The sequence below is a fragment of the Lytechinus pictus genome, chromosome 9, assembly GCF_037042905.1.
Source record: "Lytechinus pictus isolate F3 Inbred chromosome 9, Lp3.0, whole genome shotgun sequence".
Lineage (NCBI taxonomy): Eukaryota > Metazoa > Echinodermata > Echinoidea > Temnopleuroida > Toxopneustidae > Lytechinus > Lytechinus pictus.
In genome coordinates, this window is record NC_087253.1 from 2,726,392 (window position 1) to 2,860,481 (window position 134,090).

At 37.5% G+C, this 134,090-nt stretch overlaps 4 protein-coding genes across 5 annotated transcripts; 3 read left to right on the top strand and 1 right to left on the bottom strand.

Annotated features, from left to right (window-relative positions):
- The first annotated feature begins 52,051 nt into the window (after positions 1 to 52,051).
- LOC135155556 (uncharacterized) lies at positions 52,052 to 53,575 on the top strand. Its single transcript, XM_064105027.1, has one exon. The coding sequence runs from the start codon at positions 52,052 to 52,054 to the stop codon at positions 53,573 to 53,575; it is 1,524 nt and encodes a 507-aa protein (XP_063961097.1).
- A 1,913-nt stretch (positions 53,576 to 55,488) lies between these two features.
- LOC129268438 (O-phosphoseryl-tRNA(Sec) selenium transferase-like) lies at positions 55,489 to 73,892 on the top strand. Its single transcript, XM_064104475.1, has 6 exons — positions 55,489 to 55,922; positions 59,363 to 59,687; positions 60,045 to 60,163; positions 62,910 to 63,538; positions 64,615 to 64,808; positions 67,938 to 73,892. The coding sequence occupies exons 2-6, from the start codon at positions 59,419 to 59,421 to the stop codon at positions 68,140 to 68,142; spliced, it is 1,416 nt and encodes a 471-aa protein (XP_063960545.1). The 5' UTR covers positions 55,489 to 55,922; positions 59,363 to 59,418; the 3' UTR covers positions 68,143 to 73,892.
- Positions 73,893 to 77,774: 3,882 nt separating this feature from the next.
- Positions 77,775 to 103,818, bottom strand: LOC129268437 (lipoyl amidotransferase LIPT1, mitochondrial-like). Of its 2 annotated transcripts, XM_054905988.2 has the most exons (11): positions 103,513 to 103,818; positions 95,919 to 96,091; positions 95,269 to 95,327; positions 93,705 to 93,879; positions 92,715 to 92,873; positions 90,530 to 90,637; positions 89,345 to 89,491; positions 88,619 to 88,678; positions 85,936 to 86,004; positions 84,316 to 84,487; positions 77,775 to 83,234 (listed from the first exon to the last, which is right to left on the bottom strand). In XM_054905988.2, the coding sequence occupies exons 2-11, from the start codon at positions 96,063 to 96,065 to the stop codon at positions 83,107 to 83,109; spliced, it is 1,224 nt and encodes a 407-aa protein (XP_054761963.2). In that variant the 5' UTR covers positions 96,066 to 96,091; positions 103,513 to 103,818; the 3' UTR covers positions 77,775 to 83,106. The 2 variants fall into 2 exon arrangements, with proteins under 2 accessions (XP_054761963.2, XP_054761964.2); XM_054905989.2 differs by lacking the exon at positions 88,619 to 88,678 and having other exon boundaries at positions 79,699 to 83,234; positions 103,513 to 103,596.
- A 24,115-nt stretch (positions 103,819 to 127,933) lies between these two features.
- Positions 127,934 to 130,051, top strand: LOC135155557 (basic proline-rich protein-like). The gene has a single exon (XM_064105028.1). It carries the CDS (start codon positions 127,934 to 127,936, stop codon positions 130,049 to 130,051), a length of 2,118 nt encoding a protein of 705 aa, XP_063961098.1.
- The last annotated feature ends 4,039 nt before the right edge of the window (positions 130,052 to 134,090 follow it).

Here is a 134,090-nt window from a genome sequence, read left to right on the forward strand (position 1 = left end):
GTTTAATAAAATTTAAATGCAATTATCTCCGCTATTTAACCACTTGGAGAGTTAAGAGTAGGCTTTTCTCTATCAGCTACATAAAACAAAATGTTGGCACATCAAGGCCTGACCCTCTCATGGGGTGGGGGTGTCGAAGTCACCCCCCCCCCTTGCCCTTGGCTATATCATGTTGTTGTATATTGCCTATTTGTTGGAAAAATCTCTGTTTTTTGGAGCACCCATTGAAGCAAAAACAGGCATTTCTGCTATACAGTACAATCACTTTGATTGCTTTGAAACCACTTGGAGAGGAAAGAGTATATAGGCTTTGTTCTACCAGCTACATACAAAGTGGCACATCGAAGCCTACCACTCTCGGGGGGGGGGGTGGTTTGCTTAATATTGCCAATTTATTTGAAAATTCACAATTTTGGACCCAACATTGAGGCCAAAAATCGTTTGTGCTTTGTTGTACACCCCATTTTATTGATTTGAAACCACTTAGAGAGGAAAGAGTAGAGTTTGTTCTACCAGCTACATATAAATAAGCACTGGCACATTGAACCCTAGCCCTCTCATGGGCTGTCTAAGTCACCCCCCCTCTATATCATGTATATTGCCGATTTATTGGATATTTCTCCATTTTGGATCACCCATTCAGGCAAAAGCGCGTTCCTACTATATAGTACAGCCAATTTTATTTTCTTGCAATGAATTGGAGAGGAAAGATTAGGCTTTGCTCTATCAGCTACATATCAAGAAGTGTTGGCAAATCAAAGCCTATCCCCTTCAGAATGTTCAGGGGGCTGTTGAATTTACCCCACCAATTTTCGGTAATTGACTATCTATTGGACAGTCACAATTTGCATCACCCATTGAGGCAAAGGGCGTTTCTACTGCATAGTACAGCAAATTTCTTTTCTAGCAATGACTTGGAGAGGAAAGAGTAGGCTTTGCTCTATAAGCTACATATAAAGAAGTGTTGGCAAATCAAAGCGTATCTCCTTCAAGCGGCTGTAAAAGTTACCCCACTAATTTTCGGTTTTTGGCTATTTGTTGAAAAGTCACCATTTTGGAGCCCCCATTGAAGCAAAAAGGCGTCTCTGATATATAGTTCTACCACTTTTATTGCCTTGAAACCACTTAGAGAGGAAAGAATAGGCTTTGCTCTATCAGCTACATAATTTTGTGCTGGTAAATAAAAGCCTACCCCCTTCTGGGGGCTGTCGAAATCACCCCCTCACCCCTTTGCGTTATTACCTATTTATTGGAAATTCACCTTTTTTGAGCCCCCATTGAGGTAAAAAGACATCTCTGATATAAAGTTCTGCCACTTTTACTGCCTTGAAACCAATTAAGGAGGAAAGAATATGCTTTGCTCTACAAAGAAGTGCTGGCACATTGAAGCTTACCTATCTTGGCGGCTGTCAAATCACCCCACCCCTCTTGCATTATTGCCTAATTATTTGAAAATTCACAATTTTTGAGCCCCCATTGAGGCGATATGCACTTCTGCTGTATAAAACACCCAATTTCATTTTCTTGAAACCACTTGGAGAGGAAAGAGTAGGTTCCCATCTTTCAGCTATATATAACGAATTGCTGCCATATCGAAACCTGACCCACTTCAGGGGACTATATAGATGTTACCCCACCTTTTTTACGATTTTTTTCCAATTCATTGGAAAACTCGCCATTTTGGAGCCCCATTGAGGCAAAAAAGTGTTTCTGGTATATAGTAGAGCCACTTCTTTATATGTAGCTGTTAGAGGAAAGCCTACTCTTTCCTCTCCAAGTAGTTTCAAGGCGGTAATAGTGGTAGAACTATATATCAGAACCGCCTTTTTGCCTTAATGGGGGCTCCAAAATGGTGAATTTTCCAATAAATAAGCAATAATGAAAAAGGGGTGGGGTGATTTCAACAGCCCTCTGATGGGGATAGGCTTTTATTTGCGAGCATGTCTTTATATGTAGCTGTTAAAGCAAAGCCAAGTTTTTCTCTCCAAGAGTTTTCAAGGGTGAAAAAAGGCAGAAACATAATCAGAAATGACTATCTGCCCCAATGGGGGCTCCAAAGTGGTTATTTTTTCAATAAATAGGCAATAATGCAAAAGGGATGGGTGATTTCGACAGCCTCCTGCTGTTTGCCTGCACTTCTTTATATGTGGCTGATAAAGCAAAACCTATTCTTTCCTCCCTAAGTGGTTTCAAGGATTTAAAAGTGGCAGAACTATATATCAGAAACGCCTTTTTTCCTCAATGGAGGCTCCAAAATGGTGAATTTCAAGGGGGGGGGGTAATTTCGACAGTCCCCTAAAGGGAGTAGGCTTTTATTTGCCAGCACATCTTTTTATGTAGCTGATAAAGCAAAACCTATTCTTTACTCCCTAAGTGGTTTCAAGGCAGTAATAGTGGCAGAACTATATCAGAAATGCCTTTTTGCCTAAATGGGGGCTCCAAAATAGTGAATTTTCCAATAAACAGGCAATAATGCAAAAGGGATGGGGTGATTTCAACAGCCTCCCGGAGGGGGTAGGCTTTTATTTGCCAGCACTTCTTTATATGTGGCTGATAAAGCAAATCCTATTCTTTCCTTTCCAAGTCATTGCAAGAAAATGAAATTGGCTATATAGTAGAAACGCACTTTTGCCTCAATGGGTGATTCAAAATGGTGTAATTTCCAATAAATAGGCAATATACATGATATAGAGGGGGAGGGGTTGACTTAGACAGCCCCTGAGAGGGATATTTTTCGATGTGCCAGCGCTTCTTAATAATTTGTAGCTGATAGAGCAAAGCCTACGCTTTTCTCTCAAAGTAATTGCAAGAAAATAAAATTGGCTGTATGATATAGAAACGCCCTTATGCCTCAATGGGTGATCCAAAATGGTGAAATTTCCAATAAATAGGCAACATACATGATATAGAGGAGGGGTGACTTAGACAGCCCCTGAGAGGGGTAGGGTTCGATGTGCTAGCGCTTATTTATGTAGCTAGTAGAACAAACTCTACTCTCTCAAATTAATAAAATACTATTTAAGCACAAACGCTTTTTTGCCTCAATGTTGGGTCCAAAATGGTGAATTTCCAAATTCATTGGCAATAAGCAAAAGGGGGAGGGGTGACTTCCCCAGCGCCCTCCCCCCCCCCCCCCCCGAGAGGGGTTGGCTTCGATGTACGTGCCACTTCTTTTGATATAGCTGGTAGAACAAACATGACAAAGCTTACTCTTTTCCTCTCCAAGTGGTTTCAAAGTAATTAAAGTGGCTGTACTGTATAGCAGAAATGCCTTTTGCCTCAATGGGTGCTTCAAAAAATAGTGATTTTTCCAACAAATAGGCAATATACAACAACATGATATAGCCAAGGGCAAGGGGGGGGGGGGTGACTCCGACACCCCCACCCCATGAGAGGGTCAGGCCTTGATGTGCCAACATTTTGTTTTATGTAGCTGATAGAGAAAAGCCTACTCTTAACTCTCCAAGTGGTTAAATAGCGGAGATAATTGCATTTAAATTTTATTAAACTATACATTATACATATTATACATGTACAGTACATGTTATACGTATTAGTCTATGGAAATGCATACAAAAAGCGACATTTCTGAAATTGAAGTATTCAAGTTTGATACCTTATAAATTTGCTAAGAAGAATGATACAGAGTTGGAATTTCATCCACATGATAATAGTATATCAATAAAGTTTTCTGGAACATTTCAAGGTAATTCATTCATTTTTCTCAGAATTATGCAAAATCATGTATTTGCAAAGTTTTCAATTTTTGGGAAAAAATGACAAAAAATGCAGTTTTCTACTTAAAATCTCAGCCAAATGACCTACTTATCCCCTATAAATAGTACCAAATTGTAGAAAATTTATTTGTCTTTCATATGACACTAATTTTGTGGCAATGGAATATTTATGTCAAAATCTATGTACGAAAATTCAAATGTTCTGAAAATTTGGCGGCCATTTTGAAAAAAGCGCCCTCACGGGTTAATTTTCAGGATACAGCCTGGTTACCTCATATATTCATATTCAGCGTAAAAAACTGGTCTAGAAGCACTATATGAAAATTTCTCCTTTTTCTTGTGGCACCTTGCTCAATTATAACCCGGACTACAACCTTCATGCAAATTTCCGAATGAAATATTTTGCTGAAGTGCTCTTCAAAGTGTTGTCTTTCAGCTGGGCATGACAAAAATAAAAAATCTAAAATTTCCCAAAATGACTTTTGGCGCACTTTTGTTTCGCCCCGGCCCACTGTGCGCCCCAACCCCCGATCTGAAGAATTACGTCACTTGACGTACGTGATTTCAATTGATATATAGCCCCAACATCCATTGACTATTCATCAAGCTTACACATTAAAAAAAAATTGAGAGTTGTCAAACACAACACAAATATACATTAAAATAACAACAAAATGACATACTATAGTAAGAAATTAATTCAAAAATTGAGAACTTAGTAGAATAAAGTGAATAAAATGTTGAAATGTTTGACCCCCGTCTCCCACACTCGATTTATTACTTATTAGACAATGATATGGAATTAAGCTGATATGCCTTTATTTGTGTACGATATTCTTAGCTAAAGTCATGATATGACCATTGACATAATTATGGGTTATAGATTTTTATAGTTTGATCACACCATATCCACTTTAAGTTCATGGAAATTCCAGCAGCAATACATGTTGTCATGGGTACGACACAAATTTTCTTTATTGAAAAGTATCACGACACAAACGTTGAAACTGTATGTGCAAAGGCCTTTAATGGCGAACTCCGCTGGGTTGATACATAGCCTATGGGTGACGAACATACGTGCCCCCCCCCCCAAAAAAAAATGAGAGGTCTAGATAATTGCGTATCGCGTAAAATTAATAAAAAGTTGCAAGCGAGCGAACGAGCAAAGATTTCGACATTTTTATTTCGTACAAAAATCAAATTTTGTGAAAGATTTTGACAAAAATATTCAGAAAAAAAATATCATATTTCACTATTCTCTTTGTCCTTTTCTTTTTTATCCTCTCTCTCTCTCTCTCTTTAGGTGATCTGTCGACTGACAGATCAACTATTAATTTCGTATGAATTTTCTTTGTTCTTATTTATCTATTATTCATTTTCATTTTTCCGCCCTTTTCTTGTTAGCACAAAATCTCAAAATCTACAGCTTTAATTGTCATCAAAATATGATCAGTTATGGGGACTTATCATTACATGCGTATGAAACAAGTTCAAGGTCAAAAGGTCATCATGACGTCATCTAGACGCAATTATGTAAAATCACATTATCAATCGAATCTTCATTGTCATTTATTAAAAAAATCAACCATATTTACACCACATCAACTTCAGGTCAAGGGTCAACTGTTGATACCATCAAAGGTCATGTAGAGTTCACATTTTCAAAATTTTAAAATGCTCAAAATCATTTTTTGACAAAAGTTGAGTATGAATCGGGTCGTTTTACGCATTTCAAAAATGTGCGCGCGCGCACGGTTACGGGCGCGCTATCGCGCGTTACGGCACTATACAATAATATCAATGCTTCGATAATAATTATACTTCTGAGGATTTTGATACCTTCATGAACCTTCTACGACAAGTAATAACGGAATTAGCCTCCATCAAAGTTTACAGCACGCGCGCGCGCTATGTGCAAAAACATGCCCATATATACTTTTAAAATCAGGCAATTATTTCACAAACATAATTTTTCCGCGCAGAGATAATCATTCTCTTGCGCATTAAACTCCTAATTATTTCCTTATACGAGTAAGTAATTGTAACTCACGAAATTTTGGGGATGAAATGGAAGTCCTCCTCCCCTTGAACACAACTTAACGTTTTGGTACAACAGCGCGAAAATCCCTTGTTTTCATGCACCCACTGAGAAAAACTCAATAAATACCGCCCAGATACAAAATTGTATTTAACGATGTTGTTAAGTGAAAATAGAAACGTTTCATACTCCATGGGCCCCACGGATGAATAGCTAATATGAAAAACGCTTCTGATTGGTTACTGGTTAGTATTTTTAGCCAAATGCGCGTGTAACAATGATCTTGATTGGTCAGTTCATTTAGCGATCGATCGCTTATCTTTGTGTTACGCTCCCCAGGTCTATTCATTTTGTGAATAACTGAAATTCTAAAGAAGCGGACAGTGAGGTAAAATACCTCATTCAATGTATTGAAAATTATATTTCCAAGGGATCATTCTGATAGGTACTCATCCGTGTCCTGCCAACGATCACTTCAGTAAGTAATACTAACCAACAAAACCATAATTTGAAATTGCCCTTATTGAGACTCCAAACAATCGCCTCGCCATGCAATACCAGCTAACTATATGACTATAGTACCATTCAGCCACCTAAAACCACCAACACCTTACATTTTGATTCTTTTTGGCCAATCTCTTAAATATGATGGCGCCAATTAGGTATGGAACAAGTAAATTACCCACTCATTTCCAAAATGCTCAATCCTGAATCTGTATTCAAGTTTCTATACAAAATGTAATCATCATCCCACCCCTGAAATTGTATTACAGTCTGAATTGACATTACAATATTTTTATCTGTCTACCATTATACACAACTTCCAAGCATTAAAAGAAAAAACGAAAGAGAGAAGGACTTTCAGCCCAAAATAACTAGGCATATTGACGGTAGACAGTTGAAGGGGCTGCATATGCAAGGAAATGGCTATTAACTTTTGAAAATAAAACTTTTGAAAATGTATGCATTTTCAAAATTAAATTATATTTCTTCCCTGATGACAGTCCCAAAAGACATTTTTAAGGAATAAGAAAGAATTAATTTTAATTTTATTTGGGGAGGAAGAGATAGAATAAAACGCAAGGTTCTATATCAAGACTATTCTGTTGGAGGAATGAGAGCTCCAAATTTTGAGGTCTTTGTTAAGACCCAACGAATAATGTGGATTAAACGTTTGCTAGATGGAGGGAAAAGTTCGGGTTGGAAAGCAACCTTCGAATAATTTTTTAGCTCTTTAGGTGGTCGAATCATATTTCTGTGTGATTATGATACGAGTAGAATGAATTTGAAAGGTATACCATTATTTTACATAGATATGCTGAAGGCATGGCACGAATTGGATAAGTGTAGACATTTTGGAGGGAAAAGTAATCCCATTATTTTTAATAACAAGCGTCTATGCCTTAATAATAAGACCTTTTTTATATTGAATTATTTCAGAAAGGTATAGTTAAGGTCTCGGATATAATAGTTGGAGGTCAATTAAGACCAGTTTCATACGGGTATAATCTGAAATTTTCATCTGAAAACTTGCTCAAAATTCAAAAGATATTTTCAGTAATAACAGAAGAGTGGATACAAAATGATTTTATGGAAATGGATACAGACAACTTTGAAATTCAATTGATGATATGTGGGCATGTTCAGAAACTATGTGATATAAAATCTAGACGAATATATGACCACTTCACTGAGAATTTTCAAATTGATTATGTATTTCATGTTACAGATGGGCAATCCGAATATGATTTGGGAATGGGGGAACTGAAAGAAGTATTTTTGAGACTGAAATGTGCAATGCTATGCAATAAACACAGATAATTTCAATACAAACAATTACAAGGGGCTGTGTACACGAAAAGGGAACTTTTTAAATTTGGTTTTGAGACAGATAAATTGTGTTCCTTTTGTAAAAAAGAAGTTGAGTCTTACCAACATTAATTTTTTTTTATTGTCCTGAAGTTAAGCGATTATGGAAAGAGATGAGTAAAATATTTCAACTGAATGAACTTGGCAGTGACGTTTGGAAAACAATTGTCATGGGGATATCTGGAAATACTACAAGAGTAGCTTTAATAAACTGTATTATATTCTTAATTAAGTATATTATTTTTAGTTCAAGAAAACAGGGAATATTGCCAACCGTACAGAAAGTGACACATTTGGTTAAAGAGTATAGAGATACGGAATATCAAATAGCGTTTAAAAAGGGGAAGCTGGGGGTGCACTTAAGGAAATGGGAACAAATCAGCAATGCATACCTTTCTTAATACTATGGATGTATTGGTTGCTTCATTTTGTTTCTGTTTTGTTTTGTTTATTTGTTCAAATACAGATAGTTGTACCAGAGCAGGATGCATCGTGTGTGGGTGTACGTGTGTAGATGGATGTGTGAGTTTTGTGACGGGGAAGAGGGGGGGGGGAGCTGTGAGTGGTGGTGAGTTGAAGTGAGCTTGTGTGAGTGTCTGGGGTGAGAGATTAGGGGGGAGGGGGTATGGGGATATGGTGAGTGTGTAGGGACGTTTTAGGATAACCTTCCTCTAATTAACCTTTAAAATAATCTTTTATCCTTTTTTCTTTCTTGTACAATAAATATGTGCAAAAGAGATTATTTCTATTCTATTCAGGGAAAAGGCCATTTTTTACAAAATGTTTTTTTTCTTCATTTTTTCGATTGATATGGGTTTTTCCCATCTGCTTTCACATTGTTATAGAAGAGAAATTTGGCAGTTTAATTTCATTTGTAATCATTTAAAAAATATTCGTAATCTCATTGATATTGATATATTTATTTGTTTGATTGTTTATTGATTTTATATACATACAAAGAATCTTTATTTATATGAATTGTGATTGTAAACTTATTGATTTGAAAGAGGAAGAAAATAAAATATTACTCAAAACAAAAAAATTAACGACAAAGTATATTTTTAACATGGATTTGAATCTGTCTGCTGAACCTGCTTGTTTTATACATTTCGCAATGTCTTTAACCAAACATCCAACATTCAGTACCTGGTTACCTCCTCCAAAAAACTTAACCATCAATCTCCGACATACTCCTAGATATAAGCAATACAAATGTAAGACAAATCGATTTCGCAATAGCCCCATACCATATTTCATAGATCTCCTGAATAAAGACATGCCCAATCAATAAACCCATTGCTCACTTGAAAGAAATACCAGCCTACTTGCAATATCAAGTTTTTTCATGAATGAGGAAATCAACTCTTTTATTTAATATCCATATATTTTTATTGATCTTTTACAGCTTACTTATTTTGTTTTTATTATTCTTAATTTACCTTTTCCTCATTATCTTATGTACATGTATGTAAATTTTCATTGCCTAAGCATTCTTGCCTATACACATATTTCTCATGTCAGTTTTTACAAAGGTGTACTGCTTTTTAATGTTTGAAATATGTAATGAGTCTTTTAATTGTTTTTACTTTGTATACATGACCAATTCAGCCATTTGGCTGCGACTCATGTTTTTAATAAACCTTGAATTGAATACTTTGAGGTAGGTAGTTCCAGAGTTGAGGGCATGCTGAATAAAAAGATCCGGCGCCGCCCCAAAACAAAGAACTATCATAATTTTTTTTATAACTTTAGCCTCGGTCAGGGATTATATAGAGACTTGTAGCCATTTTCTTAACAACAAAAAATATATCCTAAAAAATCAGAGCGATTTAAAAAATAACAAGGCCAATTAGAGTTTAATCTTCAATTTTAAGGCATTAGCATTCGTGGCAGGTGAAATGGGGAAGTTAATTTCATGAGGCAAAACCATCGTTGAAGAGGGCAAACCCCGGCCTGTTACGAACCATGGAAAACCTATTTATCACCCTTGGCCAGTTATTTAAGTATCTAAACATGTATTTCTTGACCTTGATGGGTCAGAAAAAAAACCCCGCAAATACATACGCAACGTGCCGATTCGAGCAAAGTCGCTCGCCAAAGCATGCAGTCATTTGTATTTCAATATCACTTATACACTAGTACATGTAGATAAAGGACATGACCTTATTCTATATAAATTTGCCCAAGGTACATAACTTTTGGCATTGGTTCTATTTTAGACTCGAGAGCCTGTATATACTGTATATATATATATATTTCTTTTCACACAATTTCTTTCACACAATATTTAAATATAAAAGAGTTGCCAAAGCTGTAGTACATGTATAACTTCACACACATATATATATATATATATGTGTGTGTGTGTGTGAGGGTGTGTGTGAGGATGGGTGTGTGTGTGTGTGTGTGTGAGTGTGTTTATTCATATATATAATATGAAAGATTATAATAATATAAATGTTATGTAATGTTGAAAATGATATATATATACTGTATATATATCAAATCAACATCAAAATCAACATCAAAAACCCGATGGACGTCACCTGGAGGAAGAAATTTCCACATCGACAGATATACATGTAGTGTGGAACGTCATCTCGACAACTTTCTACGATACCTAGCCTGATCCCATCCAACACCGTGCCATACAGAGTCTGCAAAGCAATAAAGCATCATCATCAAACCAGCAGACAAAGAGGGAGCTGTGGTGATCCAGAACAGGGAGGACTACATCTCTGAAGACAGACGACAACTCTCTGACGAGGAGTACTATGAACACCTTCATGCAGACCCTACAACAGATTGTGTCAAGCAAGCAACAGTGGCGTAACAGGCGGGGGGGGGGGGTCAGGGGGGGCAAGTTGCCCCCCCTGGCGGATTTCACCGGGAAAATAAAAGAAAAGCGGGAAAAAGAAAAAAAAGGGGAAGAAAGAAAGGGAAAGGGGAAGGAAAGGGGAAAAGGAAAGAGGGGAAAGGAAAGGGACAGGGAAAAGAAAACGAAGAATTTTTTTTAATGGGAAAGGAAGGAAAGCGGGAAATGTACAAAAAAAGAACAATTGAGAAAGAACAAATCATTCCGAAAAAGGCCTATGTAATGCAATAGCACCGTGGGAAATAAATCAAAAGATGAAAAAATTGCAAAAAATAGCGGGAAACGTAGGTAGAATGGGATTAGTCAAAAGCTAAATTGGAAAACAAAGAAAAGGGACAAGAAAAAAATAATATGATGACCGGGCTGCCGATGATTGAAATTAATGAGTGGGAAGAAAGATGGACTGCAAACAACATTGTGCTATAAGTTTGCTAAATTATATTCAAATAAGCTACCGGGGCTTTGCCCCAGACCCCAAGCAGGCTCTTTATTTATAACCTTCAAATGGCTCTATAACGCCCCCCCGTTCAATCATGTTCAATCACTGGCATACAGGCGCGAGGGGGGGGGGGTCTTGGTTAAACACCCAAGAGGAAATAAAAGAAATTATAGGAGACAACGTATAATGAAATGAATGGAAACAATGTAATGTGTTATTTGCTGAATATATAATGGAAAAATATATCACATAATTAGAATTTAATTTCAATAGGCAATTTTTTTCCAGCTCGCTTTGCACGCTAGCACTTTTTACAAAGTTTTCCCACATTGCTATGATTTGCCCCATCAAAATATTTGGTTAATTACGCAACTGGGTTGAATCTATATGTGTTGTGTAAAAGCTGTATTCTATATATACCTGCGATTTGATTAAAATAGAGGCAATCTGCGAGGTTTAAATGGCTTTGATATCATGAAGGTCGGGGGCTCCGCCCCGGACCCCAACCGCACAGCACTTTGTATGGAAGGGTTGGGCCATGGCCCCAAAAGTTCTACAAAGAACAAACAAAAAAGGGGGAAAGGAAAGCAAAGAAAAAGTGTAGGATATGATTTTATTTACTGAATATGTCAAAAAATAGCTCAAAGTTAGATTCTCATGAAGCGGTGATTTTTTCTCACTCCCTTCAGTCGCTCGGGACAGCTTTTTAGCACATGTGCTGTAGCTGCACCCCTCGTTTTTTATTTTTTTTTACTCTTCACTGCCGCAAAGAATCATGTTCACAGTGGCGTACATACCACAAAAAAGGAATCTAAAGAGACTGAGAAGAGTGAAATATATTATTCTCTGGATATCATGTCAAAATCTATCCCAAAATTGGATATTTGTATTAAAAAGGTCAAAATTTTTGTTCGCTCGCTTCGCTCGCTCGCAACTTTTTTAAAGATAAATTCTGCCCAATACGCGATATCTGGCCTTCTCAAAATAGTCGCCTCATTACACCATTACGCCTGTTCAATGCATGATATGACCGGGAATTTTTAGGCTCTTGCCCCCCCTGGCCACCGACCCCTGTTACGCCGCTGGCAAGCAATGGACTTTATGGATAACTTAAGTAGTGTAAGTGAGTATCATACGCTTGTGCCAGAAGTACCCAGGGTAAGTGAATTTTACATGCTTCCTAAAATTCATAAACTACCAAATTGAAGATAGTAAGTGATGTCACTGAATGTGATGAGAATGACGCGCAAGAAGTCGTATCCAAAGCCAAAGATCACAAAATCATTCCTCCAGGAAGACCCATAATATCTAGTGTCAAATGTCTTACTGAAAAAATGTCAGAGTGCGTCGACAGATACTTCAGGCGTGCCCAGGCGCGGATCCATGGGGGGGGGCCGAGGGGGCCTTGGCCCCCCCCCCCCCCTTCGGCAAAAAAAAAGAAGAGAGGGAAAGAAAGAGAAAAAAGAGGGGAAAGAAAAGAAGAAAACAAGAGGGGGAAGAAGGGAAGAAAAAAGAGAGAGGAAAAGGGGGGGAAAGAAAAGAAGAAAAGGGAAGAGGGGGAAGGAAGGGAAGGAAAAGGGAGAGGAAAAGGGGAAAGAAAGAGAAGGAAAAAGAGAGGGAAAGGAAAAGGAGAAAAAAAAGAGAGAGAGGGGAAGAGGGGAAAGGAAGAGAAGAAAAAGAGAGAGAGGAAAAAGAGGAGAAAAGGAGAAAAAAGAAGAAGAGAAGAAAAGGGAGGGGGAAGGAGAGGGGGAAGAAAAAAGAGGAAGAGGGGAAAAGAAAAGGAGAGAGAGGAAGAGGGAGGAATAAAGAGAAGAAAAAAGAGAGGGGAAAGAAAAGAAGAAAAAAGAAGAGGGGAAAGAAAAGAAGAAGAAATAGGAGAAGAAGAGGGGAAAGAAAGAGAAAAAAGAGGAAGAGGGGGAAGGAAGAGAAGAAATAGGGAGGGGGAGGGGGAAGAAAAAAGAGGAAGCAGGGAAAGAAGAGGGGGGGGGAAGAGAGAGGAAGAAGGGAAAGGAAAAGGCGAAAAAGGAGAGAGAGGAAAAGGGAAGAAAGAAGAGAAAAAAGATAGAGAAGGGGGAAGAAAAGGGGAAAGGAAGAGAAGAAAAGGGAGGGGGAGAGGGGGAAGAAAAAAGAGGAAGAGGGGAAAGAAAAGGAGAAAAAGGAGAGAGGAAGAGGGAGGAAAGAAGATAAAAAAAAGAGAGAAAGAAAAGAAGAAAAGGAGAGAGGAAGAGGGGAAGGACGATAAGAAAAAAAGAGGAAGAGGAGGAAAGAAAATGATGTTCGAACCAAAAGGGCGCCGAAATGATGTTCGAATGAATGTCAAAATGATGTTCGAACTGGGGGCGCCAGATTGATACTCGAACTAGGGGGGGGGGGAGTGGGCCGAATCGATGTTCGAACTAGGGGGACGCCAAATTGATACTCGAACTAGGGGGGCTCAGAATTGATGTTGGAACTAGGGGGCGCAAAATTGATACTCGAGCTAGGGGGGCCGAAATTATATTCGAACTAGAGGCGCCAAATTGATGTTGGACCTACATGTAGGGGCGCCGAATTGATATTCGGAATTAGGAGGACGCCGAAATGATGTTCGAAGGGATGTTAAAATGATGTTCGAACTGGGGGCGCCAAATTGATACTCGAACTAGGGGGGGGGAGGGGCCGAATCGATGTTCGAACTAGGGGGACGCCAAATTGATACTCGAACTAGGGGGGCTCAGAATTGATGTTGGAACTAGGGTGCGCCAAATTGATACTCGAACTATGGGGCGCCAAATTGATGTTGGACCTACATGTAGGGGCGCCGAATTGATATTCGATCTAGGAGGGCGCCAAAATGATGTTCGAAGGGATGTTAAAATGATGTTCGAACTGGGGGCGCCAAATTGATACTCGAACTAGGGGGAAGGGGGCGAATCGATGTTCGAGCTAGGGGGGCGCCAAACTGATACTCAAACTAGGGGGGCGCCGAATTGATGTTCGAACTAGGGGGGCGCCAAATTGATACTCGAGCTAGGGGGCGAAATGATTTTCGAACTAGGGAAACCAAATTCAGTTCGAAGGGATGCCAAAATGATGTTCGAACTGGGGGTCGAATTGATGTTCGAACGGGAAGGGGGGGGGGCGAATTGATGATCGACCTACATGTAGGGGCGCCGAATTGATACTCGAACTAGGGGGGGGGGCGCCGAATCGATACCTAGGGAGGCCAAATAGATGTTCGACGTAGGGGGGCGCCGATTGAATATTCGAACTAGGGTCGCCAAATTGATGTTCGAACTAGGGGGCGCCGAATTGCTATTCGAACTTGGGGCGCCAAATTGATGTTCGAACGAAGGGGGCGCCAAATCGATGTTCGAACTAGGGGGACGCCAAATTGATACTCGAACTAGGGGGGCTCAGAATTGATGTTGGAACTAGGGGGCGCCAAATTGATACTCGAGCAAGGGGGGGGGGGGCGAAATGATATTCGAACTAGGGGCGCCAAATTGATGTTGGACCTACATGTAGGGGCGCCGAATTGATATTCGAACTAGGAGGGCGCCGAAATGATGTTCGAAGGGATGTTAAAATGATGTTCGAACTGGGGGCGCCAAATTGATACTCGAACTAGGGGGGGGGGGGAGGGGGCCGAATCGATGTTCGAACTAGGGGGACGCCAAATTGATACTCGAACTAGGGGGGCTCAGAATTGATGTTGGAACTAGGGGGCGCCAAATTGATACTCGAGCTAGGGGGGCCGAAATTATATTCGAACTAGAGGCGCCAAATTGATGTTGGACCTACATGTAGGGGCGCCAAATTGATATTCGGAATTAGGAGGACGCCGAAATGATGTTCGAAGGGATGTTAAAATGATGTTCGAACTGGGGGCGCCAAATTGATACTCGAACTAGGGGGGGGGAGGGGCCGAATCGATGTTCGAACTAGGGGGACGCCAAATTGATACTCGAACTAGGGGGGCTCAGAATTGATGTTGGAACTAGGGTGCGCCAAATTGATACTCGAACTATGGGGCGCCAAATTGATGTTGGACCTACATGTAGGGGCGCCGAATTGATATTCGATCTAGGAGGGCGCCAAAATGATGTTTGAAGGGATGTTAAAATGATGTTCGAACTGGGGGCGCCAAATTGATACTCGAACTAGGGGGGGGGAGGGGCCGAATCGATGTTCGAACTAGGGGGACGCCAAATTGATACTCGAACTAGGGGGGCTCAGAATTAATGTTGGAACTAGGGTGCGCCAAATTGATACTCGAACTATGGGGCGCCAAATTGATGTTGGACCTACATGTAGGGGCGCCGAATTGATATTCGATCTAGGAGGGCGCCAAAATGATGTTCGAAGGGATTTTAAAATGATGTTCGAACTGGGGGCGCCAAATTGATACTCGAACTAGGGGGGAGGGGAGAATCGATGTTCGAGCTAGGGGGGCGCCAAACTGATACTCAAACTAGGGGGGCGCCGAATTGATGTTCGAACTAGGGGGGCGCCAAATTGATACTCGAGCTAGGGGGCGAAATGATTTTCGAACTAGGGAAACCAAATTCAGTTCGAAGTGATGCCAAAATGATGTTCGAACTGGGGGTCGAATTGATGTTCGAACGGGAAGGGGGGGGCGAATTGATGATCGACCTACATGTAGGGGCGCCGAATTGATACTCGAACTAGGGGGGGGGGCGCCGAATCGATGTTCGAACTAGGGTCACCACATTGATGTTTGAACTAGGGGGCGCCGAATTGATATTCGAACTACATGTAGGGGCGCCAATTTGATGTTCCAACTGGGGGCGCCAAATTGATGTTCGACCTAGGGAGGCCAAATAGATGTTCGACGTAGGGGGGCGCCGATTGAATATTCGAACTAGGGTCGCCAAATTGATGTTCGAACTAGGGGGCGCCGAATTGCTATTCGAACTTGGGGCGCCAAATTGATGTTCGAACGAGGGGGGCGCCAAATTGATGTTCGAACTAGGCGGCGCCAAAATGACGTTCGAACTATGGGGCGCCGAATTGATGTTTGAACAAGGGGGAGGGGGCGAACTAATTTTCGAACTAGATGGGGGCGCCAAATTGATGTTTGAACTGGGCGGGGCGCCAAATTGATGATCGAACTAGGGGAGCGCCGAATTGATGTTCAAACTAGCGGGGCGCCAAATTGATGTTCGAACTAGGGGAGCGCTAATTTGATGTTTGACCATAAGGCGACATGTTTCAGAAGGGGGAGGGCAAAGTGATATTTCACATGGCGCCAAAATCATGTTCAACCGAGGGCGCTAAATTGACCTTGAACTTAGGGGGCTCCATGCAAATTCATGTTCGACCAGGGGCGCAACATTGCTCGTATTGCCTGTTTATAGTGAAATTTATTTCCTGCCCAAAAAGGTTAAATTAATGCGGCTGATTTAAAATATCCTGTTTTTACGATAATAGACAAAAATCAATGTGCTCGAGTTTGAAGTTTGTTTTGCAAGATAGGTAACCTATTCAGGGTCAGAAAAGGGGTAAATATCAAATTCAGCTGGCACTACGCGCTCGCAATATTTGATTAGTGAGGTGTGTATCCTCTCCATCGATCACACGTACATAAGTCCTTAAAATGTTAGTGTTTTTCAAGTCAATATACATAGGCCGATCCAGGGGGAAAATTTTTTGCCCCCCCCCCCATGGTGGCGCAACAAAAAAAAGGGGAAAAAAAGAAAAAAAAGACGAAGAGAAAAAGGAAAAACTTTTAGAATAGGAATTATACCTTAAAAGAGTCCTTCTTAAGTCAGTATATAAAAAATTGAGCTCGCGCTACGCGCTCGCATCACTGTTTAGTTATATACGCATCTCAACCTCACAGGTTTTTTTTTATGCGAACGAGAAGCACAAGCTGAAAATATTTTATATTCTAATCTGACAACTGAAAAAGCTTCGCGCTCGCATTCATTTCTTAAAGGACAAGTCCACCCCCCAAAAAAAAATGTTGATTTGAATAAATAGAGAAAAATCAAACAAGCATTATGCTGAAAATTTCATCAAAATCGGATGTAAAATAAGAAAATTATGACATTTATAAAATTTTGCTTATTTTTCACAAAACAGTGATATGCACAACTCAGTGACATGCAAATGAGACAGTCGATAATGTCCCTCACTCACGAATTCCTTTGCTTTTATTGTTAGAGTTTTACAATATTTCATTTTTTACAGATTTTACAATATGAACCAACTTGATTGAACCATTTAGTATTAAACAATGCTAATTGCTCATGTTCAGGGAGGAATTAATCGTTGTTTCACACGACAACAGAGAAAAATTGAATATTTCATATTTCATATACTAAAATACAAAAAGAAGTAGTGAGTGAGTGATGTCATCAGTCTCCTCATTTGCATACCGACAAGGATTTGAATATAACTTGTGAAATTAAGCGAAACTTTAAAATGTTGTTGGCCTACCTATTATCTTTGTGTATTTCCTATAAGATTCTCAAAATATTCATTTTCAGGTGTCTCGATTGTCAAAATGAAGGCCTATGAGCTAGCGCTGTGCGCTCGCATTTTGATTGGTGATTTCTGTATACCTATACAGTGGCGTAACTACCAGGGGGCATGGGGGACACGTCCCCCCCAAAAAAAAAAAATTATTGTTTATTATAATGTTATATTTTATCATAATTATTTTACATAAGAAGCATTTTGTTCATGACTTTATGAAACAGTTTGCTCAGGGCCTATGTCTTCATTGTTCCTGGTGCTCGCGTGGACTGTTTAACGAGATGTATAATCATGTTGTACTAAAACCTCCCGTTTTCAAATCAATATACACCAAATATATTTCCTCACATTTCGAGTTATTATTGTTTTATGTAGTGACATTTGCTTCTTTTTCATGACTACTTAAAGTGATTGCCCAATTTTAGGGTCTTAATATAAAACATTTCCTGTCCATGCTTACGTTCGCATTAGTTGATTGGTGGGTGCCAGGTAAAAATGGCAGAGGTAATAATGGCAGAGGTAAAAATGGCAGAGGTGAAAATGGCAGAGGTAAAAATGGCAGAAATAAAAATGGCAGAGGTAATAATGGCAGAGGTAAAAATGGCAGAGGTAAAAATGGCAGAGGTAAAAATGGCAGAGGTAAAAATGGCAGAGGTAAAAATGGCAGAGGTGAAAATGGCAGAGGTAAAAATGTCAGAAGTAAAAATAGCAGAGGTAATAATGGCAGAGGTAAAAATGGCAGAGGTAAAAATGGCAGAGGCAAAAATGGCAGAGGTAAAAATGGCAAAGGTAAAAATGGCAGAGGTAATAATGGCAGAGGTAAAATGGCAGGGGTTATAATGGGAGAGGTAAAAATGACAGCTCTAGGTAAAATATGGTCAGTCTTAAACCCCCATGCAATGAATTGTCAAAATGCCCCCGCATGTAAAATCCTGAAGATTTTTCCACATTTTAATATTGGTACAGATCCATTTAAACAAATGACGATATAACTGTCGAAAAATATTTCCGCTTGAGTGAGCACCACTTACTTTTGAAAAGTTATTGAAAAATGGGGTACCGGTTTGTTAAAAAGCCGAGAAAAAAAAGTTTTCAATCCAAAATGAAAGGGGATTTGGTTAAGGGGGAAAATTACACAAAAATTATTTTAACTAAATGAAGTTCTTTTAGGTCAGAAAACGAATTACAACAAAAATAATAACAATTAGATAATAAACAATGTTTTTTTTTATGTTTGAAAAATAACAGATTTGTATCAAATCTCTACATTTTAGCATACCAAGCTAATTACCAAGAGGGTGCTGCTTATGGTGTACAAAATACCCAACAGTACTTCCGCTTCCAAGGGTTATGACCATCAAGGCGTTTATATCATATTGGATGCAGTGGTTAAGGTTCAGGGTCTTCTTTTATGCAAAGAATCTGAACCAGACGGTCCCCCTCGATCGACCCCAAATTGGTTTACCATTCAAAACAGGATTATTATTGATTTTCATAATCAGTTACATATTCAGTGCCAAGCCTGGGAACGCATGCTTATTGTCATTCAAATATTTAAAAAGAATAGTATAGACGACATTACAAATAAGGACATAATATTTAACCACAATCATTCGTGACAATTTCAAGGTCTAAGCTTTCCCCGCTATGTTCTCTATGTTGTTCCCCGCCCCCGTAACCCACTCTGTCTCTCCACCTCTCTTATGTCTACTCTTCCTCCTTTTTGAATCGGTAAACCTGGCAATGACAATGACAATGACAATGACAATGATTTTATTTCTTTGACGGCCCCTCCTGGGGGCATAGAAGAAATATAACAACTTACAACAATGGCAATAATAGGCATAAGAAAAAAAATACCAAGGTAACAAAAAAAAATAGATATAAAGAAACCAGCCAGACAAAAAGGAATGTTATGAAATGATGAATGAGAATAGTGCAGTTTCATTTTGCTTCTGATAAATTGAATGAAAAAAAATCTGTCGTTTGATTTCTTTTTAAAAAGCGTTCACGGTACACCTCCAACGAATTCGTAAATAGCATTGTTAGGCCGATGAAGACATAATGATGATGAAATGCCTAACCGTGACATGCACTTCTTATTTAATGTATGTACATGCGGGGGCTTTTTGACAATTCATTGCATGGGGGTTTAAGACTGGCCATATTTTACCTAGAGCTGTCATTTTTACCTCTCCCATTATAACCCCTGCCATTTTACCTCTGCCATTATTACCTCTGCCATTTTTACATCTGCCATTTTTACCTCTACCATTTTTACCTCTGCCATTTTTTTTACCTCTGCCATTTTTACCTCTGCCATTATTACCTCTGCCATTTTCACTTCTGCCATTTTTGCCTCTGCCATTTTTACCTCTGCCATTATTGCCTCTGCCATTTTTACACCGAGCCGATTGGTGAGATGTCTGCTCTTCATGAATTCCTAAAATCAGTTCTTAAAATGTCAATTTTTCTGATCTGAATATCAAAAGTTTTTAGCTCGCGCTTCGCGCTCGCATCATTTGGTTAGTGAAATACGTAAGGACTTAGTGAATTCTTACAAACAAGCCTTAGAATGCCCCTCTTCAGTTCTGAATTTCATAAATTTTCAGCTCGCGCTTCGCGCTCGCAGTATTTGATTGGTGAGATGCATATGATAATCATGATTACTATGACAACAAAAAGTGCTTCATATGTTTAGATGTAATTCTAACAAAATCAGCAAAGGATGCCACTATCATTAGATGACTATGCTGAGATATTTATACTCTTAATGGATACCTAAAATAAAGTCCTTAAAATGTCCCTGTTTGGGGTCAATATATACAAAAATTTCAGCTCGCGCTTCGCGCTCGCATTGTTTGTTTAGCGAGACAGGTACGTATCACGATTACAAACAATTTGCTTATAATGTCTCTTTTTGGTCTGAATATCAAAAATTTTCAGCTCGCGCTTCGCGAGCGCATTATTTAATCAGTGACATACTTATCCGTTTGATGGCATTGCATGTCCTTAAAATTTCTCTATTAGGTCAGCATACCTGGCAACTGGGCGCGGTCCCTAAGTGACACCAAATTTGTGGTGGTGCCCCCCCCCCCCAATGCCGTGACCCACGGTACGTCACTGTACCTATATATTCTGTAACAAACTACTTGAATTCCCCCCATTTAAAAATTTCGGATCGCGATTTGCGCTCGCATTATTTGCTATAAATGTATCAACCCATGAATGCTGTTCATGATTACAAAAAATATAAAATATCCAGTTTTTCAGGCCTCATGCACTGTCAACAGATTTCACGCACTCATTAGGCTTATTAGATTAATAAATGAAGAGCTCACTTGCAAAAGGGGTTAGGTCCATTTTTCATCAAATTTGATTTTTATGTCTCAATGTATAGATTTTTAGTAGCTCTATGAGATGATACCAAAAGAAAAGTTGAAATTCCTATTAAAAAGTGAACTAAAATGGCAAACAAAAGCCACTTTTTTTTAAAAAAAGGGTTTAGGTCCATTTCAGTTTAGTTGCAAAAGGGGTTAGGTCCAAGCATAATTTTTTTGGAAAAGTATATCATAAAATATATGAAGACAGGTAGATTTCTTTTATACCCAATTTAATGTTCTCATGGAAGGGTATCATGAAAATTCAGTTTCGCATAAAAATATTGCAATCTGGGAGAATTAAAAAAATTAATTTCTTGGAGTGGACCTAACCCCTTTTGCAACAAAACTCTTCTGAAGAACTCATTTGTCAAAATGGGTTAGGTCCATTTTTCATAAATTTTATTGTTTTCTGTCTCTAAACCTCTAAATATTTAGTCACTCTGATGATACGAAAGAAAATTTGAAATTCAAATGAAAACGTGAGTGAAAGTGGCAAAGAAAAATCACAATTTTAATCAATGAAGAGGAAATTGAAATAGTTCATAAGTTCAAATACTTAGGTACCATTATTGACGATGGATTAAAATGGGGAGATCAATGCAATTCAATTTACAAGAAGGCAATACAACGGATGTATTTCATAAGAAAATTGAAGTCATTCCATGTTGACCGCACCATAATGGTTTTATTCTATAGATCACTTATTGAAAGCATCCTCATATTTGATTGTGTGGTTTGGTTCACAAGCTGGCGCAAAAAAGATCTGAATATACTAAGTAGAATGGTCAGACAAGCAGAAAAAATAACAGGACCCGACCTTAACCTCACTGATGTATGCCGAAACAGAATACTTGAAAAGGCAAAAGAGATACTATACAATAATGATCACCCATTGAATGTAAACTACGAAAGGATGAGATCTGATAATAGACTACGGTCGGCACGTTGTCGAACAAATAGGATCTTATACTCATTCGATCGTGCCAAGCTCAATCCGAATGCTGAATGAGGAAGGGATTGTATAAGAATAATGATATGCCCAATAATGTAAATTTACCTTGTCGGGTAGTTGATGTTAATTCTTTAAAACAACAATATTGAAAATAAAAATAATATGTAAATACTGATAACAATAACAATTACAAGTGGACAATGCTGTGAAGATTTATAGTACTGATTTATTACAATTCTAATGCAATTTCAATTCAATATCCGATATCTAACTTTCAGTTCAGATTTCCATTTCAATCTTAATTTTAATATCAATAACAGTATTTTTTTCAAATGCTACCCAGTGGGTAGTATTTGCACGTGTATATCATAATTGACTATATGTGATTGTTCGATTTTCTGTAAATATGTTCATTTTCTATGCTATGTTATGTATGTTCAATACCATGTAAAAATGCAAATTTCCACTTATTTATTTATCTGGACAATAAATACTACCTTATGAACCTTATGAAAAGAGATTGGATTAATTTCAGTTTAGTTGCAAAAGGGGTTAGGTCCACAATGATATTTTTTTTTAAAGATATATAGAAAAAAATTGAAGACAGGTAGATTTCTTTTATACCCAATTTTATGTTCACATGATAGGGTAGTACATCATGACAATTTAGTTTCTCATAAGACTATTGCAATAAGTGAGAATAAAAAACATGGTTTTTCTCGGAATGGTCCAAAGTGGACCTAACCCCTTTTGCAACTAAACTCTTCAAATATGAAATACAATTTTTATGAATTCATAACTAAATTGTCCTTTTTCAAAAAAAAATATCGACACGTTCTAGGAAGAGGAATAAAAGATAGGCATCATTTTTATATGACAAAATTTCCTTAGGCCTAAAATGTCTCGATCCTAGTTTAAAAAAATAATAAAATATCAGCTCGCGCTTCGCGCTCGAATCATTTATTAAGTACTTTCCACATCCACTTCACAATTCCCCTATATACACAGTGCTTTAAATATTGCTTAAATTGACCCATTTCATATCGGAATTTCAAATATTATTTCCAGCTCGCGATCCGCGCTCGCATTATTGATTTTCATGATGAAAAATGAAATGTATTCAGAATGCCCAGATTTTGTCTAACTCTAAAACACGTGCATGCATGTTTATCGAGATACGCATCTTGATCTTATTAAAAACGTGCTAAAATTATCCAGTTTTAGATCAGAATATCAAAATTTTCTGCTCGCGCTTTGCGCTCGTATTATTAATGTAGGAAGATACCAAAAACTACCCATCATTTTTCATGAGTGACAAAACATGAATCGAGTGTCCCGTTGGGGGTTTGAAATCTAATTTTTTAGGTTGGAATATCAAAAATGTTCAGCTCGCGCTTCGCGTCGCATTATTTAATCGTTGAAATATGTATTGTCTTAATGGCTAACTGCAAAACTTCCTTAACAGGTCCCTTTTCGACCAGGTCAGAACGCACATTAAAAATTTCTGCTCGCGCTTCGCGCTCGTAGTAATTATCTAGTTACATACGCATCTTGTTCAGTTTCACAAACATTGCCCAGAATGTTCAATTTTCAGGTCAAAATACATGAAATTTAATTTTTTTTCCTCGCATAGGGCTTATGAGATTATTGCACATTAATGTTGTTTATAAAGTAAAGCTAGGAAATGACTGTTAGGACATGGGCGTTTTGTCCCCCCCCCCAAAAAAAAAAAAAAAAAAAATCACGACCAAGAAAAAAAAGAGAGAAAAGGAAAGGGATTATGGTGAAATATAATATTATTTTCCAAATTTTATGTCAAATATATCGCGCTTCGCGTTATCATTATTTATTTAGGCCTTGTGAGATACCTCAATGTGTTTTTAAGAATAAAATTTCGGAATTTCTTTAACTTCTACCCCCCATTTTATTTTTATTGTTTTATCTTGGTGCCCTCTACAAAAGTTCAACAAGCACCCCCCCCCCCCCCGTGCAACCCTGCTGAATAAATCACAGCTTCGCTACTAATGAGGAGATTGAGTCGATTGCTTCGAGATTGCATTATTCCCAAGAGGTTATCATTGATATTAATAAGGGCTATTCTAAACAACTAGTAAAGAAACTACAGCTCCCGTTCACACAATATTCTAGTAGGGCCTACTCTGGTGAGAAGTTAAACCAAATTGAGACCCCCCAAAATCGCTCGCGCTTCGCGCTCCAATTGATATTACATTATATATTCATGGATTTTTTTGTTCAAGAACACATAAAAAAAGTGGTCTTTAATTGCCTTTTTTTATGTGATTATGTAATAAGATAATTCAAAATACATTCAAGGCATTTAAGTTAGCCTGGCCGGGAGGGAGGGGGTGCCATTTTTCGAAAAGTACACATGGGCGCCAAAAATCAGGTCAAATTTGGGCCCCCCTCCCCACAAAATTTTGGATCCGCGCCTGCCTCCCCAAAATCAGAAGTTATGTGAGAGATACCGCTGACTTTTTGAACAAGATCAAATCGGCAGAAATCACTCATGAGTCCTTGCTCGTAACTATGGACGTCAAAAGCTTGTATACCAATATACCTCACGAAGAAGGTATACAGGCTCTACGATCCTTCTTGCGCCGTCAATCTGAATACTCTAATTCTGAAATTGACGATTTAGCATCAATGTCTGAGTTCATCCTCAAGCATAACTACTTCAAATTTGAAGATGAATACTTTCTACAAAAGAAAGGCACAGCCATGGGTACTAAAATGGCGCCAGCGTATGCCAACATGTTCATGGCCATTCTAGAAGAAGACTTTCTCTCGAATTCTCTGCTCCAACCGACTCTGTACCTCACGCACATTGACGACATTTTCATTATCTGGCCTCATGGGGTTGATGAGTTTAAATCTTTTCATGACAGATTTGAGTCACAGAATCCAAATATCAAATTCACTATGGAGAGCTCGAGAGAGAAAGTCAACTTCTTCGACGTCACTCTCTCTACCAGTGGGCACAAAATTGAAACGTCGGTGTACACGAAAAGCTTGGTAGACGGGTCAGTATACGACCAAAAATACCCTTACCCGGAACAAATTGCAACAAATGATTTTCAACGATTTTTTGCACTATTTGACCTCAGGAATAACATACTAAGAATCTACCAAAATCCGCATCCGGTAAAGTGGTTGTTTTTAAGATGGCGTCCAAGATTACCGCCATTTACTGAGAATGGATACAACTCATTATCCACCCTAGAATCCTATTTCGGTTCATATTCCATGGTCTAGGGGGTTAAAAAAATGTTGATACAGGCAGGAGTGAATCATAAGCGCTCCAGCGTACCTGGCAAATCCAAGATAGCGCCAAAAATGGCTGCCGTAGGCTGAAAATCCACAATTCGTCTAAGTGGCTTTAATTTGGTTTTTATTGTCTCGCCTGCATAGCAGAGCGAGACTATAGGCACCGCTTTTCCGACGGCGACGGCGGCGGCGGCGTCAACATCAAATCTTAACCCAAGGTTAAGTTTTTGAAATGACATCATAACTTAAAAAGTATATGGACCTAGTTCATGAAACTTAGACATACGGTTAATCAGGTATTACTAAACGTCCTGCTTGAGTTTCAGGTGACATGACTAAGGTCAAAGGTCATTTAGGGTCAATGAACTTAGACCATGTTGGGAGAATTATTTTCAAAATCTTAACCGAAGGTTAAGTTTTTGAAATGACATCATTACTTAGAAAGTATATGGACCTAGTTCATGAAACTTAGGCATGAGGTTAATCAAGTATTAGTGAACATCCTGCTCGAGTTCAGGTCACATGAATAAGGTAAAATGTCATTAAGGGTCAATGAACTTTGGTCAAGTTGGGGGTATTTGTTGAATTACTATCATAACTTTAAAAATGTATGGATCTAGTTCATGAAACTTAGACATAAGGTTAATCAAGTATTAGTGAACATCCTTCCTGAGTTTCAGGTCACATGACCAAGGTCAAAGGTCATTTAGGGTCAATGAACTTTGGCCAAGTTGGGGGTATTTGTTGAATTACCTTCATAATTTTGAAAATTTATGGATCTAGTTCATGAAACTTGGACATTAGGTTAATCAAGTACCACTGAATATCCTGTTCGAGTTTCAGGTCACATGACCATGGTCAATGGTCATTTAAGGTTAATGAACTTTGGCCGTGTTGGGGGTCTTTGTTAAATTACCATCCTAACTCTGAAGTTTTATGGATCTAGTTCATAAAACTTGGACATAAGAGTAATCGAGTATCACTGAACATCTTGTACGAGTTTCAGGTCACCTGACCATGGTCAAAGGTCATTTAAGGTCAATGAACTTTGGCCATGTTGGGGTAATTGTTGAATTGCCATTATAACTTTGAAAGTTTATGGATAGAGTGAATGAAATGTGGACATGGGTGTAGTTGACAAGTCTTAAGTCACCGTTCAAATGTCATCTATGGTCAATGAACGTGGTATTATGTCATTATATGAATGGTGTTTTTGTAAATGATTATTTTATAGTAGTTTTCAAAGTTAGCACTGCTGCTATATAAAATCGCGTAATACAGGCGAGACTGCCAGAGGCGTTCCACTTGTTCATTGGTTATAATGGTGAATTAGTACATTGGAACAAGGACAGACAGTGGTCTGGTGTGTCAAAAAATCCAAGACGGCTTCCAAAAATGGAGTTTAAAATGGCTGTTGATAATTAAAATGGACATAGTTCATTTCATATCCGCCTGGGACATAATGATTTTGGTGTCTAGACCATGTTTTCAATAGTCAAATAAGACATAGGGACAAGTTACAAGGACATTCAGTGGTCCAGTATGTTAAAAAATCCAAGGTGGCTTCCAAATATGGAGTCTAAAATTGCTGTTGCTATATACTTAAAAAAAACCGACATAGTTTGCTCAATATCCAGAAATATGATTTTTGTGTCTATACCATCATGGTCAAATAGGTCAAATAATACATTGGGACAAGTTACAAGGAAAGTCAATGGTCTGTTATGTGCAAAAATCTGCGATGGATTCCAAAAATCGATCTTAGGAATAGGCTGCTAATACTAAAATCGGACATGGCTTATTTTATATCGGCCTGGGAGATGTGATTTTGGTATCTAAACCACTGGTTTCATGGGTCAGTTAATACATTAGGGCAAGTTACAAGGACAGTCAGTGGCCTGCTTTGTCAAAAAATCTAAGTTGGCTTCCGAAAATTGATTCTAAATTGAATGCTGTTACTTAAAGCGGACATAGCTTATTTCATATCGGCCTGGGAGATGCGATTGGTGTCTAAACCACTGGTTTCAAGGGTCAGAATAATACATTAGCACAATTTTTAAGGACAGTCAGCGGTCTGGTAAGACCAAAATCCAATATGGCTTCCAAAAATTGATTCTAAAATGGCTGCTGATACTTAAAAGTGGCATAGCTCATTTTATAACCGCCTGTGAGAAAGGATTTTTGTGTCTAAACTATGGTTTCAAGGGTCAAATTATATATATAAGGACAAGTTACAATGACACTCAGTGATCTATAATTATGTCCAAATTCCACTATGGCTTCCAAAAATGGAGTAAAAAATTGCCTGATGTTATTTATAAAAGGACAGAGTTTGTTCAATATCTGTCTGGGGAATATGAGTTTGGTATCTAAACCATGGTTTAAAGGGTCAAGTACATGTAATACACTCGGGTAAGTTGCAAGACCAGTCAGTTGTCTGTGTGTTTAAAAAAATCCAAGATGACTTTAAAAAATGGGGTGTAAACTGACTGTTGTTACTTAAAAGTATACATAGTTTATTAGAAATACACCTTGGAGGTATGGTTTTGCGGTCTACACTCGAGTTTAAAGGGTCAAGTAATAGTTGAATTAAGGACAGTCAGGTGTCAGGTATGTCCAAAATCGAAGATGGCTTTAAAAATGGGGGTCTTAAATGACTATTATTACTTAAAAGTGGATATAGAACATTACAAATACACCTTTGTGATATTATTACTGATAGCTCAGTCGGTAGAGCGGTGGATTCGTATTCTGGTGACCCGGGTTCGATTCCCACTTGATGCGCTAGTGCTCTTTGGTAAGGCATTAATCCTCAGTACCAGGTCATTCGGAGAGGACCTTAAGCCGTCAGTCCTCTGGTTGCTTGCTTACAAGCATTCATGCTATCTTAGCAATCAGGTAAAAAACCACCACCAATACCAATACTTTGGGACAGGTTACCATTATACGCAATTATCCATTTTGCCTTAAAATCCAAGTTGGCGTAAAAAAATGGGTTCTAAAGTGACAGCTGTTACTTAAAAATTGACATAGTAATATACTTCATACAATATCCACCTGTGAGAAATATTCTTGGTGCCTACACTTAAATGCATGGAGATAACTTATCATATTGTTCCATGAGTTGGTAGCAGATCCCATTTTGATGAAATTTTAGAATCCGCCATGGATTTTTTTTTTTTAATGGAATACTATCCATTTATTTATTTATATTTATTTCAAATATTTAAAAGAAGGGTAGCCCAATCAGCAACAAGCTGGTTTTCGTTGGGTCCCTTCGTAAACAAACACAAATATAAAACATGGTGACACATTCGAATATAAACAAAGAATAGAGCATAAATACTAATATTGAAAAATTGAAAAAAAAATTAAATAATGAAATAATCATAATTAACTCTGGAAAATAACAAAATAGATAATAATAATAATAATATAGGGTATTTATATTGCGCACATATCCACCTTGTTAGGTGGTCAAGGCGCTCCTATATTACCCGGCTAAGCTAGGCGTTCATAGCGCACACAGCTTTTTAAGGAATTACTTCCTACCGGTACCCATTTACCTCACCTGGGTTGAGTGCAGCACACTGTGGATCAGTTTCTTGCTGAAGGAAATTACGCCATGGCTGGGATTCGAACCCACGACCCTCTGTTTCAAAGTCCGAAGACTAATCCACTGGGCCACAACGCTCCACATATATAAAACTATGATATTGTACAAATGTTACCTAAAAGTAAACGAAAATTATATATACACATGAAAAAGATAAGATATGTACAAAATGAGGAGAAAAAATAGAATAGATTTCACCATTAGTCCCTATTACATATCAAATGTTTTTTTCCCATTTTGCCATTTCCCGTTCAAACTGTTTAATGTCTTCTATGAATCGCAGGTGTTCGGGTAATTCATTCCAATGCAATGGGTCTGTGACAAAAAATGATTTCTGGTAAAAGGTTGTACGAGCATATGGCACCCTGGTTATCTTATTTGTGCTCCTAGTTGTTCGAGAGGATACTTCTTCTATATAAATAAACTTATCACAAAGCACCTGAGGAGCAACTTCGTGTAAACATTTATGAACCATTAAGCAAGATGCTCTAAAAAATACATTGAGTATTTTTGGCCAAGATAATATTTAAATTTTTTTTGCCTGTGCCATGAGTCATATCTTTAGATTTTATATCACTCTCTATATATCATGCTGATGTATTATAGTATTTCAGGGCGGTATTTTGTACTTTCTAAAATGTTCTTTCGTTCCTTTTCCCGCTTTCCTTCCATCTTTATTTATGTTCTTTCTTTCTGTCCCTTCCTTTTCTCTTTCCCTTTTCCCTCAAGTTTCCCCTTTCCTCTTTTTCTTTCTTTCTTTCTTTCTTTCCCTTTCCTCTTATCTCTCCCTCTCCCTTTTCTTTTTTTGTTCCCGTTTTTATATTTTCCCGGTGAAATTCGCCAGGGGGGGGGGGACAGCTTGCCCCCCGCCTGTTACGTCACTGTCATCGGGGAGATAACAGTAATTTTTGTGGACTTTGAAAATTTCGTTGGGATTGCTGCATAAGATTACTGTTATTACTAAAGTTTGCAATGTTATAACCAATCAAAGTCATTCAACCTATTACCCATCATCACCCTGTTGTAACTAGGTCGGTTTTATCAGGGTGATAACATGCAGTAACATGTAGCTGGAGGATTTTATAATTTTGGTAATAGCATGGTATAATAACGGTAATATTTGGTGTTAATCAAATTTGTACGGACATGGCCGTACGCAGCGGGGGCAGTTCCCCTCCCGAAACTTTGAAAACTTGTATTCTTTTACTGAAAATTGTTACAAAGTTCAACAAAAGTATGCAGGTAATCCAGTGGCGTACCTAGGATTTTCCACAGAGGGGGGGGGGGCAAATTCGTCCGCCAAAAAATTTGACAACCAAAAAAAAAAAAAGGTGTTCAACCAAAAAAAAAAAAAAAAAAAAAAAAAGACTCGTCAGGGGTGGGGGGGGGGGCAGTCTGCCCCCTCAATCCTTCAATCTCACTTTACAAAATGCAAATAAAGCTTTTTTTTTTTTTTTTTGATAAACTGTTTTCCAATTCTTCCCCTCATTTTATATCATTTTCACTTAATTGTCTTTCTCCTAGCTCTTATGTTTCCCTATCGATCTCCTCTATTTCCCTAGCTTCTTTTCCTTTTTTTTTTCTTTCTTTCCCGCTTTTTTTTTTTGGCTCCGCCGATTGGGGGAGGGGCGTGGGCCGGGCCCCTCGGCCCCCTAGATCCGCCTGTGAAATTAAGAAATGATTATGTTATTGGAATATGCCCCTATTGACAACAAAAAAGCGTCTGCTAGCGGATTTAGCGCTTTCTCAATTTCATAAATATATGCACCAGGGACCCGTTACACAAAGCTTAATGATCGATGAATAGCAAATATGAAAAAACACTTTTGATTGGTTTCAAGTGGGTATTTTGAACCAAATGCACATAAAATACATAGATTTATATATATGATAAAATCACTGGCGTAAATCCGTGTTAATGGGTGGGGGGGATGACTGAAATATTTTGGCATTTTTTTGCAATCATGTTTTCAGATATGCAAGGAATTGTCATTGATATGTCCACAGTGGCGTACCGTACGTAGGTCACGGCATTGGGGGAGGGGGGCACCAGCAAAATTTTTGAATCACTGAGTGAGTGCGCTAGTGAGCGCGCGAAGCGCGCTCAGTTGCCAGTTATACTGACCTAATAGAGACATTTTAAGGACAATGTCATTAAACGGATATGTATCTCACTAATCAAATAATGCGAGCGCGAAGCGCGAGCTGAAATTTTGTTATATTCACACCGAAAAAGGGACATTATAATCAAATTTGTGTAATCATGATAGGTACCTAGCTGTTTCGCTAAACAATGCGAGCGCGAAGCGCGAGCTGAAAACTTAGATAATTCAGACCTGAAGTGGGGCATTCTAAGGTTTCTTTGTAGGAATTAACTATATAGGACATACGTATTTCATTAACCAAATGATGCGAGCGCGAAGCGCGAGCTGAAAATTTTTGATATTCAGATTAGAAGAAGGGACATTTTAAGGACTGATTTTAGGAATTCATGAAGAGCAGACATATCTCACCAATCCACTAATGCGAACGTAATCATGGACAGGAAATGTTTCATATATACGAAGACCCTAACATGAGGCAATCACTTTTTGAGTCATGAAAAAGAAACATATGTAACTACGTAAAACAACGATAACTCAAGTGCTAGGAAATATAATTCGTTTATATTGACTTGAAAACGGGATGTTTTAGTACAACAGGATTATATATCTCGTTAAACAGACAATGCGAGCACCAGGAACAATGAAGACGTAGGCCCTGGGCAAATTATGTTTCATGAAGTTATGATAAAAATCTTTCTTATGTATAATGTAACATAACATAATTATAATATAATATAACATTATAATGAATAATATTTTCTTCTTTCCCACTTCGCTTCTCTTCCTTTCTCCCTCTTTTCTCCTTTTCCCACTTTCCCCGTTTTTTTGTGTCAGCCGATGGGGGGGGGGGGGGATGTGCCCCCCATGCCCCCCGTAGTTACGCCACTGTATGTCCATATGGCAAATACCCTCCAATATTATTATCTTTTTTACCCCATGATGGTTAATGGTTTTATTAGAGATTACATTAAAAATGTTTTGACATTCCATCTTAATCCCTTCCCAAAGACCCCAACATTGATGAATTGGAAGAAACGGGGGTTTCTCTTCAATGATATAAGGACATAAGTATTTCGTTTGGAAATGGTGAACTGGCTCTCAAGTTTATTTGCATTTTATGATTCAATAATATTGTTTTATTTGTTAAGCGGTATTTTAGGAAGAATTTTCACCAATAAAACAATTATCTCTTCCCAGGACCAAAATCCAGTTAAAACCAATTAGGGCAAAACCAATTGAAACCAGTTGGCCAACTGGTTTCAATAGGGAAATTGGAACAACTGGTTCCAATTGAAAACCAGTTGCCAATTGGTTCCAGTTAAAAACCAATTGAAAACCAGTTGCCAATTGGTTCCAGTTAAAACCAATTGGGCAACTGGAACCAGTTGGCAATTGTTGTCAATTGGTTCCAGTTGTTCCAATTTCCCTATTAAAACCAATTGAATCCAATTGGAGGCAACTGGTTTCAATTGGTTCCAGTTGAAACCAATTGGAGGCAACTGGTTTCAACTGGAACCAGTTGAAACCAATTGGTTTCCAACTGGATCCAATTGGAACTTCCAGTTGGAACGAACTTAATTAGTTACAAATTAATTAGCATTTGCAGTAACTATTTCTCATGCCAACACAGAAGCAGTGTTATATGTCTATTAATACCAATGTAAAGGGCATTGATAAAATACAGACTTTCATGTATATATATTTATATGGAAGATCTTCAAATATATGTACTTTTATTTGATGTAATTTGGTAACAGTTAGTGGTGTACTAATTATCCTTTAATCTGTTTTAATTATAATCTATAACATTTATGAACATGGTTTTCACTGCTAAGTATTCTAAATACTAATCTTTAAAAAGTGTGGTACTTGAAATTGTAAAGAATTAAATAGATACATTGTTAATGATGATTAATCTCATAAAACATTAATCTGTGCACACTGGCAAATAATATGCAAATTAACTGGTTTCAATTGGATCCAGTTGGGTAACTGGAAAATTTCCAATTGGAAACCAATTGGAAATAATTTCCAGTTACCCAACTGGTTCCAATTAGAATTCATTTCCAGTTACCCATCTTTCCAGTTAGAAGTCATCTCAGTTACCCAATTGGTACCAGTTAGGATTTCCAGTTACACAACTGAATGGTTCAAGTTAGGATTTATAGTTACCCAACTGGTTCCAGTTAGAAATCATTTCCAGTTGGAAGTCATTTCCAGTTACCCAACTGGTTCCAGTTAGGATTTCCAGTTGCCCAACTGGTTCCAGTTAGAAATCATTTCCAATTGGAAGTCATTTCCAGTTACCCAACTGGTTCCAGTTAGGATTTCCAGTTGCCCAACTGGTTCCAGTTGGGATTTCCAGTTACTCAACTGGTTCCAGTAAGAAATCATTTCCAATTGGAAGTCATTTCCAGTTACCCAACTGGTTCCAGTTAGGATTTCCAGTTGCCCAACTGGTTCCAGTTGGGATTTCCAGTTACTCAACTGGTTCCAGTTAGAAATCATTTTCAGTTGGAAGTCATTTCCAGTTACCCAACTGGTTCCAGTTAGGATTTCCAGTTGCCCAACTGGTTCCAGTTAGAAATCATTTCCAATTGGAAGTCATTTCCAGTTACCCAACTGGTTCCAGTTAGGATTTCCAGTTGCCCAACTGGTTCCAGTTGGGATTTCCAGTTACTCAACTGGTTCCAGTAAGAAATCATTTCCAATTGGAAGTCATTTCCAGTTACCCAACTGGTTCCAGTTAGGATTTCCAGTTGCCCAACTGGTTCCAGTTGGGATTTCCAGTTACTCAACTGGTTCCAGTTAGAAATCATTCCCAATTGGAAGTCATTTCCAGTTACCCAACTGGTTCCAGTTAGGATTTCCAGTTGCCCAACTGGTTTCAATTGGTTTCAACTGGAAATTGTTAAATTCCAGTTAAAACCAATTGAAACCAGTTGAAACCAATTGAAACCAATTGAAACCAGTTGGAAATCCAACTGGTTTCAATTGGATTTTGGTCCTGGGTTGTGATATTTTTTTAAATTTCTTTCGTAAAAACTGGGGGGGGGGGGGGGATGTTTGTACAGGCCATCCCCCCCTCCTCGAAAAGTGGGGGGGGGGGGATATATCTCCCCCATCCCCCCCGGGATTTACGCCAGTGGATAAAATATTGATGTTGATTGGTGTATCTATTAGCAGTTGATAACTAATCTTTGTGTAACGATCCCCTGATTCTAACTATTCGAGCTAGCTCGAGTTGACATCGACTAAGTTTTAATAGAGACGTCGGAGAATCATTTTTCAAGAGAGGATCATTTTGGCCCAATTTGGAACCTTATGTGGTGAGGAAATAATAAGAATTTGTTGCTGAATTATTTCTAGGTGTTTGAATTACCTGAATGTCCAGAAAGAGTATTTTCATTAATTTCATATAATATATTCCAGCCACACGTCGGACTTCTTCCTCGTCACGTCTACGACTGCACAGCTTGCGTGCGATTTCTTATGCACAGAAGGCCATAGGTAAAATCATGACACGCCGGTGCGGGTGTTCGAATAACACATGAGCGAAATCACCGTTTAGTCTATCTTGAAATTCTTGCAATAATGTGTCTGCTAAAATCCTAAATCAAGGACTGTCCTAGACAGCTGGCAGCCGTCTGATTCGAGGAGTTTTTAAACATTTTTTTGTTTTTTTAATTTCGGCGCTAGTGTAGTTTCGCACCTCCCCGTTTAATGGTTTTCAAACATGTATGGCAGTGAGTCCAAACTTCGCGCGTGTCCATACTTCGCGGACGGTCATTATCTAAAAAACTAACCAATATCATTAAAATCTGACATCATCAACGTGAAAAGCGACCTAAAATTATCCTTTGGTGTAAGTTTCTTTAGGATGAGTTCAGTATTCATGAAAATATTGGCAAAAGATCAGCAAATTTGTCACCGTTACAGGCGTTAGCGCCCGTTTTGAAGAAATCTGATATTCTCAACAAGCATCACGATATCACAATTTTGCAAGCAGAAATCATCAAAAATGTGAGTTAAATATGGTACTAACCGATTCTATAGCATTTTGCCATCAAACTGATATAAATATTTCACTTTTTGAGCTTGAGTTTTTGTTTAAATCTCCACAAAAACTTTGGTCCGCGAAGTTAGGTCACACTTTTTCTGAACCTTTTCCACCACAGCGCGCATTCGCCGATCGGAATAGAATTTTGAGATCGCGATACCGGCGAATCCCCTTGACCTACTTTACATTTTTGTCCATGATTTTATAGTTTACGATCTTGCCGTCAATGTGGTAACTATTTCTTGAATTGGTTTTGTATAAATTATGAATATTTTGTGAAAAAATTTAAGCCTGATGAATATTTTTGAAAAGTGCGCGAAGTTTGGACACCCCATCATACAATCTCACCCTAAATAATTCACAACCTAAAATACTGTGCTTGTTTGAATGAAATAAGAAATGTGAAAAATGTGAATACACGTAGATTTAGCGATGAAATAAGAAATAATAATATAGAGCCTTGTTTTGAACTCTAGGTCAGAGTCAGAGAACTTTCCTTCAGTTTACAATTGTATGCTTATTTCATTAAAAAAATCACACACACGCACACCCCACACACATACCTTCACACAACAAACATCAACCACTCTGCACAACCACTACCGTAATACTTGGTGCAAGCTGAAAGAGGGGAAAAAATCTTTTTGAAGATACCATAGAAAAACTCGCTCTTCTTGCACTTCACTAGGTGGTACGTACTGTACGCGTACCGACTGCTTATGTGCAGCGCTGAGCTTGATCAAGCGACCGAGTGATTCCGAAATAGGTGTAAAACTTTGTAAAAAAGTGTCAAAACGGCAAATATTCAACTTCTACTGGACTTTGGAGGCTCAGATGCAAGTATTTTAGGTTGTGAATTATTTAGGGTGAGATTGTACATGTTTGAAAACCATTAAACGGGGAGGTGCGAAACTACACTAGCACCTAAATTTCTCATACACAGACGGCTCGCTATCGTGCAGCCACCATTAGGGGACTTACAATACAAAATCCCCCCGTCGCCGTCGGGGCTTCTTCTTCTTCAAGCTACACTGCCTCCTTCAATCCTGAAGATTCTTGCAGTATTGCAGGGCTCTTCAATTTTTGTCTTTAATGAATCAAACTTTTGAAAATTAACGGGACCGAAATTTAAATTAATATTCCGATCTTGGCATTAATTGCCAAAAAACGGGGAAAATCAAGTTAAAAGGAACAAAAACAGTGACTTACCTCGTCTGTCGCGCAACTTCACTGCCCTGTTTTATCCGAACTTAATACACATAAACATATGGCCATTGAGTCCCCTGTACAGATCGCGCTAGAACTTCGTTCTCTGTATTTGGTGAGTGAAGCCAACGGAGTTCAGCTGAACAACCAACATAACACTAACAGAGACCGAAGCTTTTGGTCTAGGACTGTCCATGTCTAAAATCCCAATCTCAGAAAGGGATAATCCAGAGGCATCCAGATGTGAATTGTGATGTCGCTTCCATGCATCTGTCTGCTATCCCAGGACCAAAATCCAATTGAAATGAAACCGATTAACGTTAAAGACTCCACTAATACTAATAGTAATAGTAGGGATGCCACCCCCAAAATTGAAGTGTTGTGAATCTAGTTTTATATAGTTTAACTGGAATAAGCTCTGAAACACGAGTAAAATGACACCAAATTGGACCAGGGGTTGCCGAGATACAGCCAATTCAAATTTTGAAAAAAGGCAGATTTCCTGCCGAAAAGTGGCCAAAATGGAAAAATGTGTTTTTTGCCATTTTTGAAAGCTACCTATTTAAAACTTGATGAAGTATAGAGGTTGCTTTTCCTTGGGGCACCTAACGTTAACCACCAACAAGTACCTGAAAAATTGGGTCCGAACTACTTTTTGGAGTTCAAAATATGGGGGAAACACAAATTTTCACCTTTGGCACCAGAGGAAATTGGCAAAAATTGCTAAGTCCAGCTAATTAATATGCGAGAATGGCTTAATTTGAAAGTGGATCTGCAATTTTGATTCATGTATGTTGTTCTTGTGAGCATAGATCTATATATGGGTCATTCCATGGGGTTGGGGCAAAAATTGTGACATCAGGGTCAAAAAATAGAAATGTAATAAATGAAAAGTTTTTTTTCTTACATGTTTCATGGGACAATTCTTCAACTAAATCCACTTACAGGCATTTCATACCACCCTGCATATTTGAGTAAATTGAGAAACAAGATTTGACAAAATACCACCGTTACACGGACATCATTGATCATCCTTACTTAGACTATACTCTCCCACTGTCAAAATAAAAGGGTTGATCTCAAATATTTTTTAGTCACTTTATTCCACACTTTCCAACATGGCATATATATTTTGAAAGATTTAGCATCAATAAATGGAACTTGATGCTCTGTGTGTATACCAGTGCCATGTTCTGTGTCGTTCTTTTTTCTCACCAGTCAAGAAAATTCAATTTATGATGGCATGTAGAACTAAATAGTTGACAGATGTCATGCCTCAACAGAATGGAATATTCTCTTTGGAAAAACTCAACTACTCTTTCTGGCCTAACCTTCTTTTTTGGTGTTACCACCATTACATGGACATCATGTCTCTGTAACAGAGGTATGATTTAAAGCATTGTAAGTTAAGGTCCATTAATGGTCATTACATACCAAATTACACTTTCTGCCTTAAATTATTTGCACAATATCAATTGATTATATTAGAAAAAAAACATTTTGCATGTCAAATTCTTTGCAAATAAAAGCAATTTAAATTAGAGTTTAAACAAAGAAAAATGTACAAAATTCATAAGTTCAGAAGCCCATTTGTTTTGTGTGTGGATGTTAACAAAAATCCTTATCAAAACAAAAGTAGAACGTGAAAAGTGGTTATTTTTCATGAGGAATCTGCTTTGATATCACATTTTTATTTGCTGCCAAGGTAATCCTTTTGCAGAAAATGTAAACAAAGGAAATTGGTCTCCCAAACTTGAGACTCTGAAATTGGATACCAAACGTCTCTGATATTGGAGATAATCTCTCATGGGAGACAGTCTCCCATATAAAAAAGAATAAGAAAACTTATCTTCCTACTTTTCATTCTGATTTCACTCCATATCCATGATTTAGAGCCAGTAATCAGTATTAGGTTCCTCACACGTTTTAAATTCACTGCCGATTTCCAAAACATCGCAAACGCAAATTGCGCAAGAGTTGAAATCGCAGCTCAATTCATAAATATTCATGAGTACTAGTGCAGGACTATAGATCGAGGTCTGTAGCTGTGCAAATGCGAAACGATCTCGATGTATAGATCTAGTCCTACTCATGAATATTCATGAATTGAGCTGCGATTTTGGCGCATGCACAATTTGCGTTTGCGATGTTTTGGAATCGGCAGTGAATTGAGGAACCCGATACTTGCTCTAAATCACCAATTTTGAGACTAATACCTCGGTCACATTTGCTCTACGGCGGCCGTATTTTATTGTCTTTTGATCTAATTACATTTGGTCTAGTACCAGTTTGTCTAAGTCTGTTGGTCTAATACTAGTTGGTGTAATACCAGTTGGTCTAATCCTCAATTGGTCCATTATTCATTTGGTCTATATTGCAGTTGGTCTAATATGCAGTTGCTCTAGTGTGCAGTTGGTCTAATTTCCATTTCAGCTAATTTCCACTTGACTTGTTTTCAATTTTCTGATGAAAATTTTAATTTACTTTCCGCGCACCGGCTTCGAATCTTCACACGCGTGCCCCTTGATATTGGAGTCCAGTTTTATAGAGTGACGTAAATTTTGACAATTTGGGGATTTTCAAAAGCCTTTGGGAATGAAAAACAAAATTCTGTCTATTTAAGGGGATTTTTGAAGGTTTTGGTGAAAAACAATAAAATTTGCTATTTTTCTGTAAAATAACGCTAATATACACTCAAATGGGTGGAAAAATAAGATTTTTGTCTCGCCTGCATAGCAGAGTGAGACTATGGGCGCCGCTTTTCCGACGGCGGCGTCGTCAACATTGAAATCATAACCAAGGTTAAGTTTTTGAAATGTCATCATAACTTAGTAAGTATATGGACCTAGTTCATGAAAAAAATGAATAGATACATCGTAAATTTTCGCTCAGTTATAAAAGTTATATGCACATGCTGGTCGGTATGCAAATGAGGGGACTATTTCTTTTGTACGTCATTATATGAAATATGCAATATTCTAATTTTCTCCTCATTGTCGTGTAAAAGTTGTATTCCTCCATGAATATGTTGCATTACCATTGTTATGAAATTTTATGGTTCAGTTAAGTTGGACCTTAATGTCAAATTGGTAAAAATTGAAATATAATTCAAACAATAAAAATCAAAAGAAATAGTCAGTGATGGACATCATCGACTCTCATTTGCATGCCACTGAGTTGTGCATATTTAGAGCCAGTTACATTTTTCCTGTCAAGTATTAATTCACTGCCGATTCCAAAATATCTCGAACGCAAATTGCGCATGCGCGGAAATCGAAGCACAATTCATGAATATTCATGAGTACACTGTAGGACTATACATCGAGATTGTTTCGCATTTGCATTGTTTCATAAAGAGTTGCAACTGTTGTAGCTTTGCCATTATGGCAAGAACTGTGATAACCTTGATTATGATTGGCTGCTGAGTCCTGCTGTCATGGTAGTTGCCATAATGGCAAAGTTACAGCAGTTGTAACTCTTTATTATGAAACAGCCCCCAGATTCCCCCAGATCTCCATGTATACTAGTAGTCCTTCCTACTCATGAATATTCATGAATTGAGCTGCGAATTCCACGCATGCGCAATTTGCATTTGTGATGTTTTGGAATTGGCAGTGAATTAATACAAGTGAGGAAAATGTTACTGGCTATACATCACCAATTTTGAGACTGAACTTTGGCCATTTTGGAGGTAATTGTATCTCCCGAACAGAGTTCGGATGATAGATGGATTTGGCCTTTTCGCTTTGCCGCCGCCGCAGAGATTTCCTTGTGAGCGCTCTATCAGCTGCATTTTTTCTCCGATCATCTTCAAATGTGGCATGACGGTCCATTAAGCAAAGCCGCCTATTGATTTTGGTGTGGGCAGAGACTTCGTTGCCATGGTAACAAGAGTTTAAGTGTAATAGCAGAGATGTCCTTGTGAGCGCTCTACTAGCTGTATTTCTTCTCCGATCATCTTCAAATGTGGCATGGAGGTCCATTATGGTAAAGCAAAGCCACCTATTAATTTTTGGTGTAGGCGGAGACATCATTGCCATGGTAACAAGTTTGTTGTGGAAATAGCAGAGATGTCATTGTGAGCGCTCTACCAGCTGCATTTCTTCTCTGATCATCTTCAAATGTGGCATGAAAGTCCATTATGGTTAACCCTAAGAAGAGGGGGGGGGGGGCTGATTCAGCTCCCCTCAACATTTTTTCGCAATAAATCTGCTGCGCAAATTTTTTTTGACTGCGTCAACTTGCGACTTTTTACTTTCACTTCTCGCGCAACTTTTGAGACCAAAATTGTGACGCCCGGATACGCGGTCCTGATATTACGCAACATTTCGTAAGTGCATGGCAGTTCCAAAATTGCTCGAAAACATGAATTTGTGTACAAATCCAATGCAAATAGTGCTTTTAGCAAAAATTCATAAATGTAACATTATTTTTGTTTTACTGATTAAAATCAATTTACTTCATCTTGTTAATGGTCAAAATAAAGTCCCTGACAATTTCCATTGAAAAAAAAAAAAGAAACAAAAAGTCGAAAAAGAAAGAAATACATAACAAATCTAGAAAACAATACAAAAAATAAGAAAATAAATGTGATGTTGTAATTTTTTTTATGTACATTTAATCAGATCCCTGTATTAAGAGTCTGTATACCAAAAATTAGTACTTAGGGGCATTATTTAGTTGATTAGAGCTAATTTTACGCATAAATTAGCATAATTAATGAGCACTGAGATTTTTCACAGAATTTGACTTAATAATAATAGTTTTGTATAAAGATTATGCCTTACGTAACATGGGTGCCAATTATCGTCGTGATTGGTTTAATAAGCAAAGCCGCTTATTGATTTTGGTGTTGGCGGAGACATGGTTGCCATGGTAACAAGAGTTTATGTGGACTTGCAGAGATGTCATTGTGAGCGCTCTACCAGCTGTATTTTTTCTCCAATCATCTTCAAATGGGGCATGAAGGTCCATTATGGTTAAGAAAAGCCACCTATTAATTTTGGTGTGGGCGGAGACATCGTTGCCATGGTAACAAGTTTTTGTGGAAATAGCAGAGATGTCCTTGTGAGCGCTCTACCAGCTGCATTTCTTCTCCGATCATCTTCAAATGTGGCATGACGGTCCATTAAGCAAAGCCGCCTATTGATTTTGGTGTGGGCAGAGACTTCGTTGCCATGGTAACAAGAGTTTTTGAGGAAATAGCAGAGATGTCCTTGTGAGCGCTCTACCAGCTGCATTTCTTCTCCGATCATCTTCAAATGTGGCATGAAGGTCCATTAAGCAAAGCTGCCTATTGATTTTTTGTGGGCGGAGACATCGTTGCAATGGTAACAAGAGTTTTTGTGGATATAGCAGAGATTTCCTTGTGAGTGCTCTACTGGCTGCATTTCTTTTCTAATTATCTTCAAATTTGTCATGAAGGTCCATTATGGTAAAACAAAGCTGCCTACACTGTAATGATTTCGGAGTGGGTGGAGACATGGTTGCCATGGTAACCATATTTTTGTGGAAAATTTGGTAAAACCTGTAACTTTTTGCTTTTTTTCCAGTTTGTCATATCAGTTGGCACACAGAAGCAATATTAGAAGGTGAAGCGAAGATGCCTATCATTTTCAGTGGGGGGTCTTAGGGTTAGGTTTACAACCAGATTACTCTAATTGTATTCCCCAACAGGTGATACTGGACAATACTTTAGGTTCTGCAGAGTCACGCTGCTGTGTCATATTATTATCATCAAATTTGGTACCCACAGGCAAAATTTGGGTAGGATCATTGTCGCCATGATAATTGTATTTATTTGTCAAATTTCTGTGTGAGCTCTATATATCGCAATGACAGATGACACGGTGGGTTCGGGGGATACATGTGCTCGGCCGCACGGCCCGCCGAGTATCTCTAGTTATTAGATTGCTGTCATAACTTTCAAAGTTTATAGATATAGTTTATAAAATGTGGATATAATCAAGTATCACTGACAAGTATTAGGTCGCATGATCAAGGTCAAATGTCATTTATTGTCAATGAATGTAGTATTGTATCATTATATGAATGGTGTATTTTGTGAATGATTATTTTATAGTAGTTTTCAAAGTCACCACTGCTGCTATATTGAATCGCGTAATGCAGGTGAGACTGCCAGAGGCACTCCACCTGTTATTGTTTTTAAAGGTTGTTTTTTTGCATGAGTTTTATATCCCCCCATAAAATCCCACCTTTGTCAGTCGGAGTACCAAGGGGAGTTTTGTACCTTGATGTTCGGGTAGGCGTAGCATAGTGTTAATAGTCTGTTGTGCAAACCCTTCACTCGAGTTACATGTAAGGGTCTTAATGTGCAGCCTCCTCATGCCTTGTGTACCGAAGTGGGGCCTACATGTACTACACGAACATCACTTGAGGTAGGGGGAGGGCTAGAAAAAAGTGACTGAAAGCTTTTTTTTTTTATACTTTCCAAATTATTCCCCTCCCCTCGTTTTATTCACTATGTCCCCTCTTCTCCTTTCCTTCCCCGGAATCCTTTTTTCTCCACCTCCCTCAAGTCCTTCTTTCTCCCCCCCTCCCCCCCCCCCCGCTTTAAGCCCGGGGGTGGGGGCAGTCAAATTACTGTTCACGTGCGTGACCAAAAAACACATTTAAAGGGGTGGGTTTTTTTTTTCAGTTTTGAACGCGGGCTGGGCGTGCACTTGTCAAGGGTATCAAAAACACAGATTTTCAAGAAAATTAGTGGTTTTGAAAGACTGGTCAATCGCGGGGTCAGACGTATTTAGGGTATATTTTTTTTCATTAGTTTTTTTTTTTAAAGACTAGCCAAACTGTTTAGGGTATGTTTTTTCCCCAAGCTTTTTCCCCGCGGTCATATTCTGGCAACAACTTGTTTAGGGCCAAAATGTATAAATATAAAGCCCGCGAAAAACTTGTTTAGGTGTTTATTTTGCACACATACATGTAGAAAAAAAAAATTGTTAAGGGGGTGTTTGGAGATAATTTGGTCACGCATGTGTACGGCAGTACATTTGATTCCCCCCCCCCCCCCGGGGGCTTTTGGGGATGAATAGGGTCCATCCCCCCAGTCCGCCAGAGTGCTCCCAGATTGAGTTAAACTTTTGCCAAGTTCGCTAGCGGGTCAACTGAACTGTTCGCTATCTGTGAATACAAGTTTGGTATTGTTCAGACATGCACATAACAATCGATCAATGGTTGAACGATAATAATTTTTTTATGTGCATACATGTACCTGTATCTGAGTAATACCCAACTTGAGAAAAATATGCATTGTTCGATTTCAACAATACAGTCATGCGCCCGAAGAATGAAATAAAATTCCATTGATATGGATAAAAGATGCATGGCACAGACACGAACAGTTCACTGATCGTGGTTTCACAAACAAATAAACAAATTTTAATGTTACAGGGGATTACATGGTCTGGTACGCGATGGTCGCCAGTCGTAAGTTGGGCAAAATTTCATCTCACCAAAAATTATGTGACATAATATTTTTGCAATGCCTGACTCAGTTTTAATGACTGATTTCTCATTTTGCATCAAATTTCATACTCATTCGTAGTTTCAGTATATTTATGATGAAGTATGGTTGAGAGAGTGGTTGAAAGTGGCGGACCGGGTGGATGATCGAGGGGTTTACTGACGTTTTGGTCTAATATCACTTGGTCTAATCTTCAGATAGGCTAACAAGTACATTCGGGCTAAACCCACTTAGTCCAATTCTCATTTTGTCTAATGACCACTTGGTCTAATAGCCAATAAAAGTCTAATGACCACTTGGTCTAATAGCCATTTGGTCTTAGTACCACTTGGTCTAATTCACATTTGGTCTAATTGCCATTTCGTCTAATTGCCATTTCGTCTAATGTATTACATTGTAACAAGGTCTAAGGTCTATTTTGCATTTGGTCTAATACTAGTTCATCTAATTGTCGGTTAGTCTAATACTAAATGGTCTAATAAATTTACTTAGTCCTCACTTGGTCTTTCATTCATTTGTCTAGATATTACAGTTGGTCTAATGTGCAGTTGGTCTAATTTCCATTTGGGCTAATTTCCACTTCGGCTAATTTCCACTTCGTCTAACTTCCAGGTAGTCTAACATTCATTTTGTCTCTCTCATTCATTTTTCCCACTGTCTGTCTGTCTCTCTCTCATTCATTTTACCCGGCGTGTGGGTCTCTTTCATTTTTCCCTCCCTCTCTCATTTTAATACCCCATCGTCTGTTGCTCATTTTCCTCACTGTCTGACTCATTTTTCCCACCACTGTTTCTGTCTCACTCATTTTATCACCCCCCCCCATTTCTCTCACTCTCACTTCTTTTCGACATTCCGCTGTACATGTACTTATATAATGATTGAGCAACCTTTAATTTAAAAAGTACAAACAACCGCAGGCTAATGTACATGATTGTAAGGTACATATGTGCAATGTATTTATTTCTAACCCAATACATAATAATGATATGTCCATTTATGTAGCGCAGTTACTATGTGCATATACTCAACTGCACTTTGATACTTGGTATCATATTATTACCCCGGCTGTAGCTAAGCCGCCATATTAATAGGCGCTAAAGCGTTCAAGGAAAAATCCTACCGGGTACCAATTCACCTCACCTGGGTCGAGTGCAGCACAATGTGGATAAGTGTTTGCTATATTTTGTTTCATTGTAAAATGTTAGAGAAATACATGTATATATGAATCATGATAATCCAAGTAAAACTTACATACATGTACCTTACTTTGGTTTACATCAAGGTAGTTTATATACATGTGTAAATTATGATGAAATTTCACTTTCCCCATTCGTTTTACACATGGACAAATGTCCTGTACGTCACAGCGTGGACGTTTACATTTTGAGCTATTGCATAATAACAACACTAAAGTTCTATCAAAATGGCTAATAAAACTTTATATAATTTTTTTACAAGATAAATGCATGATAATGAGAGATTTGCAGTTTGTTCCAATTAACAGAGTTTCAATGACAAAATCTTTTTGAAAAAAAAAAATCAGTTTTTGTCTGGTCCCGTACGTCACAGAGCATATTTTTCAAATATCATCATTAATGGAATTGTTTTTACTGTAAAAAGAGGTCACAACTGGCCTTCCAAAATCCATACAAGATTTTCTGTTGTACTTTTCTTTTTTATGTTTATACAACTTTAAAGTCTCTAAATGACCCATATGTCACAAGTCAAATAGCTTGGACCTTGCCCTTGAGTGTTAATTTTTTTTGTAAATAAGTATTCAATAGTTGTTTTCAAATTCAGCATTGTTGCTATATTGAAAAGGGTAATGCAGGCGCAACTGCCAGAGGCATTCAACTTTTATTTGATTAAGTAGTTTATTTATGGTTGATGTTTGTCAGCAACTCTAAATCAAACCCACCCTTGCAAAACTGGCAATATTTCAGTGAACAAAAATGAGAGTGGGTTATGCCTAAAAGAGTGTTGTTTATGGCCATGAACCAGGGGCGTGGTTAGGAACGGAGGAAACTCAAGCACAATATATTCGAAAATCTATAGAAATACAAAAGCAACCCAATCATTGACAATTGACAAAGCATTTCACCAGGGTTTGATATTCCATGATACCGAACCGTGCCGATTAACCCTTCAAAATCGACTGGCTTCTCCATTAAAGCGAACTATAGGTATTTATTATTGCTGTATCTGGAACCATCGTTTTTGGAACAATTTCTCTTGCAAATTTCAAATAAGTTATGGACAACTGAAAGGGTAATCCAGCTTTGGTCATGAAATGTTGTGTTGGAAAGGAGGAAAAAGAACGTTATGACTGCTTTAAAATTGAGATCCCTAGGTCTATGTACATATAGTTTTCAAATTAGCAACTGGTTATAAAGTAAAATACAACAAGGGCAAGGACAACTTTCCCATATGCCATGTACTTTATTATCAGGAATTTTTGGTTTTCTCTTTATATAAGTACCCATTCCCCTGCGGAAGTAATCTGATATATAACCCAGGTAGTATATTTTTGTATGTCCCCATGAAATAAAAATATTATTTGAATCAAAACTTTTGAAGAAAAAAAACATTTTAGCCAAATGTGTGTATTGGAGTACATGGAAGAGTAGTCCTTGCCTTTACATCACTTATGATATTACGTACATGTATGTAGCCAATTTGAAGCCTCCATGGGGTATAGTGATTACCATTATTTACATCTTTTAAAAATTCTTAACTTTCTTATCGTTTGTTACATATTTAATAATACTTTCACCTATCAACTTGGCTGATTTTTCTTTTTCCTCTAAGAACAAGCTTTAATTTGGGTTGGATTCCCCTTAAAAAGGAAGCCCCTGTGAAATAATCATGAAAAAAGGAGAAATAACAATTTGATGATGGTTACAAAGTTAACTAATTTCAGCATTGTCTGACAATATGATATACATGATGTTTTTGTTATGATTGAGTAGTTTGGTTGTTGGTCAACAACTCAAAAGAACACTTCTTGACATTCATAGCATAATCTATTCAATGAACAAAAATGTGAGTGGGTTAAAGGTACATGTATGCCTTAAAGAGTGTTGTTTATGGCCATGAACCAGGGGCGTGGATAGGAAGGGAGGAAACTCAAGCACAATACGTTAAAAAATCTATAGGAATACAAAAACATCCCAATCATTGACAATTGACAATGCATTCCACGCGGCTTTGATATTCCATGATACCAAACCGTGCCAATTAACCCTTCATAACCGACTGCCTTCTGCATTTAAGCAAATTATTGTATCTAGACGCATTATTTTGGATCAATTTCTATTGCAAATTTTAAATAAGTTATGGACAACTTTAATAAGGGAAGCCCTTGTGATATTTGCATGCCAACATAAGGTAAAATGATCTTGCAAAAAATAGAAATAACAAATTCACAATAGTTACAAAGTTAACTTATTTAATTCAGCATTTTCCGACAATTTGCGCAATTTTCAAGTTCAATCATTTTGAAAGATTTCGAATTATGAACATTTTCTCTAACAATTCATTCCTGTTCTTGCGTGAATCGGCTCAACACTCGGGCTTGGCCGCGGAGTTGAAACGTTACATAAGACTATTAAAGAGGGATTTATCGGCCAAGCCTGGCTCAACGTTCATGGCTTGCCTGCGTAGGTGAAATGTTACATAAGACTAAGAGGGATTTATCGGCCAAGCCTGGCTCAACGTTCATGGCTTGCCTGCGTAGGTGAAATGTTACATAAGAGGAATTAAATTGGTCATGCAGGGTTGAAATAGCTTTGAAATAAACCAGGTTTTTGTTAGTGGGGTATAAAACAGCAGTTCAGGGCCTGAACTGCGTGTGGGTCTCTTTCATTTTTCCCTCCCTCTCTCATTTACCCCATCGTCTGTTGCTCATTTTCCTCACTGTCTGACTCATTTTTCCCACCACTGTTTCTGTCTCACTCATTTTATCACCCCCCCCCCCCATTTCTCTCACTCTCACTTCTTTTCGACATTCCGCTGTACATGTACTTTGATTGAGCAACCTTTAATTTAAAAAGTACAAACAACCGCAGGCTAATGTACATGATTGTAAGGTACATATGTGCAATGTATTTATTTCTAACCCAATACATAATAATGTCCATTTATGTAGCGCAGTTACTATGTGCATATACTCAACTGCACTTTGATACTTGGTATCATATTATTACCCCGGCTGTAGCTAAGCCGCCATATTAATAGGCGCTAAAGCGTTCAAGGAAAAATCCTACCGGGTACCAATTCACCTCACCTGGGTCGAGTGCAGCACAATGTGGATAAGTGTTTGCTATATTTTGTTTCATTGTAAAATGTTAGAGAAATACATGTATATATGAATCATGATAATCCAAGTAAAACTTACATACATGTACCTTACTTTGGTTTACATCAAGGTAGTTATACATGTGTAAATTATGATGAAATTTCACTTTCCCCATTCGTTTTACACATGGACAAATGTCCTGTACGTCACAGCGTGGACGTTTACATTTTGAGCTATTGCATAATAACAACACTAAAGTTCTATCAAAATGGCTAATAAAACTTTATATAATTTTTTTTACAAGATAAATGCATGATAATGAGAGATTTGCAGTTTGTTCCAATTAACAGAGTTTCAATGACAAAATCTTTTTGAAAAAAAAAAATCAGTTTTTGTCTGGTCCCGTACGTCACAGAGCATATTTTTCAAATATCATCATTAATGGAATTGTTTTTACTGTAAAAAGAGGTCACAACTGGCCTTCCAAAATCCATACAAGATTTTCTGTTGTACTTTTCTTTTTTATGTTTATACAACTTTAAAGTCTCTAAATGTCCCATATGTCACAAGTCAAATAGCTTGGACCTTGCCCTTGAGTATTAATTTTTTTTGTAAATAAGTATTCAATAGTTGTTTTCAAATTCAGCATTGTTGCTATATTGAAAAGGGTAATGCAGGCGCAACTGCCAGAGGCATTCAACTTTTATTTGATTGAGTAGATTATTTATGGTTGATGTTTGTCAGCAACTCTAAATCAAACCCACCCTTGCAAAACTGGCAATATTTCAATGAACAAAAATGAGAGTGGGTTATGCCTAAAAGAGTGTTGTTTATGGCCATGAACCAGGGGCGTGGTTAGGAACGGAGGTAACTCAAGCGCAATACATTCGAAAATCTATAGGAATACAAAAGCAACCCAATCATTGACAATTGACAAAGCATTTCACCAGGGTTTGATATTCCATGATACCGAACCGTGCCGAATAACCCTTCAAAACCGACTGGCTTCTGCATTAAAGCATTCTATAAGTATTTATTATTGTTGTATCTCAAAGCATCGTTTTTGGATCAATTTCTATTGCAAATTTCAAATAGGTTATGGACAACTTAAAGGGTAATCCAGCCTTGGTCATAAAATGTTGTGTTGGAAAGGAGGAAAATAAATATAACGGAATGGTGAAAGTTTGAAAGAAATAGGGCAAGCAATAAGAACGTTATGACTTCTTTAAAATTGAGATCCCTAGGTCCATGTACATATAGTTTTCAAATTAGCAACTGGTTATAAAGTAAAATACAACAAGGGCAAGGACAACTTTCCCATTTGCCATGTACTTTATTATCAGGAATTTTTGGTTTTATCTTTATATAAGTACCCATTCCCCTGCGGAAGTAATCTGATATATAACCCAGGTAGTATATTTTTGTATGTCCCCATGAAAGAAAAATATTATTTGAATCAAAACTTTAAAAAAAAAAGACATTTTAGCCAAATGGGCAATTCCACATGGGAGAAGGTAAAAACAGTAAATTTCAAAATTAATAATATGGATCTGAATGGGAGTGACCTTTTTACACAAAACCTTATATTTTAAGGATCTGAAAACCTTTTTCAAATATCTTTTACGGTTTTTGCTGAGCGATCTTTTGAATTTGATGACCATTTTTAATTAGAGAACATATATTTTACATTATTTTGGATAAATTTGATAACTAAAAATTTTCTTTACATTTTTGGTTCAAAATCATCTAATTTTGTGTGTGAAGGTGTAATAATTACCAGTAGCAAATGTCTTTATCATGGGTATTTTCAAATTTCTTAGAGAAAATTTTGCAATCTACTACAAAAATGGATGTAATTCCGTTACCAAAAATTGAAAAAGTTTTTCCTATGAACTAAATCCTTACTTGAATTTTATATAATTCTGAATTCTATGATTTCATGTGACTTACTAAAGGCTTAGCAACAATTTTTTAAAATATAATTTCTAATTCTGCTGTAACTGTGGTAACGGAATTACATGGTAACGGAATTACCATTATCTTATCTTTTAAGGGGTGTGCGTTAGCCCATTTTGTTCCATTAGCATGTTGATATCTTGGCTGTAGTTCATAGTTATGAACATTAAAAGCCTTCTGATTAGTAATTACACTCCAAATCAGGATGAGATTATACAATTGCTTGACAGCAAGCTCCCATTCAGTATAACATTCAGAATAAAGGCAAGATAATGTACATCGGCATTAATAAAGTATATTGATGGAGCATATAATGTAGGTGAATGCCTTACAAATGATAAATGGGCAATCACTTCTTGGGGAGGAGTAGAAGAATGATTATAATATGCAGGATGATCTAAACAAAATTGTCATCCAGATTGATTTTGCCGAAAATGGCACTGCCAAGAACCAGTTCTAATGAGATCCAAAATACTGGACGCACAATCACGGAGTGACCGACCATGATCACTGTGTGTGCCTTGGAAAAGAATGGAATTTAATTCTTTTGTAAGTGCCTCTGCCCTATGATAAACTCACCCTGGACAGTCTGTAGTGAACTTTTCAGTAAAAAAAATTATGGGATGGTGGGAATATTTCTATGCTTCAAAGAAGTGGCTATATTTTTCAGATGGTTTTGCCGAATAATTTAAGCGATATCTTCTGTGTAACTCTCCTTGCATCGGAAGATTGGAAATTCTTTGCAACAAGCCATGGTGAGGGACGAGACTCTGGCATTGGCGAACAGTGTAACAAGCAGTAAAAAGTAATGAGTGGAAAAGGTTGAAGTGAGATCCATAATTTGCAGTGTTGCAAGGGCCACATGCCAAAAACATCATACTAAATCTTGATACAGTTGACATTCCGAAAGTATGGTGGATTTTGACATTCAATATGTCTTAATTAGCACCAAACTGTTCTCCACCCCTATGCAATGGATGTTCAGAAACATGCAAAGTCAGCATCATTCAATAATCAGTACTTCATGGATGAAGTAAGTGAGTAACAACGATGACCCTTCAAGTAAGGATGATACACAGAATGAACACTCCTCTAAAGAGAGGATGGTGATAATGTTGAGACCAACAGTGTCATCAATAACAAAACATCTGAGAACAGCAACATAACAGAGACAAACTCAATTGGAAATGGGTAGAAATGTACAGCATTCAGCATTCTGCTGTGAAAGAAATTCAAAGAGACGGTGGTAGTATTCTGAGATACATTTGTCTGAGATAAAATAAAATATTTTATCTCTATTAACATAAGTGGTATAATGAAATAACCTAAAGTTCTTTCCAAAATGGTATTCTAATAACCATTTTATCTCTGTGACACAGAAATGAAGCAATTTCCAATGAAAAGGCTGTTTTTTATAGCACTTATCTCATTGAACCAATGAAAAGCCTTTCTGCCATAAGGTTCGGCAAGTGAGTGATATTGCATCAATCAAATTCTGTGCTTACAGGGATTTAATTGAAAAAAAAATGAACAATACTTTATTTTAGAAGTCAAATTCACATTTCCTACCTCATTTCATTTCAAAGATAATATTAGTCAATAAAATTATTTGAAATATTTTTTAATCTACAAGAATAATGTTAGAGTAGTACTCTCATGATTAAATAATTTATTATATTTCCTTTATTTTTATTTCAAAGTTTTGAGTGAATGGACCTAGAAATAGTTTTCAGTCCACAACATTCTTTCAAAATGTGAATGTCAACACTAATTTCATGTGGTTTGAGCATTGTTTCTTGTTTTCAGTACATTTATTGAACAACCAAATAGAAAGTTTTCAGTTTAACTGTTTTAAGATGCCAATGAATCTAGGCGCTGTTTTTGCTGCTGCTGCCTTCATTTTTGCTCTCCAAAATCTCACATTTTTCAACTGTTTTGTCAGTGCATTGGGATATCATTTCTATGTCAACTGTTTCAAGTGGAATCACTGATTCTGGTGAACTACTTTGCATTCTGGATTGGTACCTACTTTTTTCAGAATTTTGAGAGAAAATTTCTGCTCAACTGCTTGGTTTTGAGAAACCTAAGTGTAGCTGGATATAGCTCTTATGCACAGAGCCAATGTGGACTTTCAGCCCTTTGTTATTGTGAAACCAGCCCAGATGGGAACAATGGAAAGTGATCCTGCCTGTGGACTGTGTCTATTGTGAAAGGATTATAATCAATGGTAGAAGAGATTATCATTGACTTTCATAGTGTTAATGATGCCCAGGTCAGCCTTTCAATATAGCAGTGCTGAGCTTCATTCACTGAGACATGCATGTGGTACCAAACATGTTGATGCACATGTGTTTCAGACTTTAAAAGAACTTAACTTGCTTCATCTTCGTAGTCGACGGGCTGGATCTCACTTACATAAACATCATCGGGAGAGGCCCCACGTATCAGCAAGAACACATAGGTCTACATCTCGACCTGTGAACCAAAGGAATATCTGCCCAACAGTGTATCCTTTTAAAACTCAAGCAAAGTTCTGCTCTATCAATTCTCAGTCACTGCGAAATAAAACAACAGAATTTATTGAATTTGTGTTAGACAATAAACTTGATATCGTGGCCATTTATGAAACCTGGCTCAAGACTGGAGACGATATTTTCATCAGAGACATCACGCCAATGGGTTATACGTTCAAGCATTTTCCACGCACAAACAACAAACGAGGTGGAGGCCTTGCTCTCTTATACAAATCTACTCTGAATGTGCGTTTTCCTGAATCTATCGCTAACCCCAAGGCTTTTGAGGTTTTCTCAGCTGAAATTGTCAGTTCAACATTATCACTCCTACTTGTTGTAGTGTACCGCCCACCAACTAGATCAACAGGTTCTTCCTTTGATGCGTTCACTGCAGAGTTTGAGTCACTTATTGAAGATGTATGTTTGAATCAAATGCCTATTATCATCACAGGTGATTTTAATGTTCATGTCGACTCAGCGTCAAATGCAAATGCTTGTGCCTTCAAGAATCTCCTCTCTAGCCACAACCTTAGACAAAGTGTTACCTGTCCTACGCATAGAAAAGGTCACACTCTGGACTTACTGATCACCAGGGAATCAGACCCAACCTTTTTTGATGATCTGCATGTCATCGACGGGATAGCTGATCATTCAGCAATAACCATCAAGCTGTATCTTGAGCGCCCTCAGAACCAGAAGGTTGAAGTAAAAACAAGGAATGTATCAGCCATCAGTAAGGAGACTCTATGTGATGATATAAAGTCTTCCAAGCTTTCCAGTACAGAGTTGAAACTTAACTCATTGTCATCACAAGCTGAGCAGTATAACACCATCCTTGAAAATATTTTTGATAGTCATGCTCCAATGAAGACACGTACAGTGGTTCTGAGACCCCATTCTCCATGGTTCAAGAGCAGCTTTCATACTGAAAAGCGGGAAAGACGTCGCCTAGAGACCTTGTGGAGAAACTCTGGACTTGAGATTCATCGGCAGATGTATACATCGCAGAAGCAGAAGGTCAATCGACTCATTCGTCAATCAAAGTCAACATACTACAATGACCTGTTCACAGAGAATGCAAAAGACCAGAGACGACTCTTCAGTATTGCTGACAAAGTCCTTCATCGCAAGAGCAAGTCTCCTCTCCCACAGCACCAGTCAAAGGAACAGCTATCCAAAGAATTTTGTAAGTTCTTTGATGAAAAGATCTCAAACATCCGCCAAGGATGCCAGATTGCTGATGACCTAAGCCCCCGGGGGGGCCACTTACATTGACGAGTGGATACCATGCGCGACCAAAAAAACACGTAAAAAGGATGTCTTTTTCAAGACAGGGCACGTTACGTACGTAACGTGATAAGGGTGTCAAAAACACAAAAATAATGAAAAAAGGGTATCTATTTCACTAGGAAAGTTACGTGTTTAGGGTCAAATTTGCGGGGATGATAAAACAAAATTAAAATGTTTTATAAAGGATGTCCTTTTTGCCCCAACACTACGTGTTTAGAGTCAGATTTGCACGAGGTGTGGAAGGTGGGGTCGTACTAAACCAAATGATGTGTAAAGGAAAACCAACGACCGAAGGACCCGTGAAATAACAATAAATATTCCTGTACTTGTTTAGGGGTTCATTTCAGGGAATACTTGCCAAGAGTATCGTTTTGTTCCCAATACTTGTTAAGGGTAGGGTTTCAGACGCCAATACTTGTTAAGGGGTGCATTTTCAGAATATTAAAATACGTGTTTAGGGTGCTTTTCGAGACCCCTTGGTCGCGCATGGTATCCACTCGTCAATGGAAGTGGCCCCCCCGGGCCTAAGCCTTCCTTCTGCTGGAATATTGTCATCACCTAGTAACTTGTCGGTTTTCGAAGAGGTAACAGAGGATGAGGTACGACGCATTGTATTATCTTCACCACCAAAATCATGTGATCTGGATCCTATCCCAACTCTGTTGCTCAAATCCTGTTCTTAATTCTACTGTGATCCCTATTGTGACATCAATCATTAATACCTCTTTACAATCTGGAGAAGTCCCAGAAGTTCTGAAAGTTGCACAAGTTAATCCAGTGCTGAAGAAGTCAAAACTCGATCCAGAGAACATGAGCAACTATCGCCCGATCTCCAACCTCAGCTTCTTGAGCAAGACACTGGAGCGCGTCGTGATGAACCAGTTGAGTTCCTACATCACAGATAATTCTCTCCATGATACATTCCAGTCTGCCTATCGTGCCAATCTTAGTGTCGAGACAGCAATCCTCAGAGTCCAGAATGATCTACTTTCCGGCATGGATCAAAAGAAGATATCGCTTCTAGTCCTACTGGATCTTTCAGCAGCGTTCGACACTGTCGACCATGATATTCTTCTCCATCGACTTAGTGACCTATATGGAATCAGCGGAGTCGCACTACAGTGGTTTCGATCGTACCTGACAGGAAGGACGAGCTATGTTTCCGTTGACGGTGCCAGATCCGACTCATCAACGCTGAAGTATGGTGTTCCTCAAGGCTCTGTCCTCGGCCCGCAGTTGTTCAGCATGTACACTTCGCCCATATCTCACATCATCAAGAGGCACGGACTCCAGTATCACCGATATGCAGATGATACACAGATTTACTGTACCGTCAACTCATCTCAAACTGAGGTCAATTTAGGACTTCAGCGCATTGAATCCTGTGTAGCTGACCTCCAGCAATGGCTGTCTAATAACTATCTTAAGATGAATAAGGACAAGACGGAATTCCTCGTTGTGGGATCTCGTCAACAACGAGCCAAAGTTACAATAAACCATCTAAGAATTGGCAACTCTTTAATCAAGCCTTCTGATCAAGTGAGAAACCTTGGAGTAGTGTTTGATTCCTCACTTACAATGGAGCAGCATGTCACAGGCACTTCCAAGGCTGCCTGTATCTCTATCCGTAATCTTGGAAGGATCCGCAAGCATGTAACTAAGAAAGTTGCTGAACTCCTTGTTCATGCCTTTGTAACAACCCAACTGGACATTTGCAACTCAATTTTGACTGGTTTGACTCAACATCAACTGCACAGACTTCAGCGTCTGCAGAACATGGCCGCACGTCTTGTGTCCCTTCAAAGAAAGAGAGTCCATATTACTCCAATTCTGCGTGACCTATATTGGCTGCCTGTCAACCAGAGAATAGCCTATAAACTTGGGGTCCTCGTATTTAAAGCGCTTAACGATAAATCTCCACCCTACATATCAGAGCTCTTATCTCAGCATAGACCAACACGCAGTCTCAGATCAGCAGATCAAGCATTGCTGACAGAATCTCTCAGCCACACAACTTGGGGTGACAGAGCCTTCTACATCTCTGGACCAAAGCTGTGGAATAGCCTTCCTCAATTTATCAGGAGAGCAGAGACCCAATCAACTTTTGAGTCTTACCTGAAGACTTTTCTGTTCCCCACTCCAACATTATTGCAAGAATAACTCAATTGTAGCATTACTAGGACAGTACTTGAACTGAATGATGATCCTAAGCACTGTTTAAAGACATTGAAATTTGTGAGATATTTCCTATTTTTGAGCAAGCGCCATGAGCGCCCAGCTGAGGCGGATACCGGCGCTATACAAGAACCCATCATCATCATCATCATCAATTGTATGTAAAGCTACATTTCTTTTGAATATTCAAAGACTTTTTATACCTTAAACTACCATCTACACATTTTTTTTGACTAAATATGCAGATCTGATCACATGCTGTCCTCAGTTTTTGTAAAATTCCTGATGTGTACTAGTTTGGCTAGAGTCCATGTAATTCCGTTACCATGAGTATTAGTGATGATTTTTGGCCTTTGCATAATTCTTTTCATCAGTACAGCAGGCAAAAAGTGGCTAGTAAGTCCTAATACCCCTGAAGTTGAAAATTAACTAAAATTTAATTACCACTGATCCCTAATATTTTGTAAAATTCTATTTATTTAAGGTAGAGCCACTTATTACATACTATATACTTGTATTTTATTTGATATTATAGACGTAAAGTACTTAGTTTGTGTTAAGTATTAGAGAAGAATATTTAAACAAGCTTTATTGAGGCATTTCTTCAGTCATAAATGCCTAAAAATAACATTTTCCTTCTCAAATGTCAGAGGCGTAATTGAGTGACGGTAATTCCATTACCATTATGCGTAATTCCGTTACCATGTACTTCCCCAAAAGGAAGACCAATCACAAAAATTTGTTGATGATATTTGTGAATAAATTACTTTCAAAGTAAAGTTGACATTATAATGAATTGAATCAGACATTAGCTTGGAGCTAGTGTGTTGTAGATTTCAGAGAAACTTTTACTAAACTTTGGGTTGCAAAGTGACTCATTTCTCTGGTAATTCCGTTACCATAGCACATATCCGTCATTCACATCTGAACGTGTGAGGGGTTTAAAAAAAATCTTGGTTCAGAATATAGCACAAGTGGCCATGCATAGTATTAAGTTCAGAAAATGGGAAAATATTGAAATATCTGGATGGTGTGAGCAAAAATAACAGCCAAAATTCTCTGATTTGTAATTCCGTTACCATGGAATTGCCCAAATGTGTGTATTGGAGTACATGGAAGAGTAGTCCTTGCCTTACATCACTTATGATATCACGTACATGTATGTAGCCAATTTGAAGCCTCCATGGAGTATAGTGATTACCATTATTTACATCTTTTAAAAATTCTTAACTTTCTTATTGTTTGTTACATATTTTTAATACTTTCACCTATCAACTTGGCTGATTTTTCTTTTTCCTCTAAGAACAAGCTTTAATTTGGGTTGGGTTCCCCTTAAAAAGGAAGCCCCTGTGAAATAATCATGAAAAAAGGAGAAATAACAATTTGATGATGGTTACAAAGTTAACTAATTTCAGCATTGTCTGACAATATGATACACATGATGTTTTTGTTATGATTGAGTAGTTTGGTTGTTGGTCAACAACTCAAAAGAACACTTCTTGACATTCATAGCATAATCTATTCAATGAACAAAAATGTGAGTGGGTTAAAGGTATGCCTAAAAGAGTGTTTGTGGCCATGAACCAGGGGCGTGGATAGGAAGGGAGGAAACTCAAGCACAATACGTTAAAAAATCTATAGGAATACAAAAACATCCCAATCATTGACAATTGACAATGCATTCCACGCGGTTTTGATATTCCATGATACCGAACCGTGCCAATTAACCCTTCATAACCGACTGCCTTCTGCATTTAAGCGAATTATTGTTGTATCTAGACGCATTATTTTGGATCAATTTCTATTGCAAATTTTAAATAAGTTATGGACAACTTTAATAAGGGAAGCCCTTGTGATATTTGCATACCAACATTTAAGGTAAAATGATCTTGCAAAAAATAGAAATAACAAATTCACAATAGTTACAAAGTTAACTTATTTAATTCAGCATTTTCCGACAATTTGCACAATTTTCAAGTTCAATCCTTTTGAAAGATTTCGAATTATGAACATTTTTCTCTAACAATTCATTCCTGTTCTTGCGTGAATCGGCTCAACACTCGGGCTTGGCCGCGGAGTTGAAACGTTACATAAGACTAAGAGGGATTTATCGGCCAAGCCTGGCTCAGCAACGCTCTTGGCTTGCCTGCGTAGGTGAAATGTTACATAAGAGGAATTAACTTGGTCATGCAGGTTTGAAATATCTTTGAAATAAACCAGGTTTTTTTTAGTGGGGTATAAAACAGTAGTTCAGGGCCTGAACCGCGATCTTCTCCCCAACGAGGGTTTGACGTAATGTTCCGACAGGGCCTTGGGAACGATATTGACAGGGGGTGCTGAAGTAAATTTGACAAGCAAAAAATGGGTCTCACTACAGAATGAAGGTGGTTTTGTTCCCGAGATATTTAAAAAAAAAAAAAGAAGCAAGGATTTTATTACAAAATGAAGGCGGTTTCGGTTTCCAAAAAATTTGACAGGCAATAAAAAAAGTTCTATCCTACAAACTTTTGTTCATTTCGGTTTCTGCCATATACATGTACCAGATTTCCAGGGGGTGCTGCCTATGAAAAAAAAACACCCCAGCACCTCCGCTTCCCAGGGACTTGTCTTCTGAACCCTTTAATAGCTCTCTACAATGCACAAATTCCTTTGAAAATGCAAGTCAAATCACAAGAAGAGCTGAGAGGCTTTTGTTGAAGTTGGTTGACCGGGACAGCAGTCTCATGACTCTGGACAATGACATATTTACGATTGTTCGTCCGGTGCAATCATTCAATGATCTGCTGTCCCGGTCCACCAACTTTCTACAAAAGCCTCTCAGCTTTCTATTTGACTTGCACTGTCAAAAGAATTGGTGCGTTGTAGAGAGCAGCCCCGTTTAATGAATTTTGAAAAGTTTCTAATGGCACCGCTCGTGTGAAACGAGATCTACCAAAAATATTTGCCAAAGAAAATATGTAATAACTCTCATTCAAAAACTAACAAAAAAAAAACAGCCAACTCTACGGCCAAAAATTCTTAAATCTATTTGTAATGCCACATGACATTCCTTGTATTTTAAGCTTTGCGATGAAGTGTTCAGTGTAGGTCCGAGACGAGACCGAGAAAATTTACCTTCAAGACCGAAACAGTAAACGAGACGCTGGTTATTTCTACACAATGCCGCAGTACAAGCGCGACGCAGCTTCATGTATCGCATCGCTCTATTAATTAAGAATGCACTTCATTTGCATAAATCAACAAGTGTCTCTGTCTCGTTTATTTAAATATTTTTTTTCAAATCAGGATTTAAATCACAATGCACTAATTTAAACTACCAATTATCAGTCATCATCGATCGCTGCTTGCATATGACATTACAAATCAAATGACTAAAACCCAAATAACCTTTTTATTCTTTGTTGGATTTTTCTCAAACCTTCGGCAATGTTTCTTATTACTTTTTCTGCTATTTTTACAATAAAATTTTTGTCGGGGTGAACTTTCCCTTTAAATACACTAAAGGGCCTTGCCCTCGGATTGGAGTCCGGGCCTTAATTGCCTATCCCAGCTGTTGATCTAACTGTTAGTTATGTTTCTATTCTCGTTGCCCAATAGGTCTGCACCGTTAAATCAAAGCCCGTAATCTGTAACTTTAGCCCCATCCCATCATCATGAGTCCAGAGTCGTATGCCGTATGCGAGAAGCTGATCCCGCCCACCTACGTGCAGCAAGGCAGAGAATCTCGCAGGGTTCGAGAGAATAAGGTAAGGCATCTTCTGGAGCAGAGGAAATGGCCGGAGGATGGCTGGGACGAAGAAACCATCGAGCTTCTCCTTCGAGAGCTCTCTGTAATGGATAGCAATAACTTCCAAGGGAACTGCGGAGTGGGAGAGAGGGAAGGCCGTGTTGCTTCGGAAGCAGTCAGGAGACGGCATTATGGGTAAGGAGGATGCGAGGGTCCGATGTCAGACACTTAACGAAGATAAAAACATGTTTCTCTTGCTATCTTACAATTCATGCATCAAATATTTTTGTGATTGTTTTTGCTTTTTAATTCATGAAATATTGCAAGCAACAATCTTGAATAGTCATCTTGTCTGGATAAACAACTCGTTAGGTTATCCAACAACTGGGTAGGCCCAGGCCTATACATTTCTTTGGAATCGAAATGAATTGAATGGAAAAGAGAAAAGTAGACTTACATGTAGGTTTCATATGAGCAGAAAATTGATTTTCCAGAACGAGAAGATGAGCATTTAAATCATTGGTCATGATTGAATGTTTCCCTTTCATCTAGTTTAGCTCATGGCATTGGGCGATCCGGAGACATCACAGCCATCCAACCAAAGGCTGCTGGTTCAAGTATCCTGTCAAAACTCACCAACTCTATGGCTCTTGATGTTCTACACATGGCAGGTACAACTTCAAGTTTCATTCATTTATCCTCAAGTGAGTGACGGATGAAAAAATACATAAAAACAAGCAATGAACGATGAATGTAATGGCAAAAAAAGAAGAAATCCTTTAGGAAGCCAATCCGTAAAAACAAGACAAAGTACTTGTACATAGAATATACCCCAAAATAATTTTACACCTTTCCCAGAAATGAAAAAAGAGAAGAAGTAATTGAATTTTAAAAAATCTACCATTAATCTCAACCTAAACTGGATTAAGGGGGGAGGGGAGGGGGAGAGGCTGATATAAATCTTGGATCTCCCCCCTCCCCTGCTTTGTTTATTCTTCAAAGGTGCATGCGAACCCTGTGTTGTACAGAATAGGAAAAGTTTTGGCAGTATCTGTGTATCCAGGGCCCCGTCTTACAAAGAGTTACGATTGATCCAATCAATCGTAACTCTATGGAAATCCATCAGTGTCATAATTTTTTCTACATAAATGTTCAAAATGTCCTTTGTAATCAAAGGCGAGCACACCAAATTGTCAAGAAAACAATGAATTTATGTAATTTACGTCATATCTAGAAAACATTTTGAACATTCATGCATTTTAGATGTTGACGTTGCTGGCTGTCCATAGTTGTGATTGATCGGATCAATCACAACTCTTTGTAAAGACGGGGCCCAGGTGGCTGTTTGTGTACGCTGTTCTAACTTTATAATCTACATCAAACCTGTTACCCTTTCTTTTGGATTAACACTACATGACTGATTTAGCACCTGTGAACATATATCCAGTCATGCATAAATTTGTGGGTAAAGTTGGTTGTAACTTTGTGAACAGCTGGGCCCTGTCTTATAAAGAGTTGCGATTGATCGAATCAATCGCAACTATGGAAAGCCAGCAAAGTCAATATATAAAATGCATGTTTGTTCAGAAGATTTTCTAGATATGAATGTATATCCATGAATTCATTGATTTCTTGACAATTAGGTGTGTTCTCCTTAATACAAAGGACATTTTGCAAATTTCCTGTAGAAAAAATTATGGCACTGATGGTTTCCCATAGAGTTACGATTGATTGGATCAAACGTAACTCTTTCTAAGATGGGGCCCAGGGCAATTCCATAATATACGTACGTCCGACTCCATATACTATGTGGGACCTTCATGATATTTTCTGTTTCTGATTTCTGGGTCTTTTGACAGTATGTAATGCTCTCTAATGACCATGACTTGATCACTTTATGAAGTTAAGTAAAACTTGAGAAAAATTGGGGTCGGATGTACAAAAAGGTTGATTATTTTATGGAATTGCCCAGCTTTATAAAATGCTGAACAGGAAGCTGGCAGCTTACAGTGACATCAACAAAACCACCTTTAAATGGGAATGAAACTTTTGGAACAAGTAGGCTAATGTCGAAACAGAAAAATCAAAGAATAAGAACAAAGAAAGTTTGAGAAAAATCAGACAAATAATGAGAAAGTTATGAGCATTTGATTATTGCAATCACTAATGCTATGGAGATCCTCCCATTGGCAATGCGACGAGGATGTGTGATGTCACATGTGAACAACTTTCCCTTTGATGGACTATGAAATACCCCCAAAATGTCTCTTTTTGCTTTTTCTTATGGGATACAAACTCTTTATCCATTATGTATTCTTCAAAAATCTGTATTACTGTACATGCCGTCCTATAATATGATCTACTGATAGATGTGATAAAAGAGGCAGTTTAAGTGAAATATATACTAAAGTATTGGGGAGAGATGTTCACAAGTGACATCACACATATTTGTCGCATGGCCAATGTGAGGATCTCCATAGCATTAGTGATCGCAATATTCAAATGCTCATAACTTTCTCATTATTTGTCCAATTTTTCTCAAACTTTTGTTGATCTGTTTCTTTGATTTTTCTGCTTTCACACAAGCTATCTTGTTCCAAAGGCTTCATTCTCCTTTAAACTCACTGATGGAATGCCCTTGAAAATGATTTAATTGTTTCTGTTGGTCTGGAGATGGTTTTGCTGACGTGACTGCTATGACACTTATGAGTAGAATGAGGACGATGCACTTAAACTTTGGAGTCCATGAGCATATATATATTTTTTCTCTGGTCATTCAATTCAGATGGAATTTATTAGATATAAAAATAGTGACATCGACAGGTATAAAAATTACAATAAAAATACAATATTACAATGGTATAGATAAAATTACATGATTAAAAATGGAAATTCGCTGCTGTATAAACCCTAGTGCAGGGTGATATTGCAGTAAGATATTGCGTTTTTGTACGTAGAGCAGATCTTTGTTAAATTGAACAAGTTACAATGAAGTCACTTTTCTTAAATTTGTCTCGATATCCTCTAAAGGATACTTAAATTTTTCTTCAGCAAGAAATTTACCCACATTGTGCTGCACTCAACCCAGGTGAGGTGAGTGGGCACCCGGTAGGAAGAAATCCCTTGAATGCTCGAGTGCCCAATTAAAGGTAGCCGTGATAAAGCCTGGGTAATAATAACATTATCGTGTTAAGCAGACCTGTCCCACTGTGAGAACAGTTTTCTGAACTGAACTGGCTACCCTGGGTAAAATATGACATTATTATTATTATTATTATTATTATTATTATTATAGTTATTATTAAAATATTATTATTATTAATAAATCTACACTGCATCCTTCTTGCTCCTCTTTGCCAGCATAACATCTTCTAGGTTATCTTCATAGTTTCATTCATTTCTCTAAAATTATTTCAGGAGTTAGGAGTGCAGCTTCATGCTTTGTAGTTCCCATGGCGACAGGTATGAGCCTCGTCCTTTGTTTCCTGACACTAAGGCAGCAGAGACCTAGAGGACGATTCATCATCTGGCCTCGCATCGACCAAAAATCCTGCTTCAAGGCTATCGCAACGGCAGGATTTGAATCCGTTGTCATCGAGAACAAGCTTGAAGGAGATGAACTCAGGACGGACATCGAAGCTGTGTCTGCAAAGATCAAAGAGCTTGGAGCGGATGAAGTCCTTGCGGTGTTCTCCACAACAAGTTGCTTTGCACCGCGGGTTCCGGACAGACTTGAAGAACTCGCAACGCTCTGTAAGGAGAAGGATATCCCTCATGTCGTCAACAACGCCTATGGTGTCCAGTCGTCAAAGTGCATGCACTTGATACAGGAAGCATCGCGGGTGGGCAGAGTGGACGCCTTTGTGCAAAGCACCGATAAAAACTTCATGGTACCGGTCGGTGGTTCCATCATTGCAGGGTTTGATCGAGAGTTTATTGACAAGGTCGGGCAGACGTATCCAGGTCGAGCCTCGGCGTCACCATCTACTGATCTCTTCATCACTTTACTTTCACTTGGATCCAAGGGTTACAAGAATCTCCTCAAGGTACAGACCAGTCAGTGTTCTAGCTAGAGACTTCTTAGTGGTGGTCAGAATTTCAAGGCAAAAAGCGGAAAGTGTATTATCATCATGTAATAAGTATCTGACGTTGCCAAGTGTTTGAAAATAAAAAAACATATCATCAAATTCTTGCTCGTTATAGATTTTGCGAATGACAAAAGATTAAAACAGAAATCAACACAAGTACTTCTTCTTTGCAAGGAGTTATATTTGAAACACTGTTTATTTGAAATTAGAGTTGTTTGGTACAGTGTTTACCATGATGCTTGGCGGTCAGAATTCTTATTTGCCAAAGAGGCGTAAACTTTTTGGAAAAAAAATTGAAAGCGTGGGAGGGAAGCAACTAAGCTTGTCATTTAGGCACTTCTGCATCTTGTAAAGCAAAATTGAAGGATTTTGTGCATACTTTTGGTGAATTTTGAGAAAAAAATGGAAAGTTTTCAAAATTTTAAGGGGGGGGGGGGACTGCCCCCCCATGCCCTCGCTGTGTACGGCCATGCTTTTGATGTTGGTTTTGGCCGATTTTGACATCTGCAGAGCACCAAAACGTACAAATGAAGCTGGTCTCTACATGAAACTGAATTCTGAACTCGGGTATAAATTACACCATGGTTTAAAGTTGTGGTAAAACTATGGAGAGCCAATTGGAGCGCAAATTCCTAACAGTACACTTTCAATTTATTAACTCATATGACACCCAAATTGTTCATAATTGTCTGGGAATGATAACTGAAGTAATTTTCTTCATTATGAAAGCAAAAGGAACAAAATAGTAAACATAAGAAATACACAATATAAAAATAATTTTTGAACTTTTTGCTCCCCATAATTTTAGCACTGAGTTAGACCGTGGTGTAAGTTAAACTTGACTTCAGAATACGGGCCAGAAAGGCAATCTTAAAATGTGCTTCCAACCACAACATCCTGAAATTGAATACATCTGTATTCATCACAAAACTACCAATACCCTTTTTATTCCTGTATTACCACATATAATTCTTGTCATTTGATCTTGCCTTTTTAATTCTATTGTCATTTCTTTGTTTTCCTTTGATTTTCAGGAAAGGAAGGAATTGTTCACATTTCTGCACGAGGAACTGGCAAAAGTCGCAGAGAAGTACGGGGAGCGATTACTGCATACACCGCACAACCCAATCTCCATGGCAATGACAGTAAACAAACATGATGTTGATGACGGAAAAGCTTTGACAGAGCTTGGCTCAATGCTGTTCACAAGATGTGTTTCAGGTGCTAGGTCAGTACCCCTCAGGAAAGATTGTAAAAGTTGATATTTCAATATGTTTACTTTGAACTTCTGCTAAGTATGCTTACATGTAGTTGGAACTCAATTGCTCCTTTTGAATTTCCCCAGACAGGATAGTCTTGTTTACATATTTATTGATAGTTGTGCCTTGTGCAATTTTAAAGGTGGGGGTGTTGTTGTTTCTGCGACTCGTGCAACTGGTAAATCCAAAGGCATATGCTCTGAAGTGCAGTTTAACCTAGGCCATATATCCTAATTCTGTGCTATAATTATAGGAAGCTGAAAATGGCAAAAATTTTTGAATATATACCTGTATGTAGATACTACAGCTTTAATGGTGAGTTGTTATTCCCAAATGTAGTTGTATCTCCCGAACAGAGTTCGTAGGATACTATGGATTTGGCCTCGTCGCGCCGCCACATCCGCCGCAGAGATTTCCTTGTGAGCGCTCTATCAGCTGCATTTCTTCTCTGATCATCTTCAAATTTGGCATGAAGTTCGAGTATGGTATAGCGAAGCCGCCTATCGATTTTGGTGTGGGCGGAGACATCGTTGCCATGCTAACAAGTGTTTTTGTGGAAATAGCAGAGATTTCCTTGTGAGCGCTCTACCAGCTGCATTGCTTCTCCGATCATCTTCGAATGTGGCATGAAGGTCCATTATGGTAAAGCGAAGCCGCCTATTGATTTTGGTGTGGGCGGAGACATTATTGCCATGGTAACAGGAGTTTTTGTGGAAATAGCAGAGATTTCCTTGTGAGCGCTCTACCAGCTGCATTGCTTCTCCGATCATCTTCGAATGTGGCATGAAGGTCCATTATGGTAAAGCGAAGCCGCCTATTGATTTTGGTGTGGGCGGAGACATTATTGCCATGGTAACAGGAGTTTTTGTGGAAATAGCAGAGATTTCCTTGTGAGCGCTGTACCAACTGCATTTCTTCTCCGATCATCTTCGAATGTGGCATGAAGGTCCATTATGCTAAAGCGAAGCCACCTAATGATTTTGGTGTGGGCAGAGACATCGTTGCCATGGTAACATGAGTTTTTGTGGAATAGCAGAGATGTCCCTGTGAGCGCTCTACCAGCTGCATTTCTTCACTGATCATCTTCAAATGTGGCATGAAAGTCCATTATGGTTAAGCAAAGCTGCCTAACGATTTTGGTGTGGGCGGAGACATCGTTGCCATGGTAACAAGAGTTTTTGTGGAAATAGCAGAGATTTCCTTGTGAGCTCTCTACCAGCTGCATTTCTTCTCTGATCATCTTCGAATGTGGCATGAAGGTCCATTATGGTAAAGCGAAGCCGCCTATTGATTTTGGTTTGGGCGGAGACATTATTGCCATGGTAACAGGAGTTTTTGTGGAAATAGCAGAGATTTCCTTGTGAGCGCTGTACCAACTGCATTACATTTCCGATCATCTTCAAATGTGGCATGAAGGTCCATTATGGTAAAGCGAAGCCGGCAATTGATTTTGGTGTTGGCGGAGACATTGTTGCCATGGTAACAAGAGTTTATGTGGACTTGCAGAGATGTCATTGTGAGCGCTCTACCAGCTGTATTTCTTCTCCGATCATCTTCAAATGTGGCATGAAGGTCCATTATGGTAAAGCAAAGCCACCTATTGATTTTGGTGTGGGCGGAGTCATCGTTGCCATGGTAACAAGATTTTTTGTGAAAATAGAGATTTTGTTGTAAGTGCTCTACTGGCTGCATTTCTTCTCCAATTATCTTCAAATTTGTCATGAAGGTCCATTATGGTAAAGCAAAGCCGCCTAATGATTTTGGAGTGGGTGGAGACATGGTTGCCATGGTAACCATATTTTTGTGGAAAATTTTGTAAAACCTGTAACTTCTGCTTTTTATTCCAGTTTGTCATAACAGTTGGCACACAGAAGCAATATTAGAAGATGAAGTGAAGATGCCTATAATTTTTGGTGGGGGGCCTTAGGGTTAGGTTTACAAAATATATCCAGATTACTCTATTTTGTATTCCCCAACAGGTGATGCTTGACGATACTTAAGGTTCTGCAGAGTCACGCTGCTGCGTCATATTATTGTCATCAAATTTGGTACCCACAGGCAAAATGTGGGCAGGGTCATTGTTGCCATGATAATTGTATTTATTTGTCAAATTTCTGTGTGAGCTCTAGATATCACAATGACGGATGATGCGGTGGGTTCGGGGAATACATGTGCTCGGCCGCGCGACCCGTCGAGCAACTCTAGTTTATGAATGAGCTGAGCACCACTTGTACTGAAAATTTTAACTAGGTTGTGTTAAATTAGTGTCGCAATTGTTCTTCCATAGTTAAACTACAGCTTATACCAGAACCCTGTTGCATATAAAATGCTATTGTGTTAACTTTGCCATCCAATGGTAACTAGTATCGCAACAATGCTCAGTAGCCAGTCAGAATCAAGGATTCCGTTGAAGATACCATTGAATAGCAGACTTACTATAATAGTATACAAATAGCGAATCGGCATGAGTGCAATGGTGCGAGATTTCGCATGAGGTGAAAGAAAGATACTCTATTCAACGAGACGTTAGCCAAGTGGAATAGAGCGTCTCCTTCTTTCATCGAATGTGAAATCTCGCACCATTACACGAATAAGAATATTTGCTATTTGTGTTGTACAACGCCTCGGAATTAAGCAAAAATATGAAAAACCAAGTATTTCCCTGTTGTAATCTATGAAAAGGGAGCAAAAATACTGAAAGCGAAAAGCAAAATCCCACAAGCGCACATGAGCTTGGGCAGCATTGCGCATTTAGCCAGCAGGATTATACGCGTATTGCACCTTCATTTTTACTGAGCGCAATGAATTAAATCGTAATGTGACGTCACCTCCTAAAGTCGTGCAACGCTAATTTTTGGATGGTACGTTGTGTGTGCAACGGTACTAATGTTTGACATGCAGCCTACCATTTGCTCGCGTACAACAAGCTACATGTAAGGCGTTGTACAATTATTTTCATTCAACAGGCCCCTGATTTGAGATCAAACCCGAGTTCAGAATACAGGCCTGTAAATTGCTCGTTTAGCTCAATTGTTTAATGTTTGTTTCATAATCACTGAGCTACGTGTATGCTTTACACTCTTTTCCATAACCTACAGGGTCGTCCCACAAGGTGTCTCAAAGGAGATTAATGGTCATCCCTTCCAAGGTTTCGGCTCCCATTCAAACGCCTACCCGTCTGCGTACTTGACAGCCGCTGCAGCCATCGGCATGACAAGAGAGGATGTGAAACTCTTCATCAAGCGGTTGGACAAGACATTATTGAAATGGAAAGGCAGTAAGGTTGTAAACAATGGACATTGATGACAATGAAAGTGATTATTGTGGAGCTCACCTGAGGAACAGAGGATCATCAGTTAGAATTCCAGCAGTGGCGTAATTTCCTTCAGCGAGAAATCAATCTACATCGAGGGATTGGTACCCGGTCATATCTTCCAAGGTTTCGGCTTCCATTCTAACGCCTACCCGTCTGCGTACTTGACAGCCGCTGCAGCCATTGGCATGACAAGAGAGGATGTGAAACTCTTCATCAAGCGGTTGGACAAGACGTTATCGAAATGGAAAGGCAGTAAGGTTGTAAACAATGGACATTGATGATAATGAAAGTAAAGACAATGAAAGTGATTGTTGTGGAGCGTTCTGGTATAGTGGTTCGGACGCTCACCTTAGGAACAGAGGATCATCAGTTAGAATTCCAGCAGTGGCGTAATTTCCTTCAGCGAGAAATCAATCTACATCGAGCGATTGGTACCCGGTAGGAATAATTCCTTGAATGCTCTAACTGCCTTTTTCAGCTGGAGCTAAAGCCAGGGTAATGTTGTGTGCAAGTACCGAATAAGCAACAAGGTAATCTGAGCCCTATGAATGCTACTGTACATGTATAACTATTTGTTGTGATACATGTAGGTCTCATTGGTGAATTGCCACGTGGCCCAAACCAATTTTTTCTACTCCCTGTTTGGTCTCATCCAACATGGTCTAATCCTAGTTCCACCATTGGGTCTAATTTCTAGTTTGGCCCTACCCATTTTGTCTAATATCTACTTCATGTTATTGTGGTTAACAATCACTGCCAACCACATGTCTCCTCAGAGTAGCATTGATTAGTGATGTGCAGGTAGACCACCTACACTAGGGTTCCCCCCCCCCCCCCTTATACTCGCATGTGAATAGTGCAGTGGGTTTACAACATCTAAAGGTGGCGACTCTCCTCTATACAGGACCTTTGTTTTTACATCCTATCCAAGGGTTAGAACAATCATGTTAATGAGAGGAAAGATAATAAAGGAAAAAGGTAATTTATCGTGAAGGAAGCTTGAAACTTGATCATGAAATTAATCAAAGCAGAAAGGCAAGATCTTATGAATGAAAATAAAGGTGAATGAGTCAGGATCATTCATGAAATTGATTTTTTGTGATGTCTTAATGAGACATCGAACTCAAAAGGCAATAATAATCTAAAGATCATATTAATTGAGAAAAGATCATATTAAGTAAGAAAAGATGACGGTTATTTTTGTCTCACCTGCGAAGCAGAGTGAGACTATAGGCGCCGCTTTTCCGACGGCGGCGGCGTCAACACCAAATCTTAACTGAAGGTTAAGTTTTTGAAATGACAGCATAACTTAGAAAGTATATGGATCTAGTTCATGAAACTTGGCCATAAGGTTAATGAAGTATTACTGAACATCCTGCCTGAGTTTCGGGTCACATGATCAAGGGCAAAGGTCATTTAGGGTCAATGAACTTTGGCCAAGTTGGGGGTATCTGTTGAATTACCATCATAACTTTGAAAGTTTATGGATCTGATTCTTGAAACTTGGACATAAGAGTAATCCAGTATCACTGAACATCCTGTGCAATTTTTTAGGTAACATGATCAAGGTCATTTAAGGTCAACAAACTTTGGCCAAGTTGGGGGTATTAATAATAATAATAATAATAATACACAGTTCTTGTATAGCGCATATCACAATTATGAATAATGTCTCTATGCGCTTCCAAAGGACTTGGATATTATTACCCCAGCTGTAGCTTGGCAGCCGTAATTACTAAGATTACAGCGCACACGCATTTCAAGGAATAAATTCCTGCCAGGTTCCCATTCACCTCACCTGGGTTAAGTGCAGCACAATGTGGATAAATTTCTTGCCAAAGGAAATTACGCCATGGCTGGGATTCAAACCCAAGACTCCGGAGACTAATCCACTGGGCCACAACGCACCGTCATAACTTTGAAAGTTTATGGATCTGTTTCATGAAACTTGGACATAAGAGTAATCAAGTATCATTGAACATCCTGTACGAGTTTCAGGTCACATGATCAAGGTCAAAGGTCAATGAACTTTGGCCATGTTGGGGGTATCTGTTAAATTACCATCGTAACTTTGAATGTTTATGGATCTGATTCATGAAACTTGGACATAAGAGTAATCAGGTATCATTGAACATCCTGTGAGAGTTTCAGGTCACATGATCAAGGTCAAAGGTCATTTAAGGTCAACAAACTTTGGCCAAGTTGGGGGTATTTGTTGAATTACCATCATGACTTTGAAAGTTAATGGATCTGATTCATGAAACTTGGACATAAGAGTAATCAAGTATCATTGAACATCCTGTGCAAGTTTCAGGTCACATGAACAAAGTCAAAGGTAATTTAAGGTCATTGAACTCTGGCCATTTTGGAGGTAATTATTAGATTGCTGTCATAACTTTCAAAGTTTATAGATATTGTTTATAAAATGTGGATATAGGGGTAATCAAGTATCACTGACAAGTCTTAGGTCGCATGATCAAGGTCAAATGTCATTTATTGTCAATGAACGTAGTATTGTATCATTATATGAATGGTGTTTTTTGTGAATAATTATTCTATAGTAGTTTTCAAAATCAGCACTGCTGCTATATTGAATCGCGCGATGCAGGTGAGACTGCCAGAGGCGCTCCACTTGGTTTTTTTTTTATACTGGTAGCCGGAGGCCTTTAATACCTCATGCTTGGCTGTCATAATAATGCAATCAGAAGACTCGAGAAGAAATGAAAATATTAAGATAGGAGATAGAGATAGATGGAGAGAGAAAGAGAGCGACAAACAAAACAAATGTGACCACAAAAACCCACAAAAAGTCGCAGTGTGATTTTCAATTGGAGCCAATTAAAAGTATTTTGGTCAGAATGTTTAAGTTTCAGATTTTCGTGTTTTCCAGGCATGATATTCTTCCAATTTAAATTTCACATTTTTTTTACGTGGAAATCCTTTGCCCAAGAGCACTCTCATGCTCTCTTTTACTGCTTTTTTAAGTCAAATGATAAAACTATCATTTATGATAGCTTATAACTTATGATTTCTTTACAATGCAAGAGCTTCGTTTTCTGAAAGAGTATAGTCTCCCCTATTTAACTGTAAAAATGTGGATATACCAATTGAAGCTAAGTGTAATTTTTGAGTGTTTTTATTAGACCCACATGACTTGTATTTTCATCTTTTTGGGTTAAGTGTAATCATGTTTTTGTTTTCACAAAGATCTGAAAATTCATCTCTCTTTGAACTCCTATAAATTTAAAACAGGATAACTTCTAACATTAATACTTGTTCAAACTAATGGACAGGATGTACCTACATGTATGTAATTAGTGTGTGAACTTTGGGGGCAAGCTGATAATTCCTCTATCGAAATTCTATTGATTTTTAATCTTCCTTTTGTCTACAATACACAATTGTGGAAGAGTAATTACTCTGAATAGACTAGTAATTTTTAATCCCCATTTACTCAAAAGGAGTGCATGTTCCATTGTAGCGAACATTCTCCTTTTGTGTGGGTTAGGATCAATCATTGTGCGTGAGTTATATATCATTATAAAGCTTAGAATCTCCTCTTTCAGAAGGGCTATTTAACTAGAATTTCATTTCTGGCGACTTTTTGTGGGTTTTGTGGTGCCTGGTCACATATGTACTTAATAAACCTGGGTGAAGAGGGGAAATGTTTAAAGATAAATGCCAGTTGTGGTAACGATCTCAAAATGACTTTTTACAGAATCCAATTATAATGACCACCCAAGTGTCTGTTTGTATGAATAACAAATATGTGCCAAAGGATTCTGCAAGAAATTGTGTAATTGCTGAGAAATAAGCGCAGATTCGGGCACTTCCGTCGGGTCTTTCTTCCCGCTTTATAGTTTAGTTTACTCCAATGATGTTGTAGGACTAAGCCTGTTCATCGATCAAATTAGAATGTCTATTGCTGCTCTCCTTCAGACAAAATTAGATGCGCTACTTATGTTGGCAGGAGGGGTGGCAGGGGTATCGTAGACAGCAAAAAATTCCATGAAAACACACGAGAATCGAAAATCACTCAAAATCATAGGCAATCTTCTCCCAATTCAAGCAATTATAATATACACTGTCCCACGTGTGCCTATCTGTGTTGGTGATCTTCAGTGTGATCGTTTTTCAGTTTAGATTTTATGATTTCACAAAGTTCAGTTTATGTAACTGTACCAGATCTAGATCCACGATGATATAGTAATACTTAACGTTGGTTTTACAGACTTTCTCACAAAATCAGTTTTACTGCAACTACTTTCATTTAGCTTTAAGGACATTGAAAAAATTCATGTTTATTTTGTAAAAATCAGAAGTATTGATATTTTGAAGATGATATTAATTATTCACCCTCCCGCAATCAAGGGGGGGGGAATTTCATGAAACAAATGGAGATTTTCACTATTTGTTAAAAGCTACTGAAATCCTTGCATCTGATTGGCTCAGAACAAATCGACAGTAAAAAAAATCACTATTTTCTTTAAAGAATATATGCCTTCTAGATTTCGGCTTGAAGTCTAATTCTGATCATGGAGTATTTATAAGCCATTGTTACTAATGTTACATGTGTACGTTTGATTAGTACTCTTTTTTTTTCTAATCTAAGAATTCTTTTTTGGAGAAGGCTGGCATCTCCTGAAGAATTTTGATTCCAACAAATAATCTGTTATAAGCAGTACCTATGTAAACTTATAAGCCAGGGTTCATATACATATAAATTATCACAATTTTCTGCCCTTTTTTTTCTACCATGTAAATGTGATTATTTGTGATTTTTAAATTTCATAGAATGATTGCAAATATTGTAATTTGATCTGATTCTTGATAAAAACTTATATACAAAAAAATAGAATCTTGATTCCATATACATGTACATGTAGTAGTAGTATGTGTTCATGATGAACCTTCATACAACTTTATTAATCAACATATCCTTATGAGGTGTGTGCTTTTTCCCTGGGGTGGGGGGAGAGGCACTTCCATTGACGAGTGGATATCATGCGTGTCCATGGGGTCCCGAAAAGCACCCTACAAGTATTTTTCATATTCTGAAAAATGCACCCCTTAACAAGTATTGGCGTGTGAAACCCTACCCTTGACAAGTATTGGAAACAAAACGATACCCTTTGCAAGTATTCCCTGAATTGAACCCTAAACAAGTACAGCGATATTTTAATTGTTATATGTCACGGACGTCGGTTTCACCTCTACCTACATCTTTGAGTTTAATAGTATAGGGCCCACCTCCCACACCTCGCGCAATCGGACTCTATAAACACGTAGTGTTGACTATTGGGGCAAAAAGTACATCCTTTACAAAACATTTTAGTCTTTTTGCCCTAAACACGTAGCTTTCCTAGCGAAATAGATAACCCTTTTTTCATTATTTTAGTGTTTTTGACACCCTTATTACGTTACGTATTATAATGTGCCCTATCTTGAAAAAGACATCCTTTTTTATACATGTTTTTTTTGTCGCGCATGGTATCCACTCGTCAACGTAAGTGCCCCCCAGCCCCGGGGCTTTATCTATTGGATCATGTATATAAAACAAGAATACATGTTTAGGCAGTAGCTGTATAAGAAAAACAGAATCAGTATTAGTTCTATAATTCTCTATATTATGTTCAAAATATCTGTACTATAACTTTTATGTCATACATCTAAATCAGCCTAATATTTGCCAGGAAATAAATTTACAGGAGCCAACTCCTGACATTATAAACATTTACTGCTTTATGTAATAATTGAACTGAAACATGAATACAATTAGTGTGTATGGATGGTAAATTCTGTCCATCGACATTTCGTCTAACAACCATTTGGTCCAATCATCACTTCGTCTAATCACCATTTCGTCTACGACTATTTCATCTCATAACCACTTGGTCTAATATCCATTTCATTTTCATTCATTTTGCACAATTAATACTTAGTCCAATTAGACCAACTGGTATATGGACTAAATGACTATTGGACCAACTGGTAATTAGACGAAATGGTGAGTGGATGAATTGGCAATTAGACCATGTGGATAGTGGACGGGCCGATGGTAGACCAAATGATAATAGACGAGTTGGCAATTGGACTAAATGGCATTAGACGAATTGGAAATAAACCGTATGGATATGGGAATATTCATTACTGGTATATTTTTTGCAGAGCTGGGGGTGTTTCATGAAAGTTGTCAGCACTGACTACATTGTCTGTGCAGACTATTTCAGTGAAATCTTAATCCTTTGCTTAAATTGACCGAGAGGCACTTGCCTCTGAACGTTACTATAGTAACTGTCGGAGAAAGTCGACTTGTCAGTGCGGACAACTTTCATGGAACAGTCCCCAATCTTTGAAAATTAAAGAATCAATTTAAATTTGGACCCGGCCTGTATCACAAAGCTTAATCATCGATCGGAGGGGATTTTTATAATTGATTACAATGATCAATATGTGCAATCAAACATATAGAAACTATCATCAATTACTGAACTCTGTGTTTCCGGGCACTGGACACCTCACTTCCCCTGGGGTACACTTATTACATAGGGGCCATATCCAAATGCATGTTACAAGTGAGGACTATGAGCCTTCCACACTCCTCAGAGAGTACCGAACCCTTCTGTATTTACACCATATCTTGGGGGAGCATGATAAAAAAAAAACATCCATAAGCCAAATTTGGTTGGAATTGGTTGATTGCGAACCAAGATGTGGCCGTTCTTAGCCCAATAAACCAGTTCGTGGTTACTTCATGGACAATTTTGGTCAAATGACCTTTCATTTCTTTTATTATGATAGGCAGATTTTAAAGCAAGATATTATGTAAGCATGTCAGGATGAAGAAATTGAATAGACCAGGCGACTAGAATAGCACATCAATGAACACTCTATGAAGGTGTTTGTTGCATTTCTACTTTGAATGCATATTAGAGGATGTTGTACAATGTATACATGGTATACTTGGCAAACTGTGAAATACCAGTTGTTCGTGGACTCGTTGTTTTTGTGGATGTAAATGAAAAACACAATTCAAAAGAATATATGAATCAAGAAATCAAAGTTGGTGCATATCTCATTAAATTTTAAACCACCGTGTCACTTTAGTACCAATTACCTTCCTCTGATCATGCGTAGAATCTTCTGATCATGCGCAGAGTGGAATTGCGAACTGGCTTATTGAAGTCGATGTGAATTGACCTGGTGGGTGTTCCATAAAGCTGTTTGTATTAAGAGCGACTTTAAGAACGAGTGGTGAACCTTTCTTACTCGCTTAACTATCACCAATGAATATACCATTTACCACTAGAAAGGACCACCAGTCATTCTTAAAGTCGCTCTTAACTTACTGTACGAACAGCTTTATGAAACACCCACCAGGCCAATTTTTAATGATTTATTCAATGGGGGACCTGCCTTGAACCATCTCAGACAAGCCAAGTCTTACGCGTTATTGCGCGAGACTCTCGCAGTAGGGACTCGATCTTGCCCATCCCCTGAAATCTCTTTCACATGCATGTATCGCAGCCAATCCCATATACATTATACATGTACACAGTGCCTTTGATCTCACACCAAGGAATCTAACTCATAGCAGGGCCCGTCTTATAAAGAGTTACGATTGATCCAATCAATTACAACTATGGAAAGCCACCAACATCAACATCTACAATACATGTTCCTTCAAATATTTTCTAGATATGATGTATATTCATACATTCACTGTTTTCTTGACAATTAAGAGTATGCTACTCTTTGTTTTCAAAGGACATTGTGCAAATCTCCTGAAGAAAAAAATATGACACTGATGGATTTCCATAGTTGCGATTGGTTGGATCAATCGTAACTTTTTGTAAGACCGTAGACGGGCCCTGGTCTTTGAACTTGGCATCTCTGACATCATTTGGTGTGGAAGTTTTTTTTATCATGCTTTACCCTAAAAAAAGAGTCATGGAAAGGCTGAAATGCTCAAAAGAAACTTTTGGTACTCTATCGCATTTGTGATAATCCCTTCATTACCGTACTCATAAATACTGCACACAAAAATCTATATTCCCAGTCTGTGTCATTCACAACAGAAAATTTAATTTCTTGGAATTTTCTCTTGAATGTGAGAATTGCTCTCAAAGGAAAATCTCATGAAGTCATAAAAGTCCTTGCACATAAAGCAACATGATCGTGAGCTACAGGGGTAACAACTTGTTTCTCTTTTCTTTTTATAAAGTACATTGTCACCAAACAGAATCAGTGAGAATGCAATACATTAGAAATATGGTAATCATATTTTGATTTGATTTGATTTATTTTATTTCCACATTTCAAAACAAAAACAAAGAATATACAAGTATAATATTTTTTTCAATATTACATAATAGGCAAATATTTTTTTTAACATAATGAATAATGCACATAAATCATTATAAAATATCAACTGTACTGTGAAATTATATCTATATATACATTTTCTTTAATTACTGAACATATATATATAGAAATGTGGGAGACCTCCATCTTAAGCTTGGAGCTTGAAAGTGATGGAGGCTTCATATGACCAATGAATGAAAATTGAATACAATATTTATTAATAAGGAAGAAAGGATTTCCACAATCAAGTCAATAGATGTTCTAAAGAGACTTTTACAGGAAATAAATGATCTAAATCATACCCCAGATGTTGAATTTTTACATCTGAAATCACTAATACTAGTAGGCATCAAACCCCTCATACAGAATTTACACTTTACAATACATGTAAAATGTTAAAGGAGAATGAAACTCTTGGAGCAAGTTAGCTTTTGTGAAAGCAGAAAAATCAAAGAATGAGATCAACAAAACTTTGAGTAAAATAGGACTAGCAATAAAAGAGTTATGAGCATTTGAATGTCGAGATCACTAATGCTATGGAGATCCTCCCATTGGCAATGCGACCAAGATCTGTGATGTCACACACGTACAACTCTCCCATTTGGACACTGAAAATATACCCCAAAACATCTCTTTTTGCTCATTCTAATCATATGACAAACGATTCATCAACAGGCATGAAAATTGGGTATGAAAAAAAAAGCTGAAAGGGTTTTGGAAATGTCGTTGACAAGACGGTGGGCAAAGCCCACCGGGCGAGCGGCTTGCCGCTCGCTGCTAACGGGTGGGGTCCAGGGGGCAACGCCCCCTTAAGCTCCTGGGTTTTATCACTTTTACAACTCCAAAAACCTGTTTGAGTTGAATGATTGTAATGAAAATTTAAAAAAATGATTTTTTTTTTTTTTTTTTTTTAATTCAGCAAACAAAAAACGCGGAAATCCGCGGAAACGCGGAGAATTTTCATGCCTGCATCAATGATATAATGTTGTGAAACCTCTGTACTTGTCATCTCATAAAGAGAACACCTCACCTTGTGATAGACTCTATAAAAGTGAGAATATAAGTGAAATAAGTACTAAAGTAATGAGGGAGTTGTACGTGTGTGATATCACAGATCTTGGTCGCATTGCCGTTGGGAGGATCTACATGGCACTAGTGATCTCAATATTCGAATGCTCATAACTTTCTTATTATTCATTCAATCTTCCTCAAACTTTCAACAATATGTTTCTTTGATTTTTCTCTTTGATATGGATTCAGCTGGTTTCATTCTCCTTTAATAACAGAAAATAAATACATATATTTATTGCTTTTAGATTAGAACACACATTTCATAATTCATTAAAGGACAAGTCCATCCCCAGCGAAAAGTTGATTTGAATAAAAAGAGAAAAATCCAAGAAGCATAACGCTGACAGTTTCATCAAAATTGGATGAAAGTTATGACATTTTAAAGTTTCGCTTAATTTCACAAAACTGTTAAATGCACATCCCATCGGTATGCAAATGAGGGGACTGATGACATCACTCACTATTTCTTTTGTATTTTATTATATGAAATATTCTCATTTTCTACTAGTTTCCTGTGAAAAAAAGTTTTATTTCTCGCTGAAAGTGTTGAATTACCATTGTTTAAAATTGTATGGTTCAGTTAAGTTGGTCCTTATTGTCAAATCTGTAAAAATTGAAATATTCTATGATTCAAACAATAAATAACAAAAGAAATAGTGAGGGACATCATCGACTCTGTCATTTGCATGTGATAAAATTGTGCATGTAACTATTTTTTGAAAAATAAGCGAAACTTTAAAACGTCGTAACTTTCTTATTTTACATCCGATTTTTAACCAACATTTTTTCTGGGGTGGACTTGACCTTTAAGAATCTGTGCAAAACATGTAGACCTTTTCAGGGGGGGGGGGGTACTCTGATATTCTTTAGAAATTCACACACTAATTAGTTTCAAAATGTCTTACAATTATCGATATAAAATGGCAATTTCATTTTTAAAAAGATATAAAAATCTCAATATAGCACACAAGCATTGTAATTAGTAATTTCATTATAGACAACATACATTAGACTGTTCAAAGTAGGTTATATATTAAAAAAAAACATGATGATAGACAATGTACATATAACTACAAAACAGTCCTGATTGAAACAAAAAATACCTGAGATTCCAAACTGTACATAAATGTGTGTATATATACATAGTATATAAGCAACAAGATATATTTTGGAAGATCTCGATGATGGTGGTGGTGATGATGATGAAGATGATAGACATAGTGATGATGAACTTGACAAAACTGATGATACTTATGATTAAAATGACCCTCATGAAGATGATAATGACAATACTTCTGGGCCCCAGTTAATAGACAATTGATATGATAGCAACTCCTGTTGGAGTGTCAACTACCACGGCATCAGTGAAAATTCTGCTTCCTGGTTGGCTGTTCCAGTGAAAGTTGTCAATCCAGCAAGAGTTGCTATCATACATGGGCAGAAATACCAGGGGGGACGTGTCCCCCTACTCAAAATAGTAGGGGGGGACACAATATCAAATGTCCCCTATATGTGGCCTTTTATGATGGTAAGAAATACATCATTGAAAAACGAAATAAAACATTTTTCTTTAGGACGAGATGACCTTACTTTTGGGATGATAACCATTTTATTTTTTTTGCTTGTCAAATTTATTTTCGTCGAAATGACTTTAAATTTGGGGTAATAACCTTTTTTTTTTTTTTTTTTGCTTGTCAAATGTTCCAGCCCCTTGTCCCCCCTACCTTTTGGGAGAGATTTCCGCCCCTGCTATCATAGCAACTTTTATGAAATGGGGCCCAGAATATAATGATGATCTTGATATTGATGATCACGAGTACAATGATAACGATCCAATAGCGATGCATATTGAAGCGTGGGCATCTCAAGAAGCAAAGCCTTCACCTTGAGTAAATTATTGCATTTACATACCTGCTCATTGCATGAATATCCATGCTATCTAGAATCCATAGTCACAAACATTCAGACACCAATTTTATTTTGCACATAAAACTTAGTTTCTAATCTACAGGTTGATACAAATTTATGTCCTCCAAGTTAAATTTCCTATATTATGAGGACTAATATTAATATTACTCATAAGAAAGGTTCACCAGTCGTTTCTAAAGTCACTCTTAATTTACGTACAGCTTTATGAAACACCCAAGAGCAGCACATGCTTAATAGGTCAATTTACAAAATTAATATTACAAAACAAATAAAAGAAAAATGTAATAACATCATGATTTGAATGACATTTAAACCCAAAATTTTCCTTCTAAATTTAATCACAGGTATGTGTCGCTATAAGCGTGGACAGACAAGCAAAGTTCCTTGCATGATATGGGGCAAATGTCCCAGATTGGAATAGTGTAGAGCAAAATGTGCCTTCATATATTCATACAGTCTTTACACTCCTAAGCTCAATACTGCCATGTTCGTGTTAACACACCCTCCAAATGGCAGACAAAACCAACTCCACAATCACAAGAGTCTGCCGACCGATTCTGTTCACCTTGCTTCAAGGTTTTCATCCATGCGAGAAACTCTACTCATCTGCACATGGTAAAAGTGGTACACTTTACATAGACAACATAAGGTTGATCGATTAATCATCAATGCTGCAGTTACATTTCCTCTACAGCAGCCGTACGGCGGGTCGAAAACAGCTGTTTTATTCAAACCACCTATATGTAGCTGGGGGGCGATACAAGCTTCCGAATGTCTACGACCCGATCATCGACCATTACGTCACTAAGGTCAAATCGGGTCACATCGCTGACGAAGGTTGCAGTTAGCAGCCGAAAATTTCGAGGGAACTCTTCGTTATTTTCTGTTTTTTGTGTTGTGAACCAAAGTTCAACAAAATCGTTATCTTTTACCAACACAGATGAACTTTCATGATCGTAAATGTTTAAGCTGTTTTCTACTCGCCCTACGGTTGCCATAGGGAAAATGTGACTGGGCCATAAAGCTTTTGCTTTTTTTTTAGGTCCATCCACTTTAAATGTAATGCTCAAGATTGTATTTATACTTTTTGTCTATACTTATGTAATCATTTTATACTATTTGGGAATGAGTTATGTTTTGTATTTTGATTGATTTGTGGAAAATAAATGAAATGAACTTATTCTGGCACTTTCCTGGGGCCCGTTCCATAAAGGACCTGCAACTGTTGGCAGCTACCATGGTAACAGGGCTCAGCAGCCAATCAGAATCAAGGTTGCCATGGTAGTTGCCATAATGGCAAAGTTACAACAGTTGTAACTCTTTATGAAACGGGCCCCTGGACAGTACTTTGGTAGGACCTTTGTATAGAAAAAATCAGTCAGGTTGGTCTGAACAAGGAGGATACTAAAGACAGAAAAAAGTAGAAGGGAGGGGCTTCATGGTGCGAGAGTTGGTAACCGTTTGCAAGAAGAACAGGTTGACTAAATAATGATGATAAAAATGACTTCAGCATTCTATTAATCGCAATGTGACTATAAGCCTCATATACCAGTATGTGCATTACATTAAAATCAATTCCAATCTTCAAAAGTACTACAAGTATGTTTACACTCACTGTTAGTTAGCAAAGGATACAAACATACATGTACATACATTAGCTGCATCAGCTTTCAATAAAAGCATTACCTTAACAAAACATTGTGAATTTATTACTAGGGCTTTAAAAAATTCCTGCTACAGTGTTTATATTTCCAGTAGCCCTTTTGATGCTTTCATAATGTAGATCTACCTCTTGATTAATATTTTTTACATTTTTTGTAATTTTTTTTCAAACACAAGTGCACATATAGTTAGAAAGAATGCATATACATGTACAGTGTATAGCATTTTCATTTACTTCAATACAGGATAAAAGAGCAATGTGGGTTAAATTACTTGCTCACGTGCAGAGGTGCCGTGGCTTGGGATCGAACCCCAGACTTTCAAAAGTCCAGTCAGGCGCCTTAGACCACTGGGCCAAGGCACATCTCCAAGCTGAATACTAGTAATTACGTGGACATGATTATGCAAGATAAGAAAGAGAATAAATCCATTATTCCACAAATGGCTGTAAGTATGTAAAAATTGTAGACACTTACGATGCCACAAAAAAGTTGTATGATGATCGTAGCAAATGAAATGAGACATTGCATATTGTACAACGCCTACTTAGCTTGAGCAGCGTTAGTATACAAATAGCGAATAGGCATGAGTGCGATGGTGCGAGATTTCGCATGAGGTGAAAGAAAGATGCTCTATTCAACGAGGTGTTAGCCGAGTTGAATAGAGCGTCTCTTTCTTTCACCGAATGCAAAATCTCGCACCATTGCACGAATAAGAATGTTCTCTATTTGTGTCGTACAACGCCTCGGAATTTAGCAAAAATATGAAGAAAAAAAAGGGAGCAAAAATATTGAAAGCGAAAAGCAAAATCCCACAAGCGCACATGACCTTGGGCAGCATTGCGCATTTAGCCAGCAGGCTTATACGCGTATTGCACCTTTATTTTAACTGAGCGCAATGAATTAAATCGTACTGTGACGTCATCTCTTAAAGCCGTGCAACGGTACATTTTGGATGGTACGTCTTGTGTGCAACGGTACATTTTGGATGGTACGTCTTGTGTGCAACGGTACAAATGTTTGACATTCAGCCTCCCATTTGCTTGTGTACAACAAGCTACAAAGTAGGCGTTTTACAATATGCAATGTCTCATTACATTTGCTACTATCATCATACAACTGTTTTTGTGGCATCGTAAGTGTCTACAACTTTTACGTACTTACAGCCATTGTGCATTTATTATACAAAATAGTGTTCAGCCTTGTGACAACTTTTATTTTAATTTTAATATCTAAAAAGTGATATATATCTTTTTCTGTACAAACAAATACTAATATTGCAAATCCATTAAAGACACATTGTGACCTTGTCAAATAAGACATCATTATGGGTGCTTTCAAGTCTGGTGTTAGTGCAAGTTTTGGTGTTGGATGCACAAGTTAGATTGCCTAATATAGCAGCAGCAATGGTTTCACAGTACCCTACTAATTCTAACATTTTTTTCTTTCTTCTTGCTTGTTTCCCATTTCTGACACCATGTTTCTTGTGTTTCCTCTAAATTCTCATAGTTTAGCTGCATTACCGACTCATGATTAATAGATTCTGTCCAGCATATACATGCTGGAAGAGCTGCTTTATTCTAGCCTTGACTTAAACTGTAACAACAGTCGGCACTTGAAACAAACAGCAAGGCTTGTCCCAAATCTAGTCTTCTTATTCTTACTTTTGCGCTGAGTTGATATAAGAACAGGCCTAACAACAACCACATAAGGTTAACACCGAACTTGAAATCAGCCAATGTATAAATCCACACAATAAATATATCTTCTATACATGTGCATTAAAACTATGTTGTGTATCGACATTCATGGCTGTCTCTGTTCCAACTAGGACACTTATTACGCTTGCATAGACGTTTTATTGAGGCAGATATCACACACTTCATCAAGGTGAGTCATCTTAGGCCAAGTATCTTATTCGTTTGGTCAGCTCGCGGCATCCCGTATCATACTGGATAAGAGGCGATATTTTCGCAGCGTCTCTGCATCGCTGTCGTGAGCGCTAAGGAAGGCAGTCATGGCATCTGCGACTTTGTCGGACCAAAAATATTGCCCTGTAGGGATCAAAACAGAAAAGAAAGGTATGAAAATAATACACAACATCATGGGCATTAGTAATGCACCTTTCATACCAGAGGTAGTTCCTGCTACCTCAGAAAAAAAAATGCTCAGGACGTAGCGCCAATTCCGTTGTTTTAAGAAAATTGTCCTGTGCATGCTATGTCCGCCCCACGCCCTTGTTAGTATACAAATAATGAATGTGTATGCATATGCAATGGGGAGAACATTTTCATGAGATGAAATGTGAAAAGTTCCATTCAAAGAGGCGTTCGCTGAGTTGAATGGAACATTTTCATCTTTCATCGAATGTAAATATTCCTTCCACTGCACAAAAATTTACATTCATTATTTTTTTTTATATAACTCATATAAGTTACAAAGTTTTTAAAAAATATAAAAGAGTAATAAAATAGATAAAATTAAGATTAGGTAGGCCTATTTCCAGCAACTCTTTTTCTCTGACAATTACTAGTCGACCTACAGCGGATTCCCCCTCCAGCCCATGTATCGACAGCTCATCAGCCCTTTGCTTTAATTCTTTTGTGACGCGCATAGATTCATGGATCTGTCGAGTGCGCACAGTCAGTCTAGTTTGATCTGAGCTAACTTCATGCGCGCAAACACACACACAAAAGGGAAGTACATGTAGGCATGCACGTGATTAGTGATACATACTAGAGGGAGTGCTAGCGTACCGTGCAATCGAAAAATAGAAAATGCACGGTCACCGTGCAAAGGAAAATAAAAAAATGCATGCAGTAATAATAATTGGGATTTATATAGCGCTTTATCAATCTACGACTGTTCAAAGCGCTTCACAATTATCATTACCCGGTCACTGGATTCATAGCATTTCAAGCAGCCTGTTAGGCGCAAACTTGCTAAACCAACCATAATGACGGTTGTTTCCTACCGGTACCCAATTAGCACAAAGAATGGACCAAATATTGAACACCTTTCAATCAATCAGATGGCAAGAATCTTTGTTTGAGTTATATAAAAGCTGTTAAAGTAGGTCCTCAGAAGGTTCTTACTGGATTATTACTTGAGGCTCATCAATCACAGTTTACCCACCTTTCATATGATCAGCAAACATCTGAACCTCGTCTACATGCATCCATCCTGGCGGTGCCTCCACAACGATGCCCTCTATTGTTGCTTGGTAGACATGCACGGTGACTTTGATGGCCCCTCTCCTCTCCGATATACTGAATCGAGGGGTCTTACCGTAGACCCAGTCCCAACTCTAGAATGGAGAAAGAAAAAAAACGCTTGTGTGAATTTAACATCAAGTTTTCAGAATATCATCTTTACTCAGGTAAAACAAAGGAACACTGAACCAAGAAGTTTACAAGAAACCCGGGCCCATAACACATTGAAGCATAGAACAAGATTCATTATCAGAATATGTATGCATTACCAATTGCATTTAACCCTATCTTAACTGGGCTATTTCAGATCAGGATATACGGGGGGGGGGGGGGGGGGGGGATCTCGGTCGGTGATTGCGTGATCGCTGCGAAAATTTGCACGTGCATAGAGCCAGATGTAATCTACAAGACTATATAGTAAAATTGTCCAAAAATTAATTCTTTATATTTTTTTATTAATTAATTATGCAAATAAGCGTATGAAATTTGCCATTCAATTTTTTTTTTTTTTTTTTTTTTTTGCCTTTAACTCAATTTATATAGCTAGTAGAATGCTAATTTTTGTGGGAGTATCAATTATTACATTTCTAAAAAATATCCACTAAAAAAATGCAAAAATATAATAATTTTCTTATGTATTTTATTGTTTTTTTAAATCCTTATGTATTTCTTTGTTCTTTTCAAACCTATGTTTTTTATTCTTTATAAGTCTCCAGATGCGGTAACCACAAGGTCTGGGGTTCAAATCCCATTGCAGCACTCGCGTCAATCGGCAAGGCATTTATCTGCATTTGCGACTCTCCACCCAGGTGTAGTAAATGGTTACCCGGTAGGAAGGACTTCCTTGAATGTTCGAGCTTCCGATCAGGATAGCCGTGCTAAAGCCGGAGTAATAGTATGCAGTACGTGGAAACATTTGTATTAACCCTTATCTAACGGAGAAGGGGCAATTTGACCCCCATCCCTCAACAAATTTTGTCACAACGCCATCGCACAAATTTGTTTTACTGCACCGCTTTCTGATTTTTTACTTTCAAGTCTTGCGCATCTTTTGACACCTGTCAGACCAAAAATTGCTCAAACACGTGATTCTGCGTAGAAAGTCAATGCAAATTGGGTTTTTCAACCAAAAATCATAAATGAATGATTATTTTTACTTTTGTTGGTTTAAATGGATTTAATTTATTCTATTCATGATCACAAGAGGGTCCCTGACAGAGTTCATCCCCAAAAATAATAAAAAACAAAGAAAAACATGAGAATTTTTTTTTTTGATATAAAATATGTAAGAAATTGATTATATTTTGGCAATTTTTTGGTTGATGTTTGTCAGAAACGGAAAAATTGATACTCTCACCAAAAAATTATTATATGCTGGTCTGAAATTGCCCAGTTAAAATAGGGTTAAGTGCTATATAAATGTTGCATATTATTATTATTATTTGAAAAAAAACAATTCTTTGTTTTTAGCTAAACAATAGACTTTGTTAAAACCAGCTAGGCACCAGACAGGATCTCTCATTTAGAAAGAAATAACACTTACCCTTAACACATTGCATAAGACAGGTATCCCTTTCCACATGTCCTCATCTGTAGGGTTGACTTCATAGAGCTGGATGAGAAATTCAAAAAATCATAACACTGTTTAAAAACACAGAAAAGGGTCAGTTTCCATGGAGACAGCAATCCACTTAATACTTCTCAGGAATATTAAAGCCCCCTTATTTCCAAACTTACAGGGGGGGGGTCAATAAATATTCCTGTATCAATCTAGGGATGGGGGCCCATGATGCAATGATTTTCCAATATTTGGCACTTTTCAAAGTGCTCCCTGAAAACAATTTCCTTTTTAATCTAAATGTACAAAAACTTTTTCTATGCAGCTGATTACTAAAAAAATGATTCAGTTAACAATGGTTTAAAGTGTCCAAATGATTCCCATGATAAAAAGAGTTTGTTTAAGGGCAATTCTGGTCACGTGTGACCGAAACTATGAAAAACTTGACTTTAATTAGTGTTAAAGCTAGAAATTTTAGAAATAACTAATTATGATGATGCACAGGTATTTCAAAATGAAATTAAACTTTCAAAATCAGACTTCTGAAGTCACACATGAGACTTCTATTGACCTCTGACCTTTAACCTGCAAATTGGAGACAACAAAAAATATTTCCAAATTATAGCTGACTAAACATATAAATGTTATATAACCTTTGAATTGCTAAATCTCTAGAATTTTTAGATTTATAACTAATTAAACTCAAGATTTGTCATAATTTTGGTCACACACGTGACCAAGAATGGCCCTTAACCCTTATTAAACTGGGGGGGGGGGGTCATTTTGACCCCCCTCGACAAATTTTGCCGCTACGCCGCCGCGCAAAATCTTTTGATCGCGCCGCTCGCTGACTTTTTACTTTCAAGTCTTGCGCATCTTTTCAGACCAAATTTGCAACGCCCAGGAACGCGGTTCCAAAATTATGCGATATTTTGTAAGTACATGTTGGTCCCAAAATTGCACAAAAACGTGATTACGTGTACAAAGTCAATGCAAATTGTGTTTTTCAACCAAAAATCATAAATGTATGATTATTTTTAGTTTTGTTGGTTATAGGATTTATATTATTTTATTTGTGATCGCAAAAGGGTCCCCGACAAAGTTCATCGAAAAAAACAAAGAAATACATAAGAATAAAAAAAGAATAAGATACATACATGTAGGAAATTATTAATTTTTCTGCAATTTTTTTTTAGATTTTTGTTTAATAGCAATGTAAAAATCTGTATGTTCACCAAAAATTAGCATTCTACTAGCTACAGTATATAAATTGAGTTAAAGGCAAAAACATACACAAAAAACCCAAATTAGGGCAAATTTCATACGCTTATTTGCATGATTAATGAATTAAAAAATATAAGCAATTACTTTTTTGAAAATTTTACGACAGTCTTGCAGTTTACACAATGTACATCCCGCTCTACGCGCGTGCAAATTTTCGCGGTGATCGCGCAATCATCGGCCGAGATCTGAGGGGGTCTGAAATAGCCCAGTTAAGAAAGGGTTAACAGAACAGGATGCGAATGAAAAAAAATATTGCATTTTATCTAGATAAATGTTGTAGGGTACATAAATGCATTAGTAGGCACCGTTTAAACCATTGGGATTAATAGCAACTCATCACCTCATATTTCTGCTCCATGTAATTATGCCCCATTAACAATCACAAAACCGATTGCAATGTATATTTGAGTGTTGTTGTCAATGCCTAAACTCTGAAGGCCAAGAAAAAGGCTAAGGCATGAAAACCACATGACCAAGGTCACAGTGTGAAATCCCCCAAACCATTGCAAGCTCAGCTGTAGCAAGAAAAGATTGCACTGCGACATTTTGTGACTTTTCTCCTTCAAGTCTAGCGCAACTTTCAAGACTAAATTCACGATGCAGGGGTACGCGGTTCAGGGCCCTGTCTTACAAAGAGTTGCGATTGATCTGATCAATCGCAACTATGGAAAGCCAGCAAAGTCAACATATAAAATGCATGTTTGCTCAAATTTTTTCTCTACATACATGTATGAATGTATATCCATATATTCATTGATTTCTTGACAATTTGGTGTGTTCTCCTTTGTTTACAAAGGACATTTTGCAAATTTCCTGTAGAAAAAATTATGACACTGATGGATTTCCATAGAGTTACGATTGATTGGATCAATCGCACTCTTTGTAAGAAGGGACCCAGAAGTTACACAACATTTCAAAAGTGCATGTCAGACCCAAAATTGCTCAAAAACATTATTTACAATGTACAAATCCACTGCAATTTCTGGAAGAAGCTTATTAAGTGCATAGCACATCAAGATACTTTTTACTGATTAAAAGCAACTGATTTCATGTTATTTAGGACTGAGTCAGTGTGGCAGACAAGTGCATGCGCCAATTTTCGTCGCGATCGCTTAATCAACAACTGAGATCGGGGGGGGGGGGGGGGTGGGGTACATGTATATAGGGTTAAGGCCGAAGCACAAAGTCCAATGCTCAGTCATGCTAACGGCCAAGGAATAAAATTCCAAGGCCAAGCATACAGGCGCTGCAACATTTGTTTCTTTAGTATTTTTTACTTAAGTTACATATGCCAAGACAAGAACTGACAAATTTCCATACAGAATTAGTAAAACAAAGTTAATTGCTTGTAAATGATTGAATCCACATCACCAAATAAACTTACTTTATTTTGCTCCGTAGCATCACTCTTCACTCGAAACATATTAGCACCGAGATTTGCATTCTGACAGATATTAAAACAAATTTTGAAATCACTACGTCTATTTTTTGTCACACATGTACTTTGTACAAGGCATGGTACTTCTCGTTTTTAGCACCTCTAAATATTCATTATTGATTATTATCATTTTCATTATCATAATTAAATACTATACCCAGTAAGTCAGAAAAGACTTTACATCTTAAAAAATTGCCAATTTACAGAAAAAGAAACATGAACACTTAATTATCATATACATCCTGAAAGTTTTATCATGCCTCATATAATCAGGGTCCCGTAACACAAAGGTTAGCGAATGATCGTACACTTGATTTTCACGATTGATTGTACATTGTAGTCAATGGAATCAATCGTAGAAAAATGTTCTACAACCATTGCTAAGCTTTGTGTTACATGCATCTGATGTATTTTTAATTGGTACATGTACACACTTGGACAATCACCCTTACACAATGCCCTTATGTTGTTTAGGGAATTTTTGCACGCATACAATGCAAGAAAGTGTTGCATTAAGGGCCTCCTTGCACTGACACAAGGTATTCTTTGATGTGATGAACAATTCAATTTGTTCAGAACGAAAGGCATCAATGCAATGAATGAATCCAGATCTTATGAAGTCATCCGACATGAGGTGCAGTAAACTTCATTGCAAAATACATGAGAACTTACTCGTGACTCTTTGTAAGGACTGTACTGTCTGTAAAACTCATTGCTGATGCATTTCACGAGGCTGTCATGACATATCGCCGGTTCAATATCAGCCAGGTTCTTCACTTTGCTGTGGATACTTGGTGTAGCTTTACTATTCAGGCCATCCTAGCATGGGGGAAATGAGCAACATTATTGGAAGTATATTCATACCTGACTTCAGAAATGTTCATGGGAAACAGTATTTCACTGAAAAGTCAATGAGGGAAGTAGGCACAGTTGTATTTCTGAATTTGCTTGGTTTTGGCTATACATAAAAATTGCGTATTTTGGTGTTCATCAATTGCCTGTGCAGTATCGGAGCGTATCCCTAAAAAGGACCGATATCCCATAGGCACTCATGACGGACAGATTATAAAAGGCAAGTCAATAAAGCCTTTTGCAAATTCCATAAGGCTCCATTTCCCCAAGACTTGCCATTTTATAGTCCCTTCAAACAAGTGGAACACTCTTGGCAGTCTTGCTTTACACTTCACAAATCAATATTCAGTGGTGCTCATAAGTTAGGAAACCCTACCAGAAAATTAACATATTTAAAGTGTTGCAAATTCTGATAAGCTTTTGGTATTTAATTGTCAAGTCGGGTGATGAAATAATTACATTCAATATTGTTTGTATCGCTGGGCTCGCCGAACATTGTAGTGTTGTTGTCTCCATTCAACACTCGACATGAAGGAGTGTATTTTGTGGTGGGGTTCACTAACATTTGTGTACAACTGTAATACATGTAGTTATTTTACTGTCTACTTTACAACAAGTAGACATTTTAATCCCTCTTGGCTTGAGGTCTTTTACTGGCCTTACTCACACTAACTTCCCTTTGTGTCTGCCTACTCCTTTTCTTTTATCCCCTTCACTAACCTGATTGGTCTTCTCTACTCACTAATGCCCCTTTTGTCTCCTTGTTTCTAGTGTTGCTGTAGCTTGTTTGTGGTCTATATTATGGTTGTTCCACTTTATATGTTTGTCATTTTGCCTCCGACGAAGATTCTGCTAGGATCGAAAGCTTAGGCCCCTTTTTGACTTTCTAATTTACTCAATTGGCTCTCTTTTATTAGATAAGCAGTTTTCAGCAGCTTCTTTTTGCCATTACTTTACAACAACTATGGTAATGACAGAATTCATGAGTTAACTGCTGAATATTACCTTGCTAACATGTAGCATCTCCTTCAGTCTCGTTTTGTCGACACTATGGAGGAGGGTGCAATGGTGATAGGCTATTTTACGACCAAGTTTAGAAGATGTTCCCGAGATGTAAACAGCATTGTTAAGGAGCACTAAAGATTTTTAAAAGTAATGAATTGGTGCATATAAAACATGATTTCCACTGTCGACCCTATCACAACTTTTGATCAGTACCAACATCGGTATCATCACCATCATCACCACCACCACCACTAACACCACCACCATCATCATCATCACCATTATCATCATCACCATAATCATCATCACCAACACCACCACCACCATCATCATCATCACCACCACCATCATCACCATCATCATTATCATAATCATCATCACCAACACCACCACCACCACTATCATCATCACCGTCGTCATCATCATCACCATCACTACCACCATCATCATCGTCATCATCACCTCCATTTTCATAATTACCACCATATCATTATTATCGCCATCATCATCATCATCACCACCACCACCACCACCACCATCATCATCACCATCATCATCATCATCATCATCACCACCACCACCACCACCATCATCATCATCACCATCATCATCAACATCATCATTATCATAATCATCACCACCACCATCATAATCATCATCATCACCATCATCATCATCATTATCATAATCATCATCACCAACACCACCATCACCACCACCATCATCATCATCGTCATCATCACCTCCATTTTCATAATTACCACCATATCATGATCATCGCCATCATCATCATCATCACCACCACCACCACCACCATCATCATCGTCGTCATCATCATCACCATCACCACCACCATCATCATCATCACCATCATCATCATCATCATCATCACCACCACCACCATCATCATCATCATCATCATCATCATCACCACCACCACCACCATCATCACCATCACCACCACCATCATCATCATCACCATCACTACCACCATCATCATCGTCATCATCACCTCCATTTTCATAATTACCACCATATCATTATTATCGCCATCATCATCATCGTCATCATCACCTCCATTTTCATAATTACCACCATATCATTATTATCGCCATCATCATCATCATCACCACCACCACCACCACCACCACCATCATCATCACCATCATCATCATCATCATCATCACCACCACCACCACCACCACCATCATCATCATCACCATCATCATTATCATAATCATCACCACCACCATCATCATCATCATCATCACCATCATCATCATCATTATCATAATCATCATCACCAACACCACCATCACCACCACCATCATCATCGTCATCATCACCTCCATTTTCATAATTACCACCATATCATTATCGCCATCATCATCATCATCACCACCACCACCACCACCATCATCATCGTCGTCATCATCATCACCATCACCACCACCATCATCATCATCATCATCACCATCATCATCATCATCATCACCATCATCATCATCACAATCATCGTCACCATCATCATCATCATCATCATCATCAACACCACCACCACCACCATCATCATCATCATCATCATCATCACCACCACCACCACCATCACCATCACCACCACCATCATCATCATCATCATAATCATCACCAACACCACCACCACCATCATCATCATCGTCATCATCACCTCCATTTTCATAATTACCACCATATCATTATCATCGCCATCATCATCATCACCACCACCATCATCGTCGTCATCATCATCACCACCACCACCATCATCATCATCATCACCATCATCATCATCATCATAATCATCATCACCACCACCACCATCATCATCATCATCATCATCATAATCATCACCATCATCATCATCACCACCACCGCCACCACCACCACCATCATCATCATCACCATCATCATCGTCATCATCATCACCACCATCATCATCATCGTCATCACCTCCATTTTCATAATTACCACCATATCATTATCGCCATCATCATCATCAACATCATCATCACCATCATCATCGTCATCATCACCTCCATTTTCATAATTACCACCATATCATTATCATCGCCATCATCATCATTACCACCACCAATACAATCATCACCACCCTCCTCCCCTCCTATCACCATCATAACCACCATCATTATAAAGTTCCAAAGGATATTTTGAAGAAGTTATCTACGATAAGATCATCTCTTTCTGACACTGACACAGAAAGATGCGGCCATGTCCTCTTCAAGGCTCTTGAGATCAGATCCAAGTTCTTAGATCTGTTGTAGCGCTCTCGAGTTGAGAAGAAAGTGACGTTCAGGTTTCCCAGATCCTGCAAATTATTTTAAAAAAATAATCAAATCAATGCATGATCAATACAAACCCCCAGGAAATAGACCAATTTTAAATTAGACCTTGTTCCAAATGACCTCTCATATCCACAGATAATTTGAAAGATAGAAAGATGTACTTCATGTACTTGAGCGTGGCTAACACCTTTGCATTTTGGGTATGCATTCTGCTGTCAATTGCCTGAAAGCAGACAAACGCAGTGAAATGCAACACCACGCAATGAAACAAGCTAATACAAAGGTTCAGTCAATATGCAGACTAAACCAGAGGCCTTGCATTCTGCCTTGGTAGTTTGACATTTTTTTTAAACATCTGCAACTGAATGCAACGAAAATCAAAACGAGCACAGATGAGCAACAGCAAACGGGATACGCAGGCATCGTTAGCACTCAATTTTATGACCTTGCTTTACGACATGGAACTTTGTGCAAGCTCCGTTGAGCTCATAGGCAAAAATAAGATTACAACTGCCTAATTTCTGTGTAGTATGCTGCATTAGGCTGTGTATTTTTTTTTTTTTTTGGGGGGGGGGGGTAATGCAACTTTAGATCAGGCACTCATGAAAAAATATAGGTGATTTGATACTTGTTTTTTATTCCCTTTTGACAAACGAACACCTCCAGGAAGCATCAAGTACAAATTTTATACAAATAAGCCACAGTAAAAGGACAAGTCCACTCCAACAAAAATTTGATTTGAATAAAAAGAGAAAAATCCATTTATTCAAATCAACATTTTTCTGAGGTGGACTTGACTTTGAAGTTGAGTTAGTGAATTGCACAATAAAATTGATAGTCCTCATGTAACTTACATGATACACCGTTCCTCCCCCACTCCTTCTTCTGGCCAGCTTGACGTTTGAATTCCAGAGCAGACGTAGGTTGACCTCCGCCCAGGGATTCTGGTGTCGTCCAATCACGACACAGGGATCGTTCCGCCAGAGGATCATCAGCGTTGTGTCAGACAAGTCTGTGTTATTGTAAAGCCTTTAACAGAGTGTAGACAAATTCAATGTTACAAGTGTTCCTGTCAGTACACACAAACATACATGTACAACAAACATGAAAGAGTATACACTTAAAACCCATACAGCAAACTTAAAAAGAATGGTCCAAGCGGGAAATATTTATATCTCAATAAATAGAGTAAAATTCACAGAGCAAAATGCTGAAAATTTGATCAAAATCGGATCACAGTTATTGAATTTTAAAGATTTGATTTATTCCGGTGAACCAATTCTAGGCATGTCTTTATGAATATTCATCAGGTGGGTTGATGATGTCATATCCCCACTTTTCAATTCACAAAGGTGGTTTTGAAAACCCACGGTCGAATCCATGGTTTATGCAGATTTCCTGTATAAATTACGCTTAATTATGTCCAATGCTAGAGCGCGCTTTTGTCACAGTGCGCCAAGTTGACGCCTGTTGCCATGGTTAGATACGCTTTTTTATTTATAAGTCAAATGTTGGAAGAGTGGACTCATTAATTCAAAACAGTGGACTCATGAATAAAGTAGCATGGATATCCACGGCAACAGGCGTCAATTTGGCGCACTGTGACAAAAGCGCGCATCAGCATTGGACATTTTTTAATATACGCGCTAAAATAAGCGTAATTTATACAGGAAATCTGCATAAACCATGGACTCAACCGTGGGTTTTTAAAACCACCTTTGTGAATTTGGGCCTTGGTTTTCTTAATTCACATAACGAAGAGTCTGAAGAGGTGAGACTGTATTGTATTGTGGCTGACTCTACTAGCAGAGCCTTTCGTCTAGTCTCCTCTCTAGACATGGTAACATTGGTTACAGAGTCAAATATGAGTCTGTATTTGCAGACTCCCCTCAAAAGGCCGGGGGGGGGGGCGACATTAAATTGCCACTTGGTCTACAATCCCTTCGCATACTTCTCATTTAGTCTCATCTAAAATGGTCTAATCCTAGTTTGTCTACAATATCTGTATGCCATTTGGTCTAATTGTAAATAAGTCTTATTACCATTTTTTATCTCATTTACGGTTAGACCAGTGATGGTTGGACCAAACTGTAATTAGACCAAAACTGAAAGTAGACCAATAACCATCAAAGTGTTAGACGGAGGAGGGCGTTTCTCAAATTAGTGTGACTTAGAGTCAAGCTTTAAATGCTGATGCACACATGATATATAACGCACAATCTTATTGATTGGTACACATTCAGGGACCGTCATTTTAGCACGATTCAACAAATGCGGTGATGCCTTTTATACCAAACGCAGCTGGGAATTTAAGCGCGACTCTAAGTCACACTTAATCTTTGTGAAACTTCCCCCTGATCTTTAGACCATCTGCTAGTAAACCAAGTGGAAACAAACCACACGGATACATCTACTTACCAGTCTTCTAGCGAGAGGTTTGCATGAACGTCTGTTGATGTTGACACATACACAAGACCCTGTATAATACAAAAAAAAATATTTCAGTATGTTAAAATAAAACTGAACTCCCTTGCAAACAGTCTCCATGTTAAATTGAAATACACATAGATATAAACATTTTGATTGAATTACAATTGTTAGAATGTAGCATACACTGTCAGGGTTCCAAGCTTTTCAAGAAATCAAAATTCCCTGATAATTATTTAAACCCATTCCCAGTTTTGCATGTTTCTTAGTTGTTGCAGTGAATAGCATGTCCTGTCAGTATAAAAACATTAATGTAAAACTAATTAGTACCACCATAAACCAGTCAATCAATGGATGGTGTTTTGATATGCAACAAAATATAACAGAGTCTGACTCACCATTCTTTCGACTTTTGGGCTGATCAAAATTCCCTGATATTTCCCTCATTTGAGGCATTTTTCCCTGATTTGAGATATTTCTAAAATCAAATTTCCTAATTTTTTCCTGCCTGGTAAAAAGTCAAATAATTTTCCCTGATTTCCTTGATGGACTGGGAACCCTGTCTGTACATGCAAAATTTGATAACATGCAATGATGTACATGTACAACCAATGTCTGATAAACGGAAAAAAGTATCTGACCTTGACTTTCTCTGGGTCAATTTTCTTGCTGGCTTGTTTCTGTAGTGTTCTCTTCATGTACGCAAAGGTCAAAGGTCGGTTCTTGAGCAGTGCATTCCCGATGCTTGGGGTTAAGTACCTGTAGAGCCTTAGCGCAGGGAGGGCCATCTTGTGATTGCTACACACAACTTTGACTGTTGGAGAAAGAAATTCATCACATGTTAATTGGCATGATCAAGTTTATTCTACCGATAGGGGAGATCGGAGTTAGTTCGAACGCAGGGTAAATTGAAACATTGTAATTTTCTTTAACGCCTGTAAAATAAATTTATGCAATACTGCCCTCAATAATAGCAATAAATTGAGGGCAGTATTGCATAAACACATTATACAGGCGTTAAAGAAAATTACAATGTTTCAACTTAACCCGCGTTCCAACTAACCCCGATCTCCCCTTCTCCTCCTACAGACATCCTAGTCCGTACTAGCATTCTGAAGTACGGTAAAACGTAGGCCACAGTCTGACTATCCTGAATGCCAAAATTGTCACACTTTTTGTTTGCATTTTGGCGGGTACCAGTATTCTCTACAGCGTTCAATTGTACTGTAGTGACCTACCTCATTATAAATGTTCTATCTGCATATAACTTTCTTCAAACAAGACTGTGTTTATATTTTTTTGCTTCAAACTGCTTCAAAAGTCAACAGACAACTTAGTTCCTTTCACGTATGCAGAATTCTTGAATTTCTTGACCTTGTTTCAAACATTCCTCGTATCATATACGGGAAGTTTTGTATTCAGCACACCGAATGACAATCACATGTCATTATTCAGTTCGCCGAACCTTCTAAAAACCAATTAGAGCTAAACATCATTCATATAATGATAAAACACTACGTTCATTGACAATAAATGACATTTGACCTTGATCATGTGACCTAAGACTTGTCAGTACTACTTGATTACCCCTATATCCACATTTTATAAACTATATTTATAAACTTTGAAAGTTATGACAGCAATCTAATCATTACCTCCAAAATGGCCAAAGTTTAATGACCTCAAATGACCTTTGACTTTGGTCATGTGACCTGAAACTCGGCAGAGATGTTCAGTGATAGATTATCCATACACTTTCAGAGTTAGGATGGTTATTCAACAAGTACTGTACCGGGGGTCGGGACAACTCGGACCACGGGACATCTCGGACCGCGGGCCGAGTTGTCCCACCCATTTCGAGATTTTTTTTCCACAAATTTGCGTCTATTTTTCCGTCAATTCGAAATTTCTTGTAAAGATTTTCTAGAGATATGGTCTGTTGGTAATGTTCTTCACTTTCTATTACTTTTTTTTCGCTGAAGTTAAAAAAAAAGGTGTAATTTTAGGCGTTTTTCGACAGCTTGCGATTCCCATAGGCGCGCGTGTATTAACTGTGTTGGTGCTCGGCTCGGCCCCGCTCAACAACTGACTTGATTTTGTGATCATTTCTCCTCAAGTTACCACTTTTATCGCAGAAGATGGACTTTCTTGTATTCCATTCACTCCATTTTTTCATCACAAGGATAATATTCGGTGTATTTGCACGATTCTGTTAAAGTTTTTCACCTTTTCTCTCTGGTCCAAGTGGTCGTAAGAAGCGAACAACCGATGAACGGTCCGCTGCTCTTCATCGCAATTCTACGTAGCTCGGCCGCCGAAACTGGCGGGGTGGGATTCAGCCCGAATCCCCAATGGAAGTGGGCGTGCACAGTCAAAGAGCTGAGCTTGACTGAGTGAGAGAGAGTGAACTACAGCTTGAAGAAAGGGGTCGGGACGCGTACCTATTTTTTTATTTTGTCTATATTGATTTTCCCTGGTGTAGAGCTTTAAGATTGTAATATTTTAATATGCTTCAATTTCTTTGACTGAGTGTGACTATGGTGTGGATGTTTGAGTCGCACAAAAAATACTTTTACGTGGGTGGGGGCTCGGGGCAATTTCACTCCTGCCCCCAAAATGTGAAAAAATATTTGCGGTGTAGATGTGTGGGCATGCCAGGCTGAGGGTATAGCCATCAATAAAAAATATTTCATTTGGGGGCTTAATTTTTAATTAAACTAATTATTTTTAGACCTATTTATTTTGTATATAAATTTCCTTTTTATTTTTCATATTGAGTTTCCCTGGTGTAGAGAGCTGAGTTTTAAGTTGCAATAATATGCTTCAATTTAGTGGCGTACGCAGGGGGTGGTTACAGGCATTCAGACCCCCTAAATTTTTTTGATACTCAGCCCCCCACCCCCAATTCATATTAATTATTTTTAAGTTTTACAGGATTTAAAATAGAATGATTTAATTCATTGTGCCCCTTTCCATTCCTTGTTTTTTCCTGATATACTTTCTTTATTTTCATTTTTTGGTCTTAAGGGTGGACGTCAGGCTGCCGGGGTGGAATTCAGCCGGAAACCCCAATGGAAGTTGACATACGTGCACAGCCTTCGACTAGCCTGGTCCTGCTGTTATGAATATTATGTTTTTATTTTCAATCAATTTTCTGTTATTTGAGTAAGGGAAACAAGGCGCCCCCATTACAAGCTTGCCCGCTTCAATTGCTCCCTCTTTTTTTTGGAATTCATTTTCCCTGGTGTAGAACTTAAGTTTAGTTCTGTGCCTTTTTGTGGTGTGGCTTACTCAAGTGGTGTGGCTTACTTGAGTAAGCCACACGACTGTTTTGGGGGTGGAATTCAGCCGGAAACACCAATGGTGGAAGTGGACATATGTGCACAGCCTGAGCTGGGAGACTAGCCTGGCCCTGTAGTTGTGAATAATATGGGGGGGGGGGTTTCAATCAATTTTCTGTTTCTGGGCCTAATTTTTTATTATTATTTTTATTTTAAAGGATTAAAAATGATTCAATTGATTTCCATTCCCTGTTCCTCCCTGATTTATTCTCTTCCCATTCGCCTCATTCTCTCCCATTCGCCTCATTCTCTCCCATCATCTCCATTCCTCCCACCATCTCATTATCTCCACCCCTCGATCCTCCCATCATCTTCATCCCTCCTCTCATGTCAATCTCCTCCCATCTGCCCCATTACCTCTATCCCTCTTCCCATCATCTCCATTCCCTTTATTATATCCATCCCTCTCATCATCTCAATTCCTCCCACCATCTCATTATCTCCACCCCTCGATCCTCCCATCATCTTCATCCCTCTCATGTCAATCTCCCATCTGCCTCATTACCTCCAACCCTCTTCCCATCATCTCCATTCCCTTTATTATATCCATCCCTCTCATCATCTCAATTCCTCCCACCATCTCATTATCTCGATCCTCCCATCATCTTCATCCCTCTCATGTCAATCTCCTCCCATCCGCCTAATTACATCCATCCCTCTGATGAGAGGGATGAAGGTAATGAAAGAGATGAGGATGAGCAGAGATAGATTTAAGAAGAAAAATCCGTCCGACGAATGCCGTCATGTAGATTCCATCCCACACGATATTAAACCCAAAACTTCACATATGGCTTGATTTTTGTTCTGAATCATGTTATGTGATGAAAAACCATACTAGGCCCTCCAACTATTTGGGTTCCATTGAAAGAAAAAAGGGTTCATCTTTTTTCCAATTATCAATAAATTAAATTCTTCATTCAATAAAAATGACGAATTTATGATTTTGAATTTCATTTCTTTTACATAGCATGTGGTTTTCTTTTTGATTAAATTTATTTTATTACTTTTTTTTCCATCACTGTATCATGATTTTTGTCTCACCTGGATAGCAGAGTGAGACTATAGGCGCCGCTTTTCCGACGGCAGCGTCAACATCAAATCTTAACCGAAGGTTAAGTTTCTGAAATGACAGCATAACTTAGAAAGTATTTGGACATAGTTCATAAAACTTGGACATAAGATTAATCAAGTATCACTGAATATCCTGCAGCGAGTTTCAGGTCACATGACCAAGGTCAAAGGTCATTCAAGGTCAATGAACTTTGGCCATGTGGGGGTATTTGTTGAATAACCATCATAACTTTGAAAGTGTATGGATCTGGTTCATAAAACTTGGACATAGGGGTAATCAAGTATCATAGAAATGTCACATGACAGGGCTCGACACTAGCGCCGGTCCGACGGTCCCAGACCGGTAAAAATCACTGTCGGACCAGTAGATTTTCAGAAATAGCAAGATTTACTGGTCCGACATGACCAGTAAAAAATATCATTGTCGGGCCAGTAATTTTTCCAAAAATAGCAATAAACAGTAATAAAAACTATTGTTGGGCCAGTAACTTTTTCAGAAATGGTCAAATTCGCTAGTCCAACATAAACATGAAAAATATTCCATGACTCAAATTGCGAACCATTTTCCTCCCGTTAAATTCTGGCATTCACACACAGAACACACACAGAATGAATCGCATGCAATTTTTGATAGGGTAACATACAGTGTACACGTGGCTAGCCAGCCACACAGCCCACATGGTAAATTTCCTACTGGCTGCACGAACGAAGCTTGGCTAACCTCTGGCAGAAATCTCTCACAGAACTGTCAAAATTCACATTTCACACTAATGAAAAGCTCTTATAATGTCCATATTTCCTAAAAATTTGCCAAAATTGGGGTAACTCTGTCATTTGTAAGCAGTAAAAGGAGAAATTTTCACTTCTGTTTTAGTTCAAAGAGATCGGGTTTCGAGTGATATCGTCTGAATACATGATAGCCCCACATATGCATTTGTGTGTGTGTTGATACACTTGGTTTCTTTCGTAGCTAGTACTAGTATATTTTAATTGAGCCAAAAAGAAACTGATAATTTATTTATGATGATAGTTTTAGCTTTCTTCCTTTGTTTTCTTTCAATCTTTCTTTCCTTCTTTTCTTTCAATCTTTCTTTCCTTCTTTCTTTTCAATCTTTCTTTGTTTCTTCCCTCTCTTCTTTTACTGTCTTTCTTTTTTAATTTTCCCTTTTTCTTTGTCTTTTGTTCTTTCATTCTTTCTGTCCTGTTAATATTTTTCTCTATTTCTAATGCTCTTTCTTTTTCTTTCTTTTTCGATTTCCTTCTTTCTTTAATTCTTGAGTCCATCCATCCTATATTTATCTCTTCTTTCTTTCTTCATTTCCTTCCTTCTTTTCCCCTTTCTTTCCTTCATTCTTTGTTACTTTCTTTCTTTCCTCATTCCATCCATCCTTTCTTTACCCTTTCTTGTTTTTATTCCTTCTTTCAGCCCTTTCTCTCTTTCATTCCTTCCTTTCTTCTTTGTCTTTTGTTCTTTCTTTTTCCCCTTTGTTCCATCTATCCTTTTACCTTTTCTTTCTTCCTTTTATTTACTGCTTGCTTCCTTTCCTTTCTTTCTTTGAAGTTTGGTTTTTCTTTTTTGTTCTTCCTTTCATTTATTCTTTTACATTTTTTTTTTATATTGCTTGCTTGCTTGCTTCCTTCTTTATTCCTTCCCAACATTCCTTTTTCCTTCTATCATTTTCCCTTTTCTTGATTTCTTCCTTCTTTCAATCCTTTCTTTCTGTTTTCCTACTTTCCATCTCTCCTTTTACCCTTTCTTTCTTTTTTTATTCCTTCTTTCCTTCTTTCTTTCATTACTTTGTCTTTTGTTCTTTCTTTCTATATTGCTTGCTTCATTTCTTCCCTTCTTTCCTTCATTCTTTTTTTCTTTTGTTCTTTCTTTCCTTCCTTTCCTTCTTTGGTTTTTTTTTCCTTCCTTCACATTTTTTCTTTACTTTTTTCTTCCTTTTATTCTTTCTTTTTTCCTTCTTTCCATCTCTCCTTTTACCCTTTCTTTCTTGTTTTATTGCTTCTTTCCTTCTTTCTTTTTCTTTTTTCATTACTTTCTGTCTTTTGTTTTTTCTTTCTTTATTACTTGCATCATTTCTTTCCTTCTTTTTTTTCTTTCTTTCTTTCTTTCTTTCTTTCTTTCTTTCTTTCTTTCTTTCTTACTTTCTTTCTTTCTTTCTTTCCTTCCTTTTTTTCTTTCGTTCTTTCTTTCTTATTTTTGTTCTTTCTTTCCTTCCTTTCCTTCTTTCTTTCTTTAGTTCTTTTTTTTTTCCTTCCTTCACATCTATCCTTTCTTTACCTTTGCTTTTTTCTTCCTTCCTTCCTTTCTTTTATTCTTTCTTCCTTTCTTTCTTTTTGTCTTTCATTCATTCATTCCTTCATTTTTTTTTTGGGGGGGGGGGGGTAACAAGAAAGGACAGCAAAATAAACTCACGCCTTTTATTAATGTTTTCTTTATTTTTTGGGACCAGTAGATTTTAGGTTCGGACCAGTAAAAAATTGAAAAACTGGGTATCTACTGGTCCGACATGAATAGGTTGGACCAGTAGAAAAAAAGGGTTAGTGTGGAGCCCTGCACATGATCAAGGTCAAATATCATTTAGGGTCAATGAACATAGTATTGTATCATTGTATGAATAGTACTTTTCTAACTGGTACACCTTAAATGATTACATCCATAATTATGATACCAGGAACTAGAAAATGTAGATTGGAAAACAACACTAGGGCAACTTAGTGTTAGATACAGAGTTCAGTTTTCTAGAATGGGTGATATTCTATTAAAGAAAAACAAAAACAACATCACTCCAAAGTTTCATAAGGAACTGCAAAAATTATTTGATAAAAACAAAACCCTCTTCATAATCTGCTAATTGCAATATTGTATTGACCACCCTTCTCCTGTTTTTAAAACCCATGGCCAAAGTCCATTGACTTTTGACCTTGGTCATCTGACCTGAAACTCGCACAGGATAAAAATACTTGATTACTCTTATGTCCATGTTTTATTAACTAGACCAATACACACATAGTTATGACATTAATTCAACAAATACCCCCACCATGGCCAAAGTTCATTGACCTTAAATGACCTTTGACCATTATCATGTGACCTGAAACTTGCACAGGATGTTCAATGATACTTGATTACTCTTATGTCCAATTTTCATGAATCAGATCCATAAACTTTCAAAGTCAAGATGGTGAAGAAATATTGTATACTTGTCATTCAAGTCTTTCACTTACATGCATTCATAACATTGTTCATTGAATGAGTGGGTTAATGCCATGGAACTGCATTCATAACCTTGTTCATTGAATGAGTGGGTTAATGCCATGGTCCATGACCTGATGACCATGGAACTGCATTCATAACGATTAACGGTAACCTTGTTCATTGAATGAGTGGGTTAATTAATGCCATGGAACTCTTGCCATTATGTCAATAATGAATTAAGTTCAAGCTCAAATCAACTACTAATGAGATTCAGGCTTAAATTCAATTTATAAACATGAAGTTTTGTTTTGGGCTGGATACGAAAATCACCAGCGCCAGTGCAATGGGAGCGAGGATTATCGACGAAGCTTCGTTTAGTACGCCAACAGAATCGGGTAAAACTTCAGCTCTGCTTGGCTAGATTGCGAATGGGTGGGGCATCGACGACGACGCGTCGACACAGGCACAGCAGTCCGAATAGTTGAACGTTGTCGTTAAAAATATAGATTGAGAATAAGAATCATATTCTTATTCACAGTTTGCTTGGAATTCGAGTTTAATTTCTTTCTATGACTTAATATCACACAGATCGTATAAAGAACTCGAAAAAAAACTCACCTTTTCGCGAACTAGGAATGATCGATCGCGTGGCGTCCACCGTCGGCACTCCACTTCATATCTATGAAAAGCCGTTTGGTAGGTAAATGCTCTATGCAAATATGGTACGCCGCCTTTCCGTTTGTTTTCTTTATTTTATTTGCTTTTTCTACATTTTTCAGTTTGTGTTATTTACTTAAAATCTATCAAATGATTTAAATGGCCTACCGTACCGTACTTAAAATTTGATGGTCATTCTTTTGCATGCTAACCAAGCTATATTCACAAAGTTACACTCATCGATTTGAATAGTGTCATTAATGGCGTAATGAGTCACGTGTCAAGGAGGTAAACTATATGCACGTGAAAAGGAGCAAAAAAAAACAAGATAATTTGATCGATACGAAAATAACATATTTTTTAGATGAGTCACGTGTCGAGGAGGTAAACTATATACGCATGAAAAGGAGCAAAAAATAAAACATAATTTGATCGATACGAAAATATATATATTTTTTTTACATGTCGAGGAGGTAAACTATATACGCGTGAAAAGGAGCAAAAAAAAAGATAATTTGATCGATACGAAAATATATATTTTTTTTAGATGAGTCACGTGTCGAGGAGGTAAACTATATACCGTGAAAAGGAGCACAAAAAAAAGATAATTTGATCGATACGAATATATATATATATATTTTTAGTTGAGTCACGTGTCGAGGAGGTAAACTATATACGCGTGAAAAGGAGCAAAAAAAAAGATAATTTGATCGGTACGAATATATATATATTTTTTCTTTGATGAGTTACATGTCGAGGAGGTAAACTATATACGCGTGAAAAGGAGCAAAACAGATAATTTGATCTATACGAAAATATGTATATTTTTTTAGATGAGTCACGTGTCGAGGAGGTAAACTATATACGCGTGAAAAGGAGCAAAACAACAGGTAATTTGATCGATACGAAAATAATATATTTTTTAGATGAGTCACGTGTCGAGGAGGTAAACTATATACGCGTGAAAAGGAGCAAAAAATAAAAGATAATTTGATCGATACGAAAATATATATATATTTTTTTACATGTCGAGGAGGTAAACTATATACGCGTGAAAAGGAGCCAAAAAAAAGATAATTTGATCGATACGAATATATATTTTTTTAGATGAGTCACGTGTCGAGGAGGTAAACTATATACGCGTGAAAAGGAGCAAAAAAAAAAGATAATTTGATCGATACGAATATATATATTTTTTTTTAGATGAGTCACGTGTCGAGGAGGTAAACTGTTTACGCGTGAAAAGGAGCAAAAAAAAAGATAATTTGATCGATACGAATATATATATATATTTTTTTGATGAGTCACGTGTCGAGGAGGTAAACTATATATGCGTGAAAAGGAGCAAAAAAAAAGATAATTTGATCGATACGAAAATATATATATTTTTTTTAGATGTGTACATAATATAAGATATGAATATAACATTTTACCCGTTCCCCTTTTCTTTGCTTTTTCTATGCCCCATATAATATACAGAAACAATTGATAACATATACTTTGTGGGCCGCGATAGAGAAAAGACAATTTAATTATGGAAAATAGAAAAGTGAAGAGGGGGTAAAAAAAACAAGTATAAGGAATTATAAAAAGGAAAGAGAAAGAAAAGAGATTGAACTCGCAAGAAAAATAAAATGAAAATAAAATGGAGGAAAGGGCCTTGTGGAAACAGCGCAGACAGGTTAGATCTGGCAAACTTCACAGCTTAAACAAAACATTAAAATGTTTAAGTATTCGATAAAAAAACCTACACTGACTAGAACTTTCGTGTTATAACATTGCAAGATAGACTTTGAGAGCATGACTTAATCGAGGTCATGTAAATAATATAAACTTTCAAGACATAATAGCGGGGACAAAGAAAGTGCATTGAGTTGATGATGATATCACTGTGTAGGGCCTAAATGCGCCATACAGTATATCCATATTGCTTCATAACTAACAAATTAAACAAAACGCACGTCCGGGTTTCAGGAAACCCTCGCGATAATAAAATTTTTAGTTGATAACCTTCTTTTTTTCTTTTCTTTTTTTTTGCTTGTCAATTTTATTTCCTGCGTCCCCCCGTAAAATGTTTCTGGTCCCCCCCCCCCCCTAAAATTTTGGTTGATAATTTTTTTTTTTTTTTTTTTTTTTTTTTTGCTTGTCAAATTTTTATTTGTGTCCATCACACAATTTTAGGTGGACCCCCCTAAATTTTTTGGCTTCCGCCGCCAATGATTGGAAACATAGGTTTTATGCCTCTTTGACATCTTTTTCTAGAGAAAAAAAAACTATATTCTAGCAGATTTGTTTTTCATCGAATATTATTCAAATCATTTCAAAAGAATAATAATAATATGGTACATTTATATCGCAGCAACAATTTATATATACTCTATACTGCGCTTGATAGGCCAACTTAATTGGTATTGTTATTACCCGGGCTGTTATAAGTAGCTGAGCCGCCGCCATATAGGCGCTATACAGCATTCAAGGAACATACCGGGTACCCATTCACCTCACCTGGGTCGAGTGCAGCACAATGTGGGCAAATTTCTTGCTGAAGGAAAACACGCCATGACTGGGATTCGAACCCACGTCTCTCTGATTGAAAGACGTGAGTCGTAACAACTATTATAGACCACGACCCCCCCCCCCCACAGAAGTTACTAAAACAATACAATCCAGCATCGTAAGGCTTTAATTGATTATAATTTGCTCCGCTCTTTTTGTCCGTTATATCATTTTTCTTTTATCTTTTTCGGTCTCTCTCATTATCATTCTCTCTCTCTCTTCGTCCTCCAAATTTATTTTTATATCGCCCTCTTGTTACCATTCAAAGACGTTTATCTCCGCTCCTCTTTCTTTGTAGATTTTCCGCCCTTTCACACGGCAAAAAATCGTAATTTGAATGATGATTCCAATGAAAAATAGGGCTAGTGACAAATTTTTAACACGTGTGAAACCAAACCAGAATCACGAATGCTAATCACAATCACGGATTCAAATTCTACTCTGGAGGTAAGTTTTAGGGCCTTTTCACACGTGAATCTTGAATCATCATTTTAAAGTTTCGCTTAATTTCACAAATATTTATATACACATCCTGGTCAGTATGCAGATGATGATACTGATGACATCATCCACTCACTATTTCTTTTGTATTTTATTATATGAAATATGAAATATTCTAATTTTCTCCCCATTGCCAAGTGTAACTACGATTAATTTCCCCCTGAACATGTGGAATTAGAATTGTTTAATACTTCCTGGTTCAGGCAAGTTGGTTCTCATTGTCAAATCTGTAAAAAATGATATATAATTGTATAATTCAAGAAATAAAAAACAAAAGAAATAATGAGTGAGGGACATCATTGTCTGTCTCATTTGCGTGTCACTGAGTTGTGCATATCACTGTTTTGTGAAAAATAAGCGAAACTTTAAAATGTTTTCTTTTTTGCAACAGGCCCTTATGGAAAAACCAGCACAATTTCGTCAAATTCTTTCCCATTTTCTTTCGAAGTCGGTAGAAACATCTTCACATACGCGAATATCAGCGAGCCATATTCTTTTTTGTATCTAAAACATGAGCAGAACAAGCGTCATTATCGCAAAAGAATGTACCGTTTAACGTACCCCCCCCCCCCCCGGATATGTATGATATTTTGTTAGTATACTTTTCAGAAAGCGTTTGATTGGTCAAAAGTTTATGTTGGTGCGCAGGGTTGCTGGACGTGCACTGCAAAAACTCCGGTGTTGATTTAACACCAGCCCGAAATCTATATATGTCCACACCAGAGAAGTGTTTTTCATTTTCATTTCATTTATTGGTTTTTGCAACATTTTTCATAACAAAATTCTGGACAAGAAAATACATATCTGAAACTTGACATCAAGATAATGAACAAAAGTTTTGTATATAAATCATCAAATATATCTTACATAAATGAAAATCATTAAGTGGTATTTTCTGTTTCACAATAAAAAATAGGATGGTTGCAAGGGTCGTCACAAAAGCAAAGCTTGAAAACGTAACAACCCTGGAATATAGCCAAAATAATTAATATCTATTGTCATTTAAACGTGCAGGTGCATGAGGGACTGGGGGGGGGGAGATGCTTGGTCCTTAGCATGGAATTTTAGAAAATAACACGTTTTGTTGTTTGATTTTAATTTATACATGTTCTAGATAAAAGTCAATGTCTAATTAAAATAATGATAACAATTGTAATGATTTTTTTCTTTTTTAATTTGTTAGGTATTGGTTTAATTGCATTTCTTTTATAGTTCGTTTAAAGGAATAAAATGATCTTGTCAGCTTGAGTGAATCTGGCAATGCATTCCAAATATCAGGTCCATGATGTCTTAGTGTTTTATGTGCAAATAGTGTCCTGGGATTGTTTAAGTGAATATTATTGCATGTTCTTGTTGGATATGAGTGTAAATTGTTATTATATGAAAATAAATCCGTGAATACCGGAGGAAGCATGTCGTAATTATATCTATACATAAAAAGTGCTATTTGTAAAGTATTAATATCATTTATCTTAAATATTTTCAGACGATAAAAAAGAGGGTCTGTATGTGAAAGATATGCAGATTTGGAACACATTCTAACCGCTTTCTTTTGCAATAAAAGTATATGATTAAGCCTTGTTTTGCAGCTATTTCCCCAAATGAGGTTACAGTAGTGAATATATGGTAAAATCAATGTATTATATATCATAACAAGAGATTTCTCTGGTAAGATTTGTTTTAGTCTACATAGTATTCCAATTCCTTTAGCTACAGAGGAAGACACGTTGCTTATGTGCGGAGTCCATGATAAATGATTGTCTATTGTTATACCAAGAAATTTTACGTATTCTTTTTTATCTAAAGGCACATTATCAATTTTTATATCTTGTATAAAATTTTCATTTCTATGAGATGATTGAAAATGCATAATATGAGTTTTACTTATGTTAAGAGATAACTTATTACATTTAAACCATGATGAAACTTTATTTAATTCTAAATTTATTATATTTATTAATTCTGGTAAGTTCTTGTGAGATAACAAAATATTAGTATCATCGGCGAATAAGATGAAAGAAAGAATGGAAGATGAATTTACTATATCATTAATGTATATTAAAAATAACAAAGGTCCCAGAATAGAACCCTGCGGGACGCCGCAATTGATAAACGATAAAGGAGACTTAACATCATTGATAAAAACGTATTGTTGCCTATTGGAAAGATAACTCTTAATCCATGACCAAGCAATGCCCCTTATCCCGTAATTATACAACTTATGAAGTAAAATACCATGGTCAATGGTATCGAAAGCTTTACTTAGGTCCATAAATAAAGCAATTGTGTGATTTTTTTCTGAAAGTGAGTTTACAACTTTGTCCAGCAATTTGGTTATTGCGAAATCGGTAGAGAATTTTTTTCTAAATCCAAACTGGGCTGGTGTAATAATCTTATTAAATGACAAAAAGGAATCCAATCTTTTGTAAACAATTCTTTCTAATATTTTTGATATGCATGGTAAAAGAGAAATAGGCCGATAATTTGTAACTTGAGTAGGATCATCTTTTTTATAAATCGGGACTACTTTGGCTATTTTCAATAGCTCAGGAAAGCATCCAGTTGAGAGTGATAAGTTAAAAATATGTTCCAATGGAGAAACAATACATGTTACAATTTGCTTTAACAGTTTTGTACTAATACCATCATAACCTGTTGACTTCTTTGATGTTAAAGCTTGTACTATTTTAATTATTTCATGTCGGTCTGTGGGAGTAAAAAACATTGTATTTTGATTTGGCTGGGAAAGATATTCTTTAAAATTCGTATTGTCACTAACTATCTTGGAAGCTAAATTGGGACCGATGTTTGTAAAGAAACGGTTGAATGATTGTGCGATTTCAGCCGGTTGAGATATTTCTTCATTGTCTATCTTAAGACTGTCCCTGTTGCTATGTGGTTTGCTTTTGTTAATCAATTTGTTTATAACTTTCCACGTGGCATTTAAATTTCCTTCTGCATCTTTTAATTCCTTACAATAATAATCTTTTTTGGATGAGCGGATTACACTGTTAAGAGTATTGCGATATTTTTTATACTTCTTAAAACTTTGTTCAGACGGTTTAGAAATATACGATTTATAAAGTTTATTGCGTTTTTTAATTGAACGTATAATTCCTCGAGTGATCCATGGGTTTCTTTTATCATTTTTGCGTTGTTTTCTCTGAACAAGTGGTATATTTTTATTATAATAATGAGTTAGTTTGTCAATAAAGCATTTGTAAGCTCTATTAACATCATGCTGAACCATAATTTCATGCCAGTCTTCTCTTTCTAAGTCTTCAATTAAGGCCGAAATAGTATTCAAATTTTCTTTTCTATATTTTCTTTTATTCGGCTTTTTATTATCATTAAGCTTCAGAAGTGGAGAAATAAAAAATATTGGTAAGTGATCCGTAATATCATAAGTAAAAACACCACTATGATTATTATCATTAAAAGAATTGGAAAATATGTTATCAATTATTGTCGCTGACATTGGAGTTATCCTAGTAGGTATATTTATACATGGATAAAAGTCATATGAAAATAGTGTATTCAAAAATGTATTTATGATATTCTCACTGGCATCATGATTTCCGATTAAATGTGACGTGCTTTGTATATGATTTGACAAGTCAATATTGAAATCGCCCATTATGTAAATATGTTTATTTTCTCGTGAAATTTTATCCAATTCACTATCTAAGTTTTCAAGAAAGTTGTTAATATTGCTACCTGGGGGTCTGTATAATGTTCCTATGACTACATTTTTTCCAACTTTATTATCTATTTCAATGAATAAACTTTCTATATCTTCAAAATGAATATCTGTTCTAAGTTTATATTTGATATTTGAATTAATATACATTGCCACCCCTCCTCCTCTTCTTTTCCTCCTATCAATGTGTATCATGTGATAACTTGGTAAATTATAGATATTTGGAGAATTTGACTTCAACCAGGTTTCCGAAATACCAATGACTGAAAAAGAATAATTGTTTAGAGAAGTTAAAAAAGTTTCGACAGAGTCAAAGTTTTTGCAGATACTTCTGGAATTGAAATGTAGTAAACTGAAGTTATTATTAACATCAACATTGCCATCGTTATTGTCATTTAATTCAAAGGCTGATATAAATTCCTGTGAAGTATAATATTTGCAATTTTTTGCATAATTTCGACTATGAATAGTGTCAATTTCATCCAAATGTGAGGTCATTTAAATACCATAATATAAGAGAAAGGACCAAGCAGGAAAGTGACAAGGGAAAAGGGGAATGGGGAGTGCAGAGGGGTGCAGGACGAAGGAAAACATCTTTCGAAAAAAATATGCTAACTTTTCCATTAACATTACGTACGTACAATGTGGTCTCAATTATACATGAACATTTCCTATACATGGGACATAAAATATATTTCAACTTAAGTAATTTAGCAGCTATGCATAACTTTTTGTTTTTCATTTGTAACAAAAACTATTCACCTTATTCGAATCTATGGTGACAAATATAATAAACTTGATATGACTTTACTAGTTATCAATTCACTTCTATTATAAGCAAATATATAAAATAAGCAGGGTATACCCGTTAATATGGCATAAGAAAACATTGGTGTACATGTTTGACTATAATGTACACAATAGCAATAATTAAGTGTCTTAGATTTTTATGATAAACAAAGATAATAATCATGCAAATTCGTAGTAAGAAACTGATGATGGTTATTACATTGTGTAAATGTAAGGTTGAAAACAAAGAAAGAATTATCTTTAAAAAAATAAAACGGGGGAAAATGGAAAATGTAGTCAGATCAGCAATAATTCTCCAACTACTGCAAACACCAAGTTACATCTGTGAAAATACATAATGATTGAGTATGACATCACATACGAAGGTAGAATGAGACACTGTAAAATGTTTTCATTGGAAAGCATTCAGATCAAGCGTGGGAAAAGATAATAAGTAATAGTGAAATGCACCGATCATGCCGATCTGTATGAACGTCTAGTCATAAGTTCTTTCTGCTGCACAGAATAATTACATCTGTAAAGTTTTGATGTGAGGTTCATAGAATGTGCATGGTACACTTTTTTCTAACTAGTACACTTATGCAAAAAAAAAAAAAAGGTTGAGGTATGAACAAATGCATTGAGAATGTACATACAGCAGTGCATAGTAAAGGTTCATTCCGGGTACACCTTATTACATAATCCACGATAGGTGTGTCTGAATCACATCCGTGTTTGGCCGACCATGGCCATACACAGAGCATAAGAATTTTCTTTAGATCCGGTTCTCTACTTTGATAACAAACCAATGGAGTGTAGGCCTACTTAGAGACGAGAATGCCGCGTGGGTACACTGTACTATACTAAATGTTGTTTGTTCGAAATAAGTGACGTGTACAGCTTCTGCCCAGCGGTACTGTTTGAAATGTATTCAATATTTTTGCGATCACTTACATAAAAAATGTATATATAGCTGAAGAAGACAAATATATAATGTGGCATCGGGAAATGCCAACAGATTACACCGTATACACAACAAAGGTGTTTTTAATGATAAGCTCATATCTGTGAGAGAATGAAATGTTTAATTAATATGTTTTTAGGCAGACTTCATGACGACTGACATTAGCAGAATGTACATAAAACTAAAGATCTGCGATCTTGTCCTTGATAGGTGGTATCCATACTGATTATATAGTGACTACCACTATGGTACAAGAAAAAGTGTCTACCATAGATGTATTAGTCATGCTATTATGGAACCCTAACTGAGACGATCTGATTTACAGGGTATACTTCTTTACTATTTTAAGAGGCTATTTTCATAAATTAAAGATAAGTATTTATAAACATCAGGTAAGTATTCCATCTTACATATATTTATTGTATTTTTTTTATCAATAAAACCAAGGTTTCAAAATTTGTTAATACCCGCCAAAACAAGTCTTCGTTATCAATGTTGGAATATTTAGCGTTAAAATTCGAATGTGCACATTCGAAATGAGGCAGAATAAACTGTTTTGTACAAGTGCTTCTGAAATCAATCGATGTTTTTTTTTTTAAAAGGAAACCTTAATCAGACAAACAAACAAAGCACATATCACATTGAACAGTCTTATACTTTTTCTTATCAGCTATATAAATGCATTTTAGTGACAACGATTCCGACGTCTTTCAAAGTTCAATATGAAAAAAAATCAAGAAAACTAAAGTACATGATACATGTACATATCGTCAAGTGAGATCCTTCAATGAGCGGAATAAGAGAAACATTAACTGAATAGTGACACAGTTTTCGACTGACTTGACATGTAAAGTTGTAGAGCTTGGCATTGTAATATCAAGATCACCAATTTACTGGAGTCGCGATAAAAAGAAGTAGTAGACGGACGTTTAGCACAAAACATTGGTTGTGAATTGAAATATCACTGATGATATAATTGCATTCATCATTGATTGACGTGCTCAAATACAGACTGCCTTTATTGTATCAAAGTTTTACCTTTCTTAAGGAACATAAGTCATTATTTTTCTAGCTATACTTTATTCTTAATACTCTTCTATATATATTTTTTTTTTTCATGTATGTTTTTTTCAGGTTAAGGGATATGAAAGGTCTAAGGTAATACATAAAGAGTATATAATAATTGAAGATATGACTAGGAAGACCACTTATTTGTAATTAAATGGTGAACAGCAGATCTCGGGAAAATGGACATTTCAAACGAACAATATTACAAAAAGTGAAGACTCAATGAACGGGTATTATGGCATACCGTCATCACTAGCAGAAGTATTATTCAGTTTCAACGTTACAGGCTGACTAATCTTTCCATTTTAAATTTTGTTTCAAGTAATACCATAAAGAGTGACTCAAATTTTTTTTTTATACACGTATTGATGCCTTTTCATTTTTGCATGACGTGCAGTTATCATTTTTACTATAGCTGAATTTAGAACTTCTAAGCATTTAGTCTTGAAATTATATTTCAAATGTTTCATTTTCTTTTTGCACGATGTATCACAATACATAAGTTCGCACTGTTTAAGAATGGTGATAATGTATTTGTCATACATGTTTACTGCTAAGCTTATATGAAACACAAAAAATAAATAAAATATTGTCTGTCTTTAACCATTTCATCATCACATCTGACTTTATTCGGTTTGTTACTCACACAAAATTGAAGGGGATGCCACCAGCTTGTCGCCATTTACCAGAGTAGAATCTGAGTTTTGTTCCTTTACTGTACAGTTCTTGAACTTGTTTGATCCATTTCTTTTTCTCTTCCAGATCTGTTGGTGTGAGGTCATCTGTCATGAAATATGTTTCATCTTTCAGGGTCTCGCGGGCACGACGCATGACATCTATTTTCTCTCTGTAGGACAGGAACTTCAAGAGGATGTGTCTTGGACGTCCATCAACCTTCTTACCATCACGATGGGCTCTTTCTAATTTCGTTTTCACCTTAAATTTGGAGTGAAGAATTTCCTCGACCATGGTGACGGGATCTTCGCGTTCCCCTTGAGGTGCTTCTGGGATGCCAATTAATCGAACATTATTTCTCCTAGAGAATCTTTCACTCTTATTTACTGCTACTTTATTGCGCTGGACTTCTAAGCGGAGCTCACTTATTTCCTTTTCCATGGTTTCCATTTTGCTCTTCATTCTATTTTGATTTTCCGTCAGGTCATCCACTCGCTTACGCTCAAACTCAAACGATGCTTCCATCTTATCTTCCAATTGCTGCAACTTTCCGACGAAGCTTTCCACTGCATTCTTTATCATCTTCTCGAATCTTGCCGTTGTTTTCGTAAAATAATCATCCAAGGTAGTAGATAATCGAGCGTCGGCATGGGGAGTGTGCAAAGTAGAAGGCTGATCGGTCCCAGAAATGGCGCCACGCGCCATAGTGATGACGTCATCTTCCTGTGATTCTGCGTCACTGTTTTCTGGGGTTGAGGCGGAGGCTGCACCTCTCACCGGGCTTGTAGGCCGTGTGTTAGACATGTTAGAATTTGAAATTGGCGGGCTGTTACGTGTGGAAACGGATTGGCCCTTACGAGTAGATTGTACATACGTTTTTTGCTTTGTAGCAGCTTGTCTTTGAGGCCTTTTACCCTGTGGAGGATCCATATCTGATCTGAAAGTCACGACTGTCACGATGCTGATGAAATGATTTAAACTTGATGGCTGTGAAGTCCCAAAATTTGAAAAATTAGTGACGATTTGAGACCAACATTGAAATAGGTTGTTTCTATTCCATAGCGCCCTCTTATTATTCTAATAAGTGTTAAACAACACCAGTTTCGTTTTGGTCTAACACCAGATAGGTGTTCATACAACACCAATTAGTATTAAATTAGCATCGGTTTGATTCAAACTCGTGTTGTTTCAATACTTCTCTGGTGTGGACATTATATAGATTCCGGGCTGGTGTTAAATCAACACCTGAGTTTTTGCAGTGTGCATTGTAACGCAAAGGTTGGTGATAACGAAATACCTAGAATATTTAACCTTGAATTATACAGACATACACAACACAGACATACACAACTTTGTTAAATAGAACAAAATCAGGTTTCCAAACGGAACATCATGAATTGAGATTAAAGTCGGCAAATCATTGCATCAAATCATTTCAAATTGGGTAGGCCTTCGCCTCATCTACCAGCATTTATGCGAACTGTAATTATCTATTCTAAATCAAGGTAGCTGAACTGAATAATTTTTGTGCTCCCAATTAAAACTACATAAAACAAGACAGAAGAGATATTCATACAAAGGTAATGCCTTGATCGAACCTCACTGTATTGATTTCAGCTGACAGCACTTGTGAACCTTCTAAAAGTATAACTAATGAATATCAACATTCGTCGAACAAAGTCTAAATTTAAATGATGACCTTCTTCTTCTTCTGTTGATTTCCTCCAGTCCTGGAGAACTGCGAGATCCAGTGCATGGATACGCAGAAAAAGTGGTTTGATAAATACATATAGAAACAAAAGAGCAAGGCTCAGGAGGAGATTGGAATAAAGTGTATCACCAGACTGTCTAGTTGTTGTTCACTCACAGAGAACGTTTAACATGAAGCTCACGCAAGAAATGAAGAGAGTAGTAATGAAGTTGGGGAGCTGAGGCAACAGATATACTAGTTCCATTAGTGTCCAATCCAAGAAGTACAACATTAGTAACAGCTGCTGCGACTTGTGACACAGGAGTTATGGCAAGATCATGTTGGAGGTAGGGAGGAAGGTTGGTGAGGAACCTTTTCCTTTCATCCGTATAGAGGGTGCATTCTCCTATAAGGTGGGTTACAGTCTCATCCTTGATATTGCAATAGCATGTGCTATCATGACGCCTTCCAATCTTGGTGAGACGTGTGTTGGTAGCATAGACACCACAAAGAAGTTGACTCTTCAGGGATAAGGCTTGGCGATGACTATGAGAGTTTAGCCTTGACGGGAGCAGAGTTGTCCTCTGGGCGCAGTCTAGGTGACTAAGCAGCTGAAGTGAGGATTTGGCTGCTAGAGCCGCTTGGGTTTCTTCCTCCCTGTAGTCAAGAACGGCTGTAGAGATGAGTCTCTTCCATTGCTTGTACTGTATAGGGGAGTTGAGAAGATTATTGAAGGAGGGTAGGTCGTACTTGTTGATGAGGGATTGGAACATTTGGACAGTCTTGGAGCTGGGGTGCTGGCACATAACATGAAGAAGAAGACGATACTCTAGCCTGCAGGGGTCGAGGTTCACCAGCTTCCCCAGAAGTCTGAGGCGTTGGATGGCTACGATATCAGATACCGCCGGGAGGCCAGTGAGGATATGGACTGATTCATTTTGCAGTAGAGCGAGGAAGACCTAGTAGGGTTTTAAATATGGATATTTGGGCCCTATCTAGGCGATCTAGGGCTGCCTTCGTCAAGTGGATGACCTCTGAACCATACAGCATCCTAGGTATGCAATATCTCTCCCAGAGTGATGCCATGACTGCGGGGGTGAGTCCCATACGGAATGCTCCCACACCAGTAAGAGCATAGAGAGTCTTGTTGCCGGTAGATATCATCTTGGAAGTAGCATCAAGTTTGTGTGAGGAACGGGTGATACCCAGATGAGGGTGCTTGTCTACGAGAGGTATGGTACAAGAACCAAATTGCCATGCCTCTGAGGTCTGGGGACCAGATCCAGTGATGATGACGGCACTCTTAGACGGATTGATGGTATAGCGCCACCTGCAGGAATAGTCGAAGACAAGTTGAAGCATACTGTTTAGTTCTTTTGCGGAGGTAGCCACTAGTGCAACGTCATCTGCGAGTACAAGAATGCCTGTGTATATGGACTGGGTGAAAGCTCCGAGGCCCGACGACTGGAGGCTGTTGATCAGACCATCGATGAAGGCCAAATAGAGTAGGGGGGAAAGAATTCCTCCTTGTCTTACACCTTGCTTCACAGGAAAGCTTTCACTTATTCTGCCTTTCCACCACACAGCAGAGCTAAGATCTTCATACAATCTCCTTATAACAAACCAGAGATTGCCCCGAACACCAGCCTTGTATAGCTTGAGGAGAAGACCATTGTGCCAAACTGTATCGCAAGCTTTGGCGGCGTCCAGATATGCAATGAATGTTTGCTTCTTGTTGCTTTCGATGATGAGATTCAATGTAGCCGCTACCAGTAGACATGAGTGACCTTCCTGGAATCCACTTTGAAGCTCATGAGGTATGTTTGACTTATGAAGAGCCTCTTCTAATTCTGGCTTAATGAGGAGTTCTAAGATCTTGCAGAACACAGTAGTGAGAGATATACCCCTGTAGTTCGAAGGATCAGTGGGAGATTTCCCCTTTCCTTTATGAATTGGAAGGATTAAGCTGGTCTTGAAGTTGGATGGTATGTGACAGTGGAATAGGATTGAGTTGTAAATCTGCACAAGAACAAGACGAGTGATTGGTCCGGAAAACTTTACATGTTCAGGGGAGATCTGGTCTATGCCTCCTGCTTTGCCGGATTTTAGCTGGGCAATGGCGATGTTCAGCTGCGAAGATGTGACATGCAGTTGAGTTCCTTCGAGTAAAACTTCTGCCTGAGTTACTTCCTCATCCACCTGGCAGGGAGGGCAGGGATCAGGGTTGGAAAGAGCACGGAAGTATTGCTCCCATCCTTCAAGGAGTTGTTGTCCTGTATGCTTCTTATTGGAGACAATAAGAGAGTCTGTTTCTGTCCTGATGTTGCTGGGGGATCTGTGCTGCTTAACAAGTTTGCTGAAGAGAAGGGGGTTGTCATCCTTTGAAGATTCCACTTCTTTTATAATCTCGTTACGAGTTTGTTGCCTGCTTTGCCGGAGTGACCGTCTGAACATATTCTTTGATTTTTTGTAGGAAATCCAAGCCGTATTTTCCTTACTCCGAGGGCGACCCTGATCTTTCCAACTCTTCCAATTGACCTTCATTTTTACATACGACTTGTCAACATCTTTGTTCCATTCTGGTTTCCTGTTCCTTGGAGTACTAAAGACCATGAAGGCCATGAAGGCCATGAAGACCATGAAGGCCATCTGGCAAGCCATTGCAACTAATTCTGCATCCAGATTTATTCGTTATATCATGTTTATGACGCCATACAATTTGACGGGTTCCTAAAGTTATTAATTGCATTGTATTTAGCAGGCTCGCGCTTTGATAATATTATGTACTTTTCTTTTCAAGCTAAGATCGTAGTATCGGTGCTGAAATATTCAGAATTTCTGTGTCAACACAAACGGAGAAGGCATTTTGGAAGTCTGTTTTGGTTAATGTTGATGAGGCCCGTCAGGGCAATGGTATGGTTTGGAAACCCGGCCTTCACTAAAGTGGTGTATGCCTCAGACTACGCTACCACGGCACCTTAAAGGGATGGTCCGGGCTGAAAATATTTATATCTTAATACGTACTGTAGAATACACTGAGCAAAATGCTGAAAATTTCATCAAAATAGGATAATAAATAATAAAGTTATTGAATTTTATAGTTTAGCAATATCTTTTGAAAACAGTTGTCATGAATATTCATTAGGTGGGCTGGTTTAATAAATATTAATTTAAAATCAGACCAAATAAGAAACAAAGGAATGTTAAAGAAATGCATCATTTTTAGGTTGACCGCAATGGGAACACAGGTGGGTTATTTCTTGTTTTTCCTTGATTTTCAAACAGCACGACGACTTATCCAGCTGATGTACTTTGTATAAACGACCACGAATCTTCTTCTGTGTGACGTAATTTAATAGAACACACCCTTTAATTCCTGAATAACATGAGCGCTGGTAAATTTCCAACCAATGGGAGCCTGATGTTGTTTTCTCATGAGGGACGTGGACGCTTCGATCGTCGGGCCACGCCCCTATTTCAGCTGATAAACAGATGAGTCAATCGGAGGTGTTGGAGGACTTGGCTGAACCAGAAACCAATCAATCTTCTGACTGGTACATTCGTCTACAGAGTGAAGTGGGGTTCTTCTCACCCCTGCCACATTAAACTGCGTAGAACTAAGTAAAAGGTAGGCCTAAGCGGATTTATTTTTTGTTTTCCATAATCCCAATAGGTCATCAGACGCTTTTCTTTTATTACATAAAGTAGGCAGTTTAGGAAAGCAAAATTAAACCATTATGTTTAGCTCAAAATTGTTATTAATTGTGTGTATTATGCGTCCCTAAATGCATGAGGATTTTTGGTAAATCCTTACGATCATAAATCTCAGGTGAACCATCTCCAAAATAAAGTGAAGGGTATTCCTGACGCTTAGAATCCGTATCAAGCAATATAATACAATTAAAGCACAGGAAAAAAAATCATTTGAAAATGAAACTAGGTTGATTAAATTCAATTAATACCTCGGCACGCGGTGAAAACAAATTCCTTGAATGCTATATCAGCGCTTCTCAACTCTTTTTTCACCGGAATCTCACTTTGACTCTTTTTTTTCGAGGCCCATGCACCTACCAAAATCAAAGAAAACGTCAATTTTGATGAAAAAATGATTCGTTAAATTTTAACACAAAGCTCTGAAGCACTTTGGAAGTTTTCATTCGCAAAGGTCCGGTAAATGGACAAAAATAAACTACATCCACAATATGCATGCACATGAGGTTCACATAAAAGCTAGATCGAACCATAATAAGAATAATAATAATAATAAAACATTGCTTATATAGCGCATATAACGATGATAAAATCATGTCTCTATGCGCTTTAGAAAGAAGAATAGAAACCATCACAGTATGTAGGCCAATGTGCATGCTTTGAAACATGCATGTTCGGACGGAATCATAGGCGGATCCAGGGGCGACCCCCCCCTATTCAATTCAATTCAATTTATTTCACATTTGCATAAAAAGACAATACATACAATTAAAGTGATAAAAGGCATATAATACATGAGATCACACAAAATACAGAGAATACAAATGTGTGGAATTTAACAAAGGCCAAAGGCCTATCAAAGGCAAATCCCAAACGGTTGCAAGCAGGAAAAAAGTTTTATAGATAAAAACAAAACATAAAAAAAAAAAAACTAACCAAACACAAAAGGAAACGACAAAACGGCTTAAGGAACAATTCATGAGTTTACAAGATTTTTTTATACTTTCTTTTAAAAGAGTTGAGTGTTGGACATAATTTAAGATCAATGGGTAAACTATTCCACAGAGTGGGTCCAACATATTCAATTGTAGTTCGTGAGAAATTATATTTGAAATTAGGCAAATAAAAGTTGTCAGACTGTCTAGTAATGTAATTACAAACATATTTGTTTTTCACAAATAAATCATCATAAAAAGAGGGAAGAGCATTGTGAAGAAACAAGTACATGAAATTTGCAATTTGATAGCTGTTTATATGACTGATAGTAAGTAAATTATGTTTTTTGAACAAAGGTTGTGTACTGATTCTTGGGGAGGAATTGGTAATAACTCTTATTGCACGTTTCTGTAAAACAATTATTCGGCTTAAATGGACCATTGCGCAATTACCCCAGAGTATATTGCAATAATTAAAGTAGGGCAAGACAATCGATTGATATATCATTAGAAGTATGTTTAATGGAATTGAATTTTTTAATCTGTTGATTGCACCAATGGATTTAGAAACTTTACAAGATATATAATTTATGTGGTCTTTCCAAGTCAGTTTGTTGTCTATGACTACACCCAAAAATTTCGTAGAATTAACTACAGGAATTTTACTATTTTGAATAAAAATATCAAAGTTGTCAGATGAAATGTTTTTATTTTTAGGTTGAAATATCATACAGCATGTCTTGTCAACATTCAATTTTAATTTATTGGCAAGAAACCACTCATTTATTTTTTTCAGTTCTAGATTTATTGTTGAGGTTAAATCATCTATATCATCCCCAGATAAAAACAAGTTTGTATCATCTGCAAAAAATATAGAGTGTAGGATATTACTAGCATGCTGTAAATCATTTATAAAAATCAAAAAAAGTAACGGGCCTAACACAGAGCCTTGGGGCACTCCGATATTGACATGTTTCATCTCAGAAGAGACATTGTCAAAAGAAACATATTGTTTTCTGTCCTGAAGATAACTCTTAAACCAGTCAAGGGCTACTCCTCTTACACCATAATGTTGTAATTTTTTAAAATATATTGAATGACTAATACGATCAAAGGCCTTTGATAAATCTAGGAATATACCAACTGTGAATTGTTTGTTTTCAAAGGCCTTTGCAATTGTGGAAGTGAATTCAAGTAATGCCATGTAAGAGGAGTAGCCCTGTCTAAAACCAAACTGTTTCGAATACAGAATGTTATTTTTACATAAAAAGGGCATGAAACTATTGTATATCAAACGTTCAAATATCTTAGAGAATGTTGTTAAAATGGATATCGGTCTATAATTTGAAAGCGACTGTTTACTTCCTCTTTTGTAAATAGGAAGAATTTTTGCTATTTTAAGACTACTAGGAAAACAACCAGTGTTCAATGACAGGTTAAAAATAAAACACAATGGTTTAACTATAAAGCATATACATTTTTTCAGAACCTTTGTACTTATATTATCGTATCCGACACTTTTGTTTATATTAATTTTTGACACAATATCAAGAATTTCATATATTTGTACAGGTTTTAAAAACAGAGAGTTTACATAATTTCCTTGTAACAGATGACTGAAGTGGGTAGTACTATCAGGTAAATCGTTAGCAATGTCAGAACCTACTGATGAAAAATAGCAAGTGAAAGAATCAACAATACTCTGCTTATCGGAAATCACTAGACCATTGCTTTCAATCATGTCACATTGTACTTTACCTCGGGTTCTATTGAACAATTCATTGATAACATTCCATGTTGATTTGACATCTCTTTTTACATCATTAAATTTGTTAAAATAATAATTACGTTTTCTAGTGCGTACTTCGTTTGTAACCTTGTTTCTATAATTTATATATACACTTCTTCTGTAAGGTGATGGGTTCTTGAGGTATTTACGATAAAATAAGTTTTTCTTATTGCACAATTTTCTTAATTCATCATCAAACCATGGTTTATCATTCTTTTTACGTTTGACCTGATTTTCCATGTAAGGAAAAGATTCATTGTAAGTATCAATAAACAATTTCATAAATATATCGAAGCAAACATTTACATTGTCATTAACTAGGTTTCTCTCCCAGTTAATTTCACCAAGCTTATCACAAAAAGTAGAAAGATTCACATCATTTATTCGTCTTTTCTTCTTTGAATTATTTTCATTGATAAATGAGATGTCAAAATTAAAATATGCATATAGTGTCAAATGATCACTTACATCTGTGACTATTATTCCGGAGCTCAAAATATTTTCAGGTCTATTTGTAAGTATGTTATCTATTAATGTAGCTGAGAAACTGGTTATTCTTGTGGGTTTAAGTATCAGAGGTACAAAAGAGAAGGATGCCAATATATCTGTAAATTTGTTGACATCAGGAGAAATGGAGCAGTTGATCAAGTCAACATTTAAATCACCGGTAACTATACATTCTTTCTGTTCATTATTTATTCTAGACAGAGATAATTCAAAGTAATTGAGAAATTCCTGAGTAGACTGACCTGGCGGTCTATATACAATGGCAAGAATTATGGTTCGATGTTTACAATATATTTCAATAAATAAAGTTTCTATACAATTGTTAAAGATATCTAGTTCCATTCGTCGTCTGAATTTAATACCATCCTTAATTTGATATTGACGGAGCAAAAAAAGGAAAAATAAAGGGAAGGAAAGAGAAAAGAAAGAAAAAAGAAGGGGAAAGAGAGAAGGAAAATAAGCAGAAGAATAATAGGAAGAAGAGGAATAAATAAATTAAGATGGGGGTAAGACTTGGAAAATTAAAAAAAGTAATTCATGTCATGTATACAATTTTTGATCACGCTTCGCGCTCGCAATGCGCGTTCAAGAAAATATGTATCTTTCTCCGAGGCTGATATTGAGATTGAAATATCAAGTTTTGGAGTCACTATACAAAGCACATTTCAGTTTGGACATCGAGCTTTCATTATATTGTTTGATCTCCAAATTGATAAAAAAGTGCTCCACAAAATGTCCTTTTTATGATCTGAATGTCAACGTTTTTCGCTCGCGCTGCGCACTCGCAGTATTTGATTTGCCAAGTACTATGTTCGTGTATTCCATAAAGTTTTCAGGTCTGATTGCGCACTCGCATTTTGATTTTGATGAAAATCCCCTTTTCATGAAAGTTTATTGTAAAAATGTCGTCTCGCGGTTTACGCTCGCTTTCATTGTTAAAATATGTATTAACCCATGCATATTCATAATTACAAAAGTGCTTAAAATGTCAAGTTTTCTGGCCTTAATATAAAATTTTTTCGCAATTTCATTAAGGAAAAAAAGAAATAACATTTTAATAAATACCTAATAACTTATTTGTCCGCTTTTCAGAATGGAATATCGACAAGTTTCATCTCGCGCTTAAGAAGAGGAATAGGAATATAGTAATCATTTTATATGATAACACAATATCCTTAGAATGTCCCTGTCTTGGGTAAAAAATAATGATAGTAAAAATATCAGGTCGTAGCCGTGATTGCATCATTTACTAAGTGCGATCCACATTCACTTCACAATTTCACTACACAATGCATAAAATAGGCTTCGATTGACCCCTTTTCAGATCGGAATATTGAACATTTTCTGCTCGCGCTTCGCGCTCGCATTATTGATTTCAGGATTAAAACGAATGCATTCAGAAAGCCCAGATTCTAGGTCTAAATCTAAAACACACGCTCACATGTTTATTGAGATAGGCGGCATGTTCTTTATTTTAAATCTTGCTCAATATCCAGTTACAGATCAGAATATCAAAAAATTCTGCTCGCGCTTCGCGCATTTGCATTATTATACGAAGACAATACGACATTAATGTAAGAAGATGCCCAATTGAACATCCTTTCCATGATTCTCAAGACATGAATGGAGTGTCCTGTTTTTAGGTCTGAAATCTCATTTTACCGCTCGCGCTCGCACCAACTGTTTAGTTATAAACCTATCCCGTTCAAGATTACAAAAAGTGCTCGGAATGTCAATTTTTTTTAGGTCGCGCTCGCTTTACTTAAACAGGGCGTAAGTTACTATTACATATTCATGTTGCTGTATAAGAATAAAGCTAAAATTGACTGTTATGACTACCCTTTCATATAAAAAAATCAACTTTGAACGGCCGATCGAGGAAAATATGGGTGAACAAAATTCGGGCCCTTTATTGGCGAAAGCTGGATCCGCCCCTGATGTACTATAGTTTTTACCCTACCCCCCCCCCCCTGGAGCTTCTCGTGGCCCACCTGAGAGAGCTTAATGGTCCACCAGTCCGCGATCCCCAAATTAAGAAGCGCTGCTCTATGGCACCAAAAGTCTTAGGCCAGCCGTGCTTACTTGAGCATGTTGAGTGAAACGCTTAGAAACATTTATCGCTATAAAAATTTTAAATACTATTATTTGGGTAGTAGTTTATTGTTTGGTTCATGTTTCATTTTCGAAACATCAGGACAAGATATGTGTAGGTCTACTAAGTTTGACAAGCAGCGGCCCTTTTTTTATAGTTGATCTAAAACGAAAGGATGTAAATTTATAAATAAAATGTGTGTTGAGAAAATCTTTAAAGTTCTTCTTTTACAAAACATATCTCTTTACTTTAAACAAATAAGTATTCATATACTCAATTTCTATACAGAATATCTCCCATGACAATTCTTTTTATTTTGCTTGAGATAATTTACCCCTTTCCTTGACAGAAATGCGAAATAACTTTCTTAATTACGGAATAAAAAAAACGTACTATAAGATTCCACGTTGTACATGATTGGAATTGCTAACATTACGATGTAAAAATGCGATTAAAATTAAACGCCAACTGTTTATGTATTTCAATAATTGCTCTTACACTTGAGGTGCAATTTATAGAAGCCAATTCCTCTATCTAATTTTTTTATCTTTTTTCTCGTATTTTCTTTCTTCCTCTTCTCGTCTCACAATTTGCAACGTTTTTTTTTTTTTGGCTTTGTTTTCTATTTGATTATTTGTTCGTTTACTTTGGGGTGGATGAGATATATTGATGTTCTTCTGTACCGATGATTGCATGATGTACGTTAAAATTACAATGTTCAATAAGAAGGTTGCTAATTATTAGCGCAAGTTGTATTTATGCTACTTGTGGAGTTCTTATATTCCTTGATACATTTTGGATTAAATAATTACTCCAGTTTTAAAGGGGAAGTTCACCCTGAAGAAAAAAGTTGGTGTAAAAATAGAAGAAAAACATAAATAATGAAAAATATTGTTGAAGGTTTGAGGAAAATCCGTTAAAGATTAAGACAGTTATTAGAATTTTAAGTTGTGTATTTTGTGACGTCATAAACGAGCAGCTGCCCCATTTTTAATGGTTCCTTTGACTTACCCTTTTTTCATGATCTGGTGTGAAATGATTTGTCTATTGATATATACAAAAAGTACAATAAAACCATTTATAATTTTCTGGAAAAAAATGACATTTCATTGATTTTTTTACCATTCGCTATGTAGAATGCTGCTCGTATATGACGTCACAAATAAAATAATAAAAATTCTACTAATTTTTTTATTCTTTGATGGATTTTTCTCAAACCTTCAGCAATATTTTTTGATTATTTTTACCGCTATTTAAAAAAAAAAACTTTTTGTCAGGATGAACTTTCCCTTTAAATGACCAATTAAAAAAATATAAAGAAATAAGAATATTTTGCGTTAACAAGTATTCCACATATAACGCAAGGAAACTGTACAATCTGTAAATGAAAGGGAATATTAGAATTTCAAAGTAAATGAAGCTTTAGCTAAGGTTTCTCAACGCTTTCCTTCCTTTTGATAGATGTTTTGAGGCCGAAAAATGTTTTGCCGTGAATCTGCACTTCATCCAATTTACTCACGTCGTTTCATATTTCCCCGTAGGTTGATTGTCTTCTCTTGCATTCTTTTCACCCTTCTTTTTCTTTTCTCTCCATCATAAGCTTTCTAACTTTTCTGTAATTCTTCTTTTCTTCGGTGTTTTCTTTCTTTAGGCCTTCTTCCTTTTCTCTTTCCATTTCCCCTCTACTTTTCTTCCCCTTTCTTTGTTTAATATCGTTTTCCCTTCCGCGCTTTTTTTGTCGTAGGTCTCATTCTTCCATTTCTACTTAACTCTCCCCCCCCCTCTCTCTCTCTCTTCCAGGTTAACTTCATTTCCCCTTTTGGTGATTGCCTTACAATAATCTTATTGCCAGGCTATTTTTAACAATAAAACAATACAGGTGCAACTTCTGTTTAAATTATCTACACTTTAAACTTCTCCACAATATTTATAGACAAATACCAGCACTGTATAATCATCCGAAAATCCAAGCTCTCGATTTAAAATTATGAGCAATGTTTATTAAAGGACAAGTCCAACCCAACAAAAAGTTGATTTGAATAAAAAGAGAAAAATCCAACAAGCATAACACTGAAAATTTCATCAAAATCGGATGTAAAATTAGAAAGTTATGACATTTTAAAGTTTCACTTAATTTCACAAAACAGTTATATGCACATCCTGGCTGGTATGCAAATGAGGAGACTATGACATCATCCACTCACTATTTTTTTTGTATTTTATTATATGAAATATGAAATATTCTAGTCTTCTCCTCATCGTCAAGTGATACAACGATTAATTCCTCCCTGAACATGTGGAATTAATTTTCCTGGGGTAGACTTGACCTTTAATATGACTCTTTGATAGATTTGAAGTGTCATGACTTCAAGTCGACTTGGTATAGATGAACGAAGTAAATAAAATTTGGTATGTGTGGTTGCCCCTCAGATCAAGGGAGGTTATTGACGCGCACAAATTGATGCCTACCGCATATTTTAGTAGCAGAAATAAGTCCAACGTGCTCGGATTGTTTTTGGCAAACAAAAATGGCCAACAATTGCAATATTTTCGACATTTTGGAATAACAAGATGAAAGGCTCGTAACTCTCTGGGGATAACCATCTCTGTAACTCAATGACCTCTAGTTGGAAAACGTGTTCTCTTAAAAAACAACCGAGAATTATGACTGATAAAAGAACCCTAGAAACAAATCTTGAACCACGACCACATACTAAACTATTCTTCATGCTTCTAATTATTCATGTTCTAATTGATTTTACGTCTAAAACACAATTTCCATTTTCGGAATTTCCTATCATTGTCATAATCATTACACCATCATCGGTTATTTTTATTTTACAGATATTAAAGATGGATTCCGAATTGATGATCATCTTGATTTTAACATGTACTGCCACTTTCGCCGCTGGTCTCCCTGAACTTAGAGAAATTCGTTACAAAGACGGACCAGAACCACCAATGCCACCAGAAATCAACTACCAAGACGGACCAATGCCAGCAATGCCAACAAAAATGAGTTATCAAGACGGACAAATGCCACTAGAAATCAGTTTACAAGACGGACCAATGCCGCCAATGCAACCAGATATTACTTTCCAATACGAACCACTGCCGCCAATGCCACCAATAATCGGTTTACAAGACGGACCAATGCCGCCAATGCCACCAGAAATCAGTTTCCAAGACGGATCACTGCCGCCAATGTCACCAGAAATCAGTTTCTCAGACGGACTAATGCCACCAGAAATCAGTTATCAAGACGGACCACTGCCGCCAATGCCACCAGAAATCAATTTCCAAGACGACCTACTGCCGCCAATGCCACCAGAAATCAGTTTCCCAGACGGACCAATGTCACCAATGCCACCATAAATCAGTTTCCAAGACGGATCACTGCCGCCAATGCCACCAGAAATCAGTTATCAAGACGGACCAATGCCGCCAATGCCACCAGAAATCAGTTTCCAAGACGAACCAATGCCACCAGAAATCAGTTTCTCAGACGGACCAATGCCACCACTAATGAGTTATCAAGGCGGTCCAATGCCGCCAATGCCACCAGAGATCAGTTTCCAAGACGGACTTCTGCCGCCAATGCCACCAGAAATCGGTTTACAAGACGGACCAATGCCACCAGAAATCAGTTTACAAGACGGACCAATGCCATCACTAATGAGTTATCAAGACGGTCCAATGCTGCGAATGCCACCAGAGATCAGTTTCCAAGACGGACCACTGCCGCCAATGCCACCAGAAATCGGTTTCCGAGACAGACCAATGGAACCGATGCCACAAACGTCACCAGAAATCAGTTTCCAAGATGGACCAATGCCGCCAATGCCACCAGAAATCAGTTATCAAGACGGACCAATGCCACTTATGCCACCAGAGATCAGTTTCCAAGACAGACTACTGCCGCCAATGCCACCAGAAATCAGTTATCAAGACGGTCCAATGCCACCAATGCCACCAGAAATCAGTTTCCAAGACGGACTACTGCCGCCAATGCCACCAGAAATCGGTTTCCAAGACGGACCAATGCCACCAATGCCACCAGAAATCAGTTTCTCAGACGGACCAATGCCACCACTAATTAGTTATCAAGACGGACCAATGCCACCAGAAATCAGTTTCCAAGACGGATCACTGCCGCCAATGCCACCAGAAATCAGTTTCCAAGACGGACCAATGCCGCCAATGCTACCAGAAATCAGTTTCCAAGACGAACCACTGCCGCCAATGCCACCAGAAATCAGTTTCCAAGACGGACCAATGCCACCAATGCCACCAGAAATCAGTTTCCAAGACGGACTATTGCCGCCAATGCCACCAGAATTCAGTTTCCAAGACGGACTTATGCCACCAATGCCACCAAAAATCAGTTTCCAAGACGGACTTCTGCCGCCAATGCCATCAGAAATCTGTTTCCAAGACGGACCAATGCCACCAATGCCACCAGAAATCAGTTTCTCAGACGGACAAATGCCAACACTTATCAGTTATCAAGACGGTCCAATGCCGCCAATGCCACCAGAAATCAGTTTCCAAGACGGACCACTGCCGCCAATGCCACCAGAAATCGGTTTACAAGACGGACCAATGCCGCCAATGCCACCAGAAATCGGTTTCCGAGACGGACCAATGGAACCGATGCCACCAGCGTCACCAGAAATCAGTTTCCAAGATGGACCAATGCCAACAGAAATCAGTTTCCAAGACGGACCAATGCCTTCAGAAATCAGTTTCCAAGACGGACCAATGCCACCAGAAATCAGTTTCCAAGATGGACCAATGCAAGCAGAAATTAGTTTCCAAGACAGACCAATGCAACCAGAAATCAGTTTCCAAGACGGACCAGTGCCACCGATGCCACCAGAAATCAGTTCCCAAGACAGACCAATGCCACCAGAAATCAGTTTCCAAGACAGACCAATGCAACCAGAAATCAGTTTTCAAGATGGACCAATGCCACGAGAAATCAGTGTACAACACGGACCAATGCCACTAGAAATTGGTTTCAAAGACGGACAAAAGCCACCAATGCCACCTGAAATCATAAATCAGTTTCCAAGTCGCACCAATGCCACCAGAAATCAGTTTCCAAGAAGGAACAATGCTCCCAATGCCACCAAAAATCAGTATCGAAGACGGAGCAATGCCACCAGAAATCATTCTTCAAGACAGACAAATCCCACCAGAAATCAGTTATCAAGACGGACCAAAACCACCAATGCCACCAGAAATCAGTTTCCAAGACGGACCAATGATACCAGAAATTGGTTTCCAAGACGAAATAATGCTCCTAATGCCACCATAAATCAGTTTCAAAGACGGACCAATGCCACCAGAAATCAGTTTTCAAGAAAGACAAATGCCACCAAAAATCAGTTATCAAGACAGACCAATGCCACCAGAAATCAGTTTCCAAGACGGACCAATGCCACTAGAAATCAGTTTACAAGACGGACCAATGCCAGCAGAAATCAGTTACCAAGGCGGACCAATGCCAGCAGAAATTAGTTTACAAGACGGACAAATGCCACCAGGAATCAGCTTCAAAGACAGACCAATGCCACAATAAATCAGTTACCAAGACGGACCAATGCCACCTATGCCACCAGAAATCAATTTCTGAGATTGACGAATGCCACCAGAAATCGGTTTCCAAGACAGACGAATGCCACCAGAAATCAGTTTCTCAGACAGACCAATGCCACCGATGACACTAGAAATCAGTTTCGAAGACGGACCAAAGCCACTGCAATGCCTCAGATGCCCCGAGATATCAGTTACGGAGATGGACTAATGCCACCAGAATTCAGTTATCAAGACGGACCAAAGCCACCAATGCCACCATAAAACAGTTAAAGAAGAATTCGAACGTTGGAACAAGTTGGCTTGTGTGGAAACAGAAAAATCAAAGAATAAGATCAAAGCAAGTTTGAGAAAATTCAGACAAATAATGAGAAAGTTATTTTTCATTTGAATATTGCGATCACTAATGCTATGGAGATTCTTCGTTGGCAATGCGACAAATATTTGTGATGTCACATGTGAACAAATTTCCCTTTGGTGGACTATAAAATACCCCGAAAATTTATATTTTTGCTCCTTCTTCGGGTGATACAAACACTTTATCCATAATGTATTCTTTGAAAATTTGTATTGCATGCCCTCCTATAGAAAGAATACATGATCTACTGATAGAAGAGATAAAAGAGGCACTTTAAGTAAAATAACTATATAGAAAAGTATTGGAAAAGTTTTCCACATGTGATGTCACATGTCGCATTGCCAATAGAGGATCTACATTACAATAATGATCTAAACTTCAAATGTTCATAACTTTTTTTTATTATTCATTTATTTTTTCTCAAACTTTTGTTCATCTGTTTCTTTGATTTTTCTGTTTTTGTGCAAGCTATCCTGTTTCAAGGGTTTTATTTTCCTTTTAACGTTTTAACGGTTGAAGATGTTTCGAAGAAATGGTATATAATCTAATATACGGCGGGAAATATTTAACAGTAACCTAATTGGGGAGTTATTTTATTTTGTCTAACTAATCAGTCGGTAAATTTTCTTTCTTTATAAGTTATTACGTCTTGATACGTTTGAAATTATCATGTGTCGTTTAAAAAAAAATTCTCCTCAATTCATTAACATTGTTGCAATCAATGATTACGAAACCGACAAAAGTAGTTTTCGCACAGCAACGCAGAAGGATTCCAGAACATAACAAAATTCGTAATTTGCCCGTGCAAATTTAAATTTTCTAGCACCACTTTTAACTGTTCTAACTTAGTCATGCGTGCATTGAAAACGCTGAGATGGGCTTTAAATGAAAGAGGGAGAAGTGGTTCTTTCCATTGATGTACATCTCATAAAGCGAATTAATGATTATGATGGCAAAAAGTTACATCGAATTCCATTTTTTTCTGGGACGCCCTGTAAAATGAAGATAAAACAAAAAATAGAACATTCTCGATTTGTAAGGCTACTTTTACATATTTTTTCTCAATTGAATGAAGGTTGAGGAAATGGAGGGATCCAATGAAAAGCAGGGATTCTTGAGAGTGGTCCCCTCAAAGGATTGGTCAAAGATAAGAATATGTATAAAAACAAAAATGAGAAAAAAAAGCTGATGTGACGGTTGATAAAAAAATACCGAGACAATAAAGAATTTTACCGAGAGGATATAGGGTGGTGCACATGTGTGGTTGAAAGAGGAAACGAGGAGAGAGAAAGGAGAAAAAAGCAATAGTGAAGAATGTAAGACCTATGAAAGGAAATGAGTAGATAGAGCAAGGAAGAGAGACGGATAAAGAGAAAAAGAGAGAGAGAAAAAAAAGAGAGAGGGTACAGAGAATAAAGAAGTCGGGTACCGGCCGCTCCGTAAAATTCGCACGTGCAAATAATGCACGTAAGCGCGTGCAAGCAGGGCCAAATAATATGAACGATGTGCGAGAAGAGCCCATGGATATACCTCACCGAGGTCCTCAGGACTGAGTGCGGTATATCCTTTTGGCGAGTCAAGCACAGAGTTCATTATTTAGGTCCTCTATGCTCAAGAATGCGTGCATTGTTTGTTTTATACAAACCCCACCTTCCCCCATGTTACTGAGTTGCCCCGAATGCTATTTTTTAATCTAAATTCTAGATCACAGCGCAGACCTCGCACTATCCTGCACTCTGACGTCAGAGTGCAGGATAGTGCATTTGGTATGACGTTAGAGTGCAGGATAGTACATTTGTTATGACGTCAGAGTGCAGGATAGTGCATTTTAGATGCTATAGTGCAGTTCGCTGAATACCATGTGATTCGATTTGGACCAATCAGATTACAGGACATTCTTGGGAGCTGTAATAAAGTAGTTTTTGCACCGCAACGAAGAACGAATCCCAGAACATAACAAATGCCTTGAAAATGCAACTTCAAATCATATTGAAATATTAATTGTTGAGGGTCAGTGACGAACAGCAGTTTCGTCCGACGTTTTCAGAGCTGACGAAAAATGGCAAATATGCAGTTTGTCCAGAGGAATGAAACTGCTGTTTCGATTCACTGACCCTCGAGAATTAGCTAGACTTCACTGTGATTCAACTTGCATTTTTAATGCATTTGCTGCGTTGTGTACGATTTATTCTGCGCCACCGTGAATAGGAAAAACAGTTTCGTTCTAAGCTCCGGAGATGATCAAAAAATCGAAACTATGTCGGTTAATACCTTGGTCACATTTGCTCTACGGCGGCCGTACGGCGAGTCGAAAACAGCCGTTATAACTATTTTTTCCAACTACATATAGGTGGTTTGAATTAAAATTGATAAAACGGCTGTTTTCGACTCGCCATACGGCCGCCGTAGAGCAAAATGTGACCAAGGTATAAGAGTCGAGGACGAAACTGCTATTTCGATTCACCAAGCCTCGACAAAGACTATACTACAAAAACTCCGGTGTTGATTTAACACCAGCCCGGAATCTATATATGTCCACACCAGAGAAGTGTTAAACATGAGCACCAGTCTGGTTTTGGTCTAACACCAGATAGGTGTTTATACAACACCAATTGGTAATTAAACATCATCAGTTTGATTCCAAACTGGTGTTTCAATATTTCTCTAGTGTGGACATATATATATAGATTCCGGATTGGTGTTAAATCAACACCGGAGTTTTTGCAGTGTACATTCTCAATGATACCGAAAGCGTTTTGCATCGCGGTTGCGAACATTACGGGGGGGGGGCTTGGGGGTTCCTTAAGACTGAAGTTTTAAGTATATGTTAGCTATATTTCCACACAAGATCTCCGTGATGACTACCGGCGGCCTATTTCATTAATGCGAGCGTTGACCTGAAAATGAGCAATTTTGAGGACTAGGTCAGTTTCCATGGTTATTTCCATTTTATACACTATTTTAGATTCAAATTCTCATTTTCTTGATTACGTTAAGGCGACCGCACACCTTACGATTGGTCTGCGACCCGATTTTGGAATAACACGTAGTAGAATTTGATGCTAATATTGAGACATGAAATATCTTACTGTGTAATGTTCTCAATCATCATACGAATACCTATGTTCAAATCTGTGAATATGCTATCACCCTTCTTAGAATAAAAGCGAATTTAATATCTAGTCGTAATGACGTCATAGCAGTCGTACGATTGGCTATGATTTGAAACTAATTTGGCCTTTACTCCCAAATAAAGGCTTATAGTCTTTCAAAATGGTTATATTAGTATTCTTTCAATTAATTTTAACCTCAAATGAAATGAAATGATCCATTCACATTTTCAGAAAATGAGCAAAATGCGATTTGTTCCAAAATCGGATCGCGAACAGTCGTAAGGTGTGCGGTGGCCTTTATCCACTTACTTTACATCATAAACCGGCATAAAGAAGTGATTATTAAGATGGGTCGAGAAATAAACGGGGCACCCCCCCAGTTTTTTTACAGAAATTGCCACTTTTATCAAGTACATCAGGACCCCGTTGCATAATAGCTATCATCATGGTAACTTTGCATTAATCCTTGATTCTGATTGGCTGCTGATCATTT

What these genes read in the sequence shown, in the direction of transcription:
- LOC135155556 (XM_064105027.1), top strand. Translation starts at nt 52,052, where the DNA reads ATGCCCAGGTCAGCCTTTCAATATAGCAGTGCTGAGCTTCATTCACTG.
- LOC129268438 (XM_064104475.1), top strand. Translation starts at nt 59,419, where the DNA reads ATGAGTCCAGAGTCGTATGCCGTATGCGAGAAGCTGATCCCGCCCACC. An exon ending in GTTACAAGAATCTCCTCAAG is followed by an intron (nt 63,539 to 64,614) that starts GTACAGACCAGT and finishes TTTGATTTTCAG; the next exon opens with GAAAGGAAGGAATTGTTCAC. An exon ending in AGATGTGTTTCAGGTGCTAG is followed by an intron (nt 64,809 to 67,937) that starts GTCAGTACCCCT and finishes CATAACCTACAG; the next exon opens with GGTCGTCCCACAAGGTGTCT.
- LOC129268437 (XM_054905988.2), bottom strand. Translation starts at nt 96,065, where the DNA reads ATGGCCCTCCCTGCGCTAAGGCTCTACAGGTACTTAACCCCAAGCATC. An exon ending in TTGACCCAGAGAAAGTCAAG is followed by an intron (nt 95,328 to 95,918) that starts GTCAGATACTTT and finishes TGTATTATACAG; the next exon opens with GGTCTTGTGTATGTGTCAAC. An exon ending in TCGTAGATAACTTCTTCAAA is followed by an intron (nt 90,638 to 92,714) that starts ATATCCTTTGGA and finishes AATGCTGTTTAC; the next exon opens with ATCTCGGGAACATCTTCTAA.
- LOC135155557 (XM_064105028.1), top strand. Translation starts at nt 127,934, where the DNA reads ATGCCACCAGAAATCAGTTATCAAGACGGACCAATGCCGCCAATGCCA.